General features: G+C 30.2%; 12 protein-coding genes and 1 long non-coding RNA gene across 15 annotated transcripts; 6 read left to right on the top strand and 7 right to left on the bottom strand.

Annotated features, from left to right (window-relative positions):
• The first annotated feature begins 8,507 nt into the window (after positions 1-8,507).
• On the top strand, positions 8,508-12,169 carry LOC114422409. Its single transcript, XM_028388747.1, has 5 exons — positions 8,508-8,853; positions 11,016-11,069; positions 11,424-11,486; positions 11,584-11,652; positions 11,740-12,169. Exons 1-5 carry the CDS (start codon positions 8,647-8,649, stop codon positions 11,986-11,988), a joined length of 642 nt encoding a protein of 213 aa, XP_028244548.1. The 5' UTR covers positions 8,508-8,646; the 3' UTR covers positions 11,989-12,169.
• A 5,917-nt stretch (positions 12,170-18,086) lies between these two features.
• On the bottom strand, positions 18,087-18,686 carry LOC114423967 (ethylene-responsive transcription factor ERF084-like). Its single transcript, XM_028390861.1, has one exon. It carries the CDS (start codon positions 18,684-18,686, stop codon positions 18,087-18,089), a length of 600 nt encoding a protein of 199 aa, XP_028246662.1.
• Positions 18,687-33,425: 14,739 nt separating this feature from the next.
• LOC114424526 (transcription factor bHLH18-like) lies at positions 33,426-35,960 on the top strand. Its single transcript, XM_028391384.1, has 4 exons — positions 33,426-33,538; positions 33,707-34,318; positions 34,970-35,350; positions 35,513-35,960. Exons 1-4 carry the CDS (start codon positions 33,500-33,502, stop codon positions 35,606-35,608), a joined length of 1,128 nt encoding a protein of 375 aa, XP_028247185.1. The 5' UTR covers positions 33,426-33,499; the 3' UTR covers positions 35,609-35,960.
• A 16,764-nt stretch (positions 35,961-52,724) lies between these two features.
• Positions 52,725-55,891, bottom strand: LOC114422683 (transcription factor bHLH18-like). The gene is made up of 4 exons (XM_028389163.1): positions 55,785-55,891; positions 55,210-55,695; positions 53,433-53,798; positions 52,725-52,974 (listed from the first exon to the last, which is right to left on the bottom strand). Exons 1-4 carry the CDS (start codon positions 55,818-55,820, stop codon positions 52,876-52,878), a joined length of 987 nt encoding a protein of 328 aa, XP_028244964.1. The 5' UTR covers positions 55,821-55,891; the 3' UTR covers positions 52,725-52,875.
• A 5,760-nt stretch (positions 55,892-61,651) lies between these two features.
• On the bottom strand, positions 61,652-62,110 carry LOC114423966 (U4/U6.U5 small nuclear ribonucleoprotein 27 kDa protein-like). Its single transcript, XM_028390860.1, has 2 exons — positions 61,844-62,110; positions 61,652-61,702 (listed from the first exon to the last, which is right to left on the bottom strand). The coding sequence occupies exons 1-2, from the start codon at positions 62,108-62,110 to the stop codon at positions 61,652-61,654; spliced, it is 318 nt and encodes a 105-aa protein (XP_028246661.1).
• A 3,703-nt stretch (positions 62,111-65,813) lies between these two features.
• Positions 65,814-68,843, bottom strand: LOC114424480 (transcription factor bHLH25-like). Of its 2 annotated transcripts, XM_028391337.1 has the most exons (5): positions 68,635-68,843; positions 68,289-68,393; positions 67,792-68,142; positions 66,428-66,781; positions 65,814-66,207 (listed from the first exon to the last, which is right to left on the bottom strand). In XM_028391337.1, the coding sequence occupies exons 2-5, from the start codon at positions 68,346-68,348 to the stop codon at positions 66,145-66,147; spliced, it is 828 nt and encodes a 275-aa protein (XP_028247138.1). In that variant the 5' UTR covers positions 68,349-68,393; positions 68,635-68,843; the 3' UTR covers positions 65,814-66,144. The 2 variants fall into 2 exon arrangements, with proteins under 2 accessions (XP_028247138.1, XP_028247137.1); XM_028391336.1 differs by lacking the exon at positions 68,635-68,843 and having other exon boundaries at positions 68,289-68,533.
• A 5,802-nt stretch (positions 68,844-74,645) lies between these two features.
• Positions 74,646-75,632, top strand: LOC114423964 (uncharacterized mitochondrial protein AtMg00810-like). Its single transcript, XM_028390859.1, has 3 exons — positions 74,646-75,190; positions 75,269-75,392; positions 75,480-75,632. The coding sequence occupies exons 1-3, from the start codon at positions 74,646-74,648 to the stop codon at positions 75,630-75,632; spliced, it is 822 nt and encodes a 273-aa protein (XP_028246660.1).
• A 5,772-nt stretch (positions 75,633-81,404) lies between these two features.
• On the bottom strand, positions 81,405-87,105 carry LOC114423387 (transcription factor NAI1-like). The gene is made up of 4 exons (XM_028390133.1): positions 86,816-87,105; positions 86,547-86,705; positions 82,302-82,670; positions 81,405-81,843 (listed from the first exon to the last, which is right to left on the bottom strand). Exons 1-4 carry the CDS (start codon positions 86,855-86,857, stop codon positions 81,772-81,774), a joined length of 642 nt encoding a protein of 213 aa, XP_028245934.1. The 5' UTR covers positions 86,858-87,105; the 3' UTR covers positions 81,405-81,771.
• Positions 87,106-97,965: 10,860 nt separating this feature from the next.
• On the top strand, positions 97,966-99,767 carry LOC114424463 (putative UPF0481 protein At3g02645). The gene has a single exon (XM_028391316.1). It carries the CDS (start codon positions 98,022-98,024, stop codon positions 99,714-99,716), a length of 1,695 nt encoding a protein of 564 aa, XP_028247117.1. The 5' UTR covers positions 97,966-98,021; the 3' UTR covers positions 99,717-99,767.
• Positions 99,768-106,167: 6,400 nt separating this feature from the next.
• Positions 106,168-111,748, top strand: LOC114421938. Its single transcript, XM_028388078.1, has 9 exons — positions 106,168-106,484; positions 106,694-106,833; positions 107,988-108,187; positions 108,555-108,836; positions 109,076-109,134; positions 109,223-109,259; positions 109,399-109,470; positions 110,388-110,718; positions 111,206-111,748. The coding sequence occupies exons 1-9, from the start codon at positions 106,373-106,375 to the stop codon at positions 111,563-111,565; spliced, it is 1,593 nt and encodes a 530-aa protein (XP_028243879.1). The 5' UTR covers positions 106,168-106,372; the 3' UTR covers positions 111,566-111,748.
• A 1,101-nt stretch (positions 111,749-112,849) lies between these two features.
• LOC114424666 lies at positions 112,850-119,160 on the bottom strand. The gene is made up of 5 exons (XR_003669051.1): positions 118,160-119,160; positions 117,961-117,991; positions 116,538-116,588; positions 116,163-116,305; positions 112,850-112,944 (listed from the first exon to the last, which is right to left on the bottom strand). It is a non-coding gene; the product is annotated as an uncharacterized LOC114424666 (long non-coding RNA).
• Positions 119,161-122,680: 3,520 nt separating this feature from the next.
• LOC114422473 (mediator of RNA polymerase II transcription subunit 15a-like) lies at positions 122,681-136,547 on the top strand. Of its 2 annotated transcripts, none has more exons than XM_028388849.1 (12): positions 122,681-122,984; positions 124,785-124,908; positions 125,135-125,246; positions 125,354-125,474; positions 126,769-128,001; positions 128,142-128,212; positions 130,712-130,786; positions 131,478-132,827; positions 132,986-133,330; positions 134,378-134,578; positions 134,690-134,778; positions 136,051-136,547. In XM_028388849.1, exons 2-12 carry the CDS (start codon positions 124,799-124,801, stop codon positions 136,256-136,258), a joined length of 3,915 nt encoding a protein of 1,304 aa, XP_028244650.1. In that variant the 5' UTR covers positions 122,681-122,984; positions 124,785-124,798; the 3' UTR covers positions 136,259-136,547. The 2 variants fall into 2 exon arrangements, with proteins under 2 accessions (XP_028244650.1, XP_028244649.1); XM_028388848.1 differs by having other exon boundaries at positions 124,776-124,908.
• Positions 136,548-137,741: 1,194 nt separating this feature from the next.
• LOC114423131 lies at positions 137,742-139,310 on the bottom strand. The gene is made up of 2 exons (XM_028389756.1): positions 138,618-139,310; positions 137,742-138,005 (listed from the first exon to the last, which is right to left on the bottom strand). Exons 1-2 carry the CDS (start codon positions 139,184-139,186, stop codon positions 137,921-137,923), a joined length of 654 nt encoding a protein of 217 aa, XP_028245557.1. The 5' UTR covers positions 139,187-139,310; the 3' UTR covers positions 137,742-137,920.
• Positions 139,311-144,179: the final 4,869 nt, after the last annotated feature.

Below are 144,179 nucleotides of genomic sequence, written 5' to 3'. Positions count from 1 at the left end.
ACACATCAACAGATGTGACTCTTCATGTTTAGATTTTAAAAACCAACATTTAGAAACACTGATAATCGATTACAAATGTTGTGTAATCGATTACACAAGTTTGAAAATGTTTTATCACAAGTTGTGACTCTTGAAATTTGAAATCCAACGTTCAAAAACATTAGTAATCGATTACATGCCCATGGTAATCGATTACTACTTTGTAAAACAATTATAAAACTGTTTGGGCTTCTGGTAATCGATTACTGCCTTATGGTAATCGATTACAAGAGAGTAAAAACTCTGGTAAAAGATTTTTCTTTGAAAAATTCTTTTGGACAAATTGTGCTATTCAATCTTTTCTTTGAAAAAATCTTTTTATACTTATGTTGATGCTTTTCTTGAAGTTCTTGCATATCTTGAGTCTTCTCTTGAATATTGATTCTTGAAATTTACTTGAATCTTGATTCTTGTCTTGAGTCTTTGACATCATCAAAATAAGCTTGGAAGCTTTACTTGCACATGACTATCCATAGGGCATTGGTGACTATACACCATTTCTCTTGTGGGGTGTTTGTATAAGATCTTGGTCAAGGTTCTTGCTAGGAGATTAAAGAAAGTGTTGTCAAGCGTCATTGATAAGAGACAAAGCACTTTTATTGGAAGTAGGAACATTTGGCTTAATGTGCTTGTTGCAAATGAAATGGTAGAGATAGCAAAGAGGTGTAGGAGGAAATGCCTAGTGTTCAAGGTTGATTATGAAAGGATTCGGTATGTTGGATATTTTATATATATATATACATATATATATGCTTCGTAAACTTGGCTTTGGTGAGAAATGGATAGGATGGATAAAACAATGTCTTGTATCAACTCATATCTCAGTGCTTGTTAATGTAAGTCTTATAAATGAATTTATTCAACAAAGAGACCTTAGATAAGAAGATTCACTAGCTCCATTTCTTTTTATTATTGTGGTAGAAGGCTTAGGTGATTTGATGAGGGAGGCAAACTTTAAATAATTTATTCCAAGGTTTCCATGTTGGTAAGGATGAAATGGTGGTTGACCTTCTTCAATATGTGAATGACACTTTGGGAAGGTAACTCTAGAGAGTGTCTTTACAATAAAATAAAATAAAAACATATTGATGTGCTTTGAGCTTGGTTCAAGTCTTAAAGTCAATTATTTAAAGAGCTCATTTGGTGGTATTGGAGTTGAAACAAATACCTCGGTGAGCTATTCACAAAGTCTCAATTGTAGATTAATGTTTATTCCTTTTGTCTACTTGGGGTTGCTGATAGGTGCAAACCTAAGAAAGTAACTTATATGGATGCTGGTGGTGAAAAAATTCAAGAAGAGATTGACTACTTAGAAGAATAAAATCTTGTAATTTTTGGGGAGATTTTTCTTATTTATTTTGTGTTATCTTCTCTTTTTTATCTTTCTTTTTTTAAAATGCTTTGTCAATTGAGAGAAAATGGTAAGGATCCAAAGACAGTTTTGTTGGGGGGGGGGGGGGAGGGGGATGAGCTAGGATAAAATAAAATATGTTAGGTGAGTTGGAAAAAAAATTTCTATCCAAAGAAGAATGACGGGTTAGGATTTAAGGATCTAGGTATGTTTAATGTTGTATTGCTTGCAAAGTGAAAATGGGATTTTTTTTCAAAAATTTGGACTCCTTGTGGGGACAAATTATCATTTCTAAATATAAGGGTTGAAGGGGTCTATGTGAGTGATATTTGTTGTTAATAAATTCATTTTAATTACAAATAACACAACAATTATCCATTTTTCTTGAATTTTTGTTTTAGTTTAACCCCAATTTAGTTAAGAAATAGAGTTTTATAGAATTTTAGGCTGTAAATAAATTTTAATCTTTTTCTCTTAGTTTTCTACTCTTTTGTCAAGGTTTTTGGAGCACGAATTGAAGTTGTCATTCACGATGCCTCTCGTTCAGTGAGCTATGCTCGCCCAACGAGAGTATTTGTGCAAACAAGGCCATGTGGGAGCTCAAGAGTGAAGAAGAAGGGTCAAGTCATCAGAAGAACTCTCCCAATAACTCTCCCAATGAGGAGAAACTTGACCAACAAGTAAAGGCGACTGAGTGAAGAAAAGAAATTAAGAATTTCAATTGTCGAAAAATTCGCCCAACGAGTGGAATCACATCTTAAGTGTCGTTTGAAATTCGTAAAGAACTCGCCCAACGAGTAAATCACACTCTGAAGTGATAAAACAAAACCTTTGAGTCCAATATAAAAGGACATTCTCTTGGACTTGCTAAGGGGGGCATAAACCTGGGGTTATGTGTGGTGATCGGAGCTCCCATCTACCTCCATCTTTCATTTTCCTTCATTTTCTCCCTTTCGTTTTATAATTTTGAGGTCTTTCAAGATAATGAGAGGCTAGTTAGTTCGTCCGTTATTGAGGAATTGGTGTATTAAGTTTACTGTTATGTAGTTAATATTTATATTTATTCAGTGTTTATTCTTGTGTTACTACTTCTTTCCATTTTGATTGTTTTTTTTATGGTTTGATTATCTTAGCTTCAATTCTTTATTTTTATTATCATTACAAAATACTTAAAAATTGAGTTTTGAATAAATCATCTAATGAATATCTCATCTAGGAATGGTAGAAGTTTGTTAATATTATTAGTGATCAATCATATGAACATATTTCATAGTTAAATTCACATTGAAAAATAATTATTTTAGCTTCAATGTCTCAAGTGATATTTTTCGTTTGATGTGACTAAGTTTTCAGACAAAAGATTGAACAAATCCCTATAAAATGTAAAGTAACAATACTATCAATTATTAATATTGTGTGTACATGCATAATAAATAATAAATATAATATAATATAAATCATTGATTTTATTTTTAATTATTAATCATATTTATTTATATTCTCATAGAATAAAATTTAATAATTATTCACACACAAGACCATGTTATTATCATTTAATCATAAATTATCATTGTTATTATTACATATATAAAGTACTGCAAATCTTTTTTAAAAAAGTTCATTACATAATTAATCTATATTATCATTCATCTTTCATTCAGATCCAACCCAACACATAATTTAGCAGAGTTCATAAAGATGAACTTAGCAAACTCTTTGAAAATTAAATTATTCTTGGAAGTTTATCAAATAATTAATCTGGAATGTTTTTTTTAATGGTAATATTCTAATAGAAGTTATTTCTTTAATTCTTTCGATCTTGGAAATCACCGTTGAAATATGTGCATAAAATAACAAAGTTAATTATATATCAAATGCGCATTTAATATTTTTCAATTTTAAAAATAGTTATTTGTTTTTAACCTTTTAAGAATTTTTCTAAAGCTAATAAAATATTATTATTATTATTTCAAGTTTAAATTAAAATAAATTAATATCATATAGTCATATAGATATCATTCATCTTTTAGCCCCCTCCCCCAAAAAATAAGTCATTTATATGCAAATATTATGGGACATAGTTGACAAATATCTTTGTCTCTCAAATATGTAGTTAAGAGTTTAATTAATTTCTATCTCTAAAAAGAAAAGTTTGATATCCAGATTTAAATATATGAAAAAATATTTATAAAGACTTGAATCCTAAACTCCGATCATATCTATCATTAAATTTCATAATTATGATGTATTTTTGTATAAAAAAATATCATTACATGTGTGTAAAAATCTATATCTAAATTACCATTCCTCTTTCATTCAAACTAACCAAGTACCCAACACCTAATTTATTGAAGTTCATAAAATTGAAATAGACAATCTTTCAAAATTAAATTATTATAGGAATTGAACGTTTATTACACAATTAATCAGAAATATATATTTTTTTCCCATGGCAACATAAATAAGTTATTTATTTAATTATTTTGATCTTGAAAATTATAATTGAAATATGCGCATAAAAGAATAAAACTAATAATGTATAATATTAAATGGGTGTTTAATTTTTTCCATTTTAAAAATAATTATTTTTGTAACTTTCTAAGAAATTTTCTAAAACAAACAAACAAATCATAATGATAATATTAATATATTAAGTTTAAATTAAAATAATCCGTGTATTGTAGGTTGAGGGATAGTACAAGTTCTTACTTTAAATTTATTTATTTATTTATTTATTATTATTATTATTATTATTATTAATTTTTTAAATGAAAAAAAGAAAAGAAAATAATACATAGATAAGGATTGCCACATAAAACAAAGCAGCAATGAGGCAGTGCGGCGCAAACCTAGGTTTGTCAATAATAACAAAGACACTTCTACACTTACACTATATATACCCCTCCATCATTTTCACTCTTTTCAATGCATCCTTTCCTACAACAATTTTCGCTTCCTTCTTCTTTGCTCAATCATGATGTCCAACTTCGACGACGACCAGTGGGTTGCCAGGGCCATGGTTGACGACACCCTCGCCGCCGAGCAGCTCCTCCTTCTACGCCATAACCGCCCCAACGAAGCCCCCTATCGCCCAGACGAACCAATCCATTATCCTTATCTATTCTTTATATTAAGGGTCATTTTATGGCTTTTTCGATTATTTATTTAAATAAGATATTCTAGTCAAAATCAAAACATCGCAGTGTGTCATTCTTGTACTTTAACTGATCATTTATGAGGAATGACAACGACTATTTGCTTCTATGAATACCTGCAAAAATCATCTAAGATGGATAGCATAATTATCTTCCTTTTTTTGCATAATTATCTTCTTAATAGACTGGTATTTTTATTTCTTTTTTATCGTATTCAAAGCTCTTGTCTCTTTAACTATGACCGTGTAAGACTTAAATTAATAACTTGTGGCTAAACTAATATAGCGAGTTTCACAAATTGCCATTTCGAATTAGAGGTGCACCATTATTGCCATTTGTGGAAATAGGTTAGACTCTGCGATAAGAACTTATACCCCAGGATGGATCCAAGGGAGATAAGAAGGAGCCTTGACTTTCATATCTATTAACACCTTTTTACTGTTTTTTTTTTTTAAAAGGGTGAACCAAGCTAGCTTTAGATTGAAAATTAATGACTAATATTTTAAGATAGTAAAATATATTTAAAAGATTAACGTCATGTTTTTATCATATGCAAGATCCATGATTGAACCCAAGATTACATATTTAAGGAATGATATTATTTATTAATCATATCATCCTAGGTTGGTTCAAGACTTTTTACATATACAAAAAAATAATAGAAAAAACAAATAAAAAATAAAGTATTAATTAGGTTATTATTTGCTTAATTTTCTTTCGGTAAGACTAGAACCTATACCTATTTTACACATAAAATTAATAATAAATACTTTTATGAAACTCATTATTTATTATAAATTAGATATTTAAATAGTTGCATAAAAATATTAATCCTTCCTTTGATATATTTTTAGATCCATCCCTTCCGATGACCTACCCTCTATTAGGCATAAACGAGATCACACACTTTAACAAAATAAACTAGTCCTAAATTTTTATAAAAGTCTATTTGGTTAGAAAGATTAAGCTTTAGGTTATTTAAAAAATCTTTTTTAAGTTTGACTGATACATCTATGTGAGTTAAAAAACTATTTTTTTAGTATTATTATTATATTAATTTGTTATAATGTAATAAAATTATGACTTATTTATCTTTTTAAAAAATGTTAAGCATATTGACCTATATAAATTATAAAGTGTCAAGCTTATAAGCTTATTGAAGTATAATTTCTTGCTTTGTTTATAGACCTTATTACAAAATAATCTTTTAAAAAAGTGATCGATCATCATGTGGGTCATATTCAATATTAAAAGTAAATCTGTCATGTAAACATGTTACACTTCATTCTTATAAAATCTAGTTATTCTATTTCAACTTTGATATCATGCTTAGAGTAACAACTATTTTAATTTTTATAAATTATATTCTGTTTCATTTTCTTTTACCATTAGCTTATTAGTCTGTTAGCCCATATAAAAAAAAATCAGGCGTATAAATTTTTTAAAGGGTAAATAGTTATTTTCGTTTCTAAATGTATAAGGTGTTGCCAAATTTGTTTTTTAAAAGATGAAAATTCAAATTTTAGTCCCTAAAAGTGTAAAAAGTGTAATAAATCTATCCATCCATTAACTTCCGTCCATCATTATTGTTAATGAAATAGTCCACGTGACAACATTCAGGGATGAATATGTTAGTATTCTATACATTTAGGGATGAAAAAGACTATTTATCCAAAATATAATGTAATCTTTATTTTTCTCTTCTTTTTTAATCGTTGCAAGCATAACATTACAATAAGCACTTCAAAAAAAATAAAAACAAGCATAAGTTAGAATAAATATAATAATAAACATAATCTATCTATTGCTCTAAAATTTCAAATGTGAACCTTACTCAAGATATAAGATTCAAACAAAAATGTACAAACATTAAGTTCATCCTTACAAAAAAAAATGAGACCAACTTAATTTTTCATTACCTAATATTATCACAATAGAAATTTTAGAGTAACAAACATATTATGTTTATTAATCAATATTATGCTTATTATTATGTTTGTACTAACTTATGCTTGTTTTCCTATTTTTCTAAAAGTGTTTATTGTAATGTTATGCTTGCAATGATTAAAAAAAGAGAGAAGATGAAGATTAAATTATATTTTGGATAAATAGTTATTTCAGTCCATAAATGTATAGAACACTACCAAATTCGTCCGTAAGTGTGTTATATAGACTATTTCATTAACGATAACAAACTTAAGTTAACGAATAGATAAATTTGTCGTACTTTTTTTCACTTCCAATGACTAAAATTTAAATTGAATTTTCATCTTTCAGGAATAAATTTGTCCATGCTTTTATACATTTAGGGGACAAAAATGATCATTTATCTTTTTTTAAAATATAAAATATATCTTTAAAGTGACTAATAAGGCAAAGGCAAAGTAGACTTTCAAATACACTAAGTGAAATCTAAAAATAAAGAGGCTAGGATTATTTGACCAAAATCTTATTCACCCTAACCTATTTTTTATTATATTAGACTTAGAAGTTTAGAATATTATTGTAATGTATTTTATATATATATATATATATATATATATATATATATATATATATATATAATATTTAATAAATCATCATTAAATGCATTAAAAATCATTAAATAATGTATTAATTAAACAATAAATGTATTTGAAATAATATATTTTTATAATTAGTTAAAATACGGGCAACAAACATAAGTATGGATGCATAAGTAATCAATAGATAAGATTTGAAATATTAAAATTATTTATGATTCTATATCGAAATATTTGTTTCATAAAGTACAAATATAAAAACAAATATTACAGTACCCTATTCAAACTCTACAAATTATAATCCTTACCAGTATATAAAAAACAAAAAGAAAAAATATGATGCCTACCACTTATTCATTTGTCTAAGTTGTCAATATCTTGTAAGACAAACCGGATAATACATGGATATTCATGTTTCCAAAAAAATTGTTCAACTGATGCATTTGCACATTAAAACGTTTATACACGAAACAGTATTATTAGATATTGGATCCTAATTAAACTCAGACCGTATTCCATAATTATAATATGTTCTTGTAATTTTAAATAATAAAATTAATATATCCTCACATGTACAAAGTACTACAAATCTAAATCTACATTGTATCACTCTTTATTCAAAGAAACCCAACACATGGTTTAGTAAAGTTCATAATGATGAGATTGACAATCTTTTGAAAAATAAATTATTCTAGGAAGCCTTTGTTGCATAATTAATCAGATTTATCTCTCATGGTAACAAAAGTTATTTCTTTAATGCTTTGGATATTAGAAATTACCGTTCAAACATGTGCATAAAAGAATAAAACTAAATCTTTCCATTTTAAAAATTATTATTTATTTTTTAACTTTTTAAGAACTTTTCTAAAACAGATAACAACAATAATAAATATTTTAAGTTTAAATTAAACTAAACATCATATATAGATATCATCTATCTATGTGTAACATAATTGGTAAATAATTTTATCTTTAAATATGTAATTAAAAATTTAAATCTTAGATTTGTGTAAAAAAAATATCTATTAAAATAAATAAATACTTTAAATAAATATCATTATTTTGAGAAATTTATCCTTAATTTTTTTTAATAGAAAATAACTTAGTTCTGAAAAAAATTATTAACCAAAGATTGATACAACTAATAAAAAATATATCCATATTTAACGAAAATATAAGTTGTATTCTTGGTATCAATATAGTATATAAGTATTCTTGTAAGTGATAATTGAAACCTGAAATATGTCTGACATAGAAACCCCCCATAATCCTAGAGACATTAAAACAAAAATGGTTTAATTGAGGATGAAATAGTAAACGTGTCACATAATAAGTGTATAGCTTGGAAGTAGGTTGAGGGATAGTCCATGGTTTTACTTCATTAATTATTATTATTAATATTAAATTTATTTTGTTTGAAAGTGATGGAAGAGTTAAGAATTAGGACGTGAGAAAAGGCAGCGACGAGCCAGTGCGCCCCACCCCTGGTGTAGGTTAATTTGTTTGTCGAATATCCACACACACTATATAAACCCACCCTCTTCTCAACAATTTATCCTACATTTTCTTCTTCTTCGTCATGTCCAATGTCAACGACCGCTGGGTTACCATGGCCATGGCTGACGACACCCTCGTCGCCGACCAGCTCCTCCTTCTGCGCCACCACCACCGACCCTCAGTCATCCGCCGCTGGGTCCGCCGCCAGCGCCGCACCCCGAGGCTCCCCGTCGCCGGCTACGAGGGCAACACTCGCAAAACCGCACTAACCCATCCCTCGGCATCTAAGGTGACTCTTTTCTTTTCTTTCTACGCTTCGCTTATTTTTAGGAAACTCTCTTTTCTGTTTTCTTACTCTCCTTCTCATTCCATTCACAATTTATTACCCACCACGCCTCCCATCTCCCCCGTGAACGCCTTCCGTAACTTCCGTTCCGTTCCCTTCTCGCGTTTTTTCCTCGCCGCTTCTCTCTCGGAAATTACCGTAATCGCCCTTCTTCCAACCCCAAAGGCATTCTTTGTTTTTTTGTTTTTCCTTTTCTGGTTTTTAAAAGTATTTTAGGTTATCTGAAAGGGAAATGGCATTTTTTTATATATATTTTTTACTAGTTTGGAAAACGTTTGAATATGTGTTCTTTGTTATTTTATTAGTCAAAAAAAGGAATTATACAAAACTAATTTAATTTATTATAATTTAAATGTTTGCCTTCGAGGCTTCAATGGAATTGTACAACTGCCGGGATCGGCCAATGTGGGTCAGGGGCAGTTTCGTAATATCAAACTTGTCCACGTCAGGTTTTACTGGTGGTGTGTACTATGGTGGTGTTATTAATGGGTGTTTTATTGGGTTGTGTTGTGTTGTGAGGTTCATGCACAACATAATCCACTGTAATCTTCCTCACTGTACCTCTCAGTGGAGGGGCATTCTCTTCTGTTTCCTTCATTCATAAATTCCCTGACCACGGATGAAAGTACAAACACCAAATCTATATTAAATTCAAAACTGTAAATTCATTGTGTCGTGTTAGTTTGATTTTAATGAATAATTAAAATGAAACTAATTATTTCATTTATTATTTCCAACAACGGTCCACGAACACTTAATGCGGATAATATTTATTTGATTATAAAATATTAAATTTTTTTAGTTATTTAATAGCTAATATTAAATAATTTTAAATTTTAATGTAATAAATACTCACTACCTTTCTCAATAAAAATAAGATCTTTAATTATATTAAAATGTAAAATTAGTGTCTTAAGACATTTGTTAAAGAATTAAAAAATATTTCTTTTTTGTAAAAATCATGAGAAAGTGTAAAAAATTATAAATAACATAGTTTTATACCTCAATAAAAATATTTTTATTTTATTAACAATTGACACTAGTTAATATTTGTCATTAATATTTAATTTTTAACAATTAAAGATATTTAATAGAAATATACAGCATTAAATATACAGCATTAAATATTCTTCAGTTAATGAGATACACACCAACATCATTGTAACTCCGGGTAGTGGTTGGTCACTGGTTGTGCAAATTTTTAACTTGGCCTGCTATTCCAAAGGATAATATGGTCTTTTAGGCCTGATAATAGTGGGGTCCAAAAAATGAGAATCTTTTGGTGTATTTTATTCCTGATTGGGCTTTTACTTTTTGCTTTTCACTTTTTTTTCTTCCCCCATAATGAGTGAAAGGCTAACAGTGAAGAACTGAAGATGATGCAACCAGACCACGTAGAACGGATAATGAAGTTGGAGAAAAAGTGTGCGACTATTTGTTAGCTCCCGTATAGGGGAAATGTTTGTCACCAAATTAATGGCACCAGTGTCGAGATATTCCTTTCAACAGAAGTCATGTTAATTTTTTTTTAACACTAGTCTACTTAATATGAAATTTTTTAATTCTCACTAATTCCTAGTTGTACGTGTGTATTTTTTATTTTAGAAACGATGGCATCTTATGACTTATATACTATAATATTGGTGGGATTTACGCGATAGTACGGAACATAGCAGAGTAGGATCAATATATATGACATTACGATAGAGTTTGGTACGGGTGGGAATTACATTTATGGTTTAGAAGATAAGTTTATTTTGGAGTTAAATTCTTTCTTCAATAATTTCTTGAAAGAGTTACCTCTTTAATTAAACATTACGAAATGTGACATATAAATGCATGCTATTCATAAGTACGAAGGGATAAACAGTGTGTGTAGTTAGTTTTAAACTGAATAATTGCATAACCTCTCGCTCTTTTTTTGTAAAAGGTTTCGTATAGTTCTATTTGTTAAAGAAGGAAAATATCTAATATTCAGCCAATTATTAATGTATAGTTACTTTTTTATTTGATAATTTGAACAGTAATATGCCTATAGGATAAAATCATTATTTTCTTTCGGTTGTGATGAATGTCTAAGCTCTTTTATATTTGGTGCCTTGCAGGCTGTGGATGAAAGTGAAACTGCCGCTGATAAAAGAAGGGCAAGGAAGAAAAGAGTAAGTATAAACTTTTTCTATAGATGTATCATCATGTATGTATTTTTATACTTAGTTGCTAATGATCAATGCAAGTAGTAAAAAAAACACAGAAGTGAGTTATGATATATATTATCAGCAAACAAAATTTCATCATAACTAGTTAATCGATTTTGTACAGCCTTTGTTTCAGCTGTTTCTTAGAATTGCAATGAACAATGAAAAATATTATTTCATCTTATTTATGGGTAAAAGATGAAATATATTCTCCTTGTTTGTGTAAGTGAGTTTATATATGAGGTTGTACGTGTTGTGTCTCCAATATCGCTTAATATCTTAAATTCCTAATTCTTTTAACTTGTATCTCGTTTGCAGATTCTACGTGATCTTAAACTGGAGCACAAAATCAGTCTAGACGAAAATGAGGATTTAAGAGATGTACGACTTGTATTAATTTTCACTTTACATGTGTATATATATATAGAGAGAGAGACATCTTTCTTATTGCTTGTTTTTGTTTTGAAATTGTAAACAGAAACTTACAGCCGTTAATCTGACAGTTGAGAAAAATAGATGCAATGCCAAAAATATAAAGAAATTAAAGGTAACTTTGTTGTTATTTGAGCCCTTTTTTAAGACACAATTGTGTGATATATTAGAACCTAATTATGGCGTTGACATGTGATAACAGCTTGATTTGAATTCAAGAAGGATCTTGAAAACGGCACAAGCTATTCTTGACCCGCCTAAGTCTGTGGATACAGCGAACTTAGGCTCAGAACAGATTCTCGAGGGCAAGCCAACTCCTGTCTGTTCAGCTGCAAGTGCTCCTCCCTCCAACCAACCTGAGATTGGTGGCCAGAAACCTCCATTGTTGCTTCCTGATCTAAATCAACCATCGGAGGAGTATTTGACGGAATTTCTTGGATTCAGCCAATGAAAAATACTTTCCAAACTTATATTTAGATAGTGATAGTTGTTTTCCATACACATAGCATATCAGTACTGAGGGTAGTGCTGTGGAGATCCTTTAATTTATAATAACTCAGCTATAGTTTCATTCTTTCTGTTACTGCTTTTCTAAATTTTCCAAATATTCTTCAGGGCAAATCTCTTTCCTTTATAGAATTAGAAATAGAAATATTTACTGATAGATGTAATATTTATATCATCTACAGATAATATGATTCTAGAATTTTGGTTCTTGTAGCAAGGTTGTTCTGCGTCTGATTTGATTTTGTGATTCATTGAGTGTTTTAAGTTCATAGTGCTTTGAAGGTAATAAGTTGATCTGATTCTCATTTCTCGTAAAAACTGTTATTAGTATATATTATTAAAATGGCATTGCTGAATGTTGGCATGAGCACATGGCTCGTCAGTACAGTGAAAATGTTTCTCTTTGAGGCCTTTGTTTACTTTGTTGTGGGGTTTAGACTAGGTAAAATACTTAGATATAATTCTTTACAGTTTGTGTTCCTGTCCCATAAAAAATTATTGTTTTGTCTCAGTAATTCACACAGTAAGAAATTTGTATTAAAGGATTATGCGGATTATCCTAGTGAAGCTTCAATTTTGATTAGAGGAAACTACAAAAACAAACAAATAAGAAACTGAAAGTAAGTTTTATGCTCTTTATTTTTTTTTGGTGAATTACATAAGAGAGAGACTTAGAGATTTAGATTGTAGGTCGTTGACAAGTTTGGATAAAGGTACTTGTCAGCTTTGATCGTTAGACAAATTGTGGATCCTCTTTTCTTGGGATCTAATGTTTGCTTATAAATTTTGCCGGTATTTCATAGGTAACGTATTGGGGCCACATTGACTGATACATTGGCCACACATGAGAGAGTGGAAGCAAATTTGAAGTATCTCGGCGCAATCACACCCTTCTGCACGAGTATGGTCCATGACCATGAGCTTCATATGACCCATACCTTGACTTGTTACATGACATTGACAGTTTTGCCACGGAGCTCTCTTGGAAACCATTATGTTATTTAATACTTACGAAGAGGGAGAGAAAAAAGGAAGAAAATTATAAATACCATGTCACTTATGATAGGATAAAAACAGATAAAAAAAGAGAAATATTAAAAAAAGGTTTAAAAGAATAAAATGTTTATGTATTACTCGTTACATTAGTGATTTTTTCTAGATTTTAGTTGATTTGATCTCATGAGTGAGACACTAAGAGCTTAGTGAAAAATTTCATTTTAGATTTTTAGACTATTTTTTATGAGTCTTATAATGTCAATTATGTTCAGTTTTTATTTTAGTGGAAGATTTCAATTTAGATTTTTAGATCACTTTTTTTTGGATTTTACAATTGAAATTAATTGGGAAAAAAGATATTAAAAATGATATTTTTTTATAAAAAAAAAGAGTTCTTAAAAATTATTTTCTAAAAATCCAACCTCCAAACATGAAAAATTCTTAAGTAAAAATAATAATAAATATAATGCACACAAAATTTTAGCTAAAAAAATCCAGCTTTAAGAATCCGATTAAAAATGCTACGAGACGTGTGGACTCAAGCTTTGAAGATTGCTACTGTAGTTGACAAAGCCGTGCTGACGCTTACAAAATTCGAAGATCCTCATCATTATAAAAGTGAACAAAAGATTTGAGGTGAGTCATAATGATAGCCCTTAAAAAAGACTACATTTATATAAAAAATAAAATAATTAATTAATTAGCTTTTTCTTCTTTTAAAAATAAAAAGAATATCGATACATAAAGTGTAATATATACACTTAATTGATATTCTTATTTTTTTTATCACATTATATTACTTTTTATATTTATATTTTTTCTTCTTCTATCTATCTCCTTCTACAAGTATCCATATGTTATTTTCTAAACAAAAATTATATTTTTCATATTTCAGTGTGACTAACCCTCAACCTTTTAGGGAGTTTTCCTCTCATTATATTTATTGATTTTATCTTTGTTTTTCCCCTTTTTTCCTCCTCGTTTATCTCAAATGAAAAATAAGATGCATTGCACAAAACAAATCCCAACAATCAACAATATTGACGGAGTGCAATGCTGATACAATATAAAAGAATATTTTCTTAGGATTTTTCTTTCAATAATGATCGATTTATAAACACATAGAGATAGTATAAAGTGTAAACACTCGTTTTACCCTTTTCATCTTTTATATTTTTGTTCTTATATCTTATCATATATATAACGAATCATATTATCACTTCTCTGTGTTCTATTTCTTTAATTTCTCACCCAGGTGGAATAACATCGAGTGTACATACGTCTTTAATTATTCTTTTCCTTTTTCAGCTCGATCCATTGGGCGTCAAAAGCAAAATATATAAATTGAAGATTAGTTTTGATAATCCAAATGTAGTAATTCAAGATCTAAAATTCTTCTTTTTCTGGTGTAACAAAGGTCCGAAGCCTAAGAAGGAGATCATTTGCAGAATAAATTAAGATCTATAGCTATCAATTATAACAAACAATAAGCACACAATTTGGAACAACAGAAAATTTGTGAAGATCCAAGTTGGTCATAGAATTAGGTACAAAATTAGCTTTTCTCCAAATATAGCAGCATCTAATTAATCTCCCAATCAGACTTCACTAGAGCTGAAATTTCTCGAACCATACATGATAGACTGAAATCTTAATGTGTTGAAGGGCAGCCCGGCCGAGTTCAGAAACGTGATGGCACACTTGGAGTCTGACTCAATAATAATCTTATAAATGAGAGCCTTTACTCTCTCTCTCTCTCTCTCTCTCTCTCTCTCTCTCTATATATATATATATATATATATATATATATAGAGAAATGGCCCATATTTCAGTATAAGTAATTGAGCAATACCCAATATCAAAAGCAAAAGTTAGAAGGGTACAATTTGTATGATCCCGAAACACACCTCCACAAGCTTACATTATTTCATTTGTTTGAAGGCTGCAAAATTGAAACATCTGCATGTGTTTACTTTCAAACACCCCACAGGAGGTGTATACCTTCAAGGTGGTATACACGTCTAGAATCTTAGTAATGGCTCAGTTTACTTTTCAGTTTGACTTTCAACAATGACTTTGTTGCTCCTTTAATTTGCCAGAGCGAGTAGCAGTCTCAAACATTAAACTCCATTTATCTTTTTTTGAAAAATAAAAGTTGAGTCAAACAAAATTTTAAGAAAAAGAAATTTTTTTAAAAAAATTATATTATGAAAAACTTGAAAAGAAAAAAAAATTATAAAAGCTAATTTCAGGAGCTTTTAACCTTTGTTTCTTTATTTCAAACCTGCTTTAAATTCAAATTATTTTTAAAATTTTAAAAAATTATAAAACTACTCAATAGACTTAGACTTTAAATTAATTTTTTTTTAAAATATAACTTCATAGTGTTGTTTAAAGTCTAAAAAAATCAGACTAAATACTGTTTTTTTTTTCTTAACCTAACTTTTCTTTAAAATAAATTCATGGATAAAATAAGATAAATTGTGAGGTAGAGTTATATTTGATGTTACTTTTTTATAGTTGACTTGTATGATGTTATTCATCAAATAAAAAATTAAATAATTATTTTCTTATCTTGCTCATTAAATATGTTCTAAATAAGTGAATGGTTTTTTTTAAATATAAATGAAATACCGTTTTACTTTTTTAATTTTGATAAAAATAAAATAAAAGAATAATAACATGAATTGGGAGGTAGCAATCATAGTTCTAGGATTTTGCTTTTTGGCATTAAAAATTTGGGACTTATTTTTTTAGTTTCCAAATTAAAGTTTATAATTTTAGTTTCTCACATTTACAAAATATTTTTAATTTCTCAAATTTACTTGAAGGAAAAGAAAAACATAGACATTAATACGAGGGAGTAAAACATAATTAAGTATAAAATAAATATTTGAATTAATTCAATATTGAAGGTTTGAAAGTAAAGTGTAATATTTTCTACTTTTAATTTATTATATTAGTTTGGGTGCAATCAGTCAATCAGACGTGCTATGTACATATCAAATCCCCACTGGTGCCACGAGTACTGAAGCCTGTTACAAGAGCAAGCTGACGATGATTTTCTTTATATTTTCAGCATCAATGTAAGGCGGATTGCAGGGTGATTTCCACCACTAAATTCGCATAATTCATGACATAAATTGATTGCTCTTCTGATCCATGGCTAAAGAACCCTTCTTCATTAATAACTGTAAATAAATACACTGCTTTCGTGAGTATCATAACATAATATGAACATGCCAACGATTTTTATTCAGAGAAACAGACAGACCTTTAATCTGTTTTTCTGCGGGCTTATAAGTCTATGTTTGGACAAAAATTAAAACTGAGGGGAGCTGAGAAAAAAAAATCAGATCATGTTTTTTTTTTTTGTTTTTACACGTAATAAAGGATAATGATACTAAAAAGTCGTTAAAACAAGTAATTTAGTATTTTGATTGGGATTTAGTGCAATTGGTTTGTGATGAAAAACCAAACATGCACTTAATTTCCATCTTAAAAATGGAATTACCACTAGAGGTACCAACTTATTGCATTAATGTTTGGTTTGAGTCTTAGATCCAAATAAACAAATTAATTGTTAAGACTCAATTCTGCCAGTCCAAACTTTGACTAGAGTGAACAATTCTCATAGTTTGAGAACCTTCGTTTTATACACTAAGATCTACGTGAGATAAAAAAAAAACGTAATTCATTAGTAACGGACATAGCATATTACAGAATTGATCCGAGAATTATATATCTTTCATGCACGCATAATCACACAAGAGATACTATTATAATTCAATAAAGTCATATACGTAATCTTATAAGACTCAAGTTATTAAATAACTCCCTCTAACTCCAAATACTCAATCTATTCCTTAAAACATTGCTTTAAACGTTAAAGTCCTTTTACAGATACTCTATTAGTGTTTGACTCGTGAAAACTGTACAAAATCCCCGATCTCACTTACTTAGAACTCCTATACCTGCTTGAACTACCATCGAACAATTTTCATATTTTAAGTATTCCACAACTTAATTAGAGTCCTTTTTTACTTTGTTCTTTCTTTCATTCTTAATTTATATATATATATATATATATATATATATATATATATATATATATAATTTTAAATATAATTTTGAGATACTTCTCTTTTTAATAGAAAATTTTGTCATTTTGTTGATTTATGTCTTTTAATTACTTAATTTTCTACATAAACAAACCAAAGAAAACATTGATGTTGGTTTTTTTTTTTAAAATATTATGTTTAATTTATTTAATTTTCTTTTATGTGAAAAAAACTTAATAAATCATCTCCCTTTTGGCTTTTCCATTTATTTTCATTTTCTTTTTCTTTCCCCTAAATTTAAAAATATCATTCAATTTCTTGTATTTTTCCGTAAAGAACTGGCTGTACTGTGTTGTGTTAATCTCTCCTACTTCGGTCTGACCTCAGGAAGTTTCTCCCCAACTGCAACTGCCACTGCCAATTGCAAGTCCAGCAGGAATTGAATCTCAGTTGTACACTTATATATGCGACAAGATACCTGTTCCACATCTTTACATCCCCATCATTATCAAGCATATCATTTCACATCTTAAAAAACTAAGAAAAAAATTCATAATAACACATAATAATGATAATATGCAAAGAATGACACACTCACACACACCGCTTATACATTCAAGCAAGTACGATGCAGCTGGCTATAAACCATGAATAGTGCAAAATGCTGGTTACAATCTTAGTTACATCATCTCCCTTTCCATCATAGCTCATTCAACCCTAATTAAAATTTAAACCCCTTATTATTTAGTTAGTGTCCATAATAAGACTCAAATGCGGTGTGTATAATAAAGATTGTATGCAACTTAAAAAACATAGCCCTTCCTTCACTCATTTAAGTACATACCTTTCCAGGTTTAATTTAGTGAACATTGATAGCATAGTTAGCCAAAATTAACCAAATTAAACCTTAAACAAAAAGACACAAAGGAAGAACCAACTAACATGAGACATAAGATTTGTACACTATTTAACCTAAACCACCATTCTAGTGTTTGTAAAAGCCAAAGTTCACACCAAGCTTCAAATCCACCTCCACATTCCCATTCTCACCGATACCATCATCTTTTCGAAGTTGAGGCACCCCACTGAACAATTGTTCCACAGAAGAACACTTCCTAGCGTTGTTACGCGCGGTTTTCGGCTTCACGGCACCACCATGAACCCCTTCCGGAGAAAGTGGCAACACCGATGGTATCTGGAAGTTGGTTCTCGCCTTCGCCCCCCTCAGGCGCCTCGCCGCCGCGTCGTACGCACGCGCCGCCTCCTCCGCGGTGTCGAAGGTCCCCAGCCAATGGCGGCACCGCCCGATGCGGTCGCGTATCTCCGCCGACCACCTCCCCCAAGGTCGCTTCCGCACTCCTCGGTAGCTCTTGCCCACCAATGTCTTCTTCGGAGTCTCCGAAACATGCGACGAAGATGTCGTTCCGAAGAGGACATGTTCTCCTACGACCGCGGCGATTCCTTCCAACGCCGTTTCGTAGCGTAGCTTCTCTGACGACTTCGTTTCGGGCTTTGGAAGCAAAAAGTTAGTAGTGGTGGTGGCGGTGGTGGTTGTTGGCGCGTGTAAGAAAATTTCGCCGTTCATCGTCATAAGTAACTTGGACTTATTATTTGGTCGATGATGACCGTAGCCCCTACAAAGTGCAACCAGCTATTTATACCGGTTTCAGACTTTATTGAAAATAAATGGAACAAATATTTTATTTGTTGAAGAAAAAAATACATAAACTTATAGTATTTTATTAGAGAGGTGTAGATGTAGATATTGCTGTCAAATTTGATAAGACTGTAATCCCTCGTATCTACATGTTTGTCTTTCCTAGGCTGGCTTTAGCTTCTAGGGATACACCTTTCTCCCTCCCCACTCTTTATACTTTTTAATTTTTATACTATTTTTTCTTTTAATTTTATACCATATGATTTATACGTTTGAAAGAAATAAAAAATATGATAAGTAGTTGAACTTTTGAATCTTTTAATTAAGGTCTAAGATTCATTTTTTATTTTTATATGAAATCATAATTAAAGATATCATTTTATTTTAAAATGAATTATATGAATTGATTCAGTGAAAGAATAATTAGTTAGATATCAAATAAAAAATCTGATATCCTTTCTTATTATAAAAATGATATGTGATCTAATTACGTTATATTGCATCTCAGTCTTACAATTCAAATGATTTAACTTAATACTTTTTCATTGATAAATTTAACACAAAAACATCCCTGATTAACTAAAACTTTGATATATGGGATGCCTATAACAGCGTAGTGTCCCTTGTTATTGGTAAGTTTTACATGATAAAGGGAGGGTTAACATTGGGAGAAGGAAAGGATAATTAATATGAATTATGTATGTATAGAGAGCGTCACGGTGTCGTCAAGGAAAAGATTGTTTGACTGCAATTGCAAAACATGATTGACTGTACAAATACCTTTCTTTTTGATCAGGCATGCATTGGGCAGATAAACAAAAATAACCAGAGGGGAAAATCACCTGAAGAACCAGTACGATAGTGTGGGGGGTGATGATATAATCTGCTATTATAAGTTCAAACTACCTGGTCTCTTCTTAATTCAAAGTTTCGAAAGTTTCTCATAATTATTCTTTTTCAGGTACTGTTTTCATTAGTCTTTCCTAGCTAGCATAACGCACGTAATTATATATGTAAAAAATAATTAAAAGAATTCTGATTATGGCCATTGTAATAGTAGTATAATCAATTTAGAAAAAAAAAATGCAAAAACAGCATGTACGTCGCAATGGAAGATCACATTGCATTATGATCTATGCATGATGTCAGGACCGATGTCTTTCAAACGTCAAGTAGCAATTATGCATTGCTGATGGAATAGATAGGGGAGAAACAGAGGCATTGCTTGCAATTAATGCACCCAGATTTGATTTGGACTTCGGGGTTCAGATTACCATTCATGATGAGCTTGCTGCTTTACGCTTACAATAGGATTCTAAATTTTAAGATCGCAAAATTTGCCGAGTAACTTTTTTTATATCATGTTTGGATGTCCATAGGCACAAACAATTTATTTAAGTAGCTTAACAAATAGGTTTAATTGTAAATTTAATTTTTTTATTTTTATTTGTCTCACACTCACGTATTTAATTTTTTTTAATTTAATTTATCAATTGAATCTTTTATTTTTTTATAATTTTATTGTTTTAGTCTTTAATCTCAAAATTAAATGTTCGTTGTCTATTATGTATCATGTTTTTATTAAACTTTATTTTGGTGGTGTGCGATTTTAATCCTAGGTGGTTATAAGTATGCATCATCCTTCTTTGTCCTTTCCTTTTTCTTCTACTTAGTTCCAAATCACTGCCAGAAACCACAATTAACGTTTTAATATTGTGCTTTTAGAGTTCTAAACGCAATATTATTGAGTTTTTGGTTATCACATTACATCTCTGCATTTCAATATCTTGTTCTTCTATTAGTTATTTTGTCTAAAAAGATGAAGATTTTCACGAACAGGGGTAGTAATTGCTTTGATGCTTTTGCTGCTATTTGTCGTTGCATTGGTTCGTGTGTATCGCTATTATGATATAATAAGAGAAGACCAGGCTAGGATAGAGAAATTCTTGGAGGATTACAGGGCAATCAAGCCTACGAGATTCACTTATGCAGACATTAAGAGAATCACAAATGGGTTTAGTGAAAGTTTAGGAGAAGGAGCTCATGGGGCAGTCTTCAAAGGAATGCTCTCTCAAGAAATTCTTGTTGTTGTGAAGATACTCAACGACACAGAGGGAGATGGGAAGGATTTTTAACGTTTTGAGGTAAAATAAAAATCATCACTAAGGATTAAAATCCTGCATCAAAATAATGTTTGATAAAATTTAGAGTTGAAAACTAAAATAATCGAATTAGAAAAATGGAAGAAGTGAATTACACTTAACAAATAAATAGGTAAGGAATCTACATCAATATTTATAGGCGTGAGCTGTGATACATGTATAAATTTACATAAATATTATTCATAATTAACAATAAAATTAATATTATTATAAATAAAAGGCTAAATTATATTTTATACAGGTTTAGCTTTGTTAATTTTTATACAAAGTTAGTATTTTAATTAATCCTTTTCTACATTTTAAACAAATCTTTTCTAACATAGAACAGGCTTCCGTAAAATTATGATCGAGATGCATGATGCATGTAATTTAATTGTTATATTACTAAATTAATCGGTGAAAAAAAATGTATTTTCTGGAAGAGAGAGAGAGAACTCTACAAAACATGCTGAACTTTAATTTTTATAAACATTTTATTAATTCCTTGGTGATTATAGTTAGTCTTAGTGTTACTTTATTTTTGGATATGTACGTCATAACTTTCTCACGTATCTAATATGTGATATGTCATGAGAACTTCCAATGCACGTAAAACTTTACCCTGGTTAGCTTTTTTTTTTTTAACAGCAATGAGTAAATTTTATAAAAAGCACCAGTGGTTGCTAAAAAGTTTACAAAACAGTTTGAGAGGCAGCTAACAAGACGTATGACATTAACGGAATTGTGGGTATATAATACCCACCCCGAAAATATATATAAAGAAAAATAGCTGCCCTCCCCTACATCAACATGTTAATAATACATGAAAAGATACACCCACCTACTAAAAAATGAATCTTAACCTATACAAATAAGAGGTTGCATAAGAAAAGATACATTCTCTAATAACCAAGTTACACCATTACTATTGCTTCTCAACCAATAATCAAACAAATACTAGGATCCACTTGTCATTATTGGAAAGAAACATCAAAATCACTTTGATATGCTTTTAACCATGACTAAATAAATATCTAAGAGGATTTTATGCCACAATTTCTCCTCGTGAAGTATTTATTCTTCAAAAATTACTTTATTCCTTTGTAGCCATAGATTCCATATATACAATGGAACTCCACCCAACCATCCATCAAAATGTTTGGTTTTTTTCCCTAGCAATCCATGTGATATTTGTTGGAAGTGATCACAAGCTCTAACATTAGACACCAATTGGATTTTCAATAATCGATATCATCTTTACCAAATAACTTTAGCCCCTTTACATGGAAAAAGAAGATATGAAATGTCCTCTTCATTTTGACCACACAAACCACAAGTAAGACCATCTTCCAATATTAACTTTACCCAGGCTGTGTTATGAGGTTTACTAGCAGCCACCTTTTCTTTTTAATGTTGGTAACAAAGTGTTGAATTTATGTGAGTAACTTAATGGACAGAAAATATTTACATATTAAAAAAAATCAAACATTTTCAATCCATGAGAATAATCAGTTAGTTTATCTTTCATAAAATTAACTGAAAACTAAAAAACTAGCTCAATAAATTTTAAGTATTTATTAAAACTAATAATTGAAGTAGCTAAAAAAAAATAAAATCATGATTTATTTTAAAAAATAAATAGAACATGTGATAAATATATTAAGAATAAAAAATAAAAAAAAATATTAAAAAAAAACTAGAAGTTAACGTTTTAAAAAATATTACTTTAAGTAATATTTTAAAAAAAACTAAAATATATTGAAAAACTACTTAAAAAACAATATTTATCAAATAATTAAATAAATTTTTCAACCAATAAAAAAATTAAAAAATTAACTAAAATATCTTACCAATTATAAGTGATTGCAATAAAGTGTGCACTTAATAGTAATTACTTATTGTACTTAGTGGATAGAGAATATTTACTGCGAGACAATCAATTACTCCGATGAATTCAAGTTCATGGGGTTTGAATCCCCTTCATATTAAAGTGTTTTTTAAAGTGAAAATTAAAGTGTCTTTTAAAGTGAAAATAAGTACAATTATAATTATTGATTCTTTAAACTTGCAATATTTTTTTATGAATATCAAACTTATAATATAATGCATATGTATACCAAATTATAAATCTATTAAAATTTAATCTTACAACTATACCATTTTTTTTAAAAGGCTGTTGTATTTTCGGTGGGATACAATTTTACTTGAGTAACATCATTATATACAATATTTTTTTTTCTTTAAATATTTAATACTATTATTTATTCATAACATGAACTTAAAATTGTTAGTTGATCGAGTTAGAATAATCTTATGTTATGATTAGTTGATCCATGAAGTTAGTAAAATATCTTATATTTTAAATGAGTACATCCTTTTATTTAAAAGGAATTAAATCTTTGAAAAACCTATATCAAGACTGTCGCAAAAGTTGCACCATTCAATGTAAATACAAGAAAAAGAGACATAGGATAAGTCTCACCTAACAAGAAGGACTTGCTTATCTCATTTATTTCTCCTTCTTCCGTGAGTCTAAACTAAAAAAAAAAAAAAAAATACTGTTGTAAACATAATTTTTTTCATTTTGTTAATTATCTGAATTTATTTCAAGAGATCAGCCTCATACTTTTCAAGTGAAAGGATATTCTGAAAAAAAAACGTAAAAAACAATTTATATAACTAACTGAATGTATTAATTTATATAGGATGATTTATTACAACTACTAGTTTGTATTGCTGAAAGAGGTGTTGTATCTTTCTCTATGCAGCTATAATTTGTATATGTTAAGATTCAACTCTTCATTTGATTTAGTTGTATTTTTTTTCCTTATTTTGGTTCACGATGTCGGGAGGTTAAGTAATGTTGACAATTTGAAGATGTAAATATTGCTTATGCACTTCTTATACTTTTTAATATAATTATCGTTATATATATAAAAAAAAGATGAATGTAATCGACCTAAGAATTTTGGCCAGTTAAAGTTAAATAAGTATAACTAAGAATTTATAATTGTATAGCTCGATTTAGGTCCCCCTCCCACTCTTTTTTTTTTTTTTAATCATAAGTGGCTCCGTCAACCTCACGTGCAGAAAACTTGAAAACCGAGCTTCCAAATGGTAAACACAAAAGCATGCAAAACAATGAATTCTCGCTTGCTCAAGGATAATTTCTTGAATAATGAATACTTACTCCCGTATAATCTTCGGGTTCAGTCTACAATATACATGGTGCAAGCTCTTAATTAGTTGAATAATCAGAAGTCAATCTCTTAAAAATATGCCTCTCTCAACAATCTATGCTAAAGAATCAACATAATTCAACTCTCACGGTCTCACGCACGCACAAACACATAGTTTTATACATTTTCCAAGGTAGCCTTTTGCTAGTGGCCTATTCACATATAGTACTATGTATCAATTAGGTTATACATCCATCACTTTTTTACTATGCTATACTTCGTTTCTAATTATAGGGAGATTTTAATTAATTTATATTTTTTAAGAAAAATAATTAATATTATTAATCACATTAAATATGTCAATTATTTATATTATTATTTTAATTTTTTATTTCTCTATTCATTTAATTAATTTTTATTAACATTTGAAGAGAGAATAATTAAGAGGGTATATAAAAAAATGATTAATATACTTATAAATTAAAAAATAATCTTATAAAATAGGATATTTTTTTTTAAAAAAAGAATCTTATAATTAATAACAAAAGAAGTATTCCATTTACTTTGATAAAGGATGCGTAAGATATTTAACTGTATTGGAGAATAACTACTAATAATTTGTTTGATAAGTTGTAGGAAATAATTAATTTTGTTATGAAAAATATTAACAATACATTCTTAGTTCATTTAAATCATAAGTTTGATAATGATATAAGGTATTATTATGTTCACATGTGATAACATAATTTATTTAGTAAAGGAATTCTTAAACTAATAACAATCACACACCACAAACAACATAATTCATTGACTCATCTGACACATAGCAACAAAACATTTGCTAAAATTTATATTTTATAATTAGTTAAATTTACTGAAAATCATTTTTTTAGATCTCTCATTTAAATAATCTGAGATTTTATAGTTCTCAACAATTTTTAATCAAAAAAAGGGGGAGTTAGAAAAAAAATGTATTTCTCATTATGATATTCATACCAAATACTACTATAAATTAAAAATCATCAATATAACGTCCAACTGTTATTATTTCCTTATATGTGAATTTTTGTAATATACTATACTAAATTAATTTACGTAACACTATTCTTTGAGTAAACATTCTCTGTGAAATACTAGTATAGTACAAAGAATGTCGGTAAATACGCCATAAGCTAGCACACTGAACTGAGCATGGGCATGTGTGCAACCGTGATTGGGAAAAGAGAAGGTGGGTTTTCAAGAGAGAGTAGAGAACCATAGGGCGAAGCACGCCAAGTTTTTTGTGTTCTGTACTGTGCTCATTCTTCGGACCAAGAGATTTGGCCTTGCTTTCATTGCATTGCATGTAGTGACGAGTAGCTCGCTAAACCCTTCCGATTTTGTAAAAGAAATTAAGAGAGAAAGTGGATTAGAAAATCCCAAAAATAAGAGACAAACAAAGTGTGTTTCAATGATATCTTTATCATTTTCGTACTTTAGTGCTATGCAAATTTGTGCAGGCTTCTATCTCTTCGTTGCAAGTCTCATGGTTTTGTGGGAATTGCGAGTCTTTGTTGCCTAAATAATGCAACCTTTTTGTGTGTTCCATCTTTTGGGTCAATTTCTGGAGCTGCTTTTGAATATTCTTCCACATCTATGTGTCCTTTTCATGAAAATGGTATTGAAAAGCTTACTGGGAAAGATGTGGGATTGGATAGATTTGAGTACTTCAAAAGGCAAAGATGCTTGGTGGTCAAAGGAAAGGATCTTTGTTATTTTTTAATGGGAAAACTTATTATAACTTTTAAACTTCACCTCAATAACTTACACAATAAAAAGTTAATATAGATTGATCTGAAAAAAAACTCTAACTTTAATTGAAAAATATATTAAAAGTACTTAAACTGTTGCATCGTTTTAATTTTTATTCTTTTTTTCCCTTTACTTAATCCAAAACTTGCACATTAGCACATAAATAGAAAAAGGCTCCTTCCTGTTTGGGCATAGGAAATATTTTTTTATTGGTATTTAATAAAAAAATGATGAGTGTACACTCTATTTTTGAATTTAAGGAGGTAAAAAAAACAAGAAAAAAAGGGAGAAAGTGATAGATGTGATATAATGGAAAAGAAAATAAAAAAGATTAAAAAAATAGAGAGGGAGATGAAAAAGAAAAAGAATGTATACAATTTGTTTCAAAATTACATTAATTTGCAGCCACTAAACTTACTTTAATACATAGTAACTAAATTGGATTGCTTTTAAAATTAATTTTCGTTAGATAAGTTTTAATTTTACACATGTTTCTATTTTGTGTTTGTTTGTTTTATAGCAGTAGTCGAATATTGCAATATGGGATAATATATACTTACGAGTTTCATTCCTTTAAAGTAAGAAATCTAATTTAGGTGCTAAATAAGTAATGAATCTTAGTTAATGATGAATAAATCAATAATTAATATGGCAAATGTTAATCGGGCACTGATTAATAAAGTAAAAAAAAAAATATTGGGGTGCCTATATAAAAATGTACTCTTCTATAATTTTAAATTCATTTTTATATAATTTTCTATAAAATCTTTTTTTAGTTCTTTAATCAGACTGATTAACAAGACCTATGATCAATATTCTAATACATTCAAGATTTATATGTCTGGATCTTAAAAAATGAAATGTTACATATATATATATATATATATATATATATATATTGTATGTAAAAATTAAGCCTTGTTATTGAACCCCAAAATCACTTGTCAAGCCATAAAACCAATTGGCATCTTTCATTTATTCTATTGTATATATTATATGTGTAGATTTTTTTTTTAAAAAAAAAGGAGACAAAAGTCAGTGGCCTTAATGGCCTAGCCTTGGACATAAATCTCTTTAATTAAACTTTTTAATATGTGTTTGATTTGATAGAAGGAAAAAAATTTCTTGCCTGAAAGTCATGATTTTTATGACGCAAATCTGAAGAATCATAATTCTTAAGAAGGGTTAAATTATGTTTGGTTAATAATAAATATTTTTTGATATATTTATATAAATTATCTGATAATCAAAAAATAATGCGGTATTTAATTTTACTCTAATTTTTGATTATTTATCACATTAAATAATTTAATAAAAATATCGTGAAATTTTGACTACAATAAAACTTGTTTAAACTCAGGAAATTAGGTTCCCACTTTTTGTAACTTGAGAAATTGGATTCCTACCTCTTCCATGAGAATAATTTTTGTAGAAACAACCAAAATTTATTCTCAGAAAACATTTTTTTAAAAAAATAAAATGAACATGAAAAATAAACATTTTGAACTTCAGATTCTAAGTAAACGAAAAAAAAAATCTTTATGGCATGTGTTTCCTTAAATATTTATTATAAAAGTTAACAAATTTAATATAAATAATAATTTGTGATAGAATAACGTTATTTAAAAATCTCTTTCGTTTTCAATATACAATTTTTTACTGTAAGTTTTATATAACTTTTTAAATTAAAGAACTGCGTAATTTATATATAAAAAAAAGTGCCAGTACTTCCTACATCATTATACAAACGCTGCTGCTTTGAATATAACAGACCAAAACCAATAGACCTGTTTTCTTTCTCCAAACAGTAACCTAAGCCCAAGCCTTGCGTGGTTTGGTATGTCAGTATGGGCGATCACAGGATAGTTGTTTTATATGGGCTCAATATCAAACTGAGTAGTTTAGAATTCTTTTTTTTTTTGGCACCATAATATGGTGCATAATATCCATTAACTTTTTTAATAACTAAGGAAAGTATATTAATAGATTATGATTTTAAAAGAATATTTTTATATAAAAAAGTCTTCTCAATTTTAAAGATTATGTAAGAATATTATAACTTATTAAATTTCTTTACAAGATTTTTATGATAGTTTGAATTTTAATAAATTTATATCATAAGAATTTAAAGGATTTGAAAATAATACTTTATAAATTTATAAGATTTGAAAGGATTCTCTGAATTTTTAAAAACACGTTCAAAATTATAAGAACTAAAGAAAAAATAATAAAAAATGATGAGATTTGGATAAAAAAAAATAAAACCAAAATATTTTTTTTAATCTTTTAATACTTATATTGATTATAACTTTATGTCTTCTTATACTAATATTTTTTTCAATAACATCTTTTCATTCTCACTTTTGGATTAGAATAATAGATTTAAAATTATATTTCTATTTTTTTATTACTACAATTATTTCATGATAAATTTAATGACATGTGTTAAATGAGATGCAATAATAAATATATACTAGAAGGGAGTAATGAGGGTGAAAAATTGGGAGGAGGATTACTAAGTTATGCGAATGATGAAATTAAGGGTGACCGTCACACATATTGCGTCAAGCAAGTTATAGGCATAGTCACTATAAGAAAACCATGATTATTTTTAGCACATAAGGTAAACATTAATTTAATTTAGAAAACAAAGGAAAAAGTGCAAAGAAGATGAGTATATTTAACATTTTATTATTCCAAAAGAATAGGAAAAATATATATGACACATGCATCTCGAAAAACATTAAAGAAAGAAGATGGTATGTGTGATGAGAGAAAAAAAATCTGATAGCCAATAGAAAAAGAAAGAAAAAATTCTAGTAAAATCTCAAGGGTTTGGGTGAGATTATTTGATATATGTTTTATACCAAAAAGTCTAATTAAATCCATTAAAATCCTTCTTAAAAAAATAATGCAACTAAATTTGTATATTTTTAAATACCAAAAGACTTTTTATAAGTTATAAAAAATGCTAATTAAATACCATTTGATTTTGTTGCATTTATTAAATAATTTTAAAAGTCTTAATTGAATACCACAAAACCTATTTATACTATTTAAAAATCTTGATTGAATATTACAAAACTTTTTTTTATATAAAAAAGTCTTTTAAAATCCTAATCTAATGCACCCCTAATATTTGTATTTAGTGAGATCTTTTCTCCCAATTAAATAATAAAAGTATATACAAATGTGATTAATGTTGAAAAAGAAATACCATAATGTTCCGTAAAAATGATAATTTTTTTATTACAATACATTATATATCTTTAATCTTTTCTCACAATTTTATTTGAATAGTGTTTAATTCATTTATTTTTAATGTTTAATTAATAATAAAATTTAATTTTATATGTTCAATTTATATAATTATATTGAACTAATTGAAGATAAAATATTAAACAAAAATCTTATATGGTGAGATAATTTTGAAATTTTAAATATTTTATTTGAGGATTAGTTATTTTAATGGATGAAAAATATTTTTAACAAAATTGTTTTAGTTAAAGGTTAATCAAATTATTTATACACATAAATATTTAAATTACTTAATCATCATACATGTTTAAAAGAAATTAATCATAAATATTTTACAATGCCACGGGGAGTAATTTTCAATTCTTTGGGACTATATGTTGGATCATGTCGAAAGCTCGTAATCATCATTATTTTTAGGACTAGGAATGAACATAAATTTACACTATGAATCATATCACAAACCAATGTCAGCTCATTTAGACTCAACTCACTCTTCAAGACATCTTCTTTTGCAAGAGACCCGCGTAATGTTATATGGTTTGAAGCTATTTCTCCTTTCATCAAGTTGAATAATGATGGAAGTTCTTTGGGTAACCCAGGGCCATCAAGTTTTAGAGGTATAATGAGGGACTCTCATGGACTTTGGCTCTCTGGGTTCTATGGTCACACTACAAACATGAATGCCGAGCTCTTTGCTATCCTCAATGAGATGCACCATACATGAAATAATAAGTTTAGACATATCATCATAGAGATAAACTTCTTAGCTTCTATTCACCTGGTTGAGTAGCAATCATCTTCGTTTCACCAATTTGCAACGATAGTTACATCTATTAAGTCATTCGTGACCCTTCAATGAGAGATAGTTATCATTCGTGGAAAAGGAATGCTTGCGCTGAAATTCTTGCGGAGAAGGGAGTTTTGACCAATGTGTCATTGATCACGTTAGAACTTTATTCTAATAATATTTTACCTTGTGTAACTTTTGATATAGATGACATAATTTTTGTATGTTTGTAATTCTAATCTTTCCTTTTCTTCATTAATTAAAAGAAAAAATAAATTAATCATAAGATATTGCTTAAAAGTACAAACAAGTTGAATAAATTTTATAATAAAATTATTGTTCAGATTGAAAATTCTATGAGTCTCATTCAGTAAAAGTTAATATAGTTTTTAGGAAAATTTAATTTTGAATATATATATTATCCTTTTAAATATTACCAATAATTGAATGCGTGAAAGGAGAATGGTCAAAGAAGAAAAATGATTGTGTTGGAAGCATGATTCGTGTATCGGTCATTCAAGTAAAATAATAAAAAATTATAAGTATTGATCCTTTTAATGGCCGGTTTAATAACATACACAGCTAATTAACTACGATTTTACTCAAGAAAACAAGAAAAAGTTAGGGTGAATTTGATTTGTATTTTTTTTTTTTTTAAATTATTTTTATTTTTAAAATATTAGAATTCTGAAAATATGTTTGGTTACACTAAAAATTTATGATATATTGACTTCTTGTCTTCTTGTATTTTTAAATTTGGTTTAAATTATATTTATTGTCACCGCATTTTCATTTTACTAAAAATGAAATTTCTGTTTTCAACTAAAAATACTGAAAACAGAATTTTATTATTTTTATTTTCTGGTTCGTTTGGAAAAATATTTTTACTAAAAATGTTTTCAAAAATCCAATTAAACACATTTTTATCAATATTTTCTATTTTAAGTAAAAATAAAAATAGGAAACAACTAAACCAAATATCCCTTATTAATTTTGGTTTTAATTATAGTGAAAGAGAAAAATGTAATTTATTAAATGTTTTAAAATATGAAGTAAATATAAATTTATGAAATATGTACTATAATAGTTAATTAAAGTGATGCTCATTGAATCTACAGTTATGGTTACAAGACAAGAACAATTTCTTGTTTGAAAAACATGTAAGAATAAAGAATTTACGGGAATCGATGCTTGAATATATACCATGTTCCGTAGAAGACAAATGGGAATGTGAAAATGACGGGACAAACCTCCTCCAGCATAAGAAGGCGACAAATTTTAATAACTTTTTCATTGGGCAGGTGTGAATTGTTATGCTCTTTGGGAACAGTGAATATAAACATAAAGTTTGAGATTTTCTTTTCATGATCCTACAATATAGTTATGTTCACACCCGAGTTTGAAAAGAAACAGCAAATCTCATGGACACTTGTACATGGCATGCTCGGTTCAATTAAAGCTTGCAACTTGCAACATTGAAATGACAGTTTGTGTTCATTCTAGGGGAGTGATGGTTTTACAAAACAATCAATAATGCAGAACCAAGAAGAAGAAGGCCTTTTCATTTTGACCATCAATGTCTTCTTTTCTCATACGTACGATGCAGAGGAATCACGTATAAAAAAAATTGTTTTATTTGGATTGCCAGTAAGGAATCCATTTTGAAGATAAAATCATCACAACAACAATTTAATTATTATTTCTGAAAATTACGACCAATTTAATTTATTTTCTTTGTTTTAAAATGATTACAATTTTAATTTCTAAAAAAAATTAATTGATATTCTCATTTTTTAATGAGATATTCAAACATTAAATATTATTATCTTGAAAGACTTTATGATATATTTATGGGAATTAAGAAAAAAATAAGAATATTTTAATAAAATTATCTCTTAATAAATATTATTTATTGGAATACTTATTTTCTTATTCGTTGTAGAAAAACTTTAGACATGCATAAGTTTTTATATTTTATTTCATTTTTCTTATTTTTATTGTATTATTTAATACATATATTATGTTTTTCTCTCCTTTTTATCTATACATACACAAAAAAAAGTACCTTTATCATTGTTTATCATGTATTCCCATTGCCGATGTAATTGATTGCACCCTGATTGCTTTGTTTGGTGTCCGTGAAATTCGGCCCCTCACCCGTAGTCTTTTATACTTTATGTTCAGACTTTAATTGTACTGTTTTAAGTTAAAGTTACTTTATGCTCTTTATTTTTTGGAAGAGAAATGAAAAAAAAAAAGAGAAAACAGATCAATGATTTTACGCACTTTGACTGGGGAATGATATTTACCTTCCAAAAGTTGATATACAATTCATGCAGTAGAAGTTAGACGGAACAGAGAAATAAAATGAAGAAAAAAAATTAATGTATATCCCATTTTTGAGGTATATGGGTGAAAAGAAGAGAGAAATAAAAAATATAGATATAATGAATGATTTAATAAAAATAAAAGAGAAATAGAAAAATAAAATAAAAAGAGAGTGAAATGAAAGAAAAAGTTGACAAATTCATAATCATAACCTTAAAAAAAAGAGAAAAAGTAAAAGATACAACAAATATTTTTGAAATAATAGAACAAATAAAGCAAAAGAGTGGTGGAGAAATTGTATTGTATAGTTAACTTTAAACTCCTTTTTCACAGTGTGTTTCTTTTTTAAAGAAATTAAACCCAAAATTTATTAGTAATTTTTTTTTACAAACCATGATATTAGTGCAAAATAAGGCATATACATTTTTAGTATAATTTGTTTTATACCCAAAGATTAACCAAAATTTGAACAATTATAAATTCATAAGATTAATGCGTCTACACATCATAAAAATAGAAAAATGTAACTATACATTCATAAAACCGGAGGGTAAAAGAAAAAATTGTGTCTACACATCATAAACATAGAACTGCTATATAGTATGAAATTGTCTTGCACAAATTGCATGAGCGTACGACTTATATATGTTAAAGAATAACAGATTCTCACAGCCGTGTTTACAGAAAGCAATCAGTTGATAAATATAGTAAATAACCGATCAGATTTCTACATATTCGTACGACTTTTAGGTGTCATTCAACATTTCTCTTAATTAGTACTAAATTAGCTGCAAAGAAATGTTATAAATGCATAAGAGAAAATAAACCAACCTCCATGTCGTCCATCGTGTATTCACAAAATTGGCCAATTTGGTGTTGGCCAATTTATTTTTTCACTCAAAGTTGCAGAAATTAATTACATATCTACTAATTAATTTTTGTATACGTACCAGACAGTCCCAATCGGTAGAAGTGAGACAGATGAGCAATTACCATATGTATGCTGCAAAAAGGATGGTAGGTAACATCACTGTCCCACCCCCAGTGGTCCATGGCTCGTGATGATTTCCAAATGATAAGCACAATGCCTGAAATCGATGCAAATCTAACGGTGGAAATAAGAGTTGCATGTTCAACGAGTCTTTGTTTTCTGCCATCCTCATTTCCATTTATTATCAACGATATTCCTTCTCTATCATATCCCTAGAATCAAATCCACAAAGCCAACTCCCCTATACTTTCTTTCATTCACTTCCAATGGGGGAGCCATGCCAAAAATATTGGTTTTCTGATATGGTAAGTAATAACACTAACCATTAACCATTGCACACACACCATCAAATTATACATTTATATTTATTCATCCACAGCTCTTTAATTAATTAGGTATATTAAAGTTTTATGCGTGTGTAATGTATAGATTGTTGATCGATTACTGAATTTGCTTATTTGTGTTCCATATAGGAAATACAAGATATTGATTTCTTTAATCAAAGCCACAACCACAAGATTGAGTCACTTGATCATGATGAGGATCAGATCTTTCGAGAGATCATGCATCAGCCAGTTTTCTCTTCAGACATCGATACTCACTTGCCCAGCAAAATTCAAAGTAAATCAATCCACGGTGGTGTTAGTAGTGGTTATAATACTTACACAGTCCTCGCCAACAACAAGAGTAATAATAGCAACCTTGCGATGAAGAGCAACACCTCCAACTTCATCTTCTCATCACAATTACATGCACCACCAGAGAAATTACCTGCCACAGCCAGTACTTCTCCAACCGCATACATTCTTTCTTTTGATGACTCCACCGTAGTTGCGGCTACGCGCCAAAACTACGGTGAAAAACAGCCCTACCACCAGGAAGTGGTGCTAGGGAGTGGTGGCGCATGTCTTCCCTCAAAAGGGGTCTCAGAAGGACACGACTTTGAACCTAAGGCCAAGCCAACAACAAAGAGAAGTAGAAGCTCTGCGGAGACCCTAGTCCATATAATGACAGAGAGAAAGAGAAGACGGGAACTCACAGAGAGATTCATTGCACTTTCAGCCACCATACCTGGCTTAAAGAAGGTTAGTAGTTAAGTCATGTCACATACTTTACGATGGAATAATCATGTGTTAATGTGGTGACAGTCAATAATTTCTTTTTCTTTTTCAGTAATTTTTGGTTTCTATATTTAATTATTCTAGCTAGTTAGTTAATTCATCTATTATTAGTTTTTTTTTTACAACGACGAAAATAAATTTGGAATCTAAAATCTTATACATATTATGTCACCCTAACCCTTTATCACTAGACGATCCTAACGAGTTCACCTGTTACTAGTTTGATTTGTCATAACATTAATGGCATTAACACTGCATAAAACTGAGTTCAGAATTAGATTGCACATTGTTACAAATTAAATGTTTAAAAAGTACAGTACTTAAAACGAATTTATGCCTAAAACTGAATTCAGTGATATTCCACGTGGAGCGTCAATTGTTTGATTCATGTGATGTTATGTAAGACTTGAAGTTCATAATTTTAATAAGCGAGATCTTCAACACCATGGACATTAATTTCATTAGAATGCAAACAAAGAATCTAACTATATATCTACCTGTGGCTTGTCTATATTTTGAAAAAAGAGGAATAAACACCAAATTTTGGCTTTAAATGATCATTATACAGTGCAATTTAATCTGTAACTCAAGAATAAAATGTTTTATGAATTCTAGATTGACAAGGCCACTATACTTAGTGAAGCAATCACTCATGTGAAAAGACTTAAAGAACGTGTAAGGGAGCTAGAAGAACAACGTAAGAAGACAAGGGTAGAGTCAGTGTCATTTGTTCATCAGAGATCCCACATTGCAACTGTCAAAGGCACCACCTCTGGTGCAATGAACTCTGATGAATGCTGTAGAACCAACGAAGCACTCCCTACAGTGGAAGCAAGAGTGTTTAAAAAAGATGTACTCCTCCGGATTCACTGCAAGATACAAAGTGGCATTTTGATCAAAATTTTGGACCATCTTAATAGTCTTGATCTCTCCACAATCAGCAACAGTGTAATGCCATTTGGAAGTTCAACTCTAGACATCAGCATTATTGCTCAGGTACACTAGAATCATTAATTCTTTAAAGGAATTAATATTTTCTTAAGATCCAATTAATTCATGTCTCTTATCCCCCGACATATTTGTTAGACATATTAAATTTAGAGAGCATTGATTTTGCAAACTGCATTCTATAAGCCTTTAAAACTTTAATTACCGCAGATGGGTGACAACTTCAACGTAACAACAATGAACGATCTAGTGAAAAATCTGAGAATGACTCTCTCGCAGTCATCTGAAGTACAAGTACAACAATGATCAATACTAGTGAATCAATTAATTATCAAAGGTGTTTGAAGATCCGAAAATTCTGCAAGTTCTAGCTCTCCGTGTGGATGTGATATTGGCTTTGGAATTAGGTTACTGTCTTGTTATTCATCAGGGAGAATCTACTATATATAGATGATAGCTCAGTTTTCACTTTTCAGTATTAGAGCATCTAGCCCGAACTTGCAAGATAGCTAGGTTTGTTGCCCTCAGTTTGGTAAACTTAATGTCCTCCCAAGTTATTTGTGGAATAAAGAACAACCTGGCACCCTCCTCTCGATGTACTGGCTGATGATGCTTTATAAATTATAATTAATATAATTTGCATATTGTGACGACAAAATAAGAAAAATGAAGCATATATACTGGTTGTAGTTAAATGATTTGGAAGTTTTGGAGATTTAATATTGCTCTTGTAATGAAGTTTCTTTTTTAATCTTATATGTTGTTTGTCCTCAGTATTTACAAAATTAAATGGTGTGTGTTTTCACACTCTTTTGTTTTATTACGATTTCCTAGTCTTACATGGGTGAAGTGAAACATTATTTGGTTTTATTCTCGTTCTTATAAATAATTATAAAACGTTTACTTTATTTTCTTATTTTGTTTTCCTATTTTTAAATATTTGTATAGGAAATGTATAGTGAGGTGTTTTCATTTTGTTTAACATTTCTGCATACATATATTTTTAAAATATATGATATAATTAAAGCCAAACTATGGTAGTGTTATGGTAATTGTTCTAAAAATAAGAATTAAAAAGAAAAAAAAATTATATTTTCTCAAACTAAACAAACTCTTAATTAAGTTTTTGAGTATTTTTAAAATTGTTTGTTTAATCTTTCATCCAAATTATCTTTTTTTTTTTAATTTCAAAGTTTTAATAATTGAATAATTACTGTTAAGTGAAAAGAAAAACTATATGTCTGGATGGTAATATATATTAAGATTTTATAGAAACTGTAGTACGTACTGCTTAAAAAGTGATTGAAGTAAATGTCAACTGTTTAATTACAATAATATATAATTTCATTTAGATTTGCGAAAGATAGCCATCAACATTGCTAGAAATGTGAACTGTTTTAGATCATTTAAACGACATGCATAGTGTAATTGCCTGAGCAAACTGATATAACTACCGCTGTAATGTCCTAATTAATAGCATTAAAACATTTTCCCTTGATAATTAATACATGACCATAACCTGTGGTCTGTAAAAAAAAGGCATGACCATAATTAATTTTAATCTGGAAGCTAAGGATAGATAGATAGATAGAGGTATTATTATAATAAAACGTGTGTAATTGGAATGGTAGCCATACTTTGTTTATTCTATTGTGTTTTGGTCAGTATTTTTTGTTGATTTTATAATATGGAGAATAGAAAACGTGGTTGCAGAGGTGTCAGGATACCCATATAGTTGGCATCAGATGGTTTAACAAATTGAGAAACTGTGAAAAACACAGTTTGTTTCAGGCGTTTCTGTCAGCCAAAGTTAGTGTGTTTTGCAGAAATTATATCTTTGCAGCTAAAGATGGTTATCTTTTATGTAACACGTAGTTGAATTTTTCAATTTACAAAAAAGAGTTTAATAAAACTGGATTTCGTGCATTACGTAGAGGTTGATTAAGAGTGGTAATTAATATCCCGAACCACACCGAAATTTGTTGTGGTTTAGGGTTTTCAAAAATTGCTCTCTACTCTACACATGAATATCATGATGGATGAGACTACACACCAAAAGTAAAAAAAGCATGATGGAGCGTGGAGTGACATAAACCAAAGGCATTATTGACGCCTTTAATTAAGGACTCGGATAAGCAAGGATCAAAGCTTTAAATTGGTGTTTAATTATCTCCTGTGAATTAATTTCCGTTTGTTTGATAAAGGAATCAATTACTGTACGTCATGAAAGAGAACCCAACATATTGACGTTAGGTATCACTTTATTCCTAGTGATCGATCGAGGAAGCGGACCCAAGTTTAAAAGATTGATACAAAGGATAATCTAATGATATAGTACCAAGCTTTGTCCCTTAGAACAAGTTCATGCATTATTTGGGCTGGCTTAATTTTAGATTGTTTTAGAATAAAATTCTTCCCAATTCTTAACTTGAAATAAGCAACAGAGGAGAACCCACTTTCACTGCTTGCTCTGCATCAGACAAACCGATCTCAAATGCCTTTAACCAAAGACACATAGCACAGCCAGGCCAAGCCAACCACAAAAATAAAATTTATTTAACAACTATATTTTATCAACTTTCATATAAAATATTTATAATTTGAAGTTCCAATACGTTAAATATTTACATTAATAATTTTTCAAAACACAAAACGTCTTATATGTCATGAAAATAAAAAAATTAATAATTGAGTTTATATTAATTTTTCAATAATTTTATTTTCAATTTATATTAAAAAATTATTAGTTAATAAATATTTCATCTTTCATTTTATTACAAAGTGTAGTATTTGTTATTAAATTATCATATTTGAATTTTTTCCTGTGATGTTAGTGTCTTTCGCCTTTTGTCTCTTGTTAATGTCATAAGCTTCGTTCATTACTATTATTATAACTGTTATTGTGTGTTTTCATAAATTTTAAAATTATAATAATTTTCCATCAATCAAATAAAACTTGTTTATGTGAGATATGAAAAACAAGAACTCATTCCATTACAAAAAATAAAGTTTAAAAATTAGATATTAACAAAGAAAAAAATAATTATATAATAGCAAAAATGTAATGAAATATAATATTTAGATAAGATTTATTTTAAAAAGATAAAATCACTATCGATTTTGTAAGTTATAAAAGATAAGAGATAAAATTGATTATATAATAATTAAAAATTGATAATATATAATATTAAGATAAAGTTTCTTAAAAAAATAAGATTACTATTAATTTTATAATCTAAAAAGGAGTTAAGAGATAAAAACTAATTCTATAATAAAAATTTAATAAAAATATAATATTCAGTTTCAAATCAGATTTTTAACTACCAAAAAGAGTCTAATTGAATTGGTTAAGTAATAGGCATGAGTGTCATAAACTTTTTGATAATATCTTCACTTCCTATGGATAAAAAATTAAAATTTTCTGTAATAAATAAATAATAATCTATTATTTTTTAATTGGGAAAAATCAGGCGGGGCACAAGGTGGCCTCCCCATGACATATCCAAATTTTGCTGGTGTGTTCTCTTTTGTCCCTTTTTCTGTTTTTTTTTTTTTTTGTAATTTTTTAAACAGAACCTACAGTGATCGATGTTCCTTTTTGTCCACAATGATGTTTAGTATGTACTATGCAGCCCAACTAGCCCACAACCAAGTGGACCTTGAGAACTTTCTTCATTCAGCCATTAGCCCAGTTATCTTTAGGCTTGTAGAATGACACTTGAATGGTCAATCATGTTCATATGCAAATTAATGTCTCCGGTGGAAGGATGATTATAAAGAAACAAAATCAATTAATTACACTAATTATTAAAATTTCTTTATATAAATAAAAAATGCTATAGGATTATTCTAATTTACTTGATTAAAGATAAAAAAATGTAAAATTTTCTATGAAAAATATAATAAGAATGATTCTTATTTTAAGAATGTGTAAAGTGTAAACTATAATTTTAAATAATTATATAGCATAATAAACTAACATAATATCACATTATCATTGATGATGTGATAAATTAGTATAATATTTTGTTATCAACCAAAAAGAAATTATATCAATAAAGAACAAATATAAGATGTACTGAAACAATTACATGAAACTAAAATATAACAACTACTATTTGGTGGTTGTTGGATATTTGATCAAGATTTAAGCGAAATATCATATAACTACCTTCTTTACAAATTTAATCCCCCTAACAAAATGGAATGTCACGTTATCTTTTAATAAATTCATTTTTACTGATATTAAGTACTAAAAAAATGTAACGTCCTTCGTTATAAAAAAAATTCTCATAATAAAAACATTTTTCAATATTTAAATAATATAACTTTTTAAAATTTACAATTGTCTTGAATATCTTAAGTATTATAAATAAGACTGAATCCTTATAAAACATAATATTTTCAAATATGAAACATTATCAATATATTGAAATTAACTAAAAGAAGATTAACTCTTGAAGTTTTATTTATTACAACAGCTTATTTATTGTGCTTTGAAAATAACACTCATAATAAAATAATAATATCAGTGAATATAACAAATTCTAAAAAGGAGTATACAAAAATTGTTGTTTCCAACCAGCGCAATACGAAAAATTAACTCTAGTGTCCACGATGAATATATATATATATATACTTCAATAAAAGTCAAGTTAAAACAATCAAATTTATTCTGAAAACATTTTCAATAAATTTAAATAAACATTACAAACACAACTCAGAGTTTTATAAAATCACTATACCCAATTCTTTAATTCTCAAAACCAATATAGATCTTAGATTTTTTAAAGGGATAATGAGTCCAAGGACGAGTGCAACCGTGGGGGCAATTGCCCTCACTAAAAAAACTATTATTTTCTTATTATTATATATATGTTATTAATATATTTTAGTTATCTCATTATATCTAATATATTATATACTAGTCTTTTTACTCACTTTTAACTAATTGATCATTTTTTTTTACAAAGTATTCTTTAAAAATTTATTTTATAACATATTGTATTAATTGAGAGAAAATCCATTATTTTTGTTTTCATAAAGAATATAATTTAGTTTATTAAAAGAGGTAATTTTTTAGTTTTCATATGTTTACTTTAACTTAGGTTGTGATTGGTTTATGGAGAGAGGAGATAAATTTTGTGGGTGTCATGCACCTTTTACACTCTACGTATTTTAATATAAAAATTTATTTTCTATTGTCATTTTTTTAACCAAACACAATATTAGTCATTTTGGTCTTGTTAGCTATTCATGCTGGACCTTGTTTAATAATTTAATTTTAAGGCAAAAAAATAATTTTGGTCTCTTATTTATTTTTTAAGTTTTAGTTTGGTCATTTCAATTCTAAAAAACTTCATTTTTAACCTTTTTGCTATATAAAATAAAATGTTTTTGATTTTCAAACACAAAACATAAAATTTGTCTAATTAGATTCACTATATAAAAACTATAGATCTAAATCAATGTTTCAATAAAAAAAAAGACATAATCAAAATAAAAATTACATAATAATATATTATTAGCATTACAAATTTATATGTGTTTCTCCTCATAACTTAAAATCTATGGATCCATCATTGAAGAAGTGTTTTATTGTCTTTTTTATTAGAAATATTCAAAATCTTTTCCTCATCCTAAATGGAAATATTTATTATAAATCTCATTCTCATCTCAAATAAAAATATCTCAAATGATTTTTCCATCATAAATGGATGTATCTATCATTCTATTCTTAGAATAGAATATATCGTCATCCCTTCCTAAAATGGATGTATCTATCATTCTACTCTTAAAATAGAATATATCATCATCCCTTCCTAAAAGGTAATAGTCATCTCACATAATTAAAAAAATATAATTTCATAATATAATATCAAACAACACATCACATATGCAGTGTATAACAAGTAAATATATAAAGCAAACTACACATATTTATTTATATATAGAATATCAAAACGTAACCTATACATTTTGAAACTTATAACATATATATGCATTGAAGTGAAATTTTCTTATTCCAATCCTTATATATTTATAATGTGGTAAGGTTCTTAACAAAATTCAAGATTAAACCACACTCACTATTAGAAAAGGCAATTTCAACATCGGTGTAAAACCACATTTTACATCGGTGGTCAACCGATGTTGAATAAGATGTTGTTGAAAGTTAAAAGTTTCAACATCGATCCCCAAACCACCATTGTAGAAAAACAACATTTTTTCTACATGAGGCCTAACATATAGAGGAACCTTCAGCTTTCAAAGCCATCCCACATCTTCCACCGCCTTAATTGCTTCTACTTATCAAAATCAAAATTGTGTCCTACTTCCAATCACATTCTCAGGCACAAGAGGGAAAAAATGTAACTAGCACTTGTCCCTGAAATCTTTAGTACAACCTAAAACAGTGTAACCTAAATTTCTAAATAATAAAATTTTAGAATGACAAGTTCTGTAACAACGTGCAGAACAAACCAATGTCAACAACCAATAATTATACTTTAAAAAATCGAAATCATTTTTAAGAAAAATAGAAAATTGTACCTAAACTGAAGTGAGAATGTTGAGCTTCAGGTCAAGCTTTTCCAACTACACGAAAGTGCCCAACCACGTTATCTAGGTAAGTCACAAAGTAAAAAAAGTAAGTATTTTGGTTGATAACAAGTGTAAAGGGGAATAGAAATCAAAAAGGTATTTCACTAAACCTCACATCGTAAAGAACTTGCTGAGTCAGGTCAAGAGTGGTCATGGAATTGAAGTTGCTTCTGCGGCGAAGGGTGTCTTCAAGACATCATCGGAGCTCAACCAGAAGAGTTGAATAGACTGCACTCGCGGCACGGCAAATGGTACGAATGGCGAAGGAGAGTGACGGGGCTGCTAGGGTGTGGGAGCGTATGTTTCTGAAACGAGGTCATGGCAAACGTGGAAGGGTGCCAATGCAAACATGTACGAAACAAAATCCACGTGTGCGGCACATGCACTCATTAAATATATAAAGACATTTCTCGGTACAGGAATGACTTTGTATGCTCGTTGCTTAGACTACAACGACGGGTTTTTCATCCAACGTCATTGTCTTTATCTTAATTATGATTATGCCACCGCCTAACTTACAAAGACGATCCTTTAGCATCGATGATGAATCAGCGACGTAAAAAATCGTTTTTTTAGTAGTAAGCATCTAAATTTTCTTACCGCTTATTCAACTCATTTCTAATTTAACACATTCCATTTGCACACGGAATAACGAACCACAGTCACCAGATTGCACAAAATGTCATATAATAAATTAAATTATCTCAGCACCCAATATTCCAACAAAACAATCACAAACATCTAGAAATTACACGCAACAGATATTAACGATAAAATATAATTCGACTATGAAATCCAAATTTCACTAGTCCTAAACTTTTCCCAAAAATCCTTAAAACATATATCATCCAGGGTTTTTGAAATAAGTGTTTACTCATAAATGTAACATCCCTTGTTAAAAAAGAAAATCACATAATCTATTAACGAATTCTCACTAACAATAGATACTAAAATTTAACATACAAAATGTCAGTTACTTAATAAAAAAATTAGATAATAAAATCAAAATAAGTTATTTTACATATATAAAAAATATACTTAAATTTTTTATTTTTATCTTAAATTATTTCAGCAGTCACAAACTTGCATCCTGGTCCAGATCTCAGATTCTCTAATCTCGAAATGAACAATAAGAATGAAGACCTCAATGCCTGATCTGAGACATGTTTTATCACTGGGCGGTCATGACTCCATGACACCATGAAGGTGACACTCTCCAATATCTTTTCCTTTTCTCCCCCATCAAACACACGCTGGAAAATTGAAAAGTTTGTGTAGACAAAATTTATTTTTTCTAACGAGCCTGCTAATCAATCTTGTAGGATCCAGAAATTCAGTGGGGACAAAATTGAAGAGGCATTTTGGAAAATCGCTGTATATACATACAATCGTGTGTTTAAGCTTTTTTTTTTTTTTCAGAAAAAATGTTTTTATTTAAATGTTTAATTTTTTATGATGGTTAAATAAGTTTTTAAGTAATATTAAAAATATCGTCACAATATTTTTTTGAGTTATTTAAACTCACCAATATTTACCTGTATATTTATTTTTAATTGTATATTATACAAGTAAAATTGATTTGATAAGTATAAATATTAATTTAGTTAATAAATTCAGAAAAAAAAACAATTAGTTAATACGATGCAGCTAGCGATAATGTAAATGTCTATAAATAGACTGATAGCGTTTAATATTTTTACCATTTCACCCGTAATGATACACAATTCGTTCATTAATACGATGTAGCGATTATGTAATTGTCTATAAAACATTTGCATAAGAATATTTAATTTATGGTATCAGTCAATTTAAATAACACCTTTTATAATGTAAATAAATAAAATCTTAAAAAATTATCAAAATATAATTATGATTAATTAAAATCACAAATAACAAAAATAGAATAAAAAGTATATAAATTTTAATAGTTTGTAGTTAAAATATTAAAGGGCGAAATTGAAGATTAATATAGTTAATACTTATTTTTCTAATTGAATAGTACAAAATAATTGGAAAGATCAAAGTCTCTATTAAAAAATTAAGAACCTTACATAAAAAAAAAACAAAAAAAAACTCATAACCTGTTTGGTTTTATGTCACGTCAGACAACATGCACTTCTGGTTTCCACGTCTTTAAAGAAGTTAGCCTATATAACTTCTAATAATTTTTATGTTTTTATATGCACGACTGTGCTTTTGATGGAGAGCCAAACATATATTTAATTGAATTAACAGATAGCTAACCCTTAATCCAGGCCATATTTCTTCACGTGTTTCGTCCTTGAAAGGTTTCTTCCTTTTTAATTCAATAACGTTCTTGGATACGCATGAAAATTTGTACTTTTCTTATTCAAATCACTTTCTTTTTATTTGTCCTTTTTTTATTATATTTGCATCAAAAAAGGGGAAGAAAAAAAGAAAATGTAAAACGATTCCCATAGCATCAGACAAGAGACTGCTGCTAATTAATCTCCACCGGCTTATAGTGAGTTTAAATTAGCATTTTCAACTCACCTATATATATGCTCGATCGTATTTTTTGCGTTAGCTAGATATGTAGAAAAAGACTTCGAAATTACATATTATAGCTTCTGACATATGCATATCCAAAGATACTACAAGAATCCAAGCTTTAAAATCAACATCCTCCCTACACCTGTCTTTGCCACCCAATCTGTACAAAAAGATTTTCCATTTAGAATTCACGAGCTATCGACATTTAACTTGAAAAAGGATTATTTTGTCATGCCCTTCCGATTAAAATTAAAGCATTATAAAAATAATCGAGAAAAATATTCACATTTAAAATAAATTTTTTTATTTGAATGACAAGTTATCATTCTAAGGCATTATATTCAAAATTAAGTTGCAATATTATTGCCGAAGAACTTGTAGCTTGACCGTTCATTTTCTTCTGGAATCCATTAAAAAGACAGATGCATATTTTAATGCCTCAGTTGGTTGTTCTCATGTGAGCTACAACTATTTGTGGTTATCTTGGCCCCTAATCTTTCTGCTGAAACAGAGTTGATTGCTGGGTGTGATGTATGCTAATTGTTGAACAACTAATTTATCCATATTTATGACTTTTAAAAAATACAGTTTTTTCCTTTTAGATGAGATATATAAACATTCTATAACTAATAAGTCATTGGTCTAAGTGATATTGAATTTGATTCTTTTAAGTTGATAACTGTGGAATTTAAGTTAATTTCATAGTCAATTTTGGTTAATAATGATTGTAATTTCTTCACTTTACTATTTTTTTGAATGAAATAACGAAGAAATTAATATTTTTACAATTTTTTATTAGCAAAAGTCAAAAGAAAAAGAATTCAAGTACTTTAGAGAAAAATGGATCCAAGAATTAAAGAAAAAAAAAAGCCTTGAAGAAGAGTTAGAAGAATTGGATAGCTCCCTCCACGCGTAATCTTGGCTCAGCGCGCAGTCTCGCTTAACGGGCAAGTTTAGACTTAGTGCGTAGTCTCGCTCAACCCACAACCCAAACTTAGCGCAAGAAGGCCTACTAGGAAGCCCAAAAGCACGCTTAGCGTGCTGATGCATGAAGTCAGGGTGAAAAGTAAGCTACCTTTGGCCTATAAAATGAGTAAGAAGGAAAAGACACACCGAGTTTTAGAGCTCTCCCGTGAAGAAATCCAAAATATGACCCTCTCTCGTAGGGGAAATCCTCTTTCTTAATCATTCCTCATTTTCTTGCTATTAGTCAAACAATCTCTTCTTCTATTAGTTCCTGAAGTGTAAAGTCTCTCATGGCTATGGCAGACTAAATCACTTTTGTTGGGAGCTTGGAGGCCAAACTTGATAACTGCTAATATGAACTATTTTTTATAATAAAAATATATTGAAAATATCTTTAAAATATTGATTTAGCAGTTATTTTTGCTTCAATCTTAAGAATTGATATTTTTCTTATTTATGACTTGCATATATAAAAAAAACATATTATAATCGAAAAAGATCCAAAAAATATCAAAAATATGAATAAGGAAGATTTTTGGCATCAGACCCAAGTCCACTCCAACAACTATAAAAAGGGAGTCAAGCCAAGGAGAAAAGACACCACCCCGGAGACTCAGAGTTTTCTAATGAATACATCTTAAGCCTGGGTGTCTCTAATATGGAAAATCTTTCTTTTTCTATCCTTTTTCCATCCCTTCTCTTCAATCAGTTTCTAACCCCTTTTTCAACTATAAGGCACCTTATGGCTATGAGAGACTAAATCCTTAGTTAAGGCCTGACAGGCCTAAAAAGCCAAAAAATATATTGTATACTTCATATTTATCAATACAAATAGGTGTTTTCTTTCCTATTATCCTTTTTTATTTTAATTTCATGTATCATTCATCCTTGCATCATCTTTAGGGATTATGTGTTTGACAGAGGGTAATCCTTAATAGAAATACAAAGAAGGTCTTGCATGCATAAGTTTTAGGGATTAGTCGCTCGATAGAGGATGATTTCTAATTGAACTAAAAGGAAAGAGTATCTTAATAAAATCATTGCTAGACATAGAGTGATTGCATTATGCCCATGCATCAAAGCAAACATCTAGAATTAGAACTTCATACATTTTATCTATTGAGTCTTTGCAAAGACATTTGAAAGATAGACAGGTAAGATATGTTTGTCATTGTGAGACATTAGGGGCAAGTATTTTAACAGATATGGGTAAGAAAAAATTCACCAAATTGACAGAGAAAAATCTAAAATAATACATCTTAGGCAAATAAGACAGGCTAAGTCCCAACATTATCTCATTCTGAATTTATCTTTCTTTATCTTTATCTCAATATTTTATTTTTCTTATCTTATCTTTTTTAATCTTCTATTTTTTATCTTTATCATCTTTTAATTTAAATATTTTTCTTTTCTATCTTCTATTTTTATCTTTAAATCTTTTATCTTTTCTTTTAAATCTTTATCTTATCTCCTATCTTTCTTTATCTATTATTTTATTTCCTTATCTCTTACTTATAAATTGGGTTTACATCAATCTAAGTACAAACAAAGTCCCTGTGTATTCGATACTCGAACTTTCGAGTATTTTACTACTTGTCATAAATTTGGTGCACTTGCCAACGAGTTAACAAGTTTTTGGCGCCGTTGTTGGGAACTTTGTTCTTCGTACTTGATTGTTGCATATTCCAATTTTAAAGCAATCAATTTTCATCTTTTCACTTTTTATTTTATTTTATTCAAAAAAAATATTTTTTTTCTTGTGAGTCTATGCTTGCAAGGTGGAACCTTCGAAGAACTTGATCCATAGAAGACATTTTAAAGATGAAAGATCTTTTTAAGAGGTGGACTGAACATCTTGACAGCACACGATCAAGGGTCAGCCACTTACCACCGGTAAATTGTGATTTTTGTGGAGGAGAGCATTTCAATGACAATTGTTATCTCTACTCCATGAAAAACTCTTGGTGGGGAAACCCTTACAATCAATATGAAGAAGAAAGAACTCCTAATCTTGAGAGTCTGTTTACGGAATTCATGGCATACCATGCTAGCTCTAAAGCCAATCAAAACTCATTGCAAAATTAGGAAATTCATGCTGGTAAGAGCTACTCCATGGAAAATTATCAGTGGGAGCAAGAGTTACAACCCACAGTCAATATGAAGAAGAAAGAAGTTCTAATTTGGATAATTTGTTGATGCAATTCAAGGAAACAATTGAATCTACTCAAAGAGCATTTAAAAGTCTAGAAATTCAAGTTGGTAAGCTAGCAAAAGAAGTGACTAAATTTGTGGCCACAAGGGAAGAAAACTTTGTAGAGGTTGAAGCTTATGAGGAAAGCCTTGTAGAAGAGCATGATTCAAGAGAAAAAGATGAAGAAAAAAGTGAGGAGAAAGCACAACAATGGGATGAGTGCTCACAAGTAGAAATTCAACAAGAAAGTATTCTCCAAGTCAATACCCCTCCTTATCAACTGATTGTCAAGGAAGAAAGGCATGGAGAACATGAGAAAGCCTTAAGTGTCATTCTTTCCTTGATCGCTATCACTTCTCTTGCAATGATATGGAAGGTGTTTTTGGAATATATGAGTTTCATGGAGTCTCTAGCTAAGAGGCAAAAATGCAAGGAAGATGTGTTCTATGTGACCTTCATGCCACCTTGAAGGCATCTAACCTATCAAGCTAATGACGTTAAAGAAGCGCTTACTGGGAGGCAATCCAGGATTTCTTACCCTATCTTTCTTTTAGTTAACATTTTGTTTTTTTTAGGATAGTTAGTTATTTCTTTTCTTTATTTTTGATTTTGTGCATTTTAATTTTAACAATTTAATTCTAGTAGTTTAAATTCAGTCATTGAATAAAAATTACATGATATTTATGAAGTCATTGCCAAAGCTTTTTCTAAAGGACTCAAACACTTGAAATGCTGCATACCATTTTTGTGAAAATGCTGGTTCCATGAATGCAAGCGTCGGTTCAAGTAGTGGAGTATGAATCACAACAAAAAGAGAAAAGGTTAGCATGTCTGGAAGAAATCATGGTACGGTAAGCCAACAATTTTGTCTTGCCCCGGTGAGTTGTGTGAAACCTACTTGTGAGAGAACGTCTATTTTTATTTTCCTGATTTTGCATCATTCTTAGACTGTTAGATTAATTACATGAGGTGGAAGTGATCAAGGCCTTATTTTTGTTTCTTCTTATTTTCAGCCACTCAGCCAAAAAGCCAGCCTTTGATAAAAATTTATCCCTTGCACCTTATTTGAGCCAAAAATCATAATCATGTCTTTTGTAAAATCTCTAAGCCTACTTTAATTATCTCCTACCTTGTTTTAGGGTTTACGAGAGCATAAGGGTTTTAGTCATGATATACCCCTAATTTAGGGGAGGGTTAAGGTAAAAAATTGTCTCAAGAAGGTAAAACAACACACAATAAGACACCCTCAAAAAGCTTGTAAGCCCAAAGTTTTAAAAAAATAAAGGGTAGAGTTTCATAAGTGTTGTTAAAAAAAAAGGCAAAAAATAAATAGGTGTCATAAGTGCTGTTAAAAAACAATAAATTGAGGTTGAAAAATAAATATGCCTAGGCGGAATAAGTGGAAGTTTTCTAGGATAAATGCTCTCTTATAACCCTAATTTTTGAAATCTCAGAAAAATCATAATTTCTTTGATTAGCCCAAGCCACATTGCAAGCCAATAAAAGTCCTTAGTGATCCACCAAGTGTAAGTAGGATAACTTTTACTAAGATGAAGTGCAAAATTGGGAACATTAATTGCAGGTCGTAGAATTTTAAACATTCACGCAAGATACTTGAGTGCAGAGAGAAACACTAAAGTCTTGTGAGGAAAAGTAAGGCAAACCGACCTGATTGATTTATGCTACTAACCAATTCTATCTCAATGTTTATTTGTGCTTCCATTGCAAGATCATGGCAAATGCAAGAAGGTCCAGCTAAGGGAATTTGAAAAATTGCAGCCATTGAAAGTGTTGGAGCATTCGAAGTCTACTCTCATTTTTGTTTTTGCTTGAGGATAAACAAATTTTTTAATTTGGGGGAGACCAAACTCTTGTAATGTAATTCTTTCCTATTATTTATTAATGCAATTCTGTTTTTTTATGTGCTTTTATGTTATTATGGACTGATGATCCATATAATGTTTAGAAGATAATGCATTAAAACTGATTATTTTCTAAAGAACTGGGGAAGAGTATCTAAATAAAGTCATTGTTAGAAATAGATTGACATTTGTTTTGCCCAAGAATTTTTGCATCTCTTATCTTAATGCGGTTTGCTATTTTTTTTTAACTCTGTAAAGAAATTTGGGAAAAAGGATAAATAAACTAAATTCTTTGTGCGGAAACTAAAGACAGAGTAATTTAGTAGATGCGGGTGGAAATAGGGATTTCATTAAATAGAGAAAATCTTTTACATTACATTATAAGTAGTTTTGACATATGTTAACTCATTGACAAGTGTACCAAATTGTCTCAAACAGTAAAGTACTCGGAAGTCCGAGTGTCGAATCCACAGAGACTTTGTTTGTACTTAGATTGATTCAAATCCAATTTAGAAGCACGAGATAAGGAATTTAAAATATCAGATAAAGAGAGGTGAGTGATAAGATAAAGATTTAAGATAAAAGATAAGAGATTTAAAGATAAAAAAGTAAAAGATAAAATAAATAAGAGATTTTGATGTAAAAGATAAGAAAAGTAAAAGATAAAAAATGATAAAAAGATGATTCAAAATGCAAATATGTTGGGACCTAACATGCCAAAACTACTTGTGATGCTATGTTAATGATTTTCTCTATCTAATGTTATCCCAATTTTTACCTTCATCTATTATGATACTCTATCTCGTTTCCCGCACAAATAGCCTCATTTATCTATTATTTTCTTCCAAATTTCTTTGGAAAGATAAAATTAATAAATCACATTAAGATTAGAGATGCATGAAATAGGCTAAACAAATATCAATCTATTTCTAGCAATGATTTCATTCAGATACCTATTCCTAGTTCTTTAGAAAATAATCATTTTTTAATGCATTGTCCCCTAATCACTATATGGATGGCCAGACTATAATAAATAATTAAGCACAAAAAAGAGCAATAGAAACATGATTGCATTAAATAGATAATAAGAAAAAGTAACATCTGCGAGATTCCCAACAATGGGATTTTAGCCTCTCATTGTCATGAGAGGCTTTACACTTTAGGGGCTGATGTGGATAGAAGAAAAGAGATAGATAAAGGAAGAGAAGGGGATAATGGACATAGAAAGAAGATTTCTCCTATTAGAGATGCTCAGGCTTAGGATGTATTCATTAGAGAGCTCTGAATCTCCGGGTGGTGTGTAGGTGTGTAGGGATTAATTGATGTCATTCTCCTTTACTTCCTACTCCTTTTATAGGTCTAAGGTAGCTTAATTTTCACGCAACCTCGCGTTTAGCGTGGGCTTTCGCGCTAAGCGCACCTTTGGGCTTCCTCATAGGCCTTTTTCGCGCTAAGCCTAAGCTTTCCCGCTTAGCGAGGGTGCGTGCTAAGCCTGGATTGCACGCTAAATGAATTGTCCAATTCTTTCAATTTTTCTTCTAGGCTTTTTCTTCCAATTTTTGCATCAATTTTTTTCAAAAGCACTTGAAATCTTCTTCTTTTAACGTATACTCATCAAAAACTGCAAAAATATTAATTTCTTTATTATTTCATTAAAAACAACAACAAAGTAAAGAAATTGTAATCATTCTTAGCCAAAATTGACTATCAAATTAACTCAAATTTCACAGTTATCAGCATATTAAGTCCCCAATATTATCACATTCTGAATTTATCCTTTTGCATTTAAATGATTGTTTACCTAGTTATCCTTTTCTTTTTCTTTTTCTTTTACCCCCAATTTTCACACTCACAATTCCTTATCTTTTCTTCTTCTATTTCTTCTCATTGTTTAATAATTGAGCTTGCATCACTAAAGTACAACCAAAGTTCATGTTGATTCGACATTTGGATTTCCATTTTAATCTTTACTATTTGTGATAAAATTGGTTCACTTGCGAATAAGTTAACAGTAAAGTTTTAAATACGAATTTTGTAGAAGAAAAAAATATGAATGAATAGCAAGAAAATATAAACATACCATATATAAAGAGGTTTTGTCATTTCTTCTTCAGCTTTCCAAGTATCAATCGGGTGAGATTTGGATTTATGTTTTGAGATGTACTGGTGCTATAGCATTTTTAATTTTTAAGAGAGAATTGAATCGTATACAAGCATTTCTTAGGTGTTTACTGCATTATTGAATCTGTAGGTGATTTGTGCATTGTTGGCCTTTTATGTATAGGTGCTATTCAGAAATATGCTACTCATTGGGTTATGTAATTTTATTGGCCTTGTTAAAAAAAATTATAAAATTTGATATATATGACTAGAAATATAATACTACACACACATTGGAGTCATTGTAGTATCAAATTATTCAATGGTTAGATTGATTAAATTCATATTCTACACACACAATGGAATAGGTTGGAGATTCAGATCGATTATAAGATGCCTAAAATAGAATTTTTTGAAAGAAAGGAATGTAACCACAAAGTTTTGGTGTTTTTTTTAACAAAATTGAAAGAATGTGCTCCAGTAAAAGTCAAATTTATTTGTTACACCCATATGTAATGAAGTGAATGCATTTATGAAGTTTATGAGGTTATGGACCACTCAGTCATTTTGTGACTTAAAAAATTCAACCTACTTATACTAAAAGAGTAATATTGTAATAATTAACTGGACAGTTGAGAATTGTTAACAACACATCATTTTTAATAAACTTTTCAATTTTATTATAAGATACAAATTATTAAAAAAATTATAAAATTATGAACACAAATTATTATATAAATAATAAAACCCACAAATTTTTGTGATTTTCAAATGAATTTTAGTTAATGATAAAGAATATACTAAAACATATATTATTAACATTTTTCACCAACAGGTTGTCAATATACTTTAGGTCCGTTTATATTTTATTTAGAAAAAAATACTTTTCTTAATAAAATTAGTTTTTTTAAGTGAACTAAGACCATTTAAGATTTGTCGATGGCAACCTCTATGATCTACATTCAAAGACCAATTGACATAGTATTTAATAAGCTAAAACGTGGGACCGGGATCTGGTTGAACATAATTTCACGCCCATTTTCGTAATCCATTCCTCACAACAATTCCTTCCTTAATGCTTGCTCGACTATCTGTTCTATAAATAATAGTATATGCCTCTGTTCTGAATTCTGATGGTTATGTATTTGACAAAGTAAAAAGAAATTTCGTTTTCACAATAATGGGATATCAGGGTAGATGCGGGGCATAAATTCCTTTCAGACACACAATGTTTGTTTATTAACGTTACGATCAACATGAAAACAAGCCAAAATCAAAGAGAGTAATAAATCCAAAACTTTCCCAATTCCAAACATTACAACTCGGTGTTTGATACACTAGTACGGATCACTGTCGCTTAGCAAATGTGATTTTGAGAGCACTTGTCTAAGGTTTTTCACTAGATCATTCATTGTCATTTGGTACCCCTCACCCATCTGCAATACATATAAATTGGACAAGTGTTAACAAAATGTATTTGTAAGGAAACTAATTTTGAATTTATGTGATTTATGTTTGAATGATTTTTTTAAAAGAAAGTTGATGGTAACACATGATAAATTTTTTTATTCAATACAAAAGTGATATGATGTTGTTTTAACTTGGTTAAAAATCAATTATGAACCTATACAATCAATTTTTAACAACATATAATTTTTTTACCTAAAATTAAATTAGCTGGTACTTCAATGTGATTCAAGATAATTCAACATGAAATCAAACATACGCTAAGTGGTATATACATCAATTCAATATTTTAAGTTATACATGTGTCTAGAAAGCAATAATCTAGCAGGGCTATCATAATCATAATATATATAATACTAATTAATAACTATGCAGGCTAGAAATTTTAGAACATGGAAGTTGATTGATGCATAGCAATATAGCATACCTGAGCTGTGATGGTAATGCAGAGAGAAGAATTTCCAAATGGCAAGACACTGCTACCGGTGACACTGAGATGAAGATTCTCAAGGTGGTCCAATATTTTTAGCTCAACACCATTCTCCTTCTCACAGTGGATCTCAATGAGCACCTCCTTCCCCAACACTCTTACTTCCATCTCAGGAAGGATGCTACAGTTCGTTTCAGTGGAGGTGGTGGTGTCTTCATTGTTGTTTCCATTTGGGTCGGGTTTCTTGTTGAATATCACTGACTCCTTACTCCTTTTTTTGTCTTGTTTCTCCAGTTCCTGTACCCTTTCTTGAAGTTGTTTCAAATAATCGATTGCTGCTCGAAGTACAGAGGCCTTGTCCGTCTATATATGGAAACTTTACAATCACAAATCACTTCATCATTCTTTCTCTCTCTTTAGGGGCTCCATGTTTATTTTGTAATCTTGTGGTTTTAACATTACCACGTGGTTTTCATCGCGTGGTGACTTAGAGTGTTATTTTGTAGGACATAGATAACAAGCCAGACACTCCCTAATAATACACAACAATTTGCAACCTTTTCCTATTCTCCTTTTTAAGGTAAGTAATTGATTATAAATAGTTATTTTGTAGGACATAGATAACAAGACACACACCCTAATCATATACCAAAAATTCGCAGCCTTTTCCTATTCTCCTTTTAAAGGTAAGTAATTAATTATAAATAAAGAGTGGTCAATCATTTTTTATATTTTTATAAATAAAATATTAATATATGAGCTTCTTTCAAAATATTTTATTGGTACAGATTTTTTTTTTATCATTGACCCATCAAAATTAAATAATTTAAAGTTTAAGGAGAGTGTGACAAATTCTTTTTAAATCTATTAATCAATCGTGTAATTTTAACTAGTCAACGATAAAAAAAAATTCATACCCATAAATTATTTTGGAATAGACCCATATTAATATTTTATTTATAAAAATGACAAAATATTATCAACCACTCAATAAATATATCCACTTTTATTTTATTTTATCCTCTTTACCTAAACCGACAAAAAAATGAGTTGGATGCTTACAATGTTCCTTACCGTGAAGTAAACGGGATGAAATGTATGGTAACAAATTGGACGTAAAAAATACGGTTGTTAAAATTTTTGCTACAAGATTCAGATTTTTTTATCATGTCCTATGCTTAATATTATAATGAGAAATTAATGAGAGTATATTATAGAATATTGCAAATGGTGGGTGACGCATACGAAATGACTCCATAATAATGATCTGGTGGCATATAATGACCACTTTTGCTTTCATGATTGCCAAAATTATGCACTTTTAATTAATTTATATTTTAATAAAAAGTAATTGTATTCAGTAGGGGTTAGTAATCGATAAGAATTAAAAAGAAAAACTTAAAAGATAGAAATCCACTATAGGATTCCAAGACTGATGCTTATGCTGAGCCATGGATAGTACGTTAATAATTAAGGAACAGTTAAGAACGCTGTTGATTTAGATTTTAAGTTGAATTCAAGCTTCATTCATTTATCTGTAAAAAATAAGAATTGATGTCGAAAATATTATATCAAGTATACTTCAATAGCTAAGTAGGATCGTGGGTGAAGATTAAGATTAATAATATCAAGTTAGATTTCATCTTTTAACAATAATAATAATTAAAGTGATCGTATAGGAAAAATAGAAGTAATTAAAGTGATGCATGTGTGGCATTGGCATCTGCATTTTGAGAATATAAAATTGAATTGACTAAATGAATGAATTAATTACCTTGCTCAAGCCGGGAATGGTGGCTGAGAGTGCTATGAACCTCTCAGTGAGGTCCTGTCTCCTTCGTCTCTCCGCCATTATGTGATCGATGGTCTGAGAAGAGGTTCTGGTCTTCTTAGCTCCTCCAGTAATGGGCCTTCTAGGTTCTGGGCCTGGGCTTTCCGGAGGCCAAGGGGAATTATTGTTGGAAGAGCGGAGGCGGGGTTCGGGTGAGGCCGGAAGCATGGTTGAGTTGTCGAAGGACAGAATGTAAGTCCTGGGAGTGGACAAAGGACGAGGTCGTTTGGAAGAGTTTTGAGAGCTGTTGCTTTTGACGGCGCCGTCGTTGGTGATGGTAGTGTTTTGGACGACAGGGCGGAAGGAGTGATCGCTTTCGCTTTCGGACGAGAAAGCCGCAGGTGGTTGCTGAAGAAGGATGTCTCTGAGGAACTCGTCATCGTGAGTGCCGTGACACTTCCCTGAGAAATCGTTCCCGCAATCCATTTCCTACATCGACGAAAAAAGTTAAGAAACAATAATAAGATTTAATTTCGATGCTGAAGTAGTAATAGTGATGAATGATGATGTGGCTTTACCATGTGAAGATGCCAATTTTCCCATGGCTCCTCCATAGTAAGGTGGAAGATGTGTGATGTGATGTTATTTGAGATGTATAATAATAATGAGTCGAATCGAGTGGGGACAAGATGTTACTCGTTTTTCACGCAACTTAAATGTCAGCCGTTGGATGACTGATAATGTTCAGGGGGAACGCTGCTGTGTGGGACCATTGCTGATGGATGGGTCACTATGATTAGCCCGAGTTCCACAACCTCTACTATTCACTATTCACTATTTACTGATGGATGGTTTCAAAAGCGAGAGACATTGTTTTTGAAACTGCATTTTCTATTCACAAGTTTTCTGCTGGATGGGATGCCTTCCTCCCTATTTGTTTATTTCTCTTCATCTTTACTTTTTCTTTTTCTTTCTAAATTTCTCCCGCTCTAACTTATGGAAGACAACTCCAACTAGGAAATGTTATTTATAAAATACAGTATAAATAACTATAAAAGATGTTAAATCAACATTTTTTTTTAAAAAAATTGAGGCTTAATTACAAAATTTGTCTCACATTACCATTTTAAAATGATTCTTGAAGTGATGACATACTCTTTTACCATCACATCCACTTGATCATTTAAATATTTAGTACGAAATATAGTTTAAAATTTAAATTTTATTTTTTTTAATTTATTATATTTTTATAATATTATATATTATATAATATATAATATATAAGATTAAATTCTATTTTCGTATAAATTAAAATATATATACTTATATAAGCTTTATTTTTATTTTATATATTATATTTATCTTTTAAACTAATGATTGTAATTTAGTAATTATATTTATCTTTTAAAAATTTATATTATATTTTTAGTAATAAAATTTATGTGAAAATAAAATTTAATCTTATATATTATATTTTAAAAATAATTTATAAAATTATAAAATATAATAAATTAAAAAATATAATTTGAATTGTGAATTATTTTCACATAAAATTTATATTTATATTATTTTTGCACCAAATATTTAAATGAGTATTTGGGTGTAATGATAAAGGAATGTGTTTTTTATTTCAAGAACCATGATTTTTAATTCTTACTTAAACAATTTTTTAAATTTTTATTTTTTAAAAAAATATTGATCATAATCAATATTTAAATTTTAATGATGAACTGTCAAAATCAACTCTAGAAATTAAAATAATATAAATTTTGAGATATATGAAAGCTTAAATAGTAAATTAAAAAATAGGAGAATTGATTTAGTAAAATAGATAATTACACTTATATTTTTAATAGTATACAATTATTAAAGGAAATCAATTTAATTTCCGGATGCTATGTGTTGATGTAGAATTCCTTGCATGCATACACGGAAAATAATACTTGGTGATCATGTCCTTACTCCTAAAATAATAATTGCGGCCCCGAATATATTGATTATGCATGTCACAACTATACCTCTTATTCACGTGGCATAACAGAAATATTAGTGTGTGTACAGGAAAATCAAATATTAAAATTTATAGTAAAAACTGTTTTCTCATTAACATTGTTTTAGCGGTGACCGGATGAGTTTGCACAGGGATGGCGCACTTTGGAAATTACTATTAAAAATGAAATATGTTTTCTAAACTATTATCTATTTTATATCACAAATCCAAGTTTTAATTGTTAAAAATGAAATAATTTTTCTAGATGTTCACGTTTTTTTTTGTCATAATTACGATTTTTTTTATATACATCATATCAGCTTTTATATCAAATTAAAATAACATATTAATTATTAATTCAACATAAAACTAGATAAAAAAATCAACGCATGCAAAATTTATTTTTAATATTAAAATTAAAAACTCAAATATTTAATCAATATTAACTTCATTTTTATTAATTATTTATGATTAAAATTTTATTAATTAAAGTAAGTTTTAATATTTTAAATTAAAATTCTAATACTTATATCTGTAGATACCACGATTAAATAATAAAATGATGATTACATTGATGTTTGTGGGTATCGAGAGAAATTTCAACAATATACTTTGTAACAAATTTTTTGTAATATACTATTTGATGAAATTTATTGAAAAATGCATGATCATGCTGTCTCATTTCTTATTTTATTCCATAAACAAAAATATGTTAGAAATGTTGCTAGCATTTTTCTTAAATTGTAATGAAATTTCTATTCAATTTATTGAAAAGTAAACAAAATGTTCATATGATTAAAAAATATTTTTTTCATAAATAAAGATTAGAGATATTAAATAAATAATTTGATTAGAGCATACTAATATTGTAAACATTTTTTATGCTATCATCCAATTATAAATTATAGTATATAATAAAATTATTGATTTTTATAATTTTTTTAAAAAAATATTTTAAAGTGATTTTCAATTTAGTGATAGTATAATTTTTTTTTTGCAATATATAAAAAGTAAAATCTTAAATAATTAAAGGAAATTATATACTATGCATTAGAGTTTATTTAATTTTATCATAGTTTAAATAATTTAAAAATAATACAGTAACTAATTTAAATTATATATAAAATATAATTTACTTTTATCATATTAATTATTGCTTTACATTTTCATCGATCGAAAGAAGCCCTCGCCCTTCGAGCGTGAACTCAGAGATAATCCCTTTTGTCTTTTTGCAAATGAAGGGACCATTAATTAGGATTTAGGTGATCAAGTTCATGTCCTTTAGTTTTTTGTATTTGGTACCATTTTTCACGCTATTTGATTCCTAGCTTGAAGAGATATGGATATTAGGAGCAATATTCATTGATTAAAAACTAATGATTAAAATTATAATTATTTTTATATTTAGTTTGATTACATATTTAATATATGGCTGGTTTAATTAAAAAATGATTGTAAGTGTATTTTATTTTTTAATTGGTACTCCTTCCATTTCATATTACAATTAAAGTTTTGGAGTTATTAAAAAATGTAATTAATATCTTAAATTTCATAAAAAAAATCCCTTTGACTTATTATAATTGTTATGGAAGAAAAAAATTATTTTAAAATATTTATTATTTTAGTTTTTAAGGTAACATCAATTACTTTTTTTACCTAATTATAATATCAATAACACAATACATAATATATAAATGAATTAAAGATGATGTAAGATTAATTTTGAAAAAAAAAATCTAGAAAGTCTTAAGGGTTTGGATTGGATTGTTTATTTTGTGTGGTATTTATGCTTTCTACTAAAAAGTCATATGAAATCCATCAAAATTAATCTTAAAAGATAATCCATTTAAATCTTTATGATTTTGAATATCATAAGATTTTTGTTGAAAACAATCTTAATTAAATCTCACCAAATTGTGTTGTGATAAAAAAATAATCATAAAAGTCTTGATTGAATACCATAAAAAAAGTTATCTTGTAGGGTATCATAAAGTTTTGGCTAAAATTCATTTTTTTCGTCCTCTATTTTTTCAGATTTATAATTTTAACTCTCCTATTTTTTAATTGAGACATTTGACCTCTTACTTTTAAAAAATTCATAATTTTAGTTTTCCTATTTTTTAATTTAGACATGTTGTCTGCCACTTTTTTAAAAAATTGTTATTTTAGTTCTCTTTTTCAATTTTAGACTTGACTATATTTTTTTTTAATAAATCAAGTTTATTAACAATTAAATAATAAAAAAAATCTTTCATGTGAATAATAAATAGACATGTCTTTGTCAGTGTTTAAAGAATACATGAATTAACGTTTGAAATTAGTCACAAGTATCAAAACTATATGGGCATAAAATTATCATTCTGTCTAGCAATGACTTTCTTATGAAATCTTTTCTTTTTGTTCTATTAGAAGTTATCATCTTTCGAGCTTCTAACCCCTAAAACTAATGCATGCATATTTTCTTTAAATATGATTTAGAAGTTACCCTCTCCCAAGCGCCTAACCCCTAAAAGAATGAAAAGATGAATAATACATGAAAGATAAACAGAAAAGACAATAGGATAGAAAACATCTGGTATTGCATTGATAAATAGTGAAGAGTACATCATATATCGCTTTGGCTTTTAGGCTTGTCAAACCCTAACTAAGGGTTTAGCCACTCATGGCTATTGATGACTTTACAATGGATGAGATATAAGAACTGATGGAATAAGAGATGTGAAAGAAAGAAAGGGAGAAAATGGTGAAGTGAAGGAAAGATTTCCCCTACTAGAGGGGGTGGTGTTGTGGTCTCCTTTCTGCTTGGCTTAACTCCATTTTTATAGTTGTTGTAGTGGACTTGGGTCTGATGCTAAAAATCTTCCTTTTTGATATTTTTTTGATATTTTTTTCTTTTAATCTATTCTTTTCATATCTGCAAGCCAAAAATAATAAAAATATCAATTCCTATCATTTAAGCCAAAAATAACTACTATATAAATATTTTTAAAGATATTTCAATATATTTTTTTTATAAAAAATAGTTCATATTTAGTAGTTAGCACACGTATTGGTTGTGCTATGAAAAAGGAAAGAAAAAGAAACATGCCAAGACATTCAACATAAGACATTCATCTCCTATATTGTTTCTTCTAAAATTCTCTCTTACCAAATAAAGTTTATGTTATGAGAGATAACACTAATGTAGTAACACACATGAACAAGTAGAAAAAAAATGACTTTAAAATGCACCATACTCTCTACTAGCAAAGTTCTAGTAAGATAAATATGACCATATAAAGTAGTGACGTACACAATATTTTTGTGATAACAATTTATGCTGCTAGTTAAACTACCCCTCCCCCCTTCAAGTGAACATGGCTCTAACTTATTTCTAATAAAAAAATTTAATGCATTGGTTGAGTACGAAAAAATGCCTACAAAAGTTTTTTTCTTGTCTGTCTAAAAGATGCACTTGATTGCACTTGTACTTTCCGGGGCAAGCTTGGCAATGTTGTATGAAATGTACATTGGGAAAATTAAAATCCAAATTTGAGATATGTTATATCAAGTTTGTAACAATATTGATGATCTAAATGTGGTAAAAACAAAATACAAAATTTTCCGATGGGGATATTAGGAGTAGATAAAACATCTGATTGTGTAGGTGTTGAAGTAGAATGAGGTGGTAAGTTACCCTTTTCTTTTGCAAAATCCTTTAGAAGCAATGACAACTATGTAAGGTCAAGAAGACATTTTGTTGAATATCATAGCAAAAGCTTAGGCAAAGAAAGAAAATATTGGCATTACTACATGAAATTGTCCTTTTCGAAATCTTCAAAATAATCATAAAAGAATAAGAAAGGCTAGCAAGACAAATAAGCATAATTAAATAAGCCAATAATCCCATATTTTAGTATAAAAGCATATTTCAGTCATCTTTTAACATAGTTGTTAAGTTGGCTATAACAATGGGAGTGTTAGGATTTGTGAAATTTGAAAAAATATATATTTAAAAATATTAGAGGGGAGGGAGGATAGTGATTTGTGTAAGAAGGGTAAAATATAGGCAAGGTGAGAGTAATTTACTCTAAGGATAAGCATGATTGAAGACAAATAAGGGTTAGTTTTTAAGTGAAAAATTATTTTACTAATTGACTTGTGTTTGTTAGCCTAGGGGAGAAATTAGAGTAATTTATCATGGATACGAAACTCTCCATTTTTGGTGTAATAGTTTTCATTGATAGGTGTAAGATGATAGGAGAAAAAATTGGGAGTATTAGGACTTATCTCTTGGAGAAGGTTCCAGATAATAAAACACTAGTGAATCAATGTTCAAGACAAAACATTCTAGCATTGCAAGAGAGCTATATAACCTCAAATAAAATAGAGCTAACCTCATGCTATAGATGAATATTAAATTGAACAATATACAAAAAGAATGACACACTCCAACAACATGAATAATAACTATCATCACAAATCCACAAACATTGTTGTTGCTAATTTGTTATTAATCGTCATTGTCTGGAAGAGGAAAACAATTCAATTTTCAATCATATGTTGAATTAAGCTAAATCCAAATCTAATTGTAAGTGACAACCATCAAATTCAAACCAAACCCTAATCCATAATTAACAATTAAAAGGAAAATAAAATTGAATATACATGAATAAAAGAAAACCCTAGCACAAGATTCCTCTCAACAAGCAATGGGCGATTAAATTCGTTGCGGCGATTCATATACTGGCATAGTTGGCGCTTGGTGATGGCACTGACGTCATTAACATCAGCACCAGGAACCAGTTTCCCCTTGGTAGAGTCAAATATGGTGGGAATCCCAAACATCTTCATCATTTCCAACTCATCCTCATTCTCCTCAACTTCTCCTTCTCTGTCTTTGTTCTCCTTCTGCTCCTTCACGATGTCATCCATGAATTCCAACACTGATTACTTCATCTCCTTGTGCTCCTCCTTCATTAAGTCTTTCCGGTGATGCTTCTACAGTGGGTTAAGGGACTGGGTCCACTGGGAGAAGGAGAGCATGCGTAACAAGAGCGGCCACGATCAGGCAAACTCGAATGAGATCTCTTGTTGCATGCTTGGTCTCTGCCTTGATCACAGTCATGGTTGCGATCACAGTTGTTCTTATTTCTTCTTCGTTCTCTTTCTCTGTCGCGAGTTCAAAACTAGTGCCACTGTCAATAGCGTTGAAGACGAGGAAGCCCTGGAGACCAGTGTAGTTGTCTGCGAGTTTTCGAATGAGATCCAAGCACAGATCTACGATCTCTTTGCCAACTGAAATTGGGGGAAATTAAAATTAGGTCAAAAATTGAAAAAATAGGTCAAATAAATTGAAAAGTGTGGATTTTTGGTGGTGCGAGAAAACAACGAGAAGAAGCTTCGATGATAATGGCAGTTTTAATAAAACTGATGTTGAGTATCTTATTTCAACAATACTTTTAACAAATATCGTCTTTGAACAAATATTTCAAAGACAGTTTTCACAAAAACCATCTTTAAATTTTTTTAATTATTTGCAAAAGTACTACCATATTTTTTAAGACATTGATTTTATAGAACCGTCTTTGATCCCATGTCATAGAAGAGCCCTTTTGCAGTAGTGACTCCTTGTGTTTAATTATGTATGTTTTACACAATGTAATTTTATGATTACTCTGGTAACATTTTCTTAATGAGTAGATTAAAAAATTAATGTAAAGTGAATAGGTAGAGGAAGTAAAGGACACAAGGAAGGGGAAAATGTTATTCAATCAATGTTTCAACTATGTATGTGATAACTGCTAAATAATTGTGAATTAATAGTAGTTAAATAGTCAAATTTTGACTTAAAATTAATTATTTAGCAGTTATTTATAATTAAAAGTTGAAAAAATTAATTAAACTGAATTTCTGGTTGCAGATACGAAAAATGAGGGTACATTAAGCAAAAATGGCAACAGAAAGGAAGAGAAAAAATGAATTCTGAAGCAGGCCCAGCCCAACAGGGGCGCTAAGCGAGCAACTAACTGCAGGCGCTAAGCGTGGCGTTAAGCACGAAGGAGCAGAAACCGTTACGCGCGCTAAGCCCAGCTAGGCGCCCAGCGCGCGATCCAACAGAAGCACAGGCTAAGCGTGCATGACGCGCCCAGCGTGCGATCTGAACGCACTAAGCGCGAGGTATGGCGCTGAGCACGACTACGAAGGCCCATAAGCCCACTTCAGCAACTATAAATAGAGAGGCAGTCCCAAGGAAACTTCACCTCGTCTCAGAGCACTACTCTCAGTACTTCAAGCCTGAGCTTTCCTTCCTCTCTTATTATTCTTTGTTTTATTATCCCCATTCTTTCTTTCACCCCCAGTTGTAAGCCCTCAATGACCATGAGTGGTTAATCCCCTAGCTAGGGCCTGGCAGGCCTAAAAAGCCAACGATGTACGATGTGCTTCAAGAGTTATCAATGCAAAGGAATTTATTCCAGATTTTTCTGTTCTAAGTCTTTTCTTGTATTCTTGCATTCATTCTTAGATTTCTTTTGAGTTTTATTCGCTCGGGAGAGGGTAATTCCCAATAAATATTTAAGATTCAATGCATGCATCAGTTTTAGGGGTTATACACTTGGGAAAGGGTAACACCTAATAGAACATCTTAAGAAAAGAATCTCTGGGTTACCATTGCTAGACATAGAATGATAACCCACTGCCCATGCATTTAAGCAACATCTAGAACTTAAACTTAATGCATTTTAATTATTGAATCTTCGCAAAGGCATTTGGGAGATAGGTAGTTAAAATAGGCTTGCCAACGTGAGGCATCAGGGGCAAGTAGTTAACAGATGTGGGTGGAACTAATACCAGTGCATTGGTAATGAATATCATATTTTCATGCATCGTAGGCCAATTGGGGTTTGTCTGGTCTTGACATCTTTATCAATTGTCTTTCCTTTTAACTTATTTGTTTTAGTAATAGCACTTTATTCCTACATTTATTCCTGCTTTTATTATTTTACTCTTACTTACAAATTGAGAAGTATCTAATAAATGCAATAAAATTCCTGCGGAACGATACTCGGACTTCCGAGGTTTACTACTTAAGAGCAATTGGTACACTTGCCAAAGTATCAACAGTATGTGTGTCTAGTTAATTGCTACTCAAGCATTTAACATGTAAATTCATTATTTTTAATGACATTAGGTGGATGACATCAACTAATAATTGAGGGATTATAGATTGATTGATGGTTTCCAATTCAGGGACTATTTTTTTATTGTTTAATTTTAGGCACAAATATGAATGATCATTACAATTTTAATGGTTAAATTGGTTAATAATTTTTAATTTTTTATTAGCTAATATTAGTTGTTAGTAGGAGAATTTAAATTCATAATTTCTTTTTTCTTTCCTCAATCACTTAAACTTCATTCCAAATCACCAAACATTACAATTTTAAACTCATTTTATTAATTTTAAGGATGAATATGACTAAACATTACAATTTCTGGGCATAAATTAGTGATTCAAGTTATATATATATATATATATATATATATATATATATAAAAGCTTTAATTTAAGGTTAGCACTTGGCATAAAAATAAATAACATCTTTTTTGGAAGCTTGGCTTTGGATAGAGAAGAGCAAAGACATAAAAATTGTAGTGTAAGGCAAATAAATGGATTACACTGTTGTTGAGATCATGCATTCATATCCATGTGTCAAGTTGTTGGATGAGAGATTGCACTCCTTTGAGAAGCAAAGACAAATATAAGTGAACATATATAGTTCAGAGGCCTTGGGGCGCAAAATGCTCGTATAATGGAAACCTGACCATCCTTGCACGAATGCAGTGTTACACTACTGATTTGTTTGGTTTATTTGGTGTGGGTTTAAATGGTTTTGACACGTGTCGTATGGTCGACCTAATGGTCGTTGATTGCTCTAATAATAAGAAGATTTTAGCTCCATGAAGTGGTGTTTGTCTTATTCATGAGCATTGGATTTGACTTGCAATAATTGGTATAATATCACAGTTGACTGCCATATATATGAACTTAATGTTATATTTCTTGATATGTGTAAACAAAGTTGTTTAATGCACGTCCTATTTTATGTGTGTGTATGCATGCATATTCTTTTGTGATTGTGGTGTTATGTTTGTGTGTAATATGCACGTAGTTTGTGCTCGGATGCTCGCCATTCTAACTGTTGTGTTCATGCATATGAAGCAGATGGCAAGAAGAATCATTAATTTATTCCTAAGCTGGGGGTCATCAACTCATCAAGGCAACACCAATCTTTTTTGTATTTGCCTTTTGGGGTTACGTTTTATTATGTATTTTGTTGGGTTTTTATTATATTTGTATTTTGTAACGAGCTAGTCAATCTCTTTATATTATTTTCACTAGGTAGCTTGATTATTATTCAGACTTGTGGATTTGTAATACCTTGATGCAATGATGCAATATACGTGATGTATTATATGTTTTATGGTGAATTTTTTAGCTTTCTGCGGGATTGACAACACCGGTGGAAATTTGCAAGCAAACATATTGGACAACCCAAGTAGTCTTATTTGGATAGACTGTGCATTTAAATTTATAAGTATATAAACTTGAGGATTTGCATTTGAATCAACAAACTCAAACCAAAACAATCATATAAGTATCATTTTATTGATATGACACACGAAAACAAAGTAAACGCCATTAATCCTTAGTCATGCCAATAGCAGGATTGGACCTCCTTTCCAGCACATCTAGCTTTGAGTTTAATTAGTTTGGCCTTGGTTGTTTTCCTTTGGTTCCATCTCCCGACATCAGTGTTGTTACATATGTCATCATTGTAGTATTTCAAAGAAAAAAAAAAGAATCAAAAAGCAGTTACCCAGCTCCTGAATAATTAAGAACTTCCAACTCAATAAACAAATATTTGAGAACTCCATCACACAGTTACACTACATCTCATACAACTTCAAAAGATCTGCTTCAAGCTCTTAGCCAAATCGTTCACCGTCATGTTGTATTTCTCACTCATCTGCAATATAGTAATTATGGAAATATTTATAATTTTAAATAATTATAGATTATATACAATCATATATATAAAAGTAACTAATACAACTAGTTTTGAATTGAATGTTATACATAATTGTAGTAGAATTATAGAGTAGTAGATTTGAATTAAAAATTTACTGTATATTGCTTGAGAAAATGGAATACCATATAACTATTTGCAACATGCATGGCTTAATTACCTGAGCAATTATGATAATGTTGAGGATAGAGTTTCCAAATGGCAATACGCTGCTACTGGCTATTGAGAGATGAAGATCTTTTAGTAGGGCCAATAGCTTGAGTATGATGCCCTTTCGTTTCTCACAATAGATTCTAATGAGTACTTCCTTCCCTAAACCTCTTGCTTCAACTTCAGGGAGCACTTCACTAATAGAGTTTGTTTCACATGACGCAGAACAAAGACGTGATTTCGTGATGATCAATGACTTTATACTTTTATTCTTATTGCCCCCTGCTTTTTCCAGCACTGCTATGCGTTGTTGAAGTTGTTGCATGTAGTTGAGGGCTTCCCGAAGCACAGTAGCCTTGTCTAACTATATATATTAATTTTAACAATAATTACAAATATTTACCCCAAGTCAAAAAGCAAAAATGTAAAACATTAAGAAGCTGTGGGCTAATTTCTAAGTTTAGCTTTTTCTTTTTTATATATACGACAGGATAGTATTCCTTCTTGGGTAAAAATAAAAATAAAAATTCTAAGTCTAACAATATTAATTTACAAAAAAGAAATTACATTTTAAGTTTTTTTCCTTCCTTAATCTACATATTTGTCAAGGCTGAAGGGAGGGAATTAAATAATTTGATTTGTATTTTTGTATATTTCTTTGTTTCTAATTCTAACTAAAACAATTGAACCGATCTAATTCTGTTTGTAATTTAGTTTTTTTTTACACCATTATTATTTGTAATTTGTGAAAAAAGAATTAGCATTTTTTTTAAAAGATTTTTGCATTTGAAAAACATATAATTGTTGCAGATTTTAAATGTATATATATATATATATATATATATATATATATATTTTCTTCAAAGATGCTTTTTCTTTTAAAAGTAAAGAAATGGGCCTTAATTTACAGGTGAACATTATATGCATATTCAAATTTCGCCATTTTCTTTTATAAAGTACATAAAATTCATTATAAAAAGTTAATGCAGTATAGAGTTTTCCTTCGATCATACATTAACATTGCAGTAATCTTAATTACTATTACGTTTATGCGTTGAAAAAGTCTATCATAAAATGTAATAAGACTATAATAGAAAACACTAATAAAGACCCACGATAAATCGACTAAATGGTGATGGATACTTAAGATCGATCATTTCTACGAAATCTTATATTCAAATAAACTTCATTCTCATCAGAAACACATTAAACTTTCCGAACAATTGAACATGTGTTTGGGTTTTGAAATGTCAACTTGATTTCAGCTCATCATATGGATCGAAAAAAGCAAAGTTTCTGTGATCATTAATATTTAATAAATATGAGGCTAGGTGAGCAATGAAAAAGTTAATAATTACTAAGATATACTCATACCTTCTTCAAGCCAGGTATAGTAGCTGAGAGTGCTAAGAATTTCTCCGCTATATCCTGTCTCCTTTTTCTCTCTGACATTACATGATACTGTGTCTCAGTAGAGGTTCTTGCCCTTTTTGTTCCTCTGTCGTTATCCCTTATTGTCTTTGCCTCCAACTCATGGTTGTTCTCTACACCCCTTTTAGGCCAATAACAACTTGTTCCAAATTCCTCTTCGCTGCTCTTCAAATAAGAGTCAGTGTATTCCACTTTTGGCCCAATAGCTGCCACAACATTTGAGCTATCATTGTTGAACCTTACCATCTCATCAAAGGATACAGCGTTGGTGCAGCCAAAATCATCATTCATTTCCTTTAAACACAAATTATGAAAGCCAAAGTAATGGATACGGGTTACACATTGATCGATCTAGATCATCGATCATACTATATATAAAGTCTAAATATATAATGGCTAATAGCTAGGAAAATATTAATTATGAAATAAAAAATAATTACCAGATGAGAGAGCCAGTTTTCCCATGAGTCCTCCATCATATCAGGAAGTAACGAGAGCATGGCGTTCTGTCTTTTCTGGGTGCTTCAAGAAATTAATTCTTGAACCTACGAAGTTGGTTTTTAGTTGCTAGAGACAAGATAATATGTAAAATCGGTTGCCCCAAGTATACATCGACTTGTGTTCCTTATATATATAATTAAGTGGTTCAAAATTTAAATATTTATTTTATATGTGTAATGATTATGATATTTTTAATTAATTATTTTATATCAATATCATATTTTTTTATAAAAAAAACTGAACCATGGGAAGGAAGAGCATCTAATAATCGAGTAAAGGACTCACAATTGACGACAGAGCAAAAAGCTGCATGGCTGTGGTTGGGACTTGGGACATAAGATGTGGCACAGTGGAGGAATTCGTGTCGCTTGTGAATTTTTTGATTATAAAAAAGATCCACGTGGACATGGCGTCTCAGTTTTCTCTTTTGGAGTATCTCCGTTTCCGGTTTAGATCCTCTCCCGGAAGCTTGTCTCATGTCTCTAGCCTCTTCCCAACCAAACAATTTAAGTAGAATCTTAGAGACCAGTTCTCTGGTTCTATTTGGATAAGATTATTATTTCTTTTTTGTACTAATTAGACTAAAATAACCACACATAAGTTTATCTATACACTTGATATTAAGTAGAGTTTTTAGTTTGTGTACAAAGAAGTTAATAAGAAACTTCAAATTGAAGGTAGATTGCATCATGATTTTTAGTTCGATAAAAGAGAGAATAGAAAGACAAAAAATTAATAACGTTCAAGAAAGTGAGATTTCAAGTTAAATCATATTTTTAAAACTTTGATTTTTAATTATGTCATGTAATACCGCGTAATCCAATATCATCCAGTGGAATAAGATTTTTATTGATGTAAACATTTAAATAAATTATGTTTAAAATTAATAAAGAATAATTTAAATTATAATATAAGATTATTTTTAGTTATTAATAATATAAAAATTATTACAATCAATTTAAAGATGTCACGATCCAACTTAAAAGGTGAATTTATATATATATATTAGATATCCTGTACAAGGTGTACAGATGAGTTTAAATACATCCAAAAGAATAAATCCCGTGAACAAACCCAACAAAAAAAGGAGCATGGAATCAGTTAAAGACAAAAGTGGATTTGTATTCCAGGAAGAGAAGAAGAAGATGGTATTTACCTTCTTCCTATATGAGAACCACTGCCAGGAAATGCTTTTAATAAAATGCAGAATCCCCCCAGCATCAAAAGCTTCGTTCCTGAACGCGATCTTGTTTCTCTATGACCATAAGCACCAGCAAGTGACGTGCCAAAGGGAAAATTTCCACCTACGATTCCTCCTTTCAAAAGACAGAAAGCCAAATTGAGAGTACAGCTGAGATACTGTTTCAGGAATAGCTGTATGCACCCCATCCAATTGAAAACCTCATACCAGATCTGCAAAGTTCTTTGGCATGACAAAAATAAATGATTTGATGTTTCCTGTTGAGAATTACAGAAGTAACAAGAAGTCTCTAGATTTGGAATATGAATCCCCCGCTTGTGCAGCTGGTCGCAAGTTGGCAATTTATCCAGCAGGAGTCTTCATGATAATAGCAAAACTTTCCAAGGAGCCTCACATAATTTCCAAAATGATGCATTAATCAAGTGCAAGATTTCAAAATTAATGTCACTTGTTTCTTATAAAAAGTACACGAGATAGTAGATTAGTCTGAAATAAGGATTCATGTCAATGCTCAAACATATGATCCCCTATGATATGCATTCATGAATAATAGATAGTGTATCTTAGTCTGAAATAAAATTTCTTTCTTGTTACATTAAGATAAACTTATAAAGTTAATATATATTAATTGCCCGAGAGGTCCTTGTGTAGATAATCTAACCCATTACAGAATATGACCAACGTCGATCACTTAGTAGGTAAAATATTTATTATATCCTATTATTCTTATAAAGTACTAGTAGTTACTAACTTTGAATGTTGAAGTACCTGTTACAGTAGCATATATCCACCTTTACCGTACGTGGTAAAGAGTTTCACCATCATCAAATAATCTCAAAGCTGGGTCTACGTGGAAGCATGCACATTCCAATTAACATTAATCAGAGAGTTTTGTTAAAGTTAGTTAATAACCTTATCTTAAACGCATAATGATAAAAAAAAAAAAAAAAAGAGTGATCACGTGAGGATGGCAGAAAGGCGTAATAAGGAGTGGAATGCATGTGTCCGTGGCATAAGACAGAGAGAATTGCATTGATGGCAGGTCAGTGGGGTAGATCAATAAACCTGCAGTTCCAAAATGGTCTGATTCAAAAGTAGTATATAGGGAATGTGATAAACTAGCTCGGTGACCCAGTTAGCGATGAAATGGTTCTGCAAAGTACTTGCTACTATACGACATTTTGCAATCACACAACACGCGACGTACGTAGAGTTGGCATGAATGCCACCCTCACTCTTTATCTGCAAAACCAAACTCTCTCCTATATTAATTTGTTCACAATGGACCACCAATTAAAATGCCGCGCGGGAGCCACGTTTACCATTTACATTCTTCAGATGGACATAGATAATAATTACTTGTTTCTTTGAATGCGTAAGTTTCAGGTCCAGCACTCATTGTTGCTGCTGTACACCATGAACGTACGCGAGATCGATGCTGAGTTTGAAAAATTGCTGATGATAAATATTAGGAAAGTGAGAATGTCAATAATAATCAATAGTATATACATATGGTGCCCCTTGAAAACACATGCAAATATGTGCTACTCTGATCGCAATCGCAAGTTAACTAACTCAATTCCAAAAATCCATCCTCGTTCAATTCAATTTGTAGGCTACAACTCGCAAACTGGGCGTTATGCACATGTCATCAGTTAATATAATTACAACGGGAAAAATGGTCTAGGGAACAGGACAGCAAAATTGGACCCTACTCTCCATTATGTATCATGTTAAGCAGTAAAAGGTTAATGTAATATATAGTACATAGAAGTGACTGTATATAAAAGGAAATTGCTCATTGACATTGTTAGGAATTCATGCCACACGAACATTACATGTAAACGATAAAGTAAGAGTGTTTAAATTCAATTAGTTAATTTATGGAAAGTATGATTTTTTTATGGATAAATAATAATTTTTTCAAATATTAATTTTTATTAGTAGAGAAAATTGAGTCTGTAATTTTTTTTGTTAATCATTCAATCTATTTTATATCTTATTTTATTGAAAGTATGATTATCTTGGATTGTCTTGCGTACTTGAATAGTTAAATAAGTTTAAAGAGATCTTACGTATAAGTATTTAACATTACTATTCCAAACAGGCATATGTATTATATGTTAAGAAACAAGCTAGACAAGGTACGTGGTTTTGGTTGTGATGGAGATGATGGTTTTGGAGAGATGGACCCCCCAAGACGGTGACCAATGCCTAATGATGCATGCCACCTTTGCAGACTGGAAAAAGAAAAGAAAGAATCACACAGCTGCAACAACTAGCTAGCTGTAATATTGAGACGAGAGAGGACACGAATGGGTTGTTCCTGTGTAGTCTTCTTCTAGGTGGGGTGCTATTGCTATTGCTACGACACCGCACTAATTTCTCTAATTTTCCAACACATTCCATTTCCGCTATTCATCATCACAATCCCAATTCTTCTAACTCTAGAAAACGATTATAGAGGGACAATGATTGTTCAACTATATAAGGACAACATATTAAACATTAAAATATTTATATATAAGGACAATATAATAGATGATAAGGATTGTTCAACAATATAGGGACATTGCTTGCGTTATATTTGCTTTGTTCATGTTAATCAGAACTATATATGCTTCAATTATATTTTAAGGGTACCACTAAATAATATATACTAATCAAGATAAATATTCCAAACTTTTAAATTAATGATCATAACTGTGACTCAAAATTTATCATCTTACATTCATCTTTCCTCCTTCTTGTTATCTCGTCCAAAGAAATTGCAAAGTATATACGTCCACTTCACATGGAGGCCATCAACATGTGATTTTAATAGCTAATAATATGCGGCTTTTGGACACTCAGACCATGTTCACGATACTTGTACCGCCGAATAGAAACATGTAATCTAGCAGCTTCAGCTTCTGCATCTCTACCAAATGGGGGTAAATAACAATATTAATTTGTAAATGCTTATTTTGATATTTCAAAAATATATCAAATATTCCATTAATCCCTTATTTACAACTGACATCAAATTGAATAAAAGTCAAGTTGAGCCCTCTTGTTTATCTCAATTATTAAGTACCTAGCGATCGATGGAATTTATCAATTTGTCTTATTCCAAATAGATGCGGATATGCCCTTAGGCTGTATTTTGGTGCTTCTCATAATTCTTTCACGATAGTTTAGAAGAAGTCAAAGTCAAAATAATATGTGAAGTGGTAAAATGAATTAATTGGATTTCATTCATCAGAGAGACCAGAAGGTAATTATATATATGAGCAATTCTTATGGCTTAATACAGTGATGATGCAAACTTGTCAATATATAGTTTAAGCACGAGGTGCTAATTTAAGTACCTACACTAACACTATTTGTGGGCCGGTCAAGCAGAAATTGTTAAAATATATGATAATATATTTTGATTTTATATAGTTGTTATATCTATTAGATTTATCTTTAGTCATATCTTTAGCTATTAGATTTATCTTTAGTTTTATAGTTGTTATCTAAGTCCTACATCGGCTGCCTCACTCCTTGGAGTGCAGCTTATATATCTGTTGGGCAACTTTACTTAATGTTAATTGGTTTTAAGATGAAATTTTTCATGGTATCAGATTGTTTAGGGAAATATTTTTTCACTTGTTCTGAGTTTCTCAGGGCTCCGATATTATATCTTGTTATTAGATTATTATACTAAATTTTTGTGGACTTTTCCTTTGTCAAACAAATCAAATGCTTATTCCACATTCATAAATTTTAAAACTTTCATCTAAACTCAACTCGAACGGGAAGTAAAGAATATACAATGTGATAATGGTAAAGAATTTGATAATAAGCCTTTTTGGGATTTTTGTAAAGTGAATGGTATTTCTTTTCGGTTGTCTTGTCCTCATACTTCTCCTCAAAATGGGAAAGCCGAAAGGACAATTCGTACAATTAACAATATTGTTCGTACTTCACTTGCCCATGCGTCATTACCTCCTTCCTTTTGGCATCATGCCTTGCAAATGACGATTTACCTTCTCAATATTCTTCCTCATAAGTTATTGAACTATAAATCTCCTCTTAGGGTTCTTTATCATAAGGATCCAACCTATTCTCATCTTCGGGTTTTTGGGTATTTATGTTATCCTCTATTTCCTTCCACTACCATAAATAAACTTCAACCCCGCTCTACTCCATGTGTTTTTTTGGGATATCCTTCGAATCATTGTGGTTATAAATGCTATGACTTATCTTCTGGGAAAATAATTATAAGTCTTCATGTCATTTTCGATGAGCACAATTTCCATTTGCTAAATTACATACTCCTCATATTCAGACTTATGATTTCTTAGATGATGGCCCAAACCCATACGTGGTCCACCATTTAGTGTCTCAATCCATTACTCCTAATGCTCAAACTCTTGGTCTAGCTCCATTCGGGCCCAACTCCCTTAATCTTGCAACCGGCCCAACCATTGAGCCAAAGAAGAATATTGTTAATTGTACGAATTGTCCAGCGACTGCTTCCCCTCCTCCTAGTCCAGCCCCTTCTACACGTCCTAGCCCACCTCCTCGGGCTATTACACGCAGCCAACATGGGATAGTTAAGCCAAAGAAGATCTTTAATCTTTATATCACTGTTGCTAAATCCCCTCATTAAAAATCTGATGTTAATGTAATTCGGTCATTGTGGATTTTTGCTCATAAAGAAAAATCTGATGGTTCTTTTGAGAGGCATAAAGCCCGTCTTGTAGGTGATGGCAAAACTCAACAGGTTGGTGTAGATTGTGGTGACACATTTAGTCCAGTGGTCATACCAGCACCTATTCGCACAGTTCTGAGTTTGGCTTTGTCTAAGGCATGACCCATTCATCAACTTGACGTCAAAAATGTCTTCTTACATGGTGAACTTAATGAGACTGTCTACATGCATCATCCTATGGGTTTTAGGGACCCGCAAAAACCTAATCATTTTTGTCTGTTAAAGAAGTCTCTATATGGGCTTAAACAGGCTCCGCGGGCTTGGTATAAGAGATTTGCTGATTTTGTTCATACACTCGAGTTCTCTCATAGCACTTCAGATCATTCTCTTTTCATCTATTGACAAGGTACTTCTATGGCTTATATTTTGTTATATGTGGATGAGATCATTTTGACTACTTCCTCTGATGAGCTTCGTAAGTCCATTATTACCCTTCTTAGCTCGGAATTTGCTATGAAGGACTTGGGACAATTGAGCTATTTTTTGGGCATTGCTGTAACTCATCATGCAGGTGGTTTGTTTTTATCTCAAAAGAAATATGCCATGGAGATTATTGATCGTGCTAGAATGTCTTCTTGTAAGTCATCACCTACCCCTATTGATACTAAACCAAAGCTTAGTGCTACATCAAGCACTCCATTTGAGGATCCGACTCTCTACATGAGCCTTGCTGGGACTCTACAATACCTTACTTTTACCAGACCTGACATTACATATGCAGTGCAACAGGTGTGCTTATTCATGCATGACCCAAAGGATGAGCACATGCAAGCTCTCAAGCACATATTGTGCTACATTCAGGGTACTATAGGCCATGGTCTTCATCTTTATCCATCATCTACATCCACTCTTGTTTCTTATACGGATGCTGATTGGGGTGGATGCCCGGATACGAGACGGTCTACTTATGGGTATTGTGTATTTCTTGGTGATAATTTGATCTCTTGGTCAGCTAAACGATAGACTACTTTGTCCAGGTCTAGTGCAGAGGCTGAATACCGAGTGATTGCCAATGTAGTTTCAGAGTCATGTTGGTTGCGAAATCTACTTTTGGAGCTTCATTGTCCTATCCTGAAGGCTACATTGGTTTATTGTGATAATGTAAGTGCGATATATCTTGCGGGTAATCTGATTCAACATCAACGCACTAAACACATTGAGATGGATATACATTTTGTTTGTGAAAAGGTTGCTCGTGGTCAAGTTCAAGTTTTACATGTCCCGTCTCGTTATCAGATTGCAGACATATTTACCAAAGGACTTCCTTTGGTGTTATTTGAGGATTTTCGAGACAGTCTCAGTGTCCATCGACCTCTCGCTTCGACTGCGGGGGTGTGTTAGAATATATGATAATTAATATATTCTGATTTTATATAGTTGTTATATCTATTAGATTTATCTTTAGTCATATCTTTAGCTATTAGATTTATCTTTAGTTTTATAGTTGTTATATTTATTAGATTTATCTTTAGCCATTATATTAGATTTATCTTTAGCCATATCTTTAGCTTGTAATCTTGTATATAAGCAAATGGTGCTTAATGAATCATTCAAGAAAACAATTTCTAACATGCTATCAAAGCAAACTTTGATCTTGGGACCTCGCCTTAGTTTCCGCTACGACCACCCACTATTTGTTGTTCACGCATCAAGTTCAAGAAGTGTGCGTGAGGGACTCTGTTGGGAAATATCCAAGTCCCACATCGGCTACCTCACTCCTTGGAGTATAGCTTATATATCTGTTGGACAACTTCACTTAATGTTAATTGGTTTTAAGATGAAATCTAACAGAAATAAATTAAAATAAAAAATATTTATATATTAAAAATAAATAAATAGCTGTTGAAAATATAGGAATATTTAATAAAATTTTTTAAGTTGCTAAGTTAGAAAGAAGAGTTGTTTAAATTATAAAAAATAAAGGTAGGTAATTAATGACGTAACATGTAATGATGGGAACCATTTAAAATTTGTAAAAATAAAAAAGAAGAGGTGCTGGATTGAAGATGGAACTAAATAATCCTTTTAGTCACTGCTAAAATTTGTCTCAAATTCTTACTTTTTTTATATATATTTTGTAAGTTGTATATTCTCTGATTTTTTATTCCATAGCTGTATCATATCTCTTCTGTTTTTTTTTTTTTGTCCATACGTTGTATATCCAGGTCCTTAAATAACCCAACTTAGTTGGCCCATATAGCCCAAAATCACTAGTCAAAAACTTAGTTGGCCCAGTCCATACTATTTTGACTTTTGAGAACTGAGAAACTCAATTTGAAGGGGATTCTATTTATACTTTCCTTTTTTCTCATCGCACCTTCTCTTCGTGATTTTGTATTTCTTTTCTGAAAATAATCCTACATGTAAACAATTGGAAAGTATCAAAGTATCTCTCAAAAATAGTTGTTAGAATGTATAATTGGAAAGACTTCCTACAAACTAGTCTTCAAATAAACAATTTTCGAAATATTGTTGACCTGTGAAATCTAAAGGTGAAATTCACCGAAGAAAAAAACACCAATAAAGAAAAAGACTTGTGAGGAAGGAAGAAGTTTTTTTTTTTTTCTGAGTTAGGAAGGAAGAAGGTGATGCGAGAGGAAATGTTGAGGAAAAGAAAAGGAAGAAAGAGAAACAAGGAGTTTCCTATAAATATATTCAGCCTATCTAGTTGATTTCTTGGAACCTTAAATATCACTAACTGGAATCAGGAAGGTTAAAATATATTTTTAATTTTATAAATATCAATTCATATGCACTTAATCACATCATATCAAATGTCTTTTTAGAATATAAATTTTAATACTGACATAACTTAAATCACATTTTGTCGTCATTAAATAGTGACAAAAATTATCTAATAATATTAAAAATTTATAAGTAGTAATTTTTTCTTAAGATTAAAGCAAAACAAGATTATATTTATAAGAAATAAAACGTATTTAAACTAAAAATGAAAGTAGCAAAAAATCTTATCAGAAGTCAGAACTACTAATTAAATAGCTTAATAGCAGTTGATATGGATTAGGGCATTGGTAACTTGCAAACTAAACTATATGTGCTATGCTAACATCTTATAGGAATTGCTAGGGGCACCCAGCAAGATTGTTGGTGCACCCAGCAAGATTGATGGTGCACCCAGCAATTTTTTAGAATTCCCAAAATATTCTTTAACGTTTTCGCGGAAGGACCTTCTTCCACAGTTAATGTTACAACTGTGGAAGAACCTTCTTCCGTGCCATCTCACGGAAGAACTTCGTCGCAGGAAGCCACGGAAGAAGGTTCTTCCGTAGTTGCAAATTACAACTACGGAAGAACCTTCTTCCGTGCGATCTCACGGAAGAAGGTTCTTCCACAGTTGTAACATTAATTGCGCTTCCGTATCATCTCGCGGAAGAACTATCTTATGCAGGAAGCCACGGAAGAACCTTCTTCCGTGAGTTAATTTATTTTTTTGGTTTTTAAATTTTTGGATTATTTTGTATTTACCTATGTTATTTTGTATTTTACTATTACAAAATTTAGTGCATATTTAATTCAGGTTATTATTACAAAATAAAAAATATTTATTTAATATATATTAAATTTTGTAATAGTAAAAAAATTTGTGAAAGTAAATATTTTTTATTTTTAAAAGAATATACAGATTAAATATTTTTTTATTTAATCTAGGCTACTATTACAAAATTTAATGTGTACTTAATTTGGATTACTATTACAAAATTTAATAAATTAAATATTTTTGTAATAGTAACCCAAATCAAAGCATTAAATATTTTTTATTTAATTCGGATTACTATTATAAAATTTAATGCATTAAATATTTTTTTATTTAATTCGGGTTACTATTATAAAATTTAGTGCATATTTAATTTGGGTTATTATTACAAAATAAAAAAAATATTTATTTAATATATATTAAATTTTGTAATAGTAAAAAATTTGTGATAGTAAATATTTTTTATTTTTAAAAAAATATACGGATTAAATATGTTTTATTTAATCTGGGTTACTATTACAAAACTTAATGTATACTTAATTTGGATTACTATTACAAAATTTAATGCATTAAATATTTTTGTAATAATAACCCGAATTAATGCATTAAATATTTTTTATTTAATTTGGGTTATTATTATAAAATTTAATGCATGAAATATTTTTGTAATAGTAACCAGAATTAAATATGCATTAAATATTTTTTATTTAATTCGGACTACTATTACAAAATTTAGTGCATATTTAATTCGGGTTATTATTACAAAATAAAAAATATTTATTTAATATATATTAAATTTGTAATAGTAAAAAAATTTGTGATAGTTAATATTTTTTATTTTTAAAAAATATACAAATTAAACAATATATAGATTATTAGCACAACGCTATAACCAACTGGGGTAATGAGCCAATTATGCTATAAAATAAATAATGTTATTATAGATATCACTACAATTTCTAATGCATATTTAATGCGCATGTAAATTTAAATAATAAATTTTATGATAATTAAATTTGATATAAATCATACGAATTATTTAATTTGTATATATATTTTTTTAAAATAAAAAATATTTACTATCACAAATTTTTTACTATTACAAAATTTAATATATATTAAATAAATATTTTTTATTTTATAACAGCAATCCAAATTAAATATGCATTAAATTTTGTAATAGTAACTCGAATTAAATAAAAAATATTTAATGCATATTTAATTCGGATTATTATTACAAAAATATTTAATGCATTAAATTTTGTAATAGTAACCCGAATTAAATAAAATATATTTAATGCATTAATTCGGGTTACGTTTACAAAAATATTTAATGCATTAAATTTTGTAATAGTAATCCAAATTAAATATACATTAAATTTTATAATGATAATCCAAATTAAATAAAAAAATTTAATTTGTATATTTTTAAAAAATAAAAATTATTTACTATCACAAATTTTTTTATTATTACAAAATTTAATATATATTAAATAAATATTTTTTATTTTGTAATAATAACCTGAATTAAATATGCATTAAATTTTGTAATAGTAAAATACAAAATACAAAATAATCCAAAAATTTTAAAACCAAAAAAGCAAATTAATTTACGGAAGAAGGTTCTTCCGCAGTTGAAAATAACAACAGCGGAAGAACCTTCTTCCGTGTGATCTCGCGGAAGAATCTTCTTCCATGTCATCTGGCGGAAGAAGTTCTTTCGCAGGAATCCAAGGAAGAAGTTTCTTCCGCTGTTGTTATTTTCAACTGCGGAAGAACCTTCTTCCGTGGCTTACTGCAGAGGAAGTTCTTCCACAAGATGATACGGATGAAGGTTCTTCCGCAGTTCAAAATCGTGTTTTTTAAACAATGGCAGTTTTGTCTTATCACATAATTACTGGGTGCACCAGCAATTTTACGGGGTGCACCTAGCAACTCCCACATCTTACTCATGCCAACTCTATCTTCATCTTATTTATAGGCCCTGTCTCGATAGGCAATAGTGCTGGACAATCGTTTATCATTCGCCAAGCACATTGTTGGTCCAATATATAACTGTTTCATGAGGGACTCTGACATGATCCTGTTTTTCAGAGAACATATCCACTTTTAAATGTTACTTCTATATTATATGGCAGCCTCGCTTAACAGTGATCTAATGGCTTGTATTCTATTTTCTATTTTTATTTTTTGGAAATTTTTGTATACTTGTTGTGGTGAAAGATTTTTTCGTCAAATGTTCGTAAGTGTAAGATGTAGTAGGTCTTGGATTATTTTACCCAACTTATGCATAGCTAGAGTTACGTGTTGTGCTGCTTCAGGTTTTCCATTCTTAATGTTTTGTTTTGGTAATACAGTAAAACACTTTGCCCTAGCTATGATATGAAGTGATAAACTTCGAATTTCTAAAGCATATAAGAATCTCTCTTAAGAAGCCGCGTGCAATCATCCTACAGCTTAAGATATTTTTAGATTCTAAATTCTAATGAAACTAATGTTTTAGTCTAAGCATTCTATAAAGCAAATGTGTATTTTTATAAAATTTAAATTTATAATAAAAAACATTTTGAATATGTAACTTATTATATTATTATTGAAATTTATAATAAATAATATATTTGAATATATAAATTACATTTCACAAGTTTATTCTTTTAAACCATTTTTTAGTTCGTGTATGTAATATGTTCCAAGGCCAGGGTCCTAAACGTGGTCCATACAAATGCTTACAGCAACTCACCAGAACTCACAGGGACAGAAGCATTTTTTTTTTTAAGAACACTCTTCTATCTCTCTTTCTCGGTTCAGAATATTGAGTGCAGGGAAAGGAAAGTTTGTAAATGTTCACTAATATTATTGAGCAAATTACTTTTAGACCTTTAAGCTTACTAATATTATTTCCATTACTAAGATTACGTTGTTTTAAGATATGTAAATGATTTAATTGCTATTTTATTATTTATTACTCATTTAACATCTCACCCCTAAAAAATGCTATAAAGGTAGCATAAAACTTAAATTTCATGATAAATGTATGACCGATAAAAAAAAGATATTTAGATAAAAAAAATGTTGGCTATAAAATCACATATTTAATTAAATATGCTTTCTGTATTGATTATTTTATATACTAATATGAATTTACTTTAATTGAAGGTCGGTTTGAATATTTTTTTCAGATTATGAAATCAAATCCTATTTTCTTGTTTGATTTTTAAAAATTAAAAACTTCGATTGAAGATGAATATTAAAAAAATATTATATTTATCTTGAAAAGATTTTAAATTTTAGTATGTATTATAATATAAAATGAGTATATATGTGGATGTGGTGGCTGGGAGGCTGAGTGGCTAGCAAGCCAAGGACACTCCTACCCTCTTGCCCTCCATGAGTTGTATACCACTATACCCCTCCACGTCGTTGTTGGCAATTTTAAGGTATGTTTGGATTACAATTCTATAGAAAGTAACTCCCGTATTTTCCAATTTTAATCAACAAGTGTTGTTCGCAATCCAAACACACACTTTAATCTTTTGATTCGTGCTCTTGCAGGATTTGTATCTCCTTGTTGGTCTCCTCCTTAGTGACAAAAAAATAAATGGATTGGAGTTGGCATGTGTGCCGAATCTAATCTAGCATAGGACCTTCACCCCGATTTCAAGGTGGCACCTTACAAACAAATAATACAGCAAAAAAAAACTAATTGTTTCATTGTACAATTCATGAGTCTCCTCGTGAGGGCCCACAACTAGAAAGAGCTCTTGAAAATAAACATAGTTCTCAAACACTCTTTTCAACATATTCTTTTATTGCTTAAATTCAAATGGGACATCGAACTCACATGTTTAATACGAGATTCATGAATTTTACTCAATAAAAGAATGTGCTGAAAAGAGTAAACAAGAGAGTTTATTAAAAACTTTTTCTCAAACAAAATTACAATTAGTACTGCACTTGCTTGGTACGTACATTAGCACAGTCTACCTAATGAGTCAAGATCGCTACTCTCAGGGTCTTCACTAGTTCATCCACCGTCATCTTGTATCCCTCACCCATCTGCAGTACATAATGCACAATAATGTTTTTAATAATAAGGTTGTAAGTAAACTTATAAACAAAAGTACACCATTAATTTGAAATCTTTTTTGATGATAAAAAAATAATCAAAGCTCATATACTTGTGATTAAAAAAAAAGTACACCATGTTGGAAAAGAAAAAAAAAGACTCAGAACAAGAAGGTCATCAAAGTAATAATATATTAAGTTTCAAATCTTAAGAGAGGACAATATAATTTATATTTAAACAAATCAATGGATGATCTTGGATTGACTTAGAAGGATTGGCCTCTTTAATATATTAATTAATTCCTTGATAAATTCATATTATATGGGTCATTATGTAATTGAGCAATAAGGAGATATAATATTGATTTAGTTGTAATGAGAGAGGAGAAAAAGAGAGATTATAAGTTTGAATCTTTCTAAAAAAAATGAACATGATAAAAACAATTTACCTGAGCAACAATGGTGATGTCGAGAGTGGATTTCCCAAATCGTAAGACGCTGCTATTGACTATAGAGAGATTAACATTTTCAAGCTGGGAAAGGATTTTGAGCATGATGCCCTTGTGTTTCTCACAGTGGATTATGATGAGAACCTCCTTCTGTAACACTCTTACTTTGACCTCTGGAAGAATTTCATTTGGTCCTCCTCCACCACAGTAATAATCATTGGATGATGAGTTCACTTCGCAAGAGCTGGTGGCGCCTTCGTTGCTAGTAACGTTGGATTGAACTTCTTGCAATTGCTCTAGCTCTCTCACACGTTGCTGAAGTTGTTTCACATAGCTGCTAGCATTGGCCAGGATGGAAGTCTTGTCCGTCTACAAACACAATGAACCTTTAATTTTATTAGATTATTTTAATCTATCAACAAATCAGAATGATTTTTTATGAAAAGATCGATGTTTAATATATATGATGATTCTTATATTAACATGTTATCATAAGATCTTAATTATCTGCAAGTGAAGATGAATCTATACCCACCTATACAGTAAAATTCTTCAACCGCTACAACATCAATACACAAACTACTATGAAATTTTCTTATGTTTTATAATTTTCAATTTATTATTTCATTTTATTAGCTTTGTTAATATTTTTTTACTATTTCTTTTACATTCATATAATTTAATTGAGTCCATTTGTTTAATTTTTTTAAGAAAATTCATTTTTAATAATTTGTTTATGTGTTTGTTTAAATTGTTTTTTTCTTAAATATTTTTTAGAAGCAAATTTTATCGGTTTCTTAACAAACTATTTTTTAAAAAATTAATTTTAATAAAAATATTTTTTTAAGTTTAAAAAAATGGACCAAAATTAAAAATATATTAATTTTTTTATTTTTACTTTCTATTTATAAAAAAATATCTAAAATATTTCTCTTTACAAAAATTGTTTTGCAAAGAACTGTATTATATATATATATATATATATACACACACACTCCTTTTATATTATAATACATACTAAAATTTAAAATCTTTTAAAGATTAATGTAATATTTTTTAATATTCACCTTCATTCAAAAATTTTAATTTTTAAAAATCAAATAAGAAAATAAGATGTGATTTCATAATCTGAAAAAATGTTCACACCGACTTTCAACAAAAGTAAACTCATATTAGTATATAAAATAATCAATAAAAAGAATATTTTAATTAAATATGTGATTTTGTAGCTAGCTAACATTTAAAGGTACTTAAAACAAAGGTACTTTCGACATTTAATTTTTACATGTATATTTTTTTTCTTATTTAGAATTCCAAATGAGAAAAGAGAAAATATTAATTCATTTTCTCTCTTCTTTGCTTGAACCAAATAAATATAAATTAATTTCATTTTTATCATGTTTTTCCCTTTATTTTCTTTCTTCTCGTTTTCTCATTTAATCCAAATGATGCGTTAGTGTAATGGTTAAAGAAATACAAAATGCTAATCAATGTCGTTAAGATACTGATTAGTAAGAAAATAAAATAAAAATTATATTGATGTTTTTTTACAGAAAAAAATCTATTGAAGTTATTATTTTTCAAGAACATAAATATTAGTACTGTATTTAATACTTCCTTCTCCCATCTAAAAAACAAATACTTCCTTCTTTAAGTAATTGAAGAGTGTATCCAATTCTCTTTATCATGTCCTTAAATATCCATTATTAGCATGATCTAACAAACAAAAACAGAAAGCATTTATTGTTTAAAATAATATTAATTATTATAATTTAAAATAAAACATTATTTAATTTGAATTGATAATAATAATAATAATAATAATAATAATAATATATTACGCTCTCGAACAGGAATTGGTTTTCTTAAAAAATGTACGGAATATTGGGGAAAAATCATTAAATAAATATCGCCAAGGTGTGTCTGCCTTTAGAAAATATTAAAACAACGACCTGATGACATTGGCTTCATTTCATCAGGTTCAGGATCTATCTTTGCTTGAATTACACTCTTAAATATAATATATTTTTCACAGCAAATAATTGATTCCTAGTGACAATAGCTTCAGTTTGAAGTCTCTTCGAACGTATAATTGAACGAGCTAGTAACGTTAACTTACAGTGATTAATGAAGCTCGTACACAGTTTTCCTGTTCTTATCTTTTATCTTAATTTGGATAAGAGCCAAAATAAGGAGTGAAACTATGTCTTGTTTTCATTGATGGAATAGAAGAGATAAATAAATGAAATTATTTCATCTCACTCATTGATGGTAGTAGAAAGTTTTTTTTTTTTTTTTTATGGGGATATATTAAGCTAAAATTTGTAAATAGGTTTGGGTACCCTTTGTAACCCTCTTACATATGTACAAGCTATCATTTTGCTGATTTAAAAAAAATCATGTCGCTCGTTTAAATGTGTGAATTTTTTATAAAAAAATCAAAAAATAACGACATTACCTGCACAAAAGGGAGATTACGCAAATAATGTCTTCACTGTAAGCTTTCTAAATTCTTCAAACTCAAAAGATATATAGAACTTGAGCTTTCAGATTATCAATTCTACTTCAATATATAAGAAAAAAGAAATACCATTGCATGCAAGATTCAAGGGTGGCACCGAATCCGATAATTAAAAGAAGCAGAATTTCGCATAAAAATGTAATAAAAAAAAGAGAAGAAACTATTTGGTTTTAGAAAGTCAAAAGAAAAACTCTTTACCAAAAATTTATCGGGTGAATTAAAAAAAAAAAAAGAAGGAAGAAGGAAGAAGGTTTTTGAATAAATACACTTGTGGCAAACAAGCAAAAAACAAAATGCAAGAACTGCAGCAATGTGTTAATCGTGGGCGGAAGGTGAAAATGAAATAAACACTGTGAATGTGATTATCTTCTCAATAATACTACCAATCTACCATTTCAGTTTCACGTCTATAAGAAGGAATAGACGTTTAGTGGGGCCCACTCTCTTTTTGCCTTTTGAATTTCAACCATATCCAAAACCGTGAAAGTGAGACATTTTTACCGATCCACTAAATTTCATTCCTTTCCGAAAAAAAATAAAATCTTATAGCTAGATTGTGCTTAAGAAAACAAGAAACCCAATCTAAAAGTAATCAGGGTGAAGAACTTAATTTTTATAACAACTATTTTAGAAGTTATAACAAGAAAAACTTGATTCCTTGTCAATATAAAAGTTTGTATATTAATAATATATAAAAATTAAACTTACAAAAATTAATATAATAGCATTTTAAATCTTAAAAAATAATTTATTTACAGTTTTTTTGGACTAATTCAGTTTCAAAATTTTTAAGGCAGTAATATGATAATAATTTAATATTTTGTGGAAAATAATTTGTTCATAATTTTTTTAAAAAAATAGTGGTTTGACAAATGTAACTTTAAATGTATTAAATTGTGAATCTTTTCGTTTAATTTCCAAAGTGTACAATTTTTCATTGCCGACTTTTACAAAATAATAAATAAAAGAGGAGTAGAATTCCGCAATTTGGGCTTCAGAAGGGCATGCCTAGATCTAGCTGAAACACTTCGAAGGGCATCCAAAACAATTTACACGCATAAACATGCAAAGAAATCTATCATTTGAGTGTTCATCGAGAATAAGTTTGGGTTAAAACACATTTTGCTCTCTCATTTTATTTTAACTTTATTTTTAGTATGATCTTTTAAGTTTAAATAAGTTTATTTAATATTTTAAATTATATCTCTTTGAATAAATTAGTTTTTTATATAATTTTTGATACAAAAAATAATACAGTATTAATTTTGGTTGGTATAAAAAGCACCTATGACGTGACATTTCGTATAATTGATCACATGTATCAAGTTAATGTAGGAAAGGCTTACTTAATCTAACGTAGATACTTTAAAGACTTAAATAAAACTTCTTTTTTACTTAGAAGAAGTAAATTTGTATTTTAACTATAATTATTAATCTCCATACAATGTTGTGCAAATATTTTTTTACTTGTTTTATTCAACAAGTACTAAAAGTTTTAAGTTTAATAAGTATGTTAATATAAAAGTTTTTCTACTTGATAAAAAATAAAAGTTTTTATACTATTAGTTAATTAAAAACTATGTTAAATATAATTTTTAAGATAGTTATTAAAAAATAAACAAATTTATTTTTCTGTTTTGATGATATTAGGTATATTTAATTTTAATTAAATATTTTCATCACAAAAAGTACTTGGTTAATAATTAAAATTGAGTAGTGCCGACCTTTTTGAAGCCTGGTATGGTGGCTGAAAGTGCAAGGAACCTCTCTGTGAGTTCTCGCTGTCTCTTCTTTCTGTCGGTCTCGCCCATCCCAGAAAATGAATCATCTTCACTACCAAATTCTTCATCATCAAAACCTAAATCATCGTTGACGAAGTCATCCTGTATGTGTACAAGAACAAGAGAGTTAGATATACTATATATGATCATAAATTCATTATCCATTATCATATAATATATATAGCTAGCTAGCTAGTGTTGGATTTAATTACTAAATAAGAATCGGAAGGCCAATTTTCCCCTGACTCCTCCATTATGAGGTGGTTTATTCGGAGTAGAATATATTTGTGCAAATTAAACAAGTGTGAGGAAGAAAGAATGGATCAGAGGTGGGGTTACAAAGAAAGCAAGAGAACCATAGAGAGAGAATAAAAGATGAAATTAAGGGGTCGAATATTGAAACTCGATCTTGTGTTCAGGAGTGGAGCAGTGCGGTGAATAAAGCTAAACATAATATATAGAAATATCCAAAATGGCAAAGAATAGGGAGACTGTGTTTGTGTTCCATGACCATGGGAAGTTGACAACTTTGTTGTTATATATCTATCTAATACTCTCGCCAAACATGCTATTTGCATCTTCACGGTTCAATCCTTTCATTTTACACGTGTCGACCATCCAGCCACATGCTGAGACGGAGAGCGTGGTTCGCGTGTTCCATGTTAGGACACTACTTCTATTTCTATTTTATTATATAAAAAGTAACTGCATGGTTAGTTTCGCAGCCACGCTGGCATCATCACCTACCAGTCATGTGTGTACGGGTATCTATAATTCTATATATACGAGACCAGAGTATGCATGAACAAGCTTTGAAGGTTTGTTGCCATTTATCAATCAAGTCATCAATTTTGGAAATTCATAAGTTACAAACCCCTTAACTCTTATTCTAATTAAGCGGGATCACTTAAAAAAGAAAATATCAAGATTATTTGTGATTGTAAAATGTTTATCAAATTCAAAGATAAGTTTTATGGTACAATTATAAGTCCCGTTATATTATATGGTTTAGCTTTAAAAGAAAGGAATAGCATTAGAAATTAACAATTTTTAATCCAAGAAAAAAGAAAAAAAAAAGAGACCGAAAATGATATTAAAAGAAATCATTAAGAAATATTTTAAACTTAATAATGTTTTTAAAATTTTGATTTTTAATTGTGTTAAATAATATTGTATAATTCATGTAATCTAATTCATGTTATTTAATAGGATAAGACTTTATTATATTGTTGTACAAATCTTTTATTATTATTTAAAAAAATATGATACTTATACCTTTAACTTTACACTTCTTTTTCTTATTATTTTTTTCTACAAAACACACTCTATTAGTCTTTTTTTTTTTTTATCTATCTATTCACTCTGGTATTTCTTCACCACTTCTCAAACAAAGTATTAAGATGTAGACATCTAGGAATTATAAGTTTAGTTTGGTGCGATTAGAAAAGAAATTTTAGTGTTGAAGGGAAAATAGAGAATGTCATAACAACATTTTAACAAAAATTAACCATATGCATTGCTTTGATAAAAAAGAAAATGTAAATATCCAAAAAAAAAGTGTCTAAAAATAATATTCTCATCAAAATGGGAAGTAAAGTCAAGAAACTAATGATGGTAGATCTATCAGAGATCGATCAACACCAACACCAGGGCTACTGATCAAAACCACTGCCAGACCAAAATGATACAACAAACACAAAACTAGAATGACAGTTGGTCATATGTCTACCATATATATGTCACATTTATGGCCTGGCCCTTGCCATGTAAACCTGGCAAATTACTGTATTCAGTATAGAGAAAAGTTTTCTTGTTTGGAAAATAACGTTGTAGCATCAATTTTTTGTCTTTAAATGCACATTTGGCATGCAAAAGATATTCAGTGAAAGTGAATAGTATAGTATTGTGGAGCCTATTCGCATGGAGTTCGTGGAACATCTAATGAACATGATAATATATATATAAAATAAAAACCCGACTAATAAGGAGTGAATCTATGTCTTGTTTTCATTGATGGAATTGAAGAGATAAAGAAATGAAATTATTTCATCTCACTCATTGATGGTAGTAGAAAGTTTTTTTTATGGGGATATATTAAGCTAAAATTTGTAAATAGGTTTGGGTCTTTAAATTTATGGCCTGGCCCTCGCCATGTAAACCTGGCAAATTACTGTATTAAGTATAGAGAAAAGTTTTATTGTTTGGAAAATAACGTTGTAGCATCACTTTTTTGTCACTATATATATGAATGTGTGTGTGTGCGCACATTCCGTTTAAATGCACATTTGGCATGCAAAAGATATTCAGTGAAAGTGAATGGTATAGTATTGTGGAGCCTATTCGCATGGAGTTCGTGGAACATCTAATAAACATGATAATATATAAAATAAAAACCCGACTAATTCGATTTATTGACTTAATATATTAATCGTAATATTATACTACTATATAACTAAATTGTAAAATTACGATTCAAATATATACACTTTAAGATAAATATATCAGTATATATAACATATTATTTATTAAGTAAAAAAGATTCCTTGTTAGTAATAGTTAATTACTTGTTTAAAAATAATATACTTTTTTAAAAGAATACAGATTGAGTTGAGACAACAAAAAATGATATTTGAACTCTTCTTCAAAATATATTAGGTTTAATTTTACAATACATGCAAACCTATCAAATTGCCTAAAATAGAATTTAATTTGTATATTAAGCATGTTTAATTTTATTTTCTAATTTTTAACTAGAGCTGAATTACCGTGCTAACTAAAATAGGGCTAAGTTGAACCATCAAATCTAGTCTAGTCTGAAATTAATTTTGATATATCTTGATTTAGAACATAAATATTTATTCTAAATCAAGATATATTTTCGTATTCCAGAGTACACCCAAAATGCCTAAGCTTGGATTACCTAGGATTAAACCGATCGATGTTTAAACTACATTCTAACTAGTAGTTTGAGCTTATCAACAATTTTGGATCGATATAATTTTAATTGACAATTATATTTAGGCCTTAGAATCCATTCCGAAACACCTAACTATCAGAATTGGGATTTTTGTAATTGTATTTTGTGTCTTCTTCTTGCAGGGGAGTCTTTGTAATCATGATTTGATAATCATGAACGTTGAAATACTTTTTACCAAAATGGGAATATTTTTAAATATATTACCAAAGTGGGGTAATATATTTCAAATAAATATATTACCAAAGTGGGGTAATATATTTCAAATAGAAGTTGACTGCTTACTTAGCATTGTCATATTATTTTAACCTAGTCCACAGTTAAAATGACCTCACTTTGGTAATATATTCTAAAACACATGTTTCTTAATAATTAAATAATTTCTATAATCAATCAGCCATGGAAAAATTGTCGAGCTAAGAAGAAAATATAAGTATAATCATTTACATTTTCAATTTAAAATTTTAATTTAAATGTAACATTGATAAATACACGCATCAAGGAAAAATTAATAAAAAGTTGTATCTAAGTAAAGGTTTAAAAATAATGCAATCCTCCATCCAGCAAAACTAGAAGTTTGAGTAAATTTTGTGAAATTATCGGTAAACCACGCTTGCTACCATTGAAAAAAGTACTAATTATAATCTAATTATGGAGTATATAAAAAGAAGTTGAAGTTATAAAATTCACTTCATAATTAAAAGAAGAAAGAAAAAAGATATCGTGGGTTTAAATTAAATCGGCCCTTTCATTAATAAAAATTAATCACAAGAATTAGGATAAGATTTGAAATAAAGATAAAATAGGGCGGCTAAGCTCTTTCGTAACTTTCACTTTATTGGGAGTCTTAATTTACATTTTCTTACGACAAGATCAATTATAAAGAAAAGTCGTTGCCCTAGTCATAGGCATCATAACTAACTGATCATTCGATCATAAATGCTTGGTTATGACAGGCTCATGCATTGTCGACTTCTCGTGGTTCAATATCCATCAGCTAGTGCAAATTCATAAATTAAGGTGGTTTGTTTGATAGAGAGGGATAAAAATAAATGCAAGTGGGAGAAATGAAATGAAAGACAGTAGAAAGTGAAATTATTTGATTGAGATGAAAAAAATTATATAAAATAAGTTTTAATGTATACATACATTTTTTATGCATTGCATAAGTATTTTAAAATTAAATATATATATAAAAAAATAACAAAAGATGTCTTTCATTAATCGTTGTTAATACTAAATATCTTATATTACTAAATAAAAATAAGTGCTTAGATATTTTTTTCTCTCTCCATCAGATGCTCTTTTTATAGTTTAGTGTCTATAATTTTTTTTTTGTCAATTTTGGTCTGTATAACTTTTTTTTATTGTTTCAATCCTTAATGTTATTTTTTTTATTTTTTTAAATTGTAAGCTTCTAATGTAAGTTTCTCTTATATTAGAAGATATGCATTTTGGTCTCTTTTACAAAAGTTTGGGTAGAATTTTAAATTTTCATGTGAGTTTTTGAACTATTTGAAAATTAAAATTTATTTAAGTTCTTAAATGATTTTTTTATTTAAATTAGTTCTTTGAATTTGTATTTATTTTCTTAATTAAATCCTTATCGTAAACTTTGTTAATGATAGATAGCTAATCAAGAAACAAATATAAGTTTAGGGATTTAATTAAAAAACAATTTAAAAACCTAATTAAAAATTGTAATACTATACGCACTACTTACACGAATTAAATGCACTTGAAGTTTGAAATCTGAGCCACGTAATTTTGTTAGGAACAGCTACTTTATATTGTTTGATTTTTTTTATACTTATTTTCGTGTGACTCTCGAAAGAGCCGTACCAATAGTAGTTATCTCTTATCCATCAATACTTGTACCAATTATTAAGGATAATTTGGTAAAGAAAAAAAATAAAGGAGATGAAAATAAAAAAAAACATGAATAAAAAAGGTGCGAAATTAGTTGAAGACATAGAGAGATAATTAAAGATGGGTACAAAATAGAATAAAAATAATACTAATGGGTTACATTCTATTTTATTCGACCAAAACCGATATTATTTCCACTTTTTTTTCTGTTATTTCTCTACTATCAAACAAGGCCTAAGGTATATTTCTAGTGTGTATAGAAAAAAAAAATATTACAAGATTAATACTTTATTTAGATGATGAGAGATTTTGAGAAAAGAGAAGTAGAATAGAAAAAAGAAAAAAAAAAAAAGAGAATTGTAGATTTTCAAATTGTTTGAATTGAGAAAAAAAAAAAGGAGAACGGAAACTAACTGTGTATTATGAAGATATATTGGTCCTTAACAATATTTTTACATAATTTAAAATAACAATATAAAATTTCATTTTAATTTTTTTAATGGATCTTACAAAGTTTTTGCTCTTTTCTCTGCAATATCTCATCACTGCAATGTCTCTCTTCTCTCACTGCTTCTCTCTTTTTTCCAAATAATTAGTATAAAATTTCATTCTCTCTCACGCTTCTTATTCACCTAAAATCATGCTTTACAAACAAACAGAAGAGATGTGATCTTCTTATATGAATCTTAATATTTTTAAAAAATTAGTCTTTAGTTTTCTGTCAAAAATGTCTTCGGTTTTAATTAAGAAAATTATAAATACTGATGAGAAATATTAATAATATATTTTTAAATATTATTTTTATATTTATTAGTATTGATTAAAATTGATTAAATATCAAACATCTGTGAATCTCACTTCATATTCAATGAGTTAAAAAAATATGTTGGTCACATTCATCCAATAAAAGAATAAGATAAGAAGATAAAATAAATTGGTTTATTTCTCATAAATTAAAATCTTAATTACGTTGATTTTTTTTAAAAAAACATGTATGAGATTGTATTTTTTTTAAGGCAAACAAATCATATGCATTATAAATTATGGCTGAAACTGAGTCACAAGTGCCATCAATTCCAGACATGAGTAAAAAATACAGCAAGATTTTAGATATCCATAAAGTTAGGAGGCAAATTGACCAAAGTAGACTCCTTTTAAAAACTTATTCCTAAAAGATGACTATTTTGAAACTTTTTTAAGGGGGGCATGTTTCTGGAGGAGACTCACCAATGGAGTTGGCGAGTTGGACACGTGGCGGCACCTGGTCGACTTGCCAGTGGAGTTGGCGAGTTGCTGTCCACATGGCGGGTCCCGCCATTCGTACTGGCGAAATATTTTTTTACGGAAAATTTTTTTAACTTCAAACGGGTATAACTTTTGATAAGAATGCCCGTTTGAGGTCCATAATATGTCAAAATGCTCAAAATTGAATGAAGAATCCCTTTAAAAATATCCAAAGGAGATTTGGTCAAATCATTTTTAAAAAAAATGCCTATAAGTAGCTTAAAAATAAGATTTAAGATTAAAAAAATGGGTGATTGAATCTTAAATCCATTTTTTGGAAACATGAATTGACCAAATCCCCTTTGGAAATTTGTCAAGGGATTCTTCATTCAATTTCGAGCATTTTGACATATTATGGGTCTCAAACGAACATTCCTGTCAAAAGTTATACCCGTTTAAAGTTTAAAATTTTTTTTCCGTAAAAAGACATTTCGTCCGTACGAATGACGGGACCTGTCACGTGGACAGCAACTCGCCAACTCCACTGGCGAGTCCACCAGGTGCCGCCACGTGTCCAACTCGCCAATTCCATTGGCAAGTCCCCTCCAAAAAAAGACCTCCCATAAAAAAAATTTCAAAACAGTCCCTTTTTCAAAATAAGTTTCTAAAAGGAGTCTAGTTTGATCAATTTGACAAGTTAGGACCTTTCTATCCATTCCTATAGTTCCAAAATCGTTTCCCTTATCCTTCCATAATCTACAGTACTTTAACACGGTCCCTGTACCTTTTACCAGTTTTATTTACAACCCATCCTGTTGTTTGATTGCAGAACAACTTCACCTCCTTGGCTCCTTCCTGTTATATCAGTCATCTCCACAAAACCGAATATTCCTTCAAAAGATGTATGAGATTGCACTTATATAATATAATAGATGTATTGGTTCAGTTATATTCAACTTTCTATACTGAAAACAACTTTGTATACTAAAAACGACAATAGGATAGTATTATAATGAATTGTTATAATAAAGTGTGAACTACCGGTCACTGTCTTCCAATAAATCATCTTAATTTATTTGGTCAGCTAGTTTTCTCCTATTTTATAACCGAAGGTGGCATCTGTTTACTTTCAACCATGCTTTTAAATTCTCTGTTTATCCCATTTTTTCAACGTTCGCAAGAGCTAAAACAACGAAATTGCAAGTGGCCCGCTACCAATCATTTTTTTAGACGAAGAAATAACGTAAGAAAGTGGAGGGATGGAAGGCTATGCCAATATATATATATATATATATATATATATATATATATATATATATATATATATATATATATATATATATAATGTATTCTTTATATAAAAAAACAAGTGAACACCTGTGAGTAAATATTTATGAGATTTGTTGACATATATTTATTTGTTTTTTTCTAAAAGAAGTACGCTAACAAACTATACTTATAATTAATCTGAAAATATATTTGAATATAACTTATAACTTATTAAAGTACTCCTAAAAAATAAGTGAGTACTGTCCATTAACAAATTTTTATATGCATCATTTTTAATCGAAATACATATAGATATACATAACACAAATTAGGACCAAACCCGGCCCCCAAACATCTTTACTCTTATAACTAATTTTGCCGATTAAGAAAAACTCTGATACTAATCTATTTACAAACATATATTCACTTTTTTTTTAAGAAAGAGTATGTTAATAAGTTATAATTATAAATATCTTAAAATAAAAAAGTTGTAATAATTTACTCTTTTAAAAAAAAATAAGTGAGCATATATCAGCAACTTTTTTTTGTAGAATTTATTAACGTACACTCACTTAATTTTTAGAATCAGTATTTTAACATGTTGTAATCGATGTTATATTAAAATGCATCTAAAAACATATTCTTTTTTAAAATAAAGCCACAAAGGGATGTACGTTAACATTATTTTAAAAAAAATTATGCATTATTAATTAGTATAATTATATATTGTTAAAATAAATATAATTAAAACAAAACAAACTTTGACTTTTTAATTCTTAGGGAGGGAATCTAATTATCTGTCTATAGAACCACGGAGAAAAACAAAACTTGCAAGCTCTTATTCGTCGTCCTTTAGCATCTGGAATAAACAGCGTACTTGTTTCTAATCTTATACGTATACTTTTTTTTTATTCATAAAAATTAAAAATCATATACTAAGGGATTTATGTATAGTACTCGCACATAATATTTAATCAATTGAAGTAAGCCTCCTTAATCTAATCTTATATTCTAAAATTAATATATAATTAATAATTAATGTTAATTTTTTATAATGGAAATCAAACTTGATCAGGTATCAAGATTTACAACTATTCATATTCATACAGTATACTTATTAACTGAGTTAGATCTATTAATTATAATTAATGTTATTTGTAAATAAAAATATAAAAAAAAATATACATGATGATTGATAGAAAGAAAATAAAAGTGAGTAATAAATGACCAAACAGGGATAGATGAAAAAAAATATATTAAAAACTTGTTTCACAAATTTATATTCTATATTTAATTTATTTGACAAGTTGATATTAATAATTGACGAGGGCTATACTTTTTCTTAAGGAGATCGACGAGGGTTATTCTTTTTTGGTTACAAGGAGACTAGGGATATACCAATGCACTAATTAACATAATTCTTTTAAACTATTAATTAAAATTTATTAAAAACTGTGATATTATAAATATGATTCGTTAAATAAAATATGAGGCTTAAATTTTGTTATGATTTTCAATCAATTTTAAGATTAATAAGTGTTAAGAAAGAGAGAAAAACATGATTTGATTCCTTCGATTGAGTATGGGAGATAAACCAATATCTGCAAGTCTGCAACATATAATCACCGGTTTCAATTTGTATTAGAACTACAAGTTAGAACTCAAAACATGCATAATGATAAATCATATACCTACATGTGGTTGGTTTAAGTAAAAATGAGTTCTGATTTTTCAAGTGAGATTTTGAATTTTGAGTTCTGTGGATATAAAAAAACAAAGTCATTAGAAATATAATAAGTTTATTAAAAATAATTAATTAAATTTTCTGACAGAAACTAATCGATGACAAAATCGTTAAATATTTCATGTCAATAACCTTACTAAAAATAATAATGCTCTTGATAAAAAATAATAATAAACACTTAATCTAATAGGATCAAATAGATATAATATGCTAGTATCGCATGAATATAGAGAGAATATAATTATAGAATTTGTGCATCTGGAATAAAGAATTGGTTCGTCTTGTTCGTCATGAAATACGAGTAAACCATGTGAAAAACTAGAACGAGAGAAGACTACTTTTTAGATAAATGATTTATCAAAAAACTTGTATCTTATTGTATGCGGGCAAGGATCTTTCATTGGGCATCAATTGAATAGCTCAATGACAATTCATCACGGACTATTAATTCAGAACAAACGCCCAATACAACATCCTTTAATTAATTAAGTGTTATCATAATAATCATTAGCCATAATTAATATATTAATAATTAAATAATATTTTTTAATATGAATTGTAGCAGTTTGGTGACTAATATGAATTTATATTAGTTTGGTGACTAATTAAGTATTTCTCTGTGTGTCAAATTTTGAAATCATTTACTTATTTAATATGGATTTTAGGTTAATTTCAGGATTAAGTATCATGTATTCATTTATGAAAGTGATCAAATTTATCCATTTGAACTTAAAAAGGATTGCGAAATGTAAGATATTTTATAATCAGGAATATCATAAAAATTAAAAATCGATGGAAGAGTTTTGTATAATTACAAAATTTACTTCTTGGAATTCGAATTATATTTGAATTCTCATATACAACTTCTAACTTTATTTTATTCTGGTTTTGTTTGTAATTAAAGTATATTATTACTCTAATATGTTATCATCAATTTATAAATTTTTGTTTATAAGTTATTTTGTTTAAAAATGTTTATAACTCTTAGTGCATTATACATACATTGATATACTTTGTTTATAATTTTTTGTGTATGACTAATTTTATGTGTTTTTTTACAACTTTTATATAATGATAAATTATGATTTTAATTAATTACATGTTGGTAATTAAAAAAGATAAATATTTTTAGAAAAATTGATGTTGTTACTAAACAACAACATAGATTTTCTAAAAAAAACCAATGTTATTAGTAAACAATAACATCGATTTTTAAAAAAATCAATGTTGTTATTTACTAACAAAATTAAAAATCATTATTGTTTTTTGCTACAATAACATCGATTTTTAAACAATCAATATTAATGTTGATAAATTGATGTCGGTAGTTTTAACATCATTTAATAATCAATATTAAAAATCCTTAATAATCAATATAAAAAACTTATTTTTTAGTAGTGGATCATCATCACGTCAAGTTGTTAACTCAATTTTAATCAAAAGGATTATTTCTAGACTTAACCAGGCACTCTAGTCTAAAGAGGATATTATGACTTGAATTGCAGAACGTTAATCTGCATGCAGATTATTTAAAACCACACAAAAGGATAAATTAACAGAAATATTATACATTAATAATAAAATTAAACCTTCTGATAGGTAGATTGATAAATCAATCAAGGTGCATGTAGTATATTATGTTATAAATTAATTGCTCATATTTTTTTCGTCGTAATTATACCAAAATTAAAAAGATGTAAACAGACACGCATTGAGCAAAAAATAAATTCATAAACTAAAACTAACATCAATGTATCAAAAGTGACACTGTTATATAATACATCAACTTTAATATCTCACCAAAAAAAAATGCAGACAGATAAACACATATATACCGAACGAAAATTAAATTAATAAACTAAAACTAATATACACCAATGTGTAATAATTAATAAAATACACTTTTCAGCAACATATTAAAATTAAAGTTTCACGTTTTACCTAGAATTTAACACGAAATATATGAATTATTATCTGGTCAACATTTAACACGAGAGGATTAATAATTCTCATATCTTAATAATTAGTATATGGTAGATAAAGCACGTTTAACCTATGTTCCCACTTCTCAGTTAAATTAAGATGACTTCAAATTCAAAGAATGTCACTTTCAAGTTTCAACCATTGCTTGCCAAGGGTTAGTAATTAAGTACTTAATAAATTATGCATGAGCAATGCATTCCTAATTGTTTAATGAAAAGTGATCACGGTGGTTCTATAATGAAAGCTCTTCATCCACCTAATTATATAAAGTTCCAATTAACTCTCGCCTTTCCAAAACATTCAAAACTGCAAAATTATTCTGCACTAAGCTTTTTCCAAAAACATCATACACAACATGCCTTCTCTAAGACCCACCATGTCAAATGCTCATTCTAAATTAACCTTTGATGAGCTCCGATGGGTGATTAACATCCGAAAAACCCTTGAAGAAGAGCTTGAGGAAGATGGTGATCAATTTGCTGTGTCCATCTTCAGCGTGCCAAAGCTCCTTATGGCTAGTGATCCAGACTCTTATGTCCCTCAACAGGTTGCACTTGGCCCTTACCATTATTGGCGTCCAGAGCTATATGAGATGCAAAGGTACAAGATTGCTGCAGCAAAAAGATTCCAGAAACACCATCAAAGCTGCAAGTTAGAGAATCTCGTTGATCAATTGACCAAGTTGGAGCAAAGGGTTCGAGCATGCTACCACAAGTTCTTGGATTTCAACGGGGAAACGTTGGTGTGGATGATGACGGTTGATGCCTCATTCTTGCTTGAGTTTCTTCAAGTTTTTTCCATGCAAGAAGGGGCCAAGGTACAAAGGGTTTCTTCTAGCATGTCTCATTTGGTGGATTATGCTGGGAAGAAATCAGCTCATAATGCAATTTTGAGGGACATAGTAATGCTTGAGAATCAAATCCCATTGTTTGTGTTGAGAAAGATGCTTGACCTCAAATTCTCATCACTTGAAGCTGCAGATGACATGCTGAGCTTGATGTTCATAGGGCTTTTCAAAGAGATTTCTCCTTTCAAGATGATGGAGGAGTATCCAAACATTCAAGTCTCGGAAAATGTGCATTTGCTAGATTTCTTGTATAATGTGATAGTGCCCAAATTAGAACAACAGTCAGACACAATTGAAGTTGAGTTTCAACAAGAACAAAAGGAAGGAAATGATGAAGAAGCAACCTCAGACTCCAGTCATGTTAAGCAATTCTTCAGCGAAGTATGGAAGCTGCTTTCAAAACTAAACAAAGGGCCAATGAAGATGGTGAAAAAGGTAATTGTATCTAAACCTCTCAAAGTCTTTGTTCAGTTGCCTTGGAAAATCGTGTCCAACCTTCCAGGACTTAAGGTTATGAAGCAACCTCTTGAACATTTCTTATTCTCTCAAGAAAAAGGAGATGAAAATAAGGGAGAAAGTGCGAGTTCAAGATCCAATAGTCTCATGAACAAGCCACCCTCAGTGGAGGAAATCACTATTCCTTCCGTTACAGAACTCTTGAATTGTGGCATTCGTTTCGTACCTACCAAGGGAAGCATATCAAGCATCAGTTTTGATGTGAAAACATGCACGTTTTACCTTCCCACAATAGGTTTGGACGTTAACACTGAAGTTTTCCTGAGAAATTTGGTTGCATATGAAGCATCAGTTGCATTGGGGCCATTGGTTATAACCCGTTACACTGAGTTGATGAACGGGATTATAGACTCGGAGGAAGATGCAAAGGTTCTCAGAGAAAAAGGGATCATTCTGAACCACTTGAAGAGTGATAAAGAAGTGGCTAACTTGTGGAATGGGATGAGCAAGTCCTTGAGATTATCAAGGGTGTCATTATTGGATAAGGTCATTGAAGATGTTAACAAGTATTACAATGGTAGAATGAAGGTCAAAATTTGGAAATTCATGAGAGTTTATGTGTTCAGTTCCTGGCAGTTTTTGACATTCCTAGCTGCCCTATGCCTTTTGCTCTTGATGGCTTTGCAAGCTTTCTGCTCTGTCTACACTTGTAGTCGTTTTTTCCAATCTGCACTAGATTCCCAGTGATTGATATGTCATGATGTCAAGTATTAATAAATGGATCGAGTCTTTTTTGTATGCGATAACCCAATTACTCACAATGTGGTGTTGGTTGTTAATTACTAAAACGTATCTTTTGTGATGATGAAGTTGATTCCAAACGCGCGTTTTCAGTGAATATTCTTTTTATTACCTTAAAGCCCCGAACCCAAAATAAATGTTAGATTGATAAGTTTATCATTTTTCTAAATTAAATTTATATATCAAACAGTACTGATGCGTAAGCGAGCAACAATAATGACATTAGTTAATGTTTTTTTCCCATTATTGTGGGGAACCATAATGAGTGATAATTAATATGGATTATCCAAACTGGCTAAGAGCTTGTGATAAATAAGTGATCTATTTGTCGGATTTAATAATGACATTAGTTAATGTTTTTTTCCCATTATTGTGGGGAACCATAATGAGTGATAATTAATATGGATTATCCAAACTGGCTAAGAGCTTGTGATAAATAAGTGATCTATTTGTCGGATTTGAGAAATATTTCAGCACAATCATTTTATGTGCATGGCGTACCGACCATAATAGAAACTACTCCTGCCTTGTATGCTTCTCTCTATCAAGTTAAACTAATCCAATTTAAGTGTAATTAAATTTTGAATAATGAATTAATCTTATAGTCAACTTAAAGGATTAAAATTTGTGTAAATATAAAAAAAATGAAAAAATTAAAAATCTGATGATTAAAAAAATAATCTATTTTTCTTTGTTATGATAATAAACCTTGTTTTGGTGATGAAATTATTACCATAAAGTTAGTTTATTATCGTGACGAAGAAAAAATGGATTATTTTTCGAATGTAAACCTTTAATTTGCATCGCCGTCACTAACACACGCGCTGCTATATGTCAAAAGAAAAATTGAATAAAGGTGAAGTTGTGACTATTTAATGAAAAAACTATATCTTATGCTTAAGTGCTTAACTAATATTATCAAAAAGAAAAATATGATTAACTAATTAAATAGTGAATACTTCGCTTTAAGTTTCTCACCACATAATTCATTCACCGCATTATTTTATTTTTTTAAAGATAATAAAGGTTAATCTAGTTAACGAGGATAAAACTCATATCCTATAAGATTTTGAAGTTCGTTATTTACGTGAGAATTTTATTAATAAATAATTTATAAATATTTCTATCTATATATATATATTTAATATTAAAACTTACTCTAGTCTTAAAAAGTCTCCAAGATTTAACTCAATCAAACTTTCCTTAACTCAAAAAAATATATTAACAATGAGAGCTAATTAGAGATAAGGATGTTCACAGTAAATTCAAATTGATCCAAACTAATTAAAATAGTTTGGATTGATTAATTTTTATGTTTAAGTTAGATCTAAATCAAATCAATCAAACATGTTAAATTTTGAGTTAAGTCACACATTATAATATTTGGACTCGTGATTCATTGATCTGACATATTGATATATTAATTTATATTAAATTATTATTATTATTTATAAATTAAAAAAAATCAATTATTAATTTAACTAAGAGTGAGTGAGACCAAGAGATCATGTCCAATCTCCTTCCTTCTTTTCTCAGTTACAAATCACAATTTCACTCTCACCAAAATTAGGATTCAAATTATTTTAGATTTAATTGAAATTTTAGTGCACCATTCATTTGCCTATTTAAGAATACTAGAATTTTTGAACTATAAAGTAATATTTTTAGTTTTTGGATTTTTAAACTTTGTGAGTGTGGTGCTTGTTTATTATATTACAATTTTTAAATTATGTTTAACTTAGTATGTTAGCGTATGTGATGTTGATAACAATAATGTGAGTCATCTCCTGATTTTTTCTTTCACTATTTAACTACACGTAACAATTTTAAATAATGTATTTGATATTTCATTTAATAAAAAATTTAGCTTATAAAAAATATTAGATTTTAAAAAATACCAGATAAATTTAAATGTTTTAATCCGTTGATCCAATTCAATTCAAATCATTTACAAACGAATTGGTTTGAGTTGAATTTTTTTTTTTTTTTGAAAAACCGACTCAAATTAACCCGTTCAAATTTGATTAGGTTGAATCACCAATTTGATCAAATCAAACCAAACCAATCCGTGTACACCCTTATACATGTTTTTTTTTAAAAAAAAAAAGAAGTTAAGACACACATCACCCAAACCTCTTAGTACTATTTTTTTATTTTTTAAAAATTTCATATATATATATATATATATATATATATATATATATATACTAATAAAAAAATCAAACGTTAAGCTTTGTCTTTATAGGTATTGACTTAATCCAACAAAAAATTGTTAATCTTGTTGTCAAAATTGCTTACCAAAAAATATTGTACATTGACACTAATAATAAGAAATATTCCCCATCCATCCATCTATATATATATATATATATATATATATATATATATATATATATATATATATATATATATATATATATATTTTCCATGCCATTTTATTTAAACTTTAAATAATAATATATATCAATCACTCATATTAATAATATAATCTTATGTATCACTTAAAAAACATACCTTATCCCGTTCGATAAGATCAAAGAATAAGAGATATTAGTGTTGATATCATCGCTCAAGTAGCAAACGGCATCATATATCAATCTCTGCATGTCCTCCAATAAAACATCCCTTTTAATTTGTTAAGCCAATTATACAATTTTGTTCCTAGCAAAATGGTTGTGATCGTTGACATTTTACCATTATTTAAAACTAAATCTTACCCTTATAAAACTTTAACCCGGACCAAGGGAAAAGAAGATATAGTTGAAATGTTCAATACTTTTTTAAAAGAAAGAAATAATATGAAAATGGGAATGCTCATTATGGGCCATGTCATGAAATAGACCTTTTAATTATGAGAATTATCGGCAACAAGCCAACTTATACATTTTCTAAAAGCAAGTGGGAGGATACATATATTAACAAAAATAAAAAATAAAAAAGCAAAGTGGGAGGTTACATATTACACCTTTTCTTCAGGTCAAAGGAATCTTTCAATTAATAAATCTATTAAAACAAAACTAAGGCTCAACATGCAAAACAAACTTCACTTTTTTTTCCTTCATTCCACGTACTGTTTCATTCCTGATGAAGAGATTGTACTTACTAGGCTCGTTTTTCTCATTCATTGGACATAGTATATATTATATTGTACAAAAATTAAGGTGAATCAAACCTACGTAGCGCTTAAGAGATCACATTTCTAAGTTAAAGCGACTTAAAATTTCATAGATCAATGCTAGTGCCAACTTGCCGGTAAGGGCAATGACTTTCATAATTAAGCACGAGAAAAACAGTTGTTTTGAGGGGAATAAGTGAAATCAAGCGATCAAATATAATTCACATGGTTTTTATATATAAATAACATTAATGTTCATGTTATTATGCGCCAACAAAATATTAAAGCTTCATCTTCTTATGTTCTAAGTCCTTACTCCTTATGTAAAGATATTTAATATCTGAAGATTCCACACAGCCCATTATTTGTGGTTAGTTTTTACATTAATATCATACGTACATGGCTTCTCTAAAATCAGTTCTATCTCTTGACTCAAATTATAACTTTGATGAACTCCAATGGGTCGTCCAAATCCGTAGAACCCTTGAAGAAGAGCTTGATGAAGATGGTGAATTCCCCGTATCCATCTTCAGCATCCCAAAGCTCCTTAGGGCTTGTGATCCAGATTCGTATATTCCTCAACAAGTTGCACTTGGTACTTACCATTATTGGCGTCCAGAACTGTATGAGATGCAGAGGTACAAGCATGCAGCAGCAAACAAAGCCTCAAGCTTGATAATATCGTTGACCAATTGACCAAGTTGGAGCAAAGGATTCGAGCATGCCACCACAAGTTCTTGGATTTCAACGGGGAAACTTCGGTGTGGATGATGACAGTCGATGCCTCGTTCTTGCTTGAGTTCCTCCAAGTCTTTTATTGTGCCATTCAAGATGGAACAAAAGTAGCTAGGGGGAAGTCATATCATAATGCAATTTTGAGGGATATTGTAATGCTTGAGAATCAAATACCAATGTTTCTGTTGAGAAATATTCTAGAGTTCAAATTCTCATCACTAGAAGCTGTTGATGACACGCTGATGTTGGAGTTTATAAGTCTGTTCAAAGAGGTTTCTCCTTTCAAGATGATGGAGGAATATCCAACCATTCAAGTCTCAGAGTGCACATCTACTAGATTTCCTATATCACATGATTGTCCCCAATATGTTAGAACGCCAAGATACAATTGAGGTTGAGGTTCAACAAGGAGATGAAGAAAAGGAAGGAAATGAAGAATCAAACGCTGACTCCAGCCATGTTAAGCAACTCTTCAGTGAACTATGGAAGTTGCTTTCAAAATTAAACAAAGGGCCGGTGAATATAATAAAAATGGTTGTCACAAATCAAGGTTGAACCAGAGAATCATCACGCACAGATGATTAACTGCACATTAGGTGCAGTAGCTATCGAGATAAAAAAAAGAAGAGACTATTGCTCAAAAAGAAAAGAGGAAAAGCTTATGAACAAGAAAGCAAAAAAATTGAACAAAATTATCAAAACAAGCTTCTGTCTTATTTATTGAGCAAAAGGAACTTATATACAGATTGAGAATAGATGTAGAAACTAACACAAAAGCAGTTATAAAGTTTGTTATAAATCTGTTAGAGTTCAAAATGAATTTGACGGGAAAGGTAGTTTTTTTGTTAGCTTGCTTCCCTTGAGCTTAGTGGATTCAGATACGATGATAATAGGCTCGGGTTCCTTGAGACAGCTTGATTAAGAAAGGTACTTGTATCTAAACCTATGAAAGTCTTTGTTAAGTTGCCATGGAAAATCATAACCAACTTTCCAGGAGCTAAAATTCTAAAACAACCTGTTGAATGGTTATTCTTCTCTCAAAATGAAGGAGAAATTTTGAGTTCAATTAGATGCTCAAACACTCTCATGATCAACAAGCCACCCTCGGCGGAGGAAATCACTATTCCTTCCGTTACAGAACTCTTGAATTCTGGGGTTCGTTTCTTACCCACAATTGGAAGCATATCAAACGTTAGTTTTGAAGCGAAAACATGCACGTTTTACCTTCCGATAATTGGTTTAGACGTTAATACTAAAGTTTTCCTGAAAATTTTGGTTGCATATGAAGCATCAGTTGCATCAGGGCCATTGGTTATAACTAGTTACACTGAGTTGATGAACGGAATTATAGACTCACTACTAAAACGAAGCTTTTTTACAATGTCCTTCTACGACGGTGGCATATAACGCTTCTGAAACAAATTTTATGATGATGGTTACGTTAAAGATCGTCTTAAAAACCACTGTATAAAAGACCAGTGACATTTTTAAAATTAAATGAAAGTTAATTTAAGATGATTTTGTGATAAAATCATCTTTAAGTTTTAATATATATGTAATTTTGATGGTGTTTACTGGTGTTCATTCTCGTTCTGAAATCACTCACGTCCACTATGTTTTGTGTACCCTAGACTCAGTCTCGTGTCGTGGCCTCATGCTCGTCCCGTCGACTCTGCCGCGACTCCAACCCTTGGCAAGACCAAAGCCGCGCGCCGCTAAGCTCCTCCCCAACCGCACCACCCTCCAATTATTTTGCAAACGAATGTTTGTGTTAATTTATAACCCCCCATAAGTTGTACTGAGTGAGTCAGAGAAGTAATAAAATAAAAGTAAAGGACCATTTTTTAAAGAGTAAATTTAATATATATTGCTTCCCTAAGTCAAATTAATTGGATATAATTCAAATTGAAGTAGATTCTAGAAAATGGGTTTATTATCCTTTTTTCCCTTAAACTTGTTTCAATTTTTATTTAGTTTTTAATAATTTAAATTTTGATAAATCAAAGTCTTTGAATTTTTTTCTCCATGATCACTTCTAGTTTCTCTTGTCAAGCAAGTTAAGTTAACCAAAAACATAATAACAACGTATTACGTCATCAAGGATAAAAAAGTTTAGTGAAATAATCAAGTATAATTTTATTTTTTGTAGATTGTGTTTTTGAGTTCTGGTCAACTTGTTTAACATTAATTTATTTTTCACTTGAACTCAAAATTATTAGCTATATATTATGTAAATGTGAAATCCCTTAGAGACATATAAGGATAACTCAAATAAATGTTACATAAGTTTTCTCTTTACGTAGAAAGTGGAATGATAATCCCTCCCATATTAATTTTAAAGCATTAATACGATTAGATTACGGACTATATATGGTAACCAAAAATCGTGTCCTGTGGATTGGACTTCCGTTTACTAAACTTAATTAAGACGTACATTAGCAAATTTGTTAGATAGATATTGTTGATATCTAAATATAGTTGAGTTGTTCAGAAAATGGTATTTCTCTTGTTTCCTTTCTCCAGATTTCCTTGACACAATATCCTCTTCTCCCTGTTGGGGAACATCTTTAACTTCATATGCATGAGACATATGAATAGGCCGTCCCTCCTAAAGTATTGCCATAAAAACAAAAACACACTTAACATTCATATATATATGGGCATCCCAATCACAATTGCACCACCAATGTTGTGATTGGGAAGCTACCATCACTATCACGCTATAATTGGCCATAATTTTGAAATTAACACAATGATCCGTCTCAATCTTAACCTCATTCCTTCTCTTCTTACAATTTTTGTTGTCGTTATTTCATGGAACTTGTTCTCTCCCTGCCATGCGGACAATTTCGGGTTCCCAGAAGGTTCGTTTTTATGTTTTTAAGATTAAAATTACATCTATTTTTATTTTATATCCGATAGAAAGGGTTTTGATTACACTGTTCCTATGTTTACGTGTAGTGTTTGAATCTTAACTTTCTCTTTCCTCTTTCCTCTTTATGTTACTTTCCTGTTCTTTTTCTTAATGATGATTATGGTTAATATGGGAAATGTACGTTTTTGTTTATCATAGGATTCTCAGCTAAGGGATCACAAAATAGTGCAAATAACTCAACAATATTAGCCGCACAAAGAACGCGGAGGATTGACCCTAGTACTGATTTCAATTACTATGAGGGTGGATGGGATATTACCAATACACATTATTATATGGTGTGAACCTTTTGTTTTTCTAACTTCATGCATTCTCATTTTCCCACACATTAATGTTTTTGACAAATCATAAACATGTACATTTCTGCGTTATAAATATATATTAAGCATCTCCTTTTAATAAGTACTTTAAAGACCTTAGATAATTATATACCGGAAAAAAAGACCTTAGATAGGAATCAATAAATAGAAGTTTCTTTATATTGAAAATCACAGTAAGTGTTAGATTGGGCAAAAGAGTGTATTAATAATATTCAATATCACACTTTTTTCGTAATTTTTTTTTACTTTTATTTCTTTAATTATTACCTTGAATAGGTATTGGTTACCATTGTACTAATATATTAAATTGTTGGTTTGAGAGTTTGAGGGAAGAAAAAACAGACGCTATTAATAGCTTTGGCAATGCACGAACTAAGTCAACAGAGGGATTAATTAGGCAAGTTATAAGATAGTTCTCTTTAAAGATTTTCATTTTGCATTTATTCTTTTTTTCCCTCCCTGCTGCCTCATTTTCTTAAAGAAGTCAAAGAACCATTTGTTATTGATGATTGATGCTATTTTTTTTCTCTCAAAACAACTATCCATCTATTCTTCATTTTGACTCATGTGGACACACACCAAGTTTTTTAAAATGTACGCAGTTTACACTACTTCTCAAATGTTGCAACTTTTGTATATGTTATGATATCTATATGAAATATGTTATTTAAACACCCATTAACCTATTCAACACTCAGAAAGAAACATAAAAATAAGAAAAATATAAGTATGAGATTTATTATGTAATAAAAAGAGAGAGATAAAAAAAAATAAGAGATGTTGGTATGATGTTTAAAATTAAAAAATACTTATATATCATTACTCTATTTAATCAATCAAAACTTGGTTGCAGTTCTTTAATTTTAACTTTTTTGTATTACTCTCTAATCAGAATTTAAATTTCTCCTTATTTATAATTTGTATAATAAAAATTTGCAGCAAAGATCAATTTAGGTTACGAAGATAAAACTCAAATTCTTATTATAAAACAGCACTAAAAAATTAAAACTGCATGTAAATCTTGTTGTTTTTTCTACCCAGATGTTTCTTTTCTTTTCTTTTTTTTCTCCCTAATCTTATGATTCACTTTCTACAAATTGGTTGGAATGTAGTCTGTTTCTTTTTCTGGTATTTCTCCGGTTGTCATTGGAGCCGTCTGGTGTTTCATTGTGGCATTATGCTTCATCATCATAGCTCTCGTACATTGCTTATGTTGCTGCTGCTGCCGCAAGAAAAAGCCTAGGACAGATTACTCTCGAAAGACTTATGCAATATCACTCATCTTTCTCTCAGTCTTCTTGATCATGACAATGTAGGTCCCCTTTTCCGTTATCTGTGTGTGTTTGAATAGTCATTCGTAAAATTAATTTTGAAAGAATTAATTTTGCAAAAAATTATTTTAACAAATTAATTTTAAAATAACGTGATTTATGATTAAATATTTTTATTATAAAATCAAGAATAAAATTCAGTACAAAATTTTAAATCTGATGCAGAATCTATTCAAAATTATTTCAACTCATAATCAATTTTGATTTCTTTTTTAACGTAAAACCAAACATGTAAAAATATATTTAAAATCAATTTTTCAAATGCGAAACCAAACATGCACTCGTGCGTGTACAAAAGCATATTTGAATCCATGTTGGTGTTCACTTCTACTTCTATATTAATTGCAGCATTGGAGGGGGTTTCCTTTACACTGGACTGGGGAAATTCCAAGCTACTGCACATGATGTATCAGATATTCTGGTCACAAGAGCAACTACAGTGGTTGATATTATTCAAAATGTAATAGACAATCTTCATGCGACTAAGGACATACAAGTAGCTAGTTTCTATCTTCCAGACGATATCAAGGGAGCCATTGAAAAGGCTGAAAAATTTTCCACTCAAACTGATTATATTAAGAACCAATCAGAGGAAACAGCAAGAATCTCAATGGAATTCCTGGGCGCTATGTGAGTAGTGTATCCTACTTTATTTGTTGAAAAATATTAGTAACATACTTTCCGTTGTTATTGATTGAAATTTATCAAAAAATTTAAAAAAAATCATTTCTTATTTAACAAGTTTTTCTTCTAATTTTAACTAATAATAAAATATTTTAGAGGGTGCATCATTAGTACTTCGATCTCTTGTGAAGCTTGGGTTAAGGAATTGTATTCATCTTACTAAATTAATGTTTTGTCAACTTCAGAAGTGAAAGTCTTATCATTGTTGGTACTATGATGCTTATCTTGGCTGCGGTTGGCTTCGGTAAGTATAAAAGGTCCTACATGCATGATTATTTTCTCTGAACAAAGAAAGGATTTAACTCACAATATTCTCTTAAAATTTGTTGCAGTAATCTCAATTTTGGGGTGGAAAGTGATCGTTTATATGTAGGTGACTCAGTTCCTTTTTTTTCTTAATTTTTTTCTTAAATTAATTGTCTGATTTTCTAAGTTCTCAATTTCTTCCTAATTTTCTCTTTTTTCTTTTGTGATTTCTTTTAATTCTTTTCTAAATAAATTATTGCAGTTTACTTTTCTTTGGGTGGATCCTCGTCACATGCACTTTTATATTAAGCGGTATATCTTTAGTTGTTCACAAGTAAGTTCCATCAATTAATTTAATTCACAAATCAACCATGGTTTTTTTTTTAATTTGTAGGCTTTTGGTTTTGGATCTTGGTTACAGTATGTCTAGATGGAAATCTTAGGCCAATTTTTTAATTGTGTTTTTATTTTTTAATTATAAGATTATGATCTTAGTTTTATTTTTTTTTATAAAAATTGTACAAGAAAAAAGAAGACTCTATTCAAAATAAAGAGAAAAAAAGTTGTTTTCTGTACAAATTTTCAAAAATGAGAAATATATTAAAAATAATGTGATAATTTTGTAATTAAAAAGTAAAAAAACACAAGTAAATGGACCTTGTAAGCTTGTCTACTTCTGTTTTGACTTTTAATATACAAAATCATGTTTTTTTTTTATCTATCCTTGTTTTTGAAGATTTATACAAGAAAAATAAAAAAAAAAAATTTCATCATTGTTTCCTCTACAAATCTTTAAAAACAAGAAATAAGTTTAAAATAACGTAACAAAATTTTAAATTAAAAGTAAAAATAGAAAATATAAATATAAATAAACATGTCATTGTCTTTCGAAATCGCTTAATGCTTTGAAAACTTTTTGTTCAATTATTTGAAAAGCACTTAGATTAAAGCTATATATTAATCATATTATGACAAGATGATTTTTACCAATATAATTTAAGTTGTCATTAGTATACTCATCTAAATGTCATTAGTATATGAATTTAATTGTTATACACTATCAATATAAAAAAAAAATATCATCAATCAATCATAATTTGTAAATTTTTTTAAAAATCAGCAAATCATAATCCGTAGTATGTGTGACTTATAAGATAGTTTTAGATGTTCAAACTTTGATGTAAAACTTTATAAAAATTCAATCAGTGTAAGTAGTTGATTGGTTTCTGTATTTTCCATTTGACCTTCCAGTGGGGTAACTGACACATGTGTTGCAATGGAGGAATGGGTTCAGCACCCACGAGATAATACAGCTCTAAGCAAACTTCTTCCTTGCATGGATGAGAACACAGCCCAAAAAACCTTGGACATAACCAGAAACACCTCATTCCAAGTGGTCAATTTGCTTAATGCATTTATAATTAATATAGCCAACGCCAATATGCCTCCTATACAGGCTGATAAGGACATATACTACAATCAATCTGGTCCATCCATGCCCCTCTTGTGCAATCCGTTTCTTCCTGACTTGACCGAACGAGCATGTGGTCCAATGGAAGTAGACTTAAAGGGTGCATCTATTGTAAGTTTATTACTTCATTCCGAATTTACAATTTCTTATTTGAGTATTATGTAAACTAATTAAAAAATTTAGTACAATCATGATTCACCTCATTCATCAAGTGTTTTGCATAAGCTATTTTTGGTTTATTGAAAAAAAAAAGTAAACAATATAAGCATAGACAATGTAAAGGATTTTTACATTATTTTTCAATCATAAATTATTATTATGTATGATAAATTTATTAAGTTTTATACTAATTATGTTAAAAATCATATCAATCATAATTTTTTATTGATCGAGTAAAGTGAAAATGCATAATCAATAAAGTTCTCATTTTTTTCACATGCTAAAAATACTACATCTCATCATATATATATATATATATAAGAAACAAGTTATAATGTAAAATAGGTCATCACTTGTTTCTTATATATAGATTTTTATAAGCTATATATAATTGAAGTATGGTATTGGTAACCATGATGGATTTTAAATCAATGGACAGGCCTATCAAAGTTTTTTATGTAATACATCTCCAAATGGTCGATGCATTACCATGGGGAGATTGACTCCTTCTCTCTACACAAAGGTTATGGTGGCTACCAACATGAGTGACACACTACGTCGACATGGTCCACTGTTGGCTCGTTTAGTAGATTGTTCCTTTGTTGTAGACACCTTTGATCAAATCAATAAGGATGATTGTCAAAATTTCAAGCGATACAGCAATCAAATCTTCATTGGCTTGGTGTTGGTCTCAGCTGCAGTTATGTTTTCCGTGATTTTGTGGATAGTTTTTGTTAGAGAAAGACAAGTTCAAATATCTTCAAAGAAGTTTAAGAAAACACTAGTTGAAGCTCAATAAGACCAAAAAAACTACAATTTGAAAGATAATTAACTTCATTGGATATGGAGTTTTCCCTAATATATGCAACTTGCACTTTAGTGAGTAAAGTGCTAAATTAAAGTCTTAAGTATTGGTAAGATTGAATGGTAAAGTATAATATTTTATTTAAATTAGATGTAACTCCTCCAAAGGGGTATTTATACTAATACTTTAGAAAGTGAAGTGTACTAATGTTAACAATTATATATAATTGGTATGTTACCATTACAAAATTATTTAATTAATCCATCTTACATTTCAAAAAATAATTCTGTTTTTTTATCTTTTATAATCGATCAGTGTCACACTTTTACTTTCACGAAACAAAATAAATGTTTACTCAATAAAATAATGAAAAGTTAACATTCTAAATAAAATTGGCAAAATTTTCAAATCACACTAAGGCAATGACTTCACACTTTTTCTTCCATACAATCTTACAACACTACACAAGATTATTAATAACTAGTTCAGTAATGCATGAGTAAACTGCAAAATTAAATGTATAGTATAATTGTATACATTTAATTGTAACCGTAAAACTTATTAAATGAGAATCAAAACTAATATGATTGAAATATATAATATATTTTATAAAATAATACTGTCTTTTAGCTTCGATGATATCCATGGTTATTCATGTTTTAAAATTTTCTAATCAATGAAATACATATTTAATTTTATTGAGGTTATTATTGTTAGTATACTATTTACAAAAAACTAAACTATGAAGTAAAAATCTAAAACTGCTAACATATTAAAATGCATTCATGATAAATATACTGAAAAATAATTGCAAGACTAATTTGAAGCATCACCTTGGTAATGTCATATGATAAGTGATTTAATAAAAATATGAGAACAAATAAAAGTATATTTTTAAAATTTAGAAAAAAAAATTAAACCCAAAAAATAAAAAGTATTTAATCTTATGTTTATATATAATTATTTTTAAAAAAAATGTATAAATTATGGTTAAGATAAACATGACAATGGAACACCACAATATTGTATTTTATTTTTTATTCTTGTTCCCTAACATCGTCTTTATCCTCGTCATTGATTTTCGATGATAATAATAATCAAATATAAAAGAGAGAAAATGAATATTGATAATAATAATAGTTACCATAGATACTTACATAGTACAATTGTTACTGTGTAGAACTTATTTAATGAGAACCAAAACTAATATAATTGAAATATATAATATGTTTTATAAAATAACACTTTCTATTTAGCTTTAATGATGTTCTTACCAAAATCTGGAACCATGACACGTTAGGGTGGACGTAGTTAAGTGGGATCCCGAACTTCACACGTTGGCTTGGAAAGGTGCCTTTGACAGGAGGGGGGACCTGCAAAACAAAAGACTCTGACACTCAAGTAAGAATATGTGTAAGGAAAGAAAAGAAAGTATATGTTGTAATGAGGCTCGTAAGAGCAAAAGAGAGAAGGGATTCACATGCTTGTTGTCGTGTGTTGAGTGTGTGAGCAAGTCGTGTAAATGGGCTTGATGGAACCTATATTTATCGTAGTTGAGCGAGGGTGTTGATCTTTGTTTATAGGGGCTATGGTAGCCTTGTCAATAATTCTTGGTTTATAGATAATAATCGGGAGCTTAAAGATAATGTTAGAGATAAATATTTGAAATATAGATAAAGGCAGAAGATAATCATACCTTATAAATAATGTGTAGGCTTATAGATAAATTAATACCTGACAATAGATATGATATTCAAATATATTTGAATATTAGTTAGGTTAAAGATAACCTGTTTGTTGGGGAGCCTGGCTGCTAAGGGTCAAGCGTCTAGGCTCTTGTAGCAGGGCTGATGTAGAGGGTGGACACGTGTCTTCGGGTTCCACATGGGATGCCACATAGATTTTGTGGGCCCTAGACAGTACATAAACCCCCCAAGCTCTGAGTCGGCTTGCGGGTGAAAGAGGTTGTCCAGTGTCGAAGTAAATTGTCCAGTGTCGAAGTAAATTATCCTGTGTCGAGGGAATTTGTCTTATGTCTAGGGTAGTAATCTTGACAAGCAAAGGGTGACGAGTTTGTCAAGCCCTTAAGTTTGGACGAGTGTTGTTCAGTGTCGGGCGTGGTAGCCTTGACGAATGTGAGAGTTATAGGTCGATGTGGCTTGCCAAGCCCTCAAGCCTAGACATATGTTGTTCAGGCTACTTTTGTCAAGTTGTTCGTGATGGACGTGTCAGGTAAGGTAAGTCATCAGATTTGACAACTTTGTCTTTTCTAACCATTGGAGAGTACATTGAAGACAACACGTAACGGCTATCTGCTGCAGCAGGCGTGTGCGACCTTCTGCTGTTGTCGGGGAGCCAGTCCTGGTTACTGTGATCCTCCCTCCTTCTACTTCTGGGGGTACGAGGAAAGCTTGCGGAAACGAAGATGTGAGGTCACCTCCCCGCGTACAACCTAGTGTGAGTGTCGGGTCATTGTCTTCCACCCCGACCGTTGCTGGCTATGAGTAAGTGAGGCATAACATGTTGAAGTATAAGTCTTGTTTGACCTCGACGATGAGTATCATTGCGCTTCAATGCCAGTGAAGCTGACGAACCCTAAGGGCTCCTATAAGCTGGTCGTTCAGGCTAGCGAGAGTGATGACTTCCCATTTTTTAGGGCAGCGCCTAGTCATCCACCCGTCTTCTTTATGTATAGATGTTTGTTTGAGGCCGTGGGCATTATTTTGCCCTTAACTGCCTTTTAGTGTGCTTTGCTGGAGCACTTGAATGTGGCCTCTTCTCAGCTTCACCCACACAGTTGGGTAATGGTGCGAGCCTTTGAGATTTTGTGTCCTTTCTTCAATGTCCAACCAAGTGTTTTGGTCTTCTTGTTTTTCTTCCAAATAAAATTGTCTGGCAAGATTGGATGGGTCTCCTTGAATAGTGTGTCCAAGAAGTTGTTCGAGTTTGACTCGAATGTCTTTCACCGTTTCAAGGACCATTTCTTTAGGGTCCTAGCTACTGATGTCGTGATTGATGGAATGCCATTGATTTTCAACAAGGACGGGGAGCCACACTTCCCGTTCTATTGGCAATCTGATCCCACCAGATTCAAGTCGTATGACAAGGATTTATTGACCCTTGTAGAGAGGGTCGACAAAGCGATTTTGTAGAGAGGGTCGACAAACCGTTTGCTGCATATTTTGAAACAAAATATAAATATCACATTTTGTTGACTAGGTAAATCTGATAAAAATCTCAAATTCCAAGTGAAATTCTAAAACTTTAGCTTACGAGTAACCGTTACCACAACAAAGTCTCGCGTTTTTTCAACGAGAAAGAGAAGGAAAGAAGGCGAATATCAGATGTCAAAGATTCAAAATCATATGTTTAAAAAAGAACTTTCTTACAAGTTTGCATTTTCTGTCAAATAGGTCGAGAAGACAAGCCACCAGCAGCTGAGGTTTGATTACTAAATGCAAAAATATGATTAACTATTGACATTCAACTTGCAGAAAATCATAAATCAAAGATGTGAAGGTTAAAAAAAGAGATAACCGATGCATACCTACACAATGTTCAACTTTGTCAAAGATTGAGCCAATGGAGAAGAACAAAGACACAATTTTTTGCAGGCAGAGACATGTTGAGTAGTTCATAAATATGATGAAAGAAAAAAGAAGGTTCTAGATGGAGAATAGGTTTTTTCTCACATCACAATGGGTTTTAGGTAAAAAGAAAGATAAAAGAAGTGGCGTGAGGAGAGAAGCTTCTCTCAGACATTTTGATTTGAGCCATTTCATTGGGTGACACTGATGTAAAAAAAAATAATGGTCACAGATTTGGGTAAGGAATAAGCGGAATTTTTTTCCCCAAAGGTTGACACGTGGATGTCACTACTCTTTCTTTATTAGAGGTAGTAGATAGATAGATAGAAGTTTCCTCTTGAATAATTTATTATGATAAATAAATTCTAAAAATCTAAAAAAACTACTAACTAATCAACACTAACAAACATTGATTTGGACCCTCCACTTTATCCTCAAAGCACATCCTTACTTTTCTGCATCTTATGTTGAATTTAATTGCGTAAAAGAAATAACATGTTCTCGAGAGAATTTCATATACACAAACTACCAACTTTATAAATAAAATTGAAGAAAACAGGTATGCACCAAGAATTAATGTTCAACCAAAAAACATGTAACAAACATATCAAGAATCAACCACTACCTTTCCAAAAGCTTAATTGTAGTTGCTTCATCCAATACATCCTTGTTGTCACTGAGAAAAACACGAAACTCTCTAATAATTGATTGGTCCTCTAAACTACTATTCTTTGATGCAAAGTCATCTTCTAAGAGCAATCGATTTATCTAAAAGATCTAGATAGGAAACCCAAATTAATTTACGTGCAAAAAATATCTATAAACTCACATGGATCTTCATTGGCAGTCTTTATTAACTTTTAAGTAATCAAATGTGCTTGAGAGAATTTCATATACACAAACTACCAAAACTTTATAAGTAAATTTGAAGAAAATAGGTATGCACCAAGAACTAATGTCCAACCAAAAAACATGCAGGAGGCATATCAAGAAGCAACTACTACCTCTCTAAAAGCTTCATTATAGTTGTTTCATCCAATACATCTTTGTTGTCACTGAGGAAAGAATGAAACTCTTTATTAATTGATTGGTACTCTAAATTGTTATTCTTTGATGAAGAGTCATCTTCCAAGAGCAGTCGAATTATCTAAAAGATCAAGATAAGAAACCTAAATTAATTTTGCATGCAAAAAATATCTATAAACTCACATGGATCTACATTGATAGTCTTTATTAACTTTTAAGTAATCAAATGTGATTAAGAGAATTTCATATAGACAAACTAGTAGAACTTTATTAATAAAATTGAAGAAAACAGGTATGCACCAAGAATTAATGTCCAACCAAAAAACATGCACATATCAAGAATCAACTATTACCTTTCTAAAAGATTCATTGTAGTCGTTTCATCCAATACATCCTTGTTGTCACTGAGAAAAGCATGAAAAACTAAAGATTAAGAATACAACTGGAGCAGTGGTTTAATTGCCTAAAGCCATATAAGAGTATCAAAAATTGCTCCCAAGCTCTACCCATTTTTTCAAAAAAAAGAAACTAACTCATAAATGAGTATCAACATTATTGATTTGATTTACTACCATGTGTGTGGTTGGATTAACGTTATGAACACAAGTTTTAGATGCAAAAGAAAATGCTATGAAGAAATGATCAGAATTGAGCATTGCATATAAAGATGATGCCGTGAAAAAATTCTACACCTCCAAAGTTCAATTCATAAATAGAACTCATCTAAAATATTCAATAGACTATTTTCAAGGAGTGATGTTTCTTAAATGAAAAAGTCATGATAGTTTTACATATGGATCTCCATGTTTGAAGAAGATTAATTGGGAAAATATGTATAATGATATCTATACATTATGATTGGACCATGATTTGCTAGTGTTAAAAGTTTATAGGCATGAGAGTCCAACCCACCACTAAATATATATTAATCAAAATCTCAAGGGGCAACACAATTAATTTTAAGTAATCAAACGTTAATTTTCAAATTGTAAAATTGAAATATAATAAATAATAACCACCATCGAATTATCTTAACTTGGACACACTTGTATCTTAGAATTGCTTGAGCACTCATAGCACAATCCATGACGATTTTCGAGGTTCGATAATTGCAAACACACAGTTAAACGGATAATATAAAAGGCATATTGAATTTCGCCATCTTCTCGCTTAAAACATGGTAATCTCCCTACTTCAACAATATCATATATAAGGGTTGAGTCTTCGGGGCCTAGGTCTAAATTTTTTTCCCTTAATCAACAAGCATGCAATGATGCATTGTGAATGAAAGTCAATCATCTGAAAGCTTGAGAAAAAAATTTATTTGATTGAACTAACCATGTGCAATTTTCTTTTCAAAGTTCCTGTTTTATAATAAACTTAGGCATTAGATCAACTAAAACATTTCAAAGTTCATTTGGACATTAAATCAAACACATAACTTGCAACTCATAAATCAGTCCGAAACAAATAAAATAATACAATATCATTCGAACAAAATGTCAAAAGACTTGTATAGCATTATCCAGATAAAACAGAGCACTGCATAATGCTACACAAATGACAATTATTATAAATAGAACCACAACATTACAATAAGGATAGAAAATAACAAACTTAAATCCTTATCAGCGACCATTAAACTTTTAACACCAATTGCAAAATTTAAAAAATATCGAAAACATGGTTGTTAAACCGTCTTTAAAAATTCATTAATGTAAATATAAAATAGACCATTAATCTATAGATAGAAACACACTTAAGAAGTGAGGTGACCTTGTTGATTTTTCACACGTGCAGAAGGTTCCTGCAACGGAGAATGAAAATGCAAAAATGAGCTGAGGTTAGTGCAAATAGAAGCACAATAAGATAGAAAAAACTCAGAAATTGAAAAAGAAGATTATTAACCATAGATAAAACGTCATTAATCTATCTATAAAATAGAGCATGAGACTATAGATAGAAAAACCCTTACCAAGTAAGGTGAGCTTCTTGAATCAACACAGGTACAAACCCTTTGTACAATGGAGAATGAAAATGCGGGAGTATGGTTAGGTTGTTGAACATGCAACTCGAATGGAGACGCAAAAATCAACCGAGGTTGAAATGGAAACACAAAAAATGATATTTGGTTGGGATTTTTGTTATAGCGTGCAGAATCAACATAGCTCGGCGACATCACCTCATAGGCCTAGACGCTAGTCACACGTAATGAGTGGGTTTTGAAATTGAAATTGAAACTTGAAAAAAGCTGGGAAATGGTGGAACGAAGCAAAAGCAGAAGCAGAGTGCGGGTGTTTGAAGTGGATGGATTATTATATTGTCAAAAAATTGAGAAGCAGACACGTTGTCGTTGTTGTCTGAGAAACAGCTAGACTTGTTGTCGTTGTTGTCGTCACTGCAGCTAATGGCTTGCAATGGTTTGCGGTGTTGGTTAGTGGTGGGGTTCCCGGTACGTTGCGGTGGTTTCCTTCAATGACGTTGTTGTGGTGTCGCAGTCGTTGGCTATCGGTGCCGGAGACGTCTCGAGGTCTGGAGTGGCAATGCGAAGGAGTGGCGACTCTGACATCGGGGTCCTTGTCGATGGTGGCTCCGGTGGCGCTGAGGTTTGGAGGAGGGTTGTGGAAAAGAAAGTAGTGGTGGTGATGTTGTTGAGTGGTGTTTTGTGTTGTTTGTTGGCTGGTTTTTAAGTGTTGAAATTTAGTTTCCATTGTTGAGTGCTCTCGGAGGAGGTGGGGTGTTGTTTGCAATTTCCAGGTGGAGGAGGGAAGGGGTTAGGGATAGGGTTAATTTGGGAAAGACAACAAAATGAAAAAACAAAAAGGTAAAAATTTTCAACCGTTTGTTTAAAATCTAATGGATCTGACGGCTCCACAATTTTTTACAGTATTTTTAAACTCATAAAGAATCATTGTCGAAAATTTTTATCCTTACTTAATTAACACGTATCAAAAACAAATATGGTGTGGAAAAAGTTTGGATCGTTGGATTCTTTTTGGATACGATATTAAACCAAGATTATTTATAATTAAATTGTTTTTGCACAAAATATAAAAAAAAAGTTGTGTGATAAAAGATTTAAGATGTTAGATTCGTAATACTCTATTTGCATTTTTTTTTTTTTACTACAGTTGATCCACATCTTATTACCAAAGTTCAAACACGAGGAATAGATCATTATAATTATTGAATTCAGCAAAAATATATATATATATATAATTACTGTATAAACCCTAAAATACTACGAAAGGGGAAAGAAGAAGCGTTATTAGTAAACAAGATTAAAATAAGTGTCCTTTGGTGTTAATGATTTGGCATCTAAATCTAGTAGAGGTTCGTTTTGCTGACAACATATTACATATATTCAATTTGCAATTCTCCATTGGTGTTTCATGGAACAGAAAGGTTTGCTTCGTGTATGGGTTGCTAACTAAAATCTTATAAAAAAAAAAAGGAAATAGTAGAGTCAATCCAGGTTCCAACACAGGACTAGCACCTACAAAGCCAGCACTCACCCACCACTAAAGCAAGGCACAATAATTGTTATATTTTTAACAAAAGTAATATATGTATATATATTAATCTACTGATGGATTTTAAAAAGAAATGTGGAGGAGCTTGGCTTTGTCCCTTTTGTAAAAGGGAAGAGGAATCCTGACTATATTTCTTATTTTAGTGTAGTCATGCTTTGAAAGTGTGGCAATTGTGTTATGAGTGGTGTGGTGTGTAAGGTGTGTTTCCCATATCTATTAGGGAACATTTTTTCAACATATATGTTCTTATAAATGAGAGGAAAAAAGTGAGTGAGAGATGGATTTGTGTTTGTATTGGTGTTGTGTGGTCACTATGGAAAGCTAGGAACAATATCATTTTCAAGGGTTCTAACTTCGACAAGCAAAAGTTCATTCAAGAAGCACAATTTCATATTTGAACGTGGTTAAAAAGCTTGGATACAGGAGGATTCGATTGTTCATGCGATCAATGGTTTGCCTGTCCCAGTGATTGCATAAGGAACTAAAAGCTATTCATGTGCAAAGTCAATCTTCGAGTATTTCCAGCAATTGAATTGTGGAAGCGTCCGTGCATGAAAGTGGATAATTTAGAAACAAAGTGGGCTATGAAATATTGGTGAGGGTGTGCTTATCTGCAAAACTGTGGTAGAGTAAAGAGATTTTTTTATGGGAATTGTTTTAATTTAAACTACTGGTTAATAAGTATTACTATTCAATCACGGGAAGCAATATTAATTAACCAATACGGATCTTTTTATGGAATTGAAGGATGGTACCTTTGGTACCGGTAATATATAATTTTTTGCTGATTAAAAAAAACAAAGGTGACAAAGAAACTGATTAATATTATCACTCCTTATAAGCACCCAAAGATCTCTCAAATGCCCAATTGGCTCCACAATACGAACAAGAGTGTACCCCAGCTACTTTCCGAAAGTGTTTTTTTATTCATATATTGGGCATGGATTTCCATTATGAGCAGAAAAGTATGAGAATATTTTCTGACCATATCTCACAAATATCTTTTAGCTCTGTTAATATTTAATTAATTAGCAGTGTTCCAAGAAATCATTGTGATATCACATAATTCATTCATTTCATATATATATATATATATATATGGATTGCTATAGCCTAAGAATAAGAACACAAGCATCATTAACTCGATCCTATCATAACTCCATGCCTTATGCAACAACAAACTTATATATTCCTTTATATCCAGGCCGTTAATGCCATTAGTGAATCTATAACAAACATTAACTTACATGATCGGTATATTAACACAAAGAAAATTATTGTTTTTCCCTTTTAAAAATTATTCTTGTTATTATTTAATAATATATATTCTTATTTGTAAAAATCAAAGATTGACATATATCACGAGATTTACAATCATTCACATATCATGTTTAACTAACAAATCTAGACTCCTTAGCATAGTCATTGGACTTGGCTCAGACTGATTGGGTAAATCCATTGGCCCAAAAATATGATACCTAATCAGGTCAAGTCACCTACTAAATCGAGTATGCATATGACTCGGTTCGACTTGGTGTGAACCGGGTCTGGAACCGATGACTCGATGAGTCTTGCATTTTTTTTTTATGGTTGAACAATATCACTCATATTAGAAAATTCAATTTATACCTTATATTTGTGTTGTTTGTAGATTTACTTATTCTTTTTATCAAGTATAATTGTATCTTTGAAATTTGAGAAGATAAAGTTTTTGTCATTGTACAAAAGAGGTATATATTTTAAATTCTAACTTAATTTATACTGAATTCTGAAGGAAAAAAATGTTATATGCTTAAAATTTTAAACAAGTTCATAACTATGCTTCTAAATATGTTAAATTTTATTAAAATTTAAATCTTAAGTGTACATGTTATGAAATTCTTTAGATTTTTTAATATAGAACGAGTCATGAAGATCAACTGATGACTCACTTGTCAATCTCTGGCCCATTGACCAATACTCCAACCAAGTCAATAACCAACTTGAGTATAATAACATTCCTCCTTAATATTACTAAAAATATCTCTAACGTGGGAGTTTTATAAGTTGTTTAAAATTAAGCAACCTTGTTTAACAAGTTTTTACCATTGGAGCAAATGACTTGGCATAACGTTGCTTAATTCATTCTTACCAATTAAAGAATCATTTTTCAATTAGAAAATTTAATGCGACTGTCACACACTCTCACAACTTTGACATTAGAATAAATTTTTTGTATAAAGTTTTTAAATCTATGTAACAATATAGGACTCACAAATTTAAGATAAACAATTTATTTAAGCAATACTTTTACTATTATTATGGCATATATTTAATTATATATATATATATATATATATATATCCTATTAATGTAGTATTTATGTTGTGAGCCTATCCTAAACTAAATTACCATTAAATTATATACTATAATGAGTTTGTTAATTTTTATAATAATTATTTTAAATATTAAAAATGATTTTTAATTAATTAATAATATAAAAATATTTAAGCTTAGAGTGCATGTCCATTAAATTAATAAAACTATTTGATAATTTTAGGTTTTGTTTGATAGAGAGAAAAGAAATAGAATAGATGAAAATAAAAATAAATAAAAAAGAGTAAAAATAAGTAAGAAATAAAGTGAAAGAAAAGTATTAAAAAAATAAAAAACGAGTAAAAAAAAGTACAAAATTAGATGATGTCACCGTATGCTTAACTAACAGTGTGTTTGTTTAGGAAAGAAAATATAAAAGAAAAGAATTAAGCAATAAAATAATATGAGAGTTACACTCTTATTATTTACTTTAATTTAAGATTTGGATACTTTTCGCCCTTACGAAACGGTGATTCTTTAGGAAAAAGTCAAACGAGATGGCGTGATATAGTAGCGCTTCGGATTAAAACTATTCTTCTTCACGGTAACGGGCGGGCAAATGAATTGAAATTACTTTAGAATTAATTTAATTATTTCCTTAACATTATAAGAATCAGACTCATCGATAATATCTATCCAGAGATAATTTTGGACAATTGCCTAGGTTTGATTTCGCTAAGAGCAGTGTTAATCTCTGAACCCTGAAGGTTAGCATTGGACAAGCCCTCTCTAATAAATATTTAGATTCTGCTATTTGAGTGTATTTAGTGTGAAGATTGATTTCACAATTAACTTTGGGACGTGAATTTGGCGGAGAAAGCCTCACTACTCTGAAAGCTCCGATTCGGAGCAGGCTTCGCCGGACGAGTCCTCGCTCTCGCCTTCGCCCGTCGTCGATCATCGCTTATGACGGTACCGTCTCTCTGTTTTCGTGTTTTTAATTTCTCTCGTTTCTGTCTCTGGTTTATTCGATTCGATTCTGTGAATTAATAGAACTCTCTCTCTTTGATTATCGCTGATTTTGATTGAAGGCCTCGCTCTGTGTAAGGTTTTTGTATCTGAAACTCGATATTTTTCGACGGAAATTATAGTGTTTGTGAATGATGATGGAATCGAAATTTCTGACCAGTGTTGAATTGCCTGATGCATGTGTTTTTGAAAATAAACGGAGAATCTGCATGGAAATGGCATTGAGTGTGATAGATTATGAGGAAGAAGCCGAGGTTTGATGAATTGATTAAGGAAAAAAATAAAGAAAATTGGAGTAGAGGAGAACAGATAGAAGTTAGGCCTTTTGTTGTTTGTTCTAGAGTTTAGTTACTTGAGATGATAACAACTTTATTATTATAATATAACATGAAGAATCAACAAATTTTGACAGTTAGTTTTTAACTGAGTCAATTTGATCTTTGAAGGGATTTTTTTTCCTGATGAAAATCAATATTTGCCATGAGAAATGAGATACCGTTGTGCTATTCTTGGTTTTTGAGTTGTCTTTGTATCAATTTTAAGCTCTAGGTTTTCAGCCTAGTTTGTAAGTTGTAACTGGTGATGCAATTGTTTCCACACCGTACATGAATCATCCGTCAACTCTACACATGGTCACTTCAACAACTTTAATCAGTTCTGTTAGGAATAAAATTTATTACAGCTTTAATGTTTGGTGCGGTATAGATAATTTATAGATATTCCTGTTTTGAGGGGAAACCATAGCGCAGCAGTAATGTTGCCCTGTGTGACTGGTCACAGGTTCGAATCCAGAAACTACTTCTTTGTATATGTCAGTGAAAAGCTGTGTACAATGACCCTCCCCATACCTTCTCAAAGTAAGGAGCCTTTAAGGGTACTGGGGTACATTAGTTAGAAGTATTCCTGTTATATATTATAGGGTCCTATGACTTGCTGTCTCTTTGGCATTTCCAATATGGATAAGAAGGTCTCGTCTCTTATTTCAACTGATTTGTATTTTAGTTAAGTTTTTCTTTCTTAGTCTTCATTTTGTCTCTTATTTCTACCGATTTGTATTTTAATTAAGTTTTTCTTTCGTAGTCTTCATATGAAGTGTCTTTCTTGCTAAGCTTCCTTGGAAAATTCAGATCCCTTGAATAGTCAAGTCTTTTGTTTGGACAGTGATTCTTAATAAAAAATAGTACTGGTGATAACTACAGCTTTATAGACCAAAGAGTTGTGTGTCTGTTTTGTGTGGTTCTAGTTCAGAAAGAGCTGCCCACTTATTTTTATATCATACTGATGCCAGGTTAGTTTGCTGTGTTCAGGAAATATTGAGGTTGGGCACATTTGGACAAACAATTTAATTAAGCGCTTATTCAATAACTTTATTTTTATAAGCCTAATTGATAAGTTTTACCGTGAGTGAAACGTATTGAAATAAGGTAAAGAATTAATAGGAAGATTATAAGCCTCTTTTGTACACTTGACCTAATGATAAAATAAGTGCTAATAAGTTCCATGGAAACTCTTCCAAATGTGCCCTATGTCTTTTGAATCTATAGCAGTTCTTATTGATTAACTTTAGAGGTTTTGGAAATTGGAAGGAGCAAGGATGCCAAAACTTTATTCTTGTAGTTCATTTGTTTGCTCATAGTTGTTACTAGCAAGCCATAGCCACAATGGAGATATGATGTCTCTTGTATGTATACGTGCCCCCTTTATATCCGATTTGATTTGAACATTCTTGTATAGGTGCTTTAGGTAATTTGAATTTGATGGATTCCAATAATTGGAGACCCAATCAAGGTACTAACCCCACTATGGATACAAGTGATTGGAGAGCTCAACTACCAACTGATTCACGCCAAAGAATTGTCAACAAAATGTAAGCTTCAATTTCAATACTGTATCCTTGAGGTGATTTGAATAGTTCTTTTACCAGTTGTTGCTTATCAAAAATTAAGTTAATAAATGAATATTTAATCCTAGTTGTTCGATTTCATCAACTTTTTACAGTTAATCATGTTGTGTCTTTTAAGGATTGGCCGATATTATTAACATCTCCATCCTTGCATTATCTAATTATGAAACTGTTGTTTTTCATTTTGTAGAATGGATACATTAAAAAAACATCTTCCTGCTTCTGGTCCTGATGGATTGCATGAACTTCGGAAGATTGCTCAAAGGTTTGAAGACAAGATTTATACTGCTGCAACAAGCCAGGTACTTTCATTGTTAAAATTGAGGAGCCTCCATTTCATTTATTGTTACCTTTGCAAATATATACAAGATTGATGGTTTGACACAGCATTGGTGTTCTCTCTTTTCAGCCTGATTACCTACGGAAAATATCTTTGAAGATGCTTACAATGGAGACTAAATCCCAAAACACCTTGGCTAACAATATGCCACCAAATCAAGTTGGCCCTAGCAATAAACCTCCTGATCAAGGTTAGCATTTAATAGCCTTTGGTTTGGTGATTATATTCTGATGTGGTACCAAAGTGTCAAATCCTAATTATTTATGTATAAGTATTGGGAACAGTGCATTCAGCTCTCCTAAAGTTTGGGGCATTTGCAAAGTACTACTACAATCTTTAACGATGTCTCAATCAATTATCCCCTAAACTTCAGTCATTGGTCTAATAGATTCTTTTGTTTATCCTTTATCAAATCCTTAACAGAGGTGACATGTGGCAAATTTGAAGCCCCCCATGTCTATGTAATTTGTGCCCTTTATTAATGTATTTAAATTCTATTTTTCTAACTTGCAAAAATTACAACATACAAAGTTTGATAGCAAGATCTAGACCAATATGGTCTGGTCCTCAATTTGTTTGACTTGCTGGAGGATCTCCATCTTCTTGTCAATGCTTCTCCACTTCACAAAGAGAGTAAAATCCTCTTTCTCTTTCTATAACCATACACCACCTAGCAGAGCGTTCCAACTCAAGCATACCAGAAAGTGACTACAGTTTGCATGCAATGCCACCTTGTTTCGCCGAAGAATGTACCAGCAAATACCAATGATCACACAAGAAGCTAAAAATGCAAGTAATTATAACAAAATTTTGCTACAACATGATGTTTTAGGTTTGACAAATTGTAGGGATTCAAGGCATGTAGATAAAACTTGACAAAAAAAAGTAAAAATTAACTTTAATTTGACAATTTGGATCGATCAGTGTGGAAGATGTTCTCATTATAGTTATTAATTTATTATTTATTTGTTTTCAAATTTTGTACTACTTTTAGTTATGGAAATTATTGAAATTAGATCAAATTTTTTTATTTTTTTTTTATTAAATGGAACTTACAAGTAGTTATCTATTGAAGTAGTAGTTAAAGTTTAAGAACTAATTGGGATGACTTTAAATTTCAAGGTGTCACTTTAGAAATGCCCCAAAGTTCAAAGGAGCCAATTACTCTTTAGCCTTATATATTTGATTAAGTTTTGTCATTCTGTTCTTTTAGTAATTATTCTGATTCTCTGAACTGTTCGTGTTTTTAAGCTGATGCTATTGAGAGTATATAATATCCTTTTGCTTGAAATATATTAAGTGAATCAAGTTTTGACTTTATTGGTCATTCATATTATCCTTTCCATTTGTCTCCTGATCCTTTGTCTTTTGAATTGTTGTGTTGACCTTTTCCGTATATAAAATCCTAACATATTGATGGTATACTGTAATCAATATTCTGGTTACTTCTCAGTTCTCACCCAGGCAAATAAATTTTTTCATAGGGCTTGTTTTGCAGTCTCAAGTTCATAATCTTGGGCAACAGCATTCTATTCCTTTGTCTAGTCAGCTCCAGCCACATCAGCAGCTTGTATCTCAAAATGTTCAAAACAATGTTGCATCTCAACCTAACCTTCCACCTGTATCTAGTCTAGCCCAGACTACCAGCCAAAATATTGTCCAGAACTCCAACATGCAGAATATAACTGGGCCAAATTCAGTTGGGAGCACTATTAGCCAAAATTCCAACTTACAGAATATGTTTCCTGGTTCTCAGAGACAAATGCCAGGAAGGCAGCAGATTGTTCCCCCACAGAATTCACCGCAATATCTTTACCAACAGCAGCGTTTGAAGCAGAAGCAGCTTCAATCTCAGATGCAGCAACAACAACAAAACCTTCTGCAACCAAATCAGTTGCAATCTTCTCAGCAATCCATTATGCAAACTTCATCTGTTATGCAGCCATCCATGATGCAAACATCTTCTCTATCTAGCATTCCACAGAATCAACAGTCTACTAATGTTCAACAGTCAATGCAGTCCATGCCACAGCAGCACTCACAAGTTATCAGGCATCAGCAACAACAGACTTCTATTGTACATCAGCAACAAATACCAGTCACTCAACAGCCAAGCTTACCTGCACAACAGCAACAACAACTTATGGGGCATCAGCCAAATACAACAAACATGCAACATGCACAGATGCTTGGGCAACAGAACAATGTTGGTGATATACAGCAACCACAGAGGATGCTCTCACAACAGAGTAATCTTACAAACCTGCAACAGAGACAACAGTTAATAAATCAGCAAAACAACCCAGCAAATATACATCAACAATTGGGAAATAATGGCCCTGGGTTACAGCAGCAACATTTGCTTGGACATGAATCTGGCAATGCTGACATGCAAACAAGTCATCACTCTGCACACATGTTGCAACAACCAAAGGTTCCAATGCAGCAACAATCACAACAAAGTACATCAAATTTGTTGTTACCTCATTCACAGCAGTCACAACCACTGGGTTCACAACAGCAATTAATGCCACAGATTCACACTCAGTCTGCACAGTTGCAACAGCAATTGGGTTTGCCGCAGCAGCTAAATCCCTCACAAAGAGATATGCAGCAAAGAATTCAAGCGTCAGGGTCCTTACTTCAACAACAAAATGTTCTTGATCAACAGAAGCAGTTGTATCAGACTCAAAGAACTCTTCCAGAAACATCAGCAAGTATGTGCTTGCATTTATGTGTTTCTCTGTCATTATATTGTTTGGGGAGTCAATAGTAGCTTTATTAGCAAATGCAATTACTCTTCCACATTTTTTTAGCATTGTATGTTCATGCATGTTTCATATCGGACCTATTGTAGCTTCTCTGGATTCTACAACACAGACTGCACAACCAAGTGGGGCTGATTGGCAAGAAGAAGTATACCAGAAGGTACAATGCCATTTTTATTATCACTTTTATTTCCTCACTGAAGCTTTGCTAGAACAACAGAAATTAGTCAAGCAAACCATAATGTAAAATAAAAAGTTATATGATGGTTTTTATTGTGAGAATTTTTAATTCATTGTAAAATCATGAACCCTTCTCTAGTCTTGGTGGAAAAATCACTTTTTTAAAAAAAAATATCCATATTTCTGAAATCTTCTATGCATTTTGTGCAATGTTTAAATGAGTTATATGGAAAGATGTGAACTACAAGAATACATACTCTTGCTGTTTGACAACAACAAATTCAATGTTGTAGGTTTGCATAATTAGCATAGGGTTTTGATCCCATTATTTCTTTTTATTTGCAGAGATGTTTCCCTAAATTCTTTAATTAGGATAGATTAGGACAGATTTGTTTCCCTTTAAATCCTATCTATGTTAAATATTCTATATATACTATAATTAGTAGTTGTACTGTAAGTCTATAATCAATTAATATTCAGATATTTTCTCTTTCAAGTTTGTATAAGAGCTTTGAATCTTGGAACTGGGAGACACTATTTCCTCATCCCAGAACCCTAGAATGCATTCATTGAAGCTGCCTTCTTAACTGCCACATCTTCAAGATTTTTTTTGCTCTCGCTGCCTTTTTTTTCTCCCAATGATTCCATTGAGCATAACTGCCACTTTTTGCTGCCAAAGTTGCTCTGATCAAATCGAAATCGCCATTAGAAGATCTACTAAGCATTTTTGGGTCAGATCTAGAAGCACCACTGCCCAACATACTCCCATGTGCCCTCACACACTTTCTCTGCACAGGATTATTTTCTGCCTGCCATTAGTCCTATTCAACTTGCCTGGGCTCTCTACATGGATCTGACCTTACCTTGTCTAACCGATTCTCATGGGTCCACCCTTCTTCCAAATAGCTGTAACTTTTCAACTTGGAGTTAGTGTTTAACCTTTTTTGTATGTAGAGCTATCAAACTAATGATATCATGTCTGACAAATCTCTCAAAAACTCTCAGTTACCCACTTACCCTTATGGTAACCTTTTTTTCTTTGTCCATCACTGGTAATGGCTTTTTTCTCAATCCTTTAATGCTTTCAATACTATTTCAAACAATTCTTAACTTCGGTGCCAGTTTGCCACCATGTATGACCTAAAACTTGTCCCATTTTTTATTAACCTTTTTTTAGTAATCATACCACAATTGTGGCTAAAAGCACCACTCCTCAATCACTGGTTGTGCACACATTAAAATCCAAACTTCCCTATTTCTAGATAATGTCCTACATGTTTCTCAACTCTCCAATAATCATATTTCCATTCACAAACTTACTAGATATTTAAAATGTGAAGTAACCCATCATTTCCACTGAAGGTGGTACCAATTATAAGTTTTCTACTTCCTATCATCAAATGAGCTAAAAGACTGATGCTTTTCAAATTAGGCTCCAACATAAGCCTCGTGGGCATCCTCCATTTCTTAAGTCGTTGTTTCTATCTTTGTTCTCAAAAGAATTTGTCAAGTCCTTTTAATGTGATGATGTTTGTTAGTTTGCTAAACATCATTGATCATTTTTTCTCCCAATATTGATAAAGTACTAAATCTTTTGAAATGATTCGTTCTAATGTGCGGAAAAGCAGAATGCAAAATGTTGTTGCAAGGTTGAATGCTGAGGCAAAGTTTAAGCTATGGCACAAAGGATTTGTGTGCTATCATGGATAAAGATCATAGTTGATGACCTTAAAATATGAAACTCCTATAAATTTATTTGGCGATAACAGGCCAGCCATTAGTAATTTAGTATTGCACACAACTTTATGATAGGATAAAGCACACAAAGATAGACTATTCATCAAGGAGTTATAGACCAAGAAACTTCTTACAAAGCAATTCCAATAACTCACTAGCAAATTAGGAATGATAGATATCCCATTCACTAGCTTGAGGGGAAGTGTTGTGTTGCATAATTAGCTCATTTATTGTTTCCTTGTAAACCAGATTAGCTTTATTAGAATTAGTCTATACATATTGTAAATTGCAGCAGTACCATAATTCAGAAATAATACTTAGATATTTTCTCTTTCAAGTTTTAGTTTTATGTCGAGTGAAATTTCTTTTGTCACTACCCTTTTTATCCTCTTTTAGTTTCTGCCAGCCTGCCATTAAGAAAGACTCTTTGAAATTATTCATCTGATGCTATATTGATTTGAACTAGTGCAAGTTGGTGTTATTTTTTAGAGATCTTGATTTAAGCACAAATGTGAAACTTGTGATTTATGAGGCCCTGCCAAAGGGGGGAAAAGAAACTTCTAGTTATCATCTTCGTTGGTGTCAATGCAATAGTGATATAGATGTTTTTACATGAGAGATCTCCAAGTTACTGATATTTATTTGATTTCATTCTGCTGATTTCAACCTAGACATCCAGACCATGCAAAATCTCAAGGTTACTAATGTTTTGATTATTTGATTTGCTGATTTCACTCTACAGCTCCAAACCATGAAAGAAAGTTACTTACCAGAGATGAATGAAATGTATCAAAAAATTGCTAATAAACTTCATCAGGTATATTTACAATTATTTTTTTACTTGTCAGTTTTCTGTCTGTTATGTGCAAAAAATGTTTTCCCAGCTAAAAGTATTGAGTTCAATAGTAGGCTTTGTTGATAGTTTTTTTCATGTTGTATAAAAGGAAGTTTGCTGTAGAGATAATTGATGTTGATGATTCTATATATGGGATCCATAAAATATATTTCTATTTACATTTCAAAAGTTATTCTACTTTACCATCATCCAAATAAAATCAGTTCTTTTAAACTCATCAATATTTTTTTTAATCCTGATTTTTCCGAAATCAATTTTACCAAATCTTAAAGAAATATACCCTTTAACAGATGCTACTGATAAAGCATCTTTTTTCCATAGTAAGTGTCATGGAAAATACTAGAATTTGCAGCCTGTGTGAAGCGCAGTAAGTACGATATGTATTGCTTATAATTTATTTATTAGTGATGCATGAATTAGAATGAAAAATATCAACTACTATGCAAAAGTATTTAATATCATGGGAATCCTAAAAGCATTTAATATTTATTTTCCGTAATCAGCTGGATCTATTCATAAATAAATATTACCAATGGGTACTGAATTCTTCTAAAATCTTAATCAGTGGCTTCTAGGGCACTTTAGCAAATGTCATAATTTATTTGTTTTTTCTTTTCCTCTATTTAATCCTACATCTGCTTTTCTCAATCAGCATGATTCTCTTCCCCAACAACCAAAGTTAGATCAGATTGATAAGCTGAGGGCATATAAATCGATGTTGGAGCGTATGATGGCACTCCTACAGATTCCCAAGAACAACATTTTGCCTAATTTCAAGGAAAAACTGGGATCATACGAGAAGCAGATTATAAATCTTCTCATAAATTCAAATAGACCCAGGAAAGGCATGAATTCAGTACAGGCAGGACATCATCCCCCAACTCACATGTCTTCCATGCAACAGCCACAATCCCAAGTTACTCAAGTACATTCTCATGAAAATCAAATGAACTCTCAGTTGCAGTCAACAAATTTACAGGGTTCTGTACCAACCATGCAGCAGAATAATATTGCAAGCATGCAGCACAATTCTTTGTCTGGTGTATCAACAGGACAACAGAATATGATGAATTCAATGCAACCTGGAACTAATTTAGATTCTGTTCATGGAAATTCTGTGAACTCCCTTCAACAGATTCCAATGAACTCCCTCCAACAAAACCCTGTTAGTACAGCTCAACAGACTAACATTAATTCCTTACCATCGCAAGGTGGGGCAAATGTGATTCAACCAAATGCCCTTCAGTCAGGTTCCAGCGCACTTCAACACCAACTGAAACATCAGCAGGAACAGCAGATGCTGCAGAGTCAACAACTCAAACAACAATATCAGCGACAACAACTGATGCAGAGGCAGCTCCTGCAGCAGCAGCAGCAACTACACCATCCAGGAAAGCCACAGCTATCTTCGCAATTGCAGACACATCAAATGCCTCAACTTCACCAAATGAATGATATAAATGATATAAAAATGCGACAAGGAATGGGTGTTAAGTCAGGTGTCTTTCAGCAGCATCTTACATCAGGTCAACACTCAACATATTCCCATCAGCAGCTGAAACAAGGGAGTGCATTTCCTGTTTCTTCACCCCAACTCCTTCAGGCTGCCTCTCCTCAGATTCAGCAACACTCATCTCCCCAGGTTGACCAACAAAATCATCTCCCATCTAAAACAAAAGTCACAACTCCTCTGCAATCTTCTAATTCACCCTTTGTGGGACCTACCCCTTCACCTCCCCTGGCTCCATCTCCTATGCCAGGAGAGTCTGAGAAGTCTATTCCTTGTGTTTCATCAATATCAAATGCTGCAAATATTGGACTTCAACAAACAGGGGGTGCAGTAGCACCAGCTCAATCCCTTGCCATTGGGACTCCTGGGATATCAGCCTCTCCTTTATTGGCAGAATTCAGTTGTCCTGATGGTGCACATGGTAATGCTTTAGCTGCCACTTCTGGGAAGTCAACTGTTACAGAGCAGCCTCTTGAACGCCTAATTAATGCGGTCAGTATAGAAGTTTATCTGATGCTAGCTTGATCAGTTGTTTACCTGCATTTTATCTGGATTTGACAAATTAAAGAGTGAAAAGGTCCCCTTAATTATTCTATTGCTATATGCTTGGAATTGTAGTTGACAAATTTATGCCTAAATTATGATTCTAGGTGAAATCAATTTCGCGTAAAGCATTAAGTGCTGCGGTCATGGATATTGGTTCAGTTGTCAGCATGAATGATAGAATAGCAGGATCAGCTCCAGGTAATGGATCCAGAGCAGCTGTTGGTGAGGATTTGGTTTCCATGACTAATTGTCGTCTACAGGCTAGAAATTTCATTGCACAAGATGGTTCCAATGGAATTAAGAGGATGAAACGTTACACCAGTGCTATTCCCTTGAATGTTGTGTCATCTCCTGGTAGCATGAATGATAGTATCAAGCAGTTAACTGCTTCAGAGACTTCTGATCTGGAGTCAACTGCAACATCCAGTGTCAAGAAACCAAAGATTGAGGTAATAAATTATATGTTTTTAACCGTTATATTTTATTTTGTAATTGACATCTTTTACTGTCAATTATCTTTGTTCCTTGACTAGACAGTGTGACTTAGAAATAGGTCTGTACACATGGATAATAGATGCGTTGACATGTTATCTACATTACTTCTGCACATTTTTTATTTAATATACTACCTTGCCCAACTGAAAGTTCCAAGTAAGTGATTTTACATTTTCTCACTACAAAAACCTGAAGTAAAAAAAAAAGTCAATTGAATTTAGTAGAGTGTACAAAGTTGCAATTTCATTTTTCTCATTTAGACAGTGGACACAGAACTTGGAATTCATTTAGAAGTTGGAATTTGTTATTTCTAATGGTTTCACTCGAATTTTTGTCTTTCACTCTACCCATTCATTTGATCCATTTTTCTGCTAGAGCCTCTATCAGTCTTTTACCCCATTACAGAACCATCTTAGGCTAGTTTGTCATTTTCTCCTCAGTAGATGTTACTCCAACTTTCTCCCAAAACATGCACTCCTAGTCCTAATCTTACCAAATGTTACTAAATGATGTAGAAATTACTAATTAGTAAAATAACAATAATAACGTCCAACTAAATGATGTAGAAATTACTAATTAGTCAAATAACAAGTATAACATCCAATCAAGATAAACAAATATAGTAATTGTATGACACAAATAAGTTTAGTGGTTAGCCCAATGCTTGTACAGCAATAGTTTGTCTCATGTTTGCTTAGGCCATTATCCACCTCATTTACCTATTGTTGGTGTGAGTGACTCATGTATATTATTGAAGTTGTTGATGTAGCACATGGGCATTCCATTACATTCATCATATGATGATGATTTGGATACCTATTAAAATCTGTTTGTGTTTCATTAGAGCATGATGGTTAATCAGATAATAAGTTTTAAAAGACTTACAAAGTTATTATTGTTAGGAAACTACATATAATTTCTGGATTTTCTCTAGTTAATGTGTAACTTATCTGCTGTATTGGTCTTATGATTTCTGATATGGAAGAGTTATATTTTGGTAGGTTAATCATGCCCTTTTGGAAGAAATAAGGGAGATTAATCACCGACTTATTGACACAGTAGTAGACATAAGCAATGAAGATGTTGATCCAACAGCTGCTGTTGCTGCTGCTGAAGGGGCAGAAGGGATTATTGTCAAATGCTCTTTCATTGCTGTGGCTCTCAGCCCTAGCTTAAAATCCCAATATGCTTCATCGCAGATGGTGGATTCCCACTTCTGAGATCTAGCAATTACTACAATTTTAAGTCTTCTTATTTTATTTTCTTTATTTATTTGCTTTGTTAAGCCTTATTTGTGTTTTCTTACTGTACAGTCACCTATTCAGCCCCTGCATTTGCTGGTTCCTGCAAATTATCCTAATTGTTCTCCCATACTCCTAGACAAATTTCCAGTTGAATCCAGGTGAGATTATGAGCAACATTTTGGTACCTTGTTTTACAACTTTTTGAAGGCAATCATTTCAATGGTCACAAAAACTTAGGGACTATATGCTATCCATAGATCAAATCAGAGTTGTTCATTTCACATTATTTAATGAAATAAATATTTTATAATATAAAATGGATAAGTATGGACCGTCCTTGGTCCCTAAATTTTGGGAGGACAGTAAAAGCCCTCAAACAAATTATGAATTCTTCTCAAAGCAACAATGATGATGGTACATAGGTGTTTTGCTTTATCAACATAAAGGAGAAATATTCATATCCTGTAAAAAACTTCTGAAATCACCATGACTCTAGTTATAGATATTTTATGATGAAACAATTGTATGATTATATCAGACTGAGTGAAGTATTTAAAGCTGACCAAATGTTTGGTATGATGAGGGTTTAAAATGGAGGTGAAAATTCATGGATTTTTTTTTTATAAAATTATATTTAAGACTCGTCTATGAATATTTTTACTCCCAATATTACCCCATTGCCAAATTGAGCCTGAATATACCTCTTATTTACCTCTTACTTAGTATTGTTGAGTATCTATATGTTTTTATTGAGAAATCTGTTTGGTCTATTCTGCTTTTAAGTTACTCAAATCACCAACTTTTTATGCATTAATATTTATTGAACGAGCATTTTCTGCATATATATATATAGATATAGAAATCATGCTCTTACGGAATCCAGAAATGTTATGGTTAAGACATTGTTGAAATGATTTGCTGGGTTCCTTTCCAATTATTTAAGCCAGTGGTTTTGAATGTTATCAATTCAATTTTGTTAATGTAGTTTTCGTTCCTTTACCCTCCACCCTGAATTTATTTTGCTCTTATGGAATAAAATTCTTAAATGGGTCATTGTAATAATGAGAGTAAAACATATATAAGGACTAAAAGCCTGTTTATGTTTTATTTATTATGGTTTGATATGTATCGGAAAGAAAAATTGATTAACTTAGAAGTAAGAAAAGAACTCTGCCTCTAATATCATCTACTGCTGAAAACTTTGATTTTCCTCTTTAAAAACCATGTGTAATTGTCGAGCATGGAAGATGGCAAGAGAAATTTAGCCTTTAGTAAATATAGAACTGATGAATGAAAGTCTAATGTGCTAGTGAGACTTGGTATTTTTAATCTTAAGTGCTCTCTGGAATGTTTGCTTTCCCTTCTAAATAGTCTATCTTATGTTTGATGAGAAATCTGTTCTTAATGCATCTGTCCTTCTATTCTTACAGTAAGGAGAATGAAGATCTTTCAGTGAAAGCAAGGTCAAAGTTTAGCACATCTTTACGCAGTTTATCACAACCTATGTCACTTGGGGAGATAGCAAGGACTTGGGATGTTTGTGCTCGCAGTGTTATTTCTGAGCATGCACAGCAGAGTGGGGGAGGAAGCTTCAGCTCTAAGTATGGAACTTGGGAGAATTGTTTGACCACCAACTAATGTTCCATGCAGGCCTTTTTGTTTCGACCCAAACATTCTGCTTCTATTAATATAAGTAATTTATTGGATGTAGATAAAAGCCTAGTTATGAAGTAGCATACCATGGAGTTTGTCAATCTGTATATACTGTTTTTGCTATTGGCAAGGGAATTATCATGATTAGGAAGTAATACTTAAATTATATAAAGCATAATCGCATATTAAGTGGAATATTGTTTCAATAATTGTTTACCTTTTCTATTTCATTTTAGCTTTATAATGTATAAAATTTTGATTTTGATGAGATGAATTTGATTTTTCTATTGGCAAAAAACCATAGTTTTTGCTTTAAATCACTTTCAGTTATTAATCATTCCAGTATGTTGTATTGTATATTAATCCTACTGATTATAAATGTGTTTGGTTATTAGTTGAAATTAATTAAACCTACGTTCAACTTGAATGACGAATATATTTTTCCATTTCATGGTTTGGAATGTGTGGAAGTAGTTTATATAATTGGAAATGGATAGTCAAGCATGCTTTAGGTTATACGATCTCCTTTGTTAGTGAAATTTTAGCTCTTCATTAAAAATAAGAGAAAATTTAAATAATGAAAAAAAGAGGGCATGGAGTTTTGATCGTATTCTCTTCTTAGGGAGCCTGATTTGACTAAATATAAAAAGATGTGACGTGACAAAAAGGGATGTAACAAGTCGAATGTCTAAAACCTTTTTAGGAAGATATTATCTTTTAAATACGATTAAATTAGCTACTTTCTTAGTAGAAGTTTGCATGGAGCGCATTAGGTGAATCGAGGCAAAAGATAGTGGATGCCAGTCTCAACCTATAATAGGTCAAGCCTTGAGGGCTCTTATGGCCTTAAGGTTCCTCGGACAAGATAGTAAGAGATTACCAGTTTACCACATGTTCGGTCAATAACCTAGCAATTTCAAAAGTTTTTGTTTGCAGGATCTACCTAAAAATTCAATCCAATAGGGAGAGTTAGTATACAATTATTATTTTTTGTGTATTCTATCTAAGTTTCACCAGTAACTTATTCAAGCAATATTATTTTTGGACATCCAAAAGCCTATTTGACTCTTAGAAAGAGAGAGATGAAAGAAAAAGAGTACAAATATAATAGGTTGTATGATATAATAAGAAAAAAGCTAAAATGAAATGTTTAAAAAGTAGAGTATTCAAAGATCATTTCTCCTTACTCGATTCGAATTAAGTGATAAAGAACTCTAATATGTTAAAATAATATTGTGTCAAATATTATCACATTTTGTTGATTGGAATGGCAAGAGCTTAGTTATTTTAAATAAATGTTGTTGAAGCAAAAATATGCTCTGGAAGACTTGTGATTGAAATAAGCTGAAATTCTTATCCTTAATTCCTTATTTGCTTGGTTCTTTTAGTTCAATAAAATTTAGCAGTTACTTCTGTTTGCTTGAGCAGATATCCATTGTTATTGCTAAGCCCATGAGATTGCAGAATCAAAAAATGAAAAAATAAAAAATATTAACCATTACGTACATGGAATTAATACATGCTATACTAATAATTACATGAAGAAAAATGGGGTCCTCACTGTTCAGGTTATGGTGTTTTTAAACAGTGAAGAACTTGGCTGTGTTACTGAATTAGTGCCACCATCTTAGAAGTCAGAATCTAAGGTCACCACTTTGAGTAAGAAATGAAGATCATCTTGTTACATGCGTAGGGTGTGGGACATGCACCTCCATCTTTTTCCCCCCTTCTTCTGCATGTTGAAGGGTTCAGAAGAGAATGAAGTAAAATAATCAATTGCTCATTGGGAAAAAGGCTTAACTAATCAAGAATTAATTCAAAGACAAGAATGCCAAGGTAGCAAGTAAGTATTATATTAACTATTAAATATACTTTGTTAATGTGTGTATTGTCAACAACAAGACATTACATTGCACAAACCCAAGTCAAGCCAAACTGTTTGGGGTTTCAAAGTTGCTAAAGTATAACATAACTTGTTAAAACATCTACCTCAAATCATTCTCCCCCCATAAACACGCTAATCCTGATGCAAATTTTCCCCTACCAAAAAAGCTAAAGGGCAATGACATGAACATAAAAAAAGCAAAGTAGACAAACCTCATTACTAAAGCAGACAGGTGCATGCTAAAGTTACCCATCCGCGTGACCCACACCACACTAATAAAAAAAAAAAGGTAAACAAAAAGTATGGTGGAAGAACCCAAAAAACCCATCTCTCACCAAGTAATTAAAAACAAGGGATAATAGAAATTAACCCCTACCTAAAAATGGTCCAAATTAGAAAAGAAAAAAAAGGAAAAGTTTTCATCAATTTGGCTTTAGATCCTGGAACATGGTATCCCACCTGATTTGTTCAGTAGCAGCTGAAGACCAATATCCATCATCTCCTTCCATTTGTTCATCCTTTTGGAAATGATAAACAATATTAGGACTAGTGAAAGCATCAAGACCATGCACAACAGTATTAGGGCTTCCATTTGTGAGCAAGAGCCTCTCTTGCTTAGCCACCACCATCTTTTTGTTCCTCTTCATCACATGATTACTCTTCCATCTTGTCCCATAATAAGACCTTGATGATGATGATGGCACCACCACAAGTGCTGATGACTCTTCTTCACAAGTGCTGATGAACGAGCGAATGTAATTGGCTAAGCACCTCTTTGTCCTCTTGATCGCCACCATGAGCCTTGCCACAGGGCGTGGTGGTGCCGCCCTCTTTCCCTTCACTTTCCTTGCAAGCTTGAGAATCTCTAGCCTGTGTTTGGCTATGGAGATTCCCATGCTCATGAGAAACTCATGGTTGAAGTATGTTATGTCTTCTTCTTCAAGCTCGTTGTGAGCAAAAGTAAGGCCATACTCATACACTAGGGTTGGCTCAAGGCCTGTTTTGGAAAGCCAGGAGAACCAATCCATATTTTAAAGGAATGTTGCGTTGTGTTATGTGTGACCTTCAACTTCAAGAATGGTGTATTTATATAAAGAATGGTAAAGAGAGAAAATGAAAAGAGAGTGGTTAAGTCAGAGGAGTGACTTGGTCTTAATTTTTGTAGGGTGTGTAGCTAGCTAGCTATGTGCTTTTCTTTTTGGGAAATTAGTTATATTTTAGTTGAGTCTTGAGAGTATGATTAAACAAAAAGTAAGCATAGGTGTTTGTGTGGCATGTAACCCACCCATGTTAACGTGTTCCCTCCAAAAATAGTCCTGTGAGATCAAACTTTAAGGAGTGAGTGAGACGTAAGAATAAGAATTTCTTGTGCAAATTTAATTCCATCAATCACGGGTTAAGGAAAAGTACCCCCTTATGGAGCCACCCACTCCTTGTTTTTGTTTGGTGTTTAAGTAGTTGAGAGTGAAAGTAGCAAATGTAAGAGTTATAACTTGGTGTACGAATTTCAATTGGTATAATTGATTAGTTGACAACATACACCTGATTTTATGAAGAAAAAAAATTAAATTTTAATTTTTGTAAAATAATATATTTTTGAAAAAGAATAAAAAATTTAAAATATAATTAAGTTCCGAACTAATTATTAGTTTTAAAGTCAGTTTAATAAACAAAAACTTGTAAAAAAAAATATATTAAAGTCTCACCGGAAACAAAATCCCTAATGACTATAGCTAAATAAATAAATAAACTTGGTGTATGACAACCCATGCATTCAGGCGTTACATACAACATTGACAGTCGCTTTGATTAAACTAAAAGCAAGACCTTTCCCTTCTTTTGCTATCAAATGAATTACATATGATTGATCTCCCATAACTCATGAAACTTGTCCCATGAGTGACACTTGATTCCGGAGCTTCGTTTTCTTGTTGCACTTGCTTGTGGAATAAAGAGGATAACTTTCTAGTACTAGTACTAGTACAATTTTCTCAACTTATTACTTGGATTATGCCCTGTACTTCTCATATTTGAGGCAAACAATAATGCTTTCTTTGAAATGAAATAGAAGAAAAAAAAAAAGAGAAATAGGATAGAAAAATATAAAATTTAGAAATAAAAGAGAAATAAAGTATAAAAAAAATCTCACCTTATTTGGATCAAGAGAAAAAAAAATTATATGAGTATTCTTATATTAATTAAAAATAAATTTAACTTAAAAATAAAATTTCATTTTATTTTTTCTTAGCATAAAATTAATTGTTATTTTTAAAATGTTATGTAATTTTTTAGAAACTTAAAAATGAAAAAAATCCTCTTATTTCATATCAATTTAAGTAGAAAGATTTTTTCGCCATATTTCTTCTCTCAAAAAAATAATAAGTGTTATTTTTATTCTATCTCTACTCTTTCTATTTTGTTTCCTCTTTATCTTCCTTAAAACAAACTATACTTAGATAGAAAGGGCACTCATGGTAGGCAAGAGATAGGGAGACTGGGAGAGAGAGGTATAAGTTAGACTTTCATAAACTAAGGAAGCACTAAGTATAATGATTTCATTAATTAATCTTTACCCAAACAGCTATTAAGGGGTTTGGTTACATAAAAAAAAAGGTTTAATATCAGTATTGGAGTTTGCTCGATACGACACTTCAGGGGGGGGATGGAGAGAAGAAAGTTTGGAAAATATTTATCATTGTCCGTGATGACTTTGATGACTTTGTCATGTAATGTTACATTGACTTTGGTTTTGGGTGCCATCACCAACCAATTTTAGCTTCTAATCTCTACGTATTTTCTAATTAGTTGTGCATAACATAATGACTGATTAGTTTGCACGTTTGAACTCTTGCAAGTGTCAAAGGTCTAAATTTGCAACAATGATGATGTTTTTCTCATCTGCAATATCATTTTATCCCTATGTCATCTATATCTATATATATGTTTAGTATAATTCTCATTTCTCATTTAATTCCACTAAATATTGCGTATTTCCCACTTAATATCTTTAATTACAAAAAACTTCCATACATCATGTGAAGTTCTTTTTTTTTAACTATAGTCAATTCATTAACTTTCAAAAGTTAATGCTGCTTCCGCAAAAATAAAAGTGAAGTTGAAAATAAGAACAAAAAGTAATCCATAACTTGTTTTGGCTACATGTCAAGTTACTTTTTCCCTGAATCAGAAGAGCTTGTCACAACGCTTAATAAATGGCTCAAACACTATCCATTGTCTCCCAAGGCACCAAAAGATAGTTTTATAACTTGCCCTCTCTTCACATGCTCCTATCCAATTAGAATTTGGATTTGAATCTACACAGGTTCACACACAAATTGAAAAATGATTTTGTACTATTTTCCATTGTGAATTACATAATTTTTACATTGAATTTTTTTCCTTCTTACTTTTATCTCTTCTTCAAACATAAAAATGCATATTAAATTAATAAACTTAAGAAACATTTTAATAATATATTTGGTAAATAAAAAAATCAAGTTATAATCCAAATTCAAGCTTCATATTTTTCTAATATTTTAAATTTAAACTTTTAATTTGTCTCTTTTAAATAAATAAGTCAAACTTAAGAACCATATTTTTTCTTCACAAGTCAATCTCTTGACTTGATTCATTTGCATCCTTACTCACACATTAATTTTAAATATTAAATTAATAAGATTAAAAAACACTTCAATATATTTTATAAATAAAAAATAATTATTATAAATTAATGAGTTTCATATTTTTTAATCATAATTCAAATATTTAATTTGTCTGGTTCAAATAGTTGGGTCAAACTTCAATATCATATTTTTTCACAAGTCAAACTCTTGACTTGATTCATCTATATTCTTAATTGCCCACATATTTAAGTAATTTTAGATGCACACTCTTCATTTATGAATAATAATTATATTTTATTTCATATTTTTACTCAACTTAATTAATTTACTTCAATTACTTCTATTTCTCAAGACAGGTTTGATTTTGTTCAAAAAAAAAAGTCAGGTTTGATTTGAGACAGTTAATATGCTTCCATTTACAAGTAGGTCTATTTTTTTTTCGCTGAATCATATCAGTTAGATTTGAAGTTGTTGTTGATGCAAAAAGTGCATGAATTAATTCTAACCTGCTTAAATTATTCCAAAGTTTAGATTTCACAACACTCTATATACTACTTACGTGGTACTTGCTGCTCATGAAAGCAATCTCTTTTTTTTTGGCTTTTTATCTGTCTGATTCAAAGAACCAGCCAGTCCGATGTTTGCATATCAACCTAATTAAGAGAAGGCAAAGATAATTTCAGATAATATACGTACGAATTTGAAGTTTATCTATAACGGTTTAATAATGAGATATTAAACACCATGCAAATTGCGTAAGCAAATGAATTTGTGGTTCCTCTGCCTTAAACAGACACATAAAGCATAATTATATATAGAAATTGAAATAATAAATGAGTATTAATGAATGGCGATTATCTAGTGCGTTATGTCAAAATTATTTTGAAGATAAAATAGTAATAATTCGTTAATTGTATTTTGTTTGGTAGCGGTGTGTGTTCCTTTGTGAACATCATAATTGAGTTTATGGGGTATCAACAAGCGTTAATCATCAGCTTGGCAAACCTAATATTCAACTTTTAATTATCACTAGACCAAGCAAAGATGCTTAAGAAATGATTATTTTGTGCGCAGTAAATATCCTAGGAATATTATATTATCGATCTTGCAAAGAGGGAGCAATAAATTTACATAAAAAATAGAATATTTAGAGAAAAAAAACTATATAATTAAATGTTATTACTTATTATTTCTTGTTAGTTGAAAATTTTGAGTACATATCACATAATGATCTTGAATTATTCAGAAAAAAAAATTAATGATCTTAAATTATCTAATAATTTTTTTTATTGAGAAATATAAAGTTCGTTTATTTGGTTAAGAAAAAAAAATCATAATTAAGTTCGATTCTTCCTTGTTAACAAAAATTAATCAAATTGATAATTAATATTTATCTAAAAAAAATTATTTTGATCAAGAAACTAATCTTCAAATCTGTATGTATGAAACGATATTTATTTAAAAAAATGATTCTATTAAATATATCTTCAGGTTTATGAGATTAATCTCTAAATTTTGTCTTAGTGATACTCTGGCAGCCAATAAAAAAAAATATAGAAGAGTTGATAATTTTCGTGCAGAGCATATTCTATTTATCATGACTAGCAACTAGCAAATAGCATCGCAACGGGATATGACATGGCTATAAATTATGAGCCACGTGACTCGCGTGATGTGTGAGAACTGAGAACCACCTTTACTGTTGTATAATATAAATGGGCCAACCCATGTTACTTCATTTATTTCTTCCTCCACATTTAAGACAATGATTTTACCATAAAAAAAAGTAATATATATATATATATATATATATATATATAATGATTTTTTATACTAATCCTGGAATACCAGATTTGTCCTCGATATGATGTCCTTGATATGATATGGTGCTAATTTGATCTGTGTAATTTTTTTGGTTTGATAGGCACTGCAGTTGGAAGTTTGTGTGTGTTTTATGATTCTGTTTTTATTCGTGTTAGCTAATTGTGTTTTTAATATAATTCATCATTGTCGAGAAAGGAAAAAATAAATATATATATATATATATATATATATATATATAAGAGGCGAAAAACATAAAAATATAAAGCCAATTACCTAACTCCAAATTTCAATTGAATGTATTTTAAATTTAGTAATGTTTTCGTACATTAGTTATAAGCCTATGAACCATTAATTTCCTTTATATAGTATAAAAGTATTTTTTTTCATGAAAAGAATTTTTTTAAGAAAAATGACTTTTAATATTTTTAATGTGTTTGTTTAAGTTTTGGGTAAAATAAAATGAAAATAAGATTTATAATTATTAAACAAAAACTATTTTAAGTAATTTCTGGAAAATGTATTTATAACTAACTTTCTAGATAAAAACTATTATTATAACTTCTAACAAAAAAAA

Source organism: Glycine soja, chromosome 8, assembly GCF_004193775.1.
Source record: "Glycine soja cultivar W05 chromosome 8, ASM419377v2, whole genome shotgun sequence".
Classification (NCBI taxonomy): Eukaryota; Viridiplantae; Streptophyta; class Magnoliopsida; order Fabales; family Fabaceae; genus Glycine; species Glycine soja.
Note: the sequence above shows the minus strand (reverse complement) of the source record. Positions and strands in the feature narration are given on the sequence as shown.

Coding starts and splice junctions, on each gene's coding strand:
- LOC114423967 (XM_028390861.1), bottom strand. CDS start 18,686: ATGAACGGCGAAATTTTCTTACACGCGCCAACAACCACCACCGCCACC.
- LOC114422473 (XM_028388849.1), top strand. CDS start 124,799: ATGGATTCCAATAATTGGAGACCCAATCAAGGTACTAACCCCACTATG. Junction 125,247..125,353: donor ATACTGCTGCAACAAGCCAG/GTACTTTCATTG, acceptor CTCTCTTTTCAG/CCTGATTACCTACGGAAAAT. Junction 134,579..134,689: donor AATATGCTTCATCGCAGATG/GTGGATTCCCAC, acceptor CTTACTGTACAG/TCACCTATTCAGCCCCTGCA.
- LOC114423964 (XM_028390859.1), top strand. CDS start 74,646: ATGGCTTATATTTTGTTATATGTGGATGAGATCATTTTGACTACTTCC. Junction 75,191..75,268: donor GGATGCCCGGATACGAGACG/GTCTACTTATGG, acceptor TACTTTGTCCAG/GTCTAGTGCAGAGGCTGAAT. Junction 75,393..75,479: donor CATTGGTTTATTGTGATAAT/GTAAGTGCGATA, acceptor GTTTGTGAAAAG/GTTGCTCGTGGTCAAGTTCA.
- LOC114424526 (XM_028391384.1), top strand. CDS start 33,500: ATGGGGGAGCCATGCCAAAAATATTGGTTTTCTGATATG. Junction 33,539..33,706: donor AATATTGGTTTTCTGATATG/GTAAGTAATAAC, acceptor TGTTCCATATAG/GAAATACAAGATATTGATTT. Junction 35,351..35,512: donor ACATCAGCATTATTGCTCAG/GTACACTAGAAT, acceptor TAATTACCGCAG/ATGGGTGACAACTTCAACGT.
- LOC114424463 (XM_028391316.1), top strand. CDS start 98,022: ATGCCTTCTCTAAGACCCACCATGTCAAATGCTCATTCTAAATTAACC.
- LOC114422409 (XM_028388747.1), top strand. CDS start 8,647: ATGTCCAATGTCAACGACCGCTGGGTTACCATGGCCATGGCTGACGAC. Junction 11,487..11,583: donor AAAATGAGGATTTAAGAGAT/GTACGACTTGTA, acceptor AATTGTAAACAG/AAACTTACAGCCGTTAATCT. Junction 11,653..11,739: donor AAAATATAAAGAAATTAAAG/GTAACTTTGTTG, acceptor ATGTGATAACAG/CTTGATTTGAATTCAAGAAG.
- LOC114421938 (XM_028388078.1), top strand. CDS start 106,373: ATGATCCGTCTCAATCTTAACCTCATTCCTTCTCTTCTTACAATTTTT. Junction 108,837..109,075: donor ATGGAATTCCTGGGCGCTAT/GTGAGTAGTGTA, acceptor TGTCAACTTCAG/AAGTGAAAGTCTTATCATTG. Junction 109,260..109,398: donor TGGAAAGTGATCGTTTATAT/GTAGGTGACTCA, acceptor AAATTATTGCAG/TTTACTTTTCTTTGGGTGGA.
- LOC114423966 (XM_028390860.1), bottom strand. CDS start 62,110: ATGGATGACATCGTGAAGGAGCAGAAGGAGAACAAAGACAGAGAAGGA. Junction 61,703..61,843: donor TAGGGTTTTCTTTTATTCAT/GTATATTCAATT, acceptor TTCCTCTTCCAG/ACAATGACGATTAATAACAA.
- LOC114423131 (XM_028389756.1), bottom strand. CDS start 139,186: ATGGATTGGTTCTCCTGGCTTTCCAAAACAGGCCTTGAGCCAACCCTA. Junction 138,006..138,617: donor GCTGCTACTGAACAAATCAG/GTGGGATACCAT, acceptor TTCAACATGCAG/AAGAAGGGGGGAAAAAGATG.
- LOC114424480 (XM_028391337.1), bottom strand. CDS start 68,348: ATGCTCTCGTTACTTCCTGATATGATGGAGGACTCATGGGAAAACTGG. Junction 68,143..68,288: donor AAAACTGGCTCTCTCATCTG/GTAATTATTTTT, acceptor TTGTGTTTAAAG/GAAATGAATGATGATTTTGG. Junction 66,208..66,427: donor ACATTATCATAATTGCTCAG/GTAATTAAGCCA, acceptor ACTATATTGCAG/ATGAGTGAGAAATACAACAT.
- LOC114422683 (XM_028389163.1), bottom strand. CDS start 55,820: ATGGAGGAGCCATGGGAAAATTGGCATCTTCACATG. Junction 55,696..55,784: donor AAAATTGGCATCTTCACATG/GTAAAGCCACAT, acceptor TCGTCGATGTAG/GAAATGGATTGCGGGAACGA. Junction 53,799..55,209: donor CCATTCCCGGCTTGAGCAAG/GTAATTAATTCA, acceptor TTCCATATATAG/ACGGACAAGGCCTCTGTACT.
- LOC114423387 (XM_028390133.1), bottom strand. CDS start 86,857: ATGGAGGAGTCAGGGGAAAATTGGCCTTCCGATTCTTATTTA. Junction 86,706..86,815: donor GGCCTTCCGATTCTTATTTA/GTAATTAAATCC, acceptor GTACACATACAG/GATGACTTCGTCAACGATGA. Junction 81,844..82,301: donor ACATCACCATTGTTGCTCAG/GTAAATTGTTTT, acceptor TATGTACTGCAG/ATGGGTGAGGGATACAAGAT.